The sequence below is a fragment of the Podarcis cretensis genome, assembly GCF_951804945.1.
Source record: "Podarcis cretensis genome assembly, chromosome: 7".
Lineage (NCBI taxonomy): Eukaryota > Metazoa > Chordata > Lepidosauria > Squamata > Lacertidae > Podarcis > Podarcis cretensis.
In genome coordinates, this window is record NC_137176.1 from 69,193,825 (window position 1) to 69,298,061 (window position 104,237).

At 43.1% G+C, this 104,237-nt stretch overlaps 2 protein-coding genes across 3 annotated transcripts; both read left to right on the top strand.

Annotated features, from left to right (window-relative positions):
- The first annotated feature begins 7,315 nt into the window (after positions 1-7,315).
- MTDH (metadherin) lies at positions 7,316-30,147 on the top strand. 2 transcript variants are annotated; one of them, XM_079984733.1, is made up of 13 exons: positions 7,316-7,995; positions 18,532-18,636; positions 19,526-19,610; positions 20,443-20,619; positions 20,868-20,936; positions 21,744-21,962; positions 23,359-23,445; positions 23,878-23,976; positions 25,432-25,559; positions 25,825-25,944; positions 26,275-26,391; positions 27,335-27,491; positions 28,402-30,147. In XM_079984733.1, the coding sequence occupies exons 1-13, from the start codon at positions 7,546-7,548 to the stop codon at positions 28,470-28,472; spliced, it is 1,884 nt and encodes a 627-aa protein (XP_079840859.1). In that variant the 5' UTR covers positions 7,316-7,545; the 3' UTR covers positions 28,473-30,147. The 2 variants fall into 2 exon arrangements, with proteins under 2 accessions (XP_079840859.1, XP_079840858.1); XM_079984732.1 differs by having other exon boundaries at positions 7,318-7,995; positions 21,744-21,989.
- A 5,975-nt stretch (positions 30,148-36,122) lies between these two features.
- Positions 36,123-98,614, top strand: LAPTM4B (lysosomal protein transmembrane 4 beta). Its single transcript, XM_079984765.1, has 7 exons — positions 36,123-36,355; positions 67,917-68,028; positions 70,950-71,023; positions 72,083-72,205; positions 79,093-79,191; positions 90,888-90,983; positions 95,109-98,614. Exons 1-7 carry the CDS (start codon positions 36,254-36,256, stop codon positions 95,181-95,183), a joined length of 681 nt encoding a protein of 226 aa, XP_079840891.1. The 5' UTR covers positions 36,123-36,253; the 3' UTR covers positions 95,184-98,614.
- Positions 98,615-104,237: the final 5,623 nt, after the last annotated feature.

Here is a 104,237-nt window from a genome sequence, read left to right on the forward strand (position 1 = left end):
CTTCAGACATGAACAGCATCAATGGCTGGCCTCCCTTCATGAGTCCATCCCCTCCCAGCCATTGGTCCCTGCTGCTGCTCTGCCTCATCATTGCTGCCCCCCTGGTTGCTTGCTAGACAGAGAAAATGAGCAAGGTGGCTCAGGGCAGCTGCTGCTGCTGCTGCTGCTGCTGCTGCTCTCCACGTCAGTTGTTTACTTCTGCATTTCCTCTGAGCCAGAATGAGAGACAGGTGAAAACAGGATGGTCTGAGGCAGACCATCTAGCTCAGTATTGTCAACACTGGCCACATTCATACCATACATTTAAAGCACTACGATACCACTTTATTTTATTTTTTTTAATAATATTTATTAAAAATTTTCCAGAATAAAAAGGAAAGATAGGAAGAAAAAAAGAAAAAACAAATATGATTTACACTTGGTTTCAGTGGCATCTTTCCCGGACTCCCCCCCCCCCCCACCTCTTGTATTCCATTTCCCTTAAATTGATTCCACAGATTCTTACCCCAAATTTTAAAACCTTATTTGTAATTTTAAATAACCCATTTATTCCAAATTATTTTATCTTATTTATCTTAATGAACCATTTCTCCTTATATTTTATATAATTCCCTAAGATCGACCCCATTTCCCTTCCACGAATTCCCCTAATTTCAAACAACAAACATGAAAAAAGAAAAGAAAGAAATAATATATAATTTTACAGCCTTTGGATTCCAAATCTCCACCCCCACCCCCCATTCCCCGGTTCCAATCCCCAAAGTTCATCCATTGTCTACTGCCAGCCTGGTGTATCCACGTCTATATCTCAACTCCACTTTGCCGTCTTTTGATAGCTTTTAATTTCAGAAAGTCCAATCTCGAAAAAACTCTCAGAAAAAGTCATTGTTCTTCCATCCAGACCTCTATGTTTAAGAGTCTAACTTAAATTCTATTTCTTGGTCCTTTTAAAGTCTGGATGTTCCAAATACTCCGGCTTCAAATTTGGTCCAGCTCTTATTCCTCAGGTTGCTTTTTCCTGTTCTGCTGCAGAAACCTTCTAATTCAGAAACTTCTTGTTCTCCACAGAGGCTTTTGTTATTCAGGAACATAACTTGCGTCAAGTCCCTTCCTTTCTTCAATAGATAAATCCATTGTCTCCTTTAGTATAGAAACCTCTGTAGACAAAATAATGCTTCGTTTTTGCAGCTTTCCCAAGAGATAACAGATCCTGCTCAAATTCATAGTATTTTTCCACTTGCTGCTACTGTTGCAATGTCCCAGCCTCCCTCTAGAGGGAATATGGTAACTTAATTTCTTTCAAAATCAGACCCAAAAGTCAAATAACTTGTTGCCTTTATTTCCAATAATTTATGTCCAAATTGTAACAAATCTAACCAGCAAAGCCATCGTAACAAAGTTCTCTTTTATTTTCCTGCTTTGACAGCTACTTTGACAGCTGTCAAAGTTTCTGTGTCTCTTCACCAGTCTCTCATAGCGGATCGTTCCCGGTTCCCGGGGGGGGGGGTGCATTTTAGTTCCCACAAATCAGTCTTCTCCTCCAGCACAATTATTGTAATTTCCCTTCGTGAAGTTAAAATTTTTTTTCAGGTAAACAAGTTCATCTCTCGATCTTAGTTGTCAAATCCTTGCGTTGAGCCATCTACAACAGGGGGGGGCGGACTTCCTTTTTGCACTCCCCCCGCTCGCTCCAAATTCAAAGATCAAATTTCCCTTTTAAGTCCAATCAATTTACTCACGGGTTGTTCCTTTTAGTCCAAATCCGAAATTTTCAAAGAAGAAGTCGTTGCTCTCCGCCAAATGGCATGCGGCTTCGCTGGGCAGGGGAAGCATTGGACTCACAGCACCACACCCCCCCCGTCACCCGCTCCGCAGCCTTTAAAAAGGCTCCTTCGCGGGTCGGGGGGCGCAAACGGTGCCCGCCGAGTCACCAAGTCCATGGGCATCTCCGCCCATGGTTTTTGAGGGTCCCCGCATCGCCGGCACGGCAGGACCCCACTACGATACCACTTTAAACATTCATGGCTTACTCCAACGAATACTAAGGCCTGTAGTTTGTTCAGGGTACCCAGAGTTTTTAGGAATCCCCTCACAGAGTTAACCTTGGTTTACCAACCAACTCTTCTTCACAGGGAGTTTGGTGAATTGTAGCTGTATGAGAGGAATAGGGGTCTCCTAACAACGCTCTAGAGGGACGCGGGTGGCACTGTGGGTTAAACCACAGAGCCTAGGACTTGCCGATCAGAAGGTTGGCGGTTCGAATCCCTGCGACAGGGTGAGCTCCCATTGCTCCGTCCCTGTTCCTGCCAACCTAGCAGTTTGAAAGCACGTCAAAGTGCAAGTAGATAAATAGGTACCGCTCCGGCGGGAAGGTAAACGGCGTTTCCGTGTGCTGCTCTGGTTCGTCAGAAGTGGCTTAGTCATGCTGGCCATATGACCCGGAAGCTGTACACTGGCTCCCTCAGCCAATAAAGCGAGATGAGCGCCGCAACCCCAGAGTCAGCCACGACTGGACCTAATGGTCAGGGGTCCCTTTTTAACAACGCTCAGCACCCAGAATTCACTGACTGGCAACAGTTATCTGGGATCTCAGAAAGAGACACCAAAGATTAAGCCTGGGACCTTCTGCATGCAAAGAAGATGTTCTACCAGTGAGCTATAGGTGTTTTCCAAGCAGATTGAAGCCTATGACCCTTCAACGGGCACACTGAAAAGGTGAGGAGAAAGTGCAGGTCCAGGGGACTCTTGTCAACAGGTCCTCCACTGAGGTGTGGCCCACAGCAGGTGCCTGACCACTGGCGGAGGAAGAGGAGTGCAGGAGGAGTGCACCACCCCCAGGATGAGCACCAGCCCCACTCCCTCCTGCTCTCCGCTCCCCGGTGATGGAGCATGAAGCTCCGCCACTGTGCCTGACCAAGCCGCTCCTTGATGACTGGCCCTGTGAGGGATTTTAGGATATTGGGAAATAAGAACAAAGAGCTTTGAAAATGTTTGCTACCTTGTTCTTTCAAAAGCTGGTAGTGAAATGCAGGAACTTTCAGCGTGCATTTGGAATACAGTGGTACCTCGGGTTACATACACTTCAGGTTACAGACTCCGCTAACCCAGAAATAGTGCTTCAGGTTAAGAACTTTGCTTCAGGATGAGAACAGAAATCATGCTCTGGCGGCGCGGCAGCAGCAGGAGGCCCCATTAGCTAAAGTGGTGCTTCAGGTTAAGAACAGTTTCAGGTTAAGAACGGACCTCCAGAACGAATTAAGTACTTAACCTGAGCTACCACTATATACATATGGAATCTTCTCATGGAGAATGTCTTCCAGATAAATTGCTCAAAGCAGAAAAGTTATGTGCAGAAAGCAGAAAAGAACAACTCAGAAACAAGGGAATTAAAATACGATCATGTGGAAAATCAGGAGCTGTTGAAACTATGAAGTAGTGTTGAGAACATGTGTCATGATCTCACTGAGGATGGTATTCTTTTGTAGATGTATACTTGTGGAGTGAAGATTTTGTGGATTATAACCATGATGAAGAAATGGGAAAGAAAACTCACAATGAGTCCCCAATGATTTGCTTTCAACGTGTTATTCTAAGACTATCAGTCTACCTACAATGTAGAATACGTGCATGGGGCTATAGCACACATTATTTAACAATGCATACTCCCATTATTTGAACTAGTGACAACAGTTAAGCAAAACCAACTCTTTTTATTAATTGGCTAGCTTGACCCTTCTTATAAGCTAAGTACCATTCCTTGCTTCTTGATGTAAGGCAGGAAAATGTGCTGTGTTCAAAGAGCAACCACTTTCAAATAAAATGAGGCACAATTAACAGCCACACCCATAGAGCCCTCAACAACGGCTCCATTTCCCACTAATCAACAGTTATCTTGCAACAGCCTTTTCATGGGGAGGCAGCAGAGTGAGAATGGAGAAGCAGGCCACACTCCATCAGCAGGTTCCTCCCTCCATCAGCTATCACCTAGCAGCAGCTGTTCCATCAGACTGAAGAAGAGATTGGAAGATGAGACCATCCATTGGGTCAGCTAAGAGACCAGCACCTTTTGTCTCATCCTCTCCTTGTGCTCTTTCTATTCCAGCAGGTCATTAAAATAACTTTGTAACTAAAATCCAGTGCCTATGCTTGCTTTTTCCCACTTCCCTATCTCTTCTGCTTTTGTGTAGTGAACGTCTAAGGGCAGGGCCTGCCTTATTTCTGATCACTGGAAACCTTTTCTGCTGAAGAGAGGGATAAAAATGCTTCACACAGACAATTCCCCTAGCATTTGTGTGTGGAAAGTGCCAAAAAGCAGGCAATGTTACTTTGGTGGGGTTGGCGGTATTCTAACCTGTGTCAAAATACCTGAGAGAATTGTAGACGCATGGGAATAATCATCTTCCCCTATCTAACTGTCTTAAAGACTAGAAATTCAGAAAGCACAAAATCAAAAGTGATATTATAGCTCATCTCTCTCCACAGACACACACACACACACAGAGAGAGAGAGAGAGAGAGAGAGAGAGAGAGAGAGATTGAGATTCAAGTTTCCTACAGCTCTACCATTTCTCCATGGCCCTCATTTTCAGTTTAAATCACAACCATCTATGAAGACATACAGGGCAGAAAGCAAGATGTGTGGGTTCAGATCTGTCTCCCAAGCCAATGCAGCCTCAGTGGATGAGTCCAATATAAGCTTTGTTCCACACTTCCAGCTTCTCCAGGAGGTAAGAAAGTTTTAATCTGAAGACAGAGTTGTAGGTTGGACAAAAGAGCACTGGAGATTTATGATGTTATTGTAAGAGTTGTTCGATTTTCAAAAATACAAGCAGAGCATACTGGAAGCAAATGAGAACTCCTAGAGCAGGCAGAAGAGACGCGGGTGGTGCTGTGGTCTAAACCACAGAGCTAGGCTCGGTCCCTGCTCCTGCCAACCTAGCAGTTCAAAAGCATGTCAAAGTGCAGGTAGATAAATAGGTACTGTTCCAGTGGGAAGGTAAACGATGTTTCTGTGCGCTGCTCTGGTTAGCCAGAAGCGGCTTAGTCATGCTGGCCACATGACCTGGAAGCTGTACACCGGCTCCCTGGGCCAGTAAAGTGAGATGAGCACTGCAACTCCAGAGTCGGTCACGACTGGACCTAATGGTCAGGGTCCCTTTACCTTTACCTAGAGCAGGGAGAATGTCCCCAAAGAGCAATTTAGGAAGGCATATTGTGCTGCCTCCATTGCACCCTCATTGTGCTGTCCAGCAGAGCATTTCTGGGTAGTATGGGGCCATTGACAGTCTGGCCTGAATGAGGTGACAGAATCAACTCCAGGTCACTGTGACTTGTTTGAAAAGCATTTTGAGGATAAAACCGCTTGTATCCGCCAGGACCTTGACTCCACTGTTACAGCAGATGAATATTGATAGGTATCCAAATAACTGCATGTTATGCTGTTATGCTGGATGAGTTTCAGTTAGCAAGGCTTCAGGATGTAGACAAGGTGCTTGGCTTGGTCAGGGTGACCACTTGCACTTTGGAACCTTGCTCCTCTTGGCTGATAAAAACTAGCAGGGAGGGGACAGCTGGCTGGGCCATGGAGAGGATTAATGCCCCCTTTCCAGAGGGGGTGGAAGGAAGAAGGTAAAACTACTCCTCAAGAAACCCACTGCTGTAGCTTAAGGCTCAGGTGGCCTCAGTGGCACAGAGTGCCTTCCATAAGCTTCAGCTGGTGGCCCAGCTGTATCTGGACAGGAATAGCCTAAATATTTAGGTCTGACTTAAATAAACCCACTTACAGTGGTACCTCGGGTTACAGAAGCTTCAGGTTACAGACTCTGCTAGACCAGAAATAGTACCTTGGGTTAAGAACTTTGCTTCAGGATGAGAACAGAAATCATGCTCCGGCGGCACGGCGGCAGCAGGAGGCCCCATTAGCTAAAGTGGTACCTCAGGTTAAGAACAGTTTCAGGTTAAGAACGGACCTCCAGAACGAATTAAGTTCTTAACCCAAGGTACCACTGTATTATGTAGCCCTTGCAGAGATGTCTCTGAAAGGTTTTCACGCCTCAAGAAAAGCCACAATACATTAATTGAATTGAATTGAATGAATTGAAATACTTTATTGTGACTTGTACAACTTGTATACAGTGAGATTACACGAGCACCCCCGCCCCCACTCAGCTCTCTTAGTCTTAATTCCCCTCGTTTACTGATGCACAGAGGGGTAATTAAGAGAGGTACCTGTCTGCCTATACTTGAAATTACTGTAACTAAAAAAACAAAAAAAACCCATTACAACCTTCTTGCAAAGTAGAGATCGCAAAAGGCTGGAGCATGCCTGTAAGAGATGTTCAGTGGGGCGTATTCTCAGGCGTATGAGATGGCAGCCCTGTAGCCAATCCTAACCCTGGCTACACAGAAGTAAAGGTAAAGGTAAAGGTACCCCTGCCCGTACGGGCCAGTCTTGACAGACTCTGGGGTTGTGCGCCCATCTCACTTAAGAGGCCAGGGGCCAGCGCTGTCCGGAGACACTTCCGGGTCACGTGGCCAGCGTGACATCGCTGCTCTGGCCAGAGCCAGAGCCAGAGCCGCACACGGAAACGCCGTTTACCTTCCCGCTGGTAAGCGGTCCCTATTTATCTACTTGCACCCGGAGGTGCTTTCGAACTGCTAGGTTGGCAGGCGCTGGGACCGAGCAGCGGGAGCGCACCCCGCCGCAGGGATTCGAACCGCCGACCTTTCGGATCGGCAAGTCCTAGGCGCTGAGGCTTTAACCCACAGCGCCACCTGCGTCCCAGCGCCACCTGCACAGTGAATTAAATTCACTGGGACTTACTATTGCCTGCATGGCTGCCAGCCATACCCTTTCCCAGGATACTCCATTCCATCTATTATTATTTTTTGAATTATTTATTAAATTGCTTAAAAAGAAGCCTCCACGCTCTCCCCCTCCCCTCGCCTCAAAGCTCTGACGGGGCAGGTCGAGGGCGGCACCGGCAACTCCTCCCCCTCCCTCCCTCCTCCTCCCCCGCCCCTCCCTCGGCGAGGAAATCACTGCCACGTCGAGATTACTTGCTTACAAGTCCCTCTCGCTGCCCAATCCCGCGCCAGGAGTGACGCCCACTTTAGGAACCGCCCACTTGCGCCGACTACGTAACAACAGTAAGGGACGGGCAGATGGGGGAAAGAAGGACCCGTCGCCAGTCGAGTGGGCGGGGCGCCGAGCGCACGTAGACGCTCAGTCGCAAGCGCGCAGGCGCAAGCGGCGCTTCCCAGCCAACGGCTCCTTGAGCTCCACGTGACCCCTTTCCGTCACCGCCGCCCCGTGCGCGCTCGCCCGCCGACGTTCGGCGGCGGAGGGGTGACGTTGCGCTCTTGGGCCGAATCAAGTCAGTCAGCGGCGCAACCGCCGCCTCTCTCGCTCCTCCGGCTCGGGTCGGCGGCGGCGGCGGCGGCGGCGGGAGACCCGAAGGGCTTTCGGCTTCTCCTCGGAGGGTGAGCGATGCGCTCGGCGTGAGGCGAGTTTCTGCTCTTGTCGCGGCCCCCGCTGCTCCAGCCATGGCTTCGCCGAGCTGGCAAGAGGCTGTGGCCCAGCAGGCCGAGGAGGTGTCGGCCCGGCTTCGGGATGCGCTGTCGGCCGGCGTGGGCCTGCTCCGCACCGAGCTGGGCCTGGAGCTGCCGCCGGGCCTGGAGCCGCAGCGCCTGCCCACCTGGCTGGTGCTGCTCTCCACGTCCGTCCTGGCGCTGCTGCTCCTGCTGGCGCTCCTGTGGGCCGCGGCCTGCGCCCGGGCGGGGGATGCTCGCAGGAAGAACCGCCTCAGGAGAACCGCCGAGGACGACGACGAAGAGGACGAGGAAGAAGTGGCGGCGACGCGGGGCCTGACAGCAGCAGCAGCAGCAGGAGGAGGAGGCCCTCCTCACAAGGGGGTCCCTGGGACGATGCTCCTGCTGAAGGGAGACGAGCAGAAGAAGAGGAATAAAAAGAGGCCGCTGGAGAAAACGGGCAGGGTGAGTGGATACCCGGTGGGAAAAGAGAACATTTGCATGAGTGGCTATCGGTGGAATAGAGGGAGTTTCAATGTCTTGACCCAACACCATAAAAAAACTGTAGCGCTTCTGGTTCTGCTTCACACATTCTGCATATCACAACTGTGTTCGTGTATGTGTTTAATTGAAAGCACTAGTGGCCAGTGCTGCACCTGATGTTGCATTTCTAAATATGTTCTTTTTTCTCTCCTCATTTCCCCTCCCCCCATTTCTTTTTTCCTGTTTTTCCAAGTACTGTCTGAAGCAGAGAACTGCAGCTGCAGTTTTACATGAATTTTGCGCCTTGAGGTTTTTCTTATCAAGGATGTAATGTCTGCAAGGACCTGTGAGCGTGAACAGTCAATTTACAGGTTCTAGCTGACGGCAAGACAGTTTGCACCAGCTCTCTTCTTACCAGTGAACATATACGTACTGCAGCATGGGTGATTTTCTCATTTGAGGATCCACGTGACTTCCCCTACACACAGTGTGTTGAATGGTTGACCTTTAGGACTTCAGCATAAAACTTTCTAACTTTATCTCATTTGGTGTAGATAAGTCTGTTAATAATAATATGTTTTAATCCTAGGCATACATTGGACTCAGCCTTGATCAACCTGGTAGAATGGGTTGTATAGTCACTCTTTTATTCACACAGCTCTCATGGTCAAAGTAGTTAAAAAGTGGCTATTCTCCCTCTTTCTGAGTGGTCTGGGAGTAGACAGACAAGGAAGATTATTCTGGATTTGGAGACTGAATATTAAAAAGCAAATTAACATGGAAGTGAACAGGCCTGGAAATTTTCTGCCCTTGGTGCTTTCTAGAAAGAAGTGACACCTAAGCATTTACGGTTGTTTTCAGACATGTGCAAAATGCTTCTAAAAGTTTGATACTAGCTCCTATAAGTCTGAAGGTTTCTGTTCAATAGCATCCTATATCCTAGATTGTGTCGCATCTCATTCTTTTTTGTTGTTGAGAGGTACAATTTTAGGCAAGATAAATAGTAATACTGTATAAACTTGAAATCAACTGAAGCCTCTGTGTGTGGTACATTGGCAATGTTTTAAGATGGTATTGACAGTTTTCAGTGGGCTAAAATGGTGTTCATGTTAAACTTGTTGTTGTTGACAGATCTAATAAACAGAGCAAAATAAGCAGATTCTTTAAAGCAGTGCATTGAATTGCTAATGAGGGGGGAAGCCAGTCCAGCAAAATTTGTGGGGCTGGTGGTTTGAGGAGCAATTAGCGTAAAAACAGGTGAATTCCGTGTTCTTGAGAACTATCTGTTGGAACAGCACTTTAGCAGCTTTAAGGTGTTCCTGATTCCATCTTCGTCTTGATGCTCTGGTGAAATCTGACAGGGTCCATCCTTTTCAGATTTTTTCCCCTTCTGGAGGCCTAGCTTGTGACTGGTAACTCCACACACTGCAATATGCCTTACGCAGTGCTGTCTTTAAACTGTTTTGTGCCTTCAGAGCCGTAAACTGCCTAGAATACCATGGACCATCTTAGTATCTTTCCCGTGGGTTTGATTGCAACTAGACCTCTGTGAACACAAAAACTCCTTCCACTCATGGAGCAGAAGGAACTGGAATCCAGTTTTTGCCAATCACTCTTTCGCCACTTATACTGCCCCACCCTCATGCAGGTTTTCAAGGGACTGCAATCTCACGAAGGCTAAAATGTAGTAGGGCCAGTTTTGAAACGATAATTTCGAAAGATGGTTAGAGCTTTGTGGCAAATAGTATTTTACTATGTTCTGCCCATAATTCCTATGCAGGTAGATTGGGATAGTTTTTAAACTTTGTCAGATGGGTGTGCTCACCCTCAAGAAACCCAGAACCTGCTCTCGGTTCTCCTGCCCACACATATAATTATCAGTCACTATGACAATCTGATCACTCAATTCTCTGGAATCCATTGTCAGCCTCTGATACTGCTGGTCAGTCTGCATGCACATGTACACAGTCTTATGTTAATTCAGGCAAGTCCTTTGCTCATTTAGGATTTCCCATTGAAAATAATGTGGTGGGGCATCCAGACTAAACAATCTTCCATTCAGACAGTTTTGATTGTAATTTGCAATACTTTACCAATTAGGACTCTTCTGGGCACAGTCATTTGCATGTAAGAGAGCATTCCTCACTGAAGCCATCTTTGCTGTGAAGTTTCAATTTCCCTCAATGCCTGTGTGGTGCTGGCTCCTGACTGTCACTTATTTCAAGCTAGAGTGTTGCGTGCTGTTGAAAGAGAGCTACTCGAGAATTCAGCAGACCCCAGACTGGAAGGAATGAAGCAGCAGCAGGTACCCAAGCAAGGGAAAAATTCCTTCTTCATTCTTGCTTTTACCGTCCTTCTCGAGGGAAAAGTTACAGGAGAAAAGGCTTCCCCTCCGCTGTAGCTGTCCCTGCCTTTTATTCTTTTTCAAACTCTAGGAAGAGAAAGTCTCTTTTTCCTAGTTTTATAAAAAAAAACACTTTTCAATGAAGAATTAAAGAATGGCTGGTTTGCTGCTGTAGCTGTGTACTTTTTACTGAGAGAAGAAAAAAAGCTTTTGCAACTATTTTAGAGGTGTGCTTTCCCTGCTCTCCCTCAGTTATTTCCTTGGACATATTGGCAGCAGAAACCTCTAGTTGCTCAATGCATAGCACATGAGGTTGAGAAGCATGAGATGGGAATTGAATCCCACCAGCGGGTGTTGTTGTTTAGTCGTTTAGTCGTGTCCGACTCTTTGTGACCCCATGGACCAGAGCACGCCAGGCACTTCTGTCTTCCACTGCCTCCCACAGTTTGGCCAAACTCATGCTGGTAGCTTCGCGAACACTATCCAACCATCTCATCCTCTGTCGTCCCCTTCTCCTTGTGCCTTCCATCTTTCTCAACATCAGGGTCTTTTCCAGGGAATCTTCTCTTCGCATTAGGTGGCAAAAGTATTGGAGCCTCAGCTTAAGGATCTGCCCTTGCAGTGAGCACTCAGGGCTGATTTCCTACACCAGCGGGTAGATGCCCTCATTTACCTTTTGAATATCTGGCCAAAAAAAAAGTGCATCTGTTTTGGTAATTTCATTTATTAGTTAACCCGTAACCAACCAAACAAACAAATTAATATTAAAAATCCAATAAAACAACCAAATAATATCAGAGAGCCACATCATTCTCATGACATGGCCAAAAGAAGGAGCTCCTAGGACTTGCACACACACTGCAAAACACCACAGCAGCAGAAAGGAATCAGACATACCTTGGAGTATTTGTCTCTCTCTTGCACCAGCCTCAACACGGAATGAGATTGTTACGTCCTTTTAAGTTTTGCAATATCAATCATTAGTAATTGTTTAGGTCTTGCTGTATTAATCACTAGTTATAATTTAATTAGGAGGTTTTCATGCCTGTCTAGTTCTGTGCTCCCTTTCCCAGCCTTTAATCTATTGATGATTAATGTCTATAGGTAACCTTTGCTTTGTACTTGTGTTAACCAATCAGCAACGAGCACATATGTAGCAATGCTGTAATATTCAATAAAAGAGACTCCCCGAGACGTGCTTGGGAGATGCCTCCCAGATGACACCCACCACTCGTCTGTCGTTCATTTCAACCCAACAATAGATGCCAATAACATAAGGGCTGCTGAAGGAATCCTATCTGCATGGAACAACAGGAGGCAGGATTCTAGGTTTAGAATCCAGGTTATCATCCCACACTAAAGCAAGGGGAGGAGCTTTAGACATCCAGCACACCTCAGTTAATCAACATGTGTAATGCAAGAACCAATACTTAGGCTTCTGCATGGGCCAACTCGCCTGCTATTTTGCTTGACAGGCTGACCCTGCTTAGTAGCATCCCAACATGCCTCTTTGTCCCTGTCCTGTCCTAACCATAATGTGTACTTGATTAAGTAGACTGTGGGGGAGCCATTGCCTCAAAGCCTGTCAAGTTCCCTGAGGCCAGCGGAAGCCAGATTATTTTAGGGTTGAGAAGATCCATATCTACTATTCCCCAACAACAAATAAGCAATGTCTGTGGCAAAGTCATTGGCTTTTGTTGATTAGCCTCCATGGTGGAGAAGATTTTGAAAGGAAAAGTTTGAAGTATTTCTTAGAACCACTCAGGGCTATAACAATAAAACATAAAACACCATTAAAATGATGTGATAATCATTAAAGTGACAGGCTAAACAACTGTCATTTAAACTAGTTTCCAACTATCAGAGATTCCCCTTGTGCTAAATCCTGTAGCTCTTTAGCCATCAGATCTCAAGTATGGGATGACTTTGTAACTCCAGTCAGGCCCTCTCCTGCATTCGAGCTCCCCTAACTTCTGCCACGTGCCATGGCCACTTTTGTATCAGCAGCACAGCCTTGGTTCTCCCTAAGTCTTTTGTGAAATTTTGCCCCACCCTGTGCATCGCAGGGGGTTGGACTAGATTACCGTTGGGACCCTTTCCAAGTTCCAGCTGTACAATTCTATGATTATGCCTCAGATTTTAGCATCATTTGCTGCAGAACAGGCATGTGACTATGACAGGAGATGTAATCCCATAGTGTATAATGTGATTGCTTTATGCTGTGGTGTAGGCAAGAATTGGGCTGCCATAGTCTGATCGCTTTATGTTTCTCCTCTCCCTACTGCTGTAGTACTATGTGCAAGAGAGATCAAGTTTTCAAAACCTGGTTGTTGAGCCATGTTCTTTTTTGGTATTTTTGACTATCCTAGTTGAGGGATTTCATCACTTTCCATGGGGTTATTTGTTTTAGTTGCTATTACCAGCTTCGGATAGAGCAGCAGAAAATCTGTTAACTTCAACTAAACTATGTGTTTTGCCTGAGAAATTGTGTCAAGGCTGTTGGGAGTATATCATAATATGTATAAAGGTTAGATTCTTTACCACATTTCAATCAAGGATTGGATGTAATTGTAGATGGGAGTATTCTGCAACTGCGGCCTTTTCCAGCCGCTCATGTTGTAAAATGAGAATTTGACACGAACTCAAACTACTGTAGTTATATTTAGAAATTGGTTTCATGATACTGCTAACTTCGGGCTCCTATGTTTGAAAATAAAGCATTTATAATAAAGTTTTAGGCATGTCTCAAATGTTTTCAAGGTTTTTTGTAGGAAACACTAGAACTTTTTTCCTGTAAAGATGAAAGTCACTTTACTGTTCTGGATTTTAAATATAACCTTATCCAACTTTTACTCTTAAAGTCGTAATATTTGATGAATAAAAACTATGCCATCCAAGTGGCTCCAGGGCATGTCAAATAATGCACATTAGCTATTAAAGTGCTTATTTTAAAGTTGTTCTTTTTTTGTAAATTTGTAAAACGTTGCTCCAAAATGCTCTAACTGGAGATATCTTACTAGTGAGCTTCATAGAATCATAGAGTTGGAAGAGACCACAAGGGCCATCGAGTCCAACCCCCTGCCAAGCAGGAAACACCATCAGAGCACTCCTGACATATGGTTGTCAAGCCTCTGCTTAAAGACCTCCAAAGAAGGAGATTCCACCACACTCCTAGGCAGCAAATTCCACTGTCGAACAGCTCTTACTGTCAGGAAGTTCTTCCTAATGTTTAGGTGGAATCTTCTTTCTTGTAGTTTGGATCCATTGCTCCGTGTCCGCTTCTCTGTAGCAGCAGAAAACAGCCTTTCTCCCTCCTCTATGTGACATCCTTTTATATATTTGAACATGGCTATCATATCACCCCTTAACCTCCTCTTCTCCAGGCTAAACATGCCCAGCTCCCTTAGCCGTTCCTCATAAGGCATCGTTTCCAGGCCTTTGACCATTTTGGTTGCCCTCCTCTGGACACGTTCCAGTTTGTCAGTGTCCTTGAACTGTGGTGCCCAGAACTGGACACAGTACTCCAGGTGAGGTCTGACCAGAGCAGAATACAGTGGCACTATTACTTCCCTTGATCTAGATGCTATACTCCTATTGATGCAGCCCAGAATTGCATTGGCTTTTTTAGCTGCCGCGTCACACTGTTGGCTCATGTCAAGTTTGTGGTCAACCAAGACTCCTAGATCCTTTTCACATGTACTGCTCTCAAGCCAGGTGTTACCCATCTTGTATTTGTGCCTCTCATTTTTTTTGCCCAAGTGCAATACTTTACATTACTCCCTGTTAAAATTCATCTTGTTTGTTTTGGCCCAGTTCTCTAATCTGTCAAGGTCGTTTTGAAGTGTGATCCTGTCCTCTGGGGTGTTAGCCACCCCTCCCAGTTTGGTGTCATCTGCAAATATGATCAGGATGCCCTTGAGTCCATCATCCAAGTCGTTGATAAAGATGTTGAATAAGACCGGGCCCAAGACAGAACCCTGTGGCACCCCACTAGTCACTCTTCTCCCGGATGAAGAGGAACCATTGATGAGCACCCTTTGGGTTTGGTCAGACAGCCAGTTACAAATCCAATGAGTGGTAGCATAGTCAAGTCTGCATTTTACCAGATCCTTTACAAGAATATCATGGGGCACCTTGTCAAATGCCTTGCTGAAATCAAGGTAGGCTACATCCACTGCATTCCCTTCATCTACCAGGCTTGTAATTCTGTCAAAAAACGAGATCAGGTTAGTCTGACATGACTTATTTTTCAGAAATCCACGCTGACTATTGGTGATCACAGTATTCCTTTCTAGGTGCTCACAGACTGTTTGCTTAATGATCTGCTCCAGAATCTTCCCTGGTATTGATGTCAGACTTTGTCATCTTTGTTTTGTTGTGAATTGTGACTCTGTGTGTGTCAGATACAGAAAGTAGGCATTATATTGAGGGGATGTATCTCAAAATATTGGGACGCAGGTGGCGCTGTGGGTTAAAGCCTCAGCGCCTAGGACTTGCCGATCGAAAAGTCGGCGGTTCGAATCCCTGCGGCGGGGTGCGCTCCCGCTGCTCGGTCCCAGCGCCTGCCAACCTAGCAGTTCGAAAGCACCTCCAGGTGCAAGCAGATAAATAGGGACCGCTTACCAGCGGGAAGGTAAACGGCGTTTCCGTGTGCGGCTCTGGCTCTGGCCAGAGCAGCGATGTCACGCTGGCCACGTGACCCGGAAGTGTCTCCGGACAGTGCTGGCCCCTGGCCTCTTAAGTGAGATGGGCGCACAACCCCAGAGTCTGTCAAGACTGGCCCATACGGGCAGGGGTACCTTTACCTTTACCTATCTCAAAATATTGGAAGTTTTGCAGTAATTCTGTAGTGATGTCTGCCTGGAAAATACACTAATTCAATTCACACAGGGAATTGAAGGCGAAACACATAGGCCTGATTCAAATGCCACATTCTGAACCTCCAAACCATGGTTTGGATAATAGGAAATGAACTTGAGTGCACACTACCTTTTTGATAACTATTTTCCTTCATCTGAAATAAGTCATTATAATGCCTTCCCTTTCTCTTAAATCCTACAGCTCTCTGCTCTGAGGCACAAGAGTAGGTGCTATTTCAAATTCTTTCAACTTTTAATTTTTCAGCAGTTTCTTTGGGGTTCTAAAGCAGGATGGGGAACTACTGGTCCTACTGGTCCGTGGGCCAGAATTGGGCCAGTACACATACTGTCCCATACTGTCCCATATTGGGCCAGTACACATACTGTCCCATACTGTCCCATATTGGGCCAGTACACATACTGTCCCATACTGTACACATACAGTACACATACTGTCCCATTTGGCCCACAGCCTCTTTTCTTCTTTGGCCTCCATTTAAGCCAGCTTAATTGTTGTTGTTGTTTAGCCATTTAGTCGTGTCCGACTCTTTGTGACCCCATGGACCAGAGCACGCCAGGCACTTCTGTCTTCCACTGCCTCCCGCAGTTTGGTCAGACTCATGTTTGTAGCTTCGAGTACATGATCCAGCCATCTCGTCCTCTGTCGTCCCCTTCTCCTTGTGCCCTCCATCTTTCCCAGCATCAGGGTCTTTTCCAGGGAGTCTTCTCTTCTCATGAGGTGGCCAAAGTATTGGAGCCTCAGCTTCACGATCTGTCCTTCCAGTGAGCACTCAGGGCTAATTTTCTTAAGCCAGCTTAATTATGATCCATAAAAGTGGAGTTGCCAGAGAAGCAGGGCACATGAAGCATTTTGGGGGTTGTCAGTGTGAAGGGAGTGCAGAGGTCAAGTTTCTCAAAAGGCTTCAATGAAAGGCTTAAGCACCACCTGGATCTTTTTCCATTGAAATCAGTGAGATTCACTGGATCATACCCATTGTTATTGCAGAGACTAATTTTAGTTGTAGATGAGATGATGCCTCAGATTCTTAACTCAGCATTCCTATTTTGCTTCTATTCTGCCTTTGGTTCATGTAATTGAAGGCAGTATACTTCTAGGTTTCCACTGAGTCTTCCCTCCCAACTCCTTGACCAGACAGACCTCCTTAGCTTTGGTACTGTAATACAGTGGTGCCTCGCAAGACGAAATTAATCCGTTCCGCGATCGTCTTGCAGTTTTTTCGTCTTGCAAAGCACGGCTATTAGCGGATTAGCGCTATTAGTGGTTTAGCGGCTCTTAGCGGCTTAGAAAAAGGGGGGGGAAAGAACTCGCAAGACGTTTCGTGTTGCGAAGCAAGCCCATAGGGAAATTCGTCTTGCGAAGCGCCTCGAAAAACGGAAAACTCTTTCGTTTAGCGAGTTTTTCGTCTTGCAAGGCATTCGTCTTGCGGGGCACCACTGTATCACTGTTCTTTAACTGCATAATATTTAGGATAGGATTTGCTTTTGTGGCCTTGGACTACATGCAATTGAAAGAAACATCAATATTATTTGAGGCTTGGAAATTAAGCAGTGCCACTGATTTAACTTTTTCCAATTTTTGTGGATAAGTGAGACCTACTATTAATAATCATTTTATTTTAATATCAAATATCTGTATCCTTAACAAATAAATCATCTTAAATAGTAATATATACATTTATATGCCCCATTGGTAAGAATACTAAGAAGACAATTAAGATTCAAATTAGAGTAGAATAAAAAAAAATTCCTTCTTTGTTAAATTTGACATCTATCTCAAATTTCATAAAATTGAGAAAGGGTTATAACTAACCCAATAGCTGCTTACTATTCCAAAATTCTATGAATTGTACCTAATCCTATTCAGATCTGATTACTTTTTTCGCTTGGTGAACCCAAATAGACAAGTAATTTTACTCAAACAGCTATTCCCCATAATTTGATATACCATGCCTTCAAACTAGGAATTTCTCCTTCCGCCATACTTTGCATATAGACTCTGTGCTGCCAGTATTGAATAACTTGACAAATTTTCCCCCTCCATGGGTACTCTCCAAATATGTAAGCAAAATTATTTGGGGGTCCTTCCAAACCATATATTTCAAAGTAGAACTTACATCAGGTATAATTTCTTGCCAATATTCTTAGCTTCAAGGTTCTATACACCAACAGTGTATAAAATTGACTCTAGTTGAACCACAATTCCAACAACTATAATTACTGGTATTAAATGGGTTAAATACCACAATATCCAGAGTTTTTCTGCATTATATATTAAAGTTAACGAAGCAGTATGATTGTATTTCCCCCCCCCCCCCGATATACTTCCAGTTTTCAGTTGGAATAGAGATCCCTATCATTATTCCTATCACCTGTATCTATTTTGAAACATAGTCCACCAGGCAGTTTAACCCATATGTTTAATAATTCAGTAAATTGTTCAGATGTCTCACATTGTCATAGCCAATTTATTAGAAAATTTCAAATTTGAAAATATTCAAATAGAGCAAGTTCTGTATTTTTTATGCATTCTTGCATCTCATCCTGAGATTTCACTTGATTATAAACAATCCAATCTTTGAATTTCTCAAAGCCTTTTCTCTGCCAATTTGTAAACTGGCTTATGCTTTCATTTTTATTAAGCTGTGGGTGGAATAGCACTGAAGTGTTTAGAGATACCAATGAACACAGTTTGTTTGTAAATTGAGCCCATATTTTCAGTAATACCGGGAAAATACTACTAGTTCCCTTTTCTGTCTTTCTGTCTTTGCTTTCCATTCAAAACAGTGCATTTGGTGGAATTTTAACAAAACCTTGGGCAGTATTCAACAAACTCATCAGGACAAGGATTTACACTTGCAGAATGGATTTTCCCTCTCTCTTCCTCCATTCATGCCCTGTGCCCTCCCCAAATCTGTGCTGGGGAGCCCCTAGAACAGATTTCAGGGGCAGGAGAGGGGGATTCCTCTTTCAAAAGCAGAAATCCTTGAATTAACCAGTTGCGTTAGTCAGCACTACTTCAGATACAACCCTTTGTTCTCACTCTATTATGTAACCGTGACCCAGTCAGCAATTTATATTAAACCACTTTCTTGGTCATATTAAATTGTAGTGAATAGTTGTTAAGTGAAAGTTTTAAGATTCTGTTCTAAACTAGAAGTGAGCAAACAAGTAGTGGTTAGGTAAGTATTGGCAGACATCAGTAGAATTAAACATTTAGACTGAAAAACAGTGAAATACAATATGTAGTTATGTGAACTCTGTCTAAAATTAATGTGACAATTTTCTGATTTCTAGCTTAATGGTCAACCTGCTCATGAAGTGTCTGAAGAGGAAGTAATACAGACAGTTCGAAGAGACAACCTTAAACAGCAGTCAGAGGCAGAAAAGAAAGCTGAAAAGGTTGGTTATTTGTAAGTGATGGAAAACTGTAGATAATATATATAAGTTGATGGTGTCTAAAGCAAATTTCAGACAAAGGCTCTGCTATTTTGACTAGTCTTGGTAACCAGCCAAAAATCTCTATTTGTCACCAGCCTTGTTGCACCGTCCAATCTTTACAATCACATTGAGCTTTGTGCCTCTGAGACCTAGTCTGACTAGAAGCAAGTCCTGACTTCCATGCTTGGAGAAGGGTGCATACTTCCTTGACCTCATACCAACTTCAGGAAAGCTTATAAAGCAACTCAGTGTAGAATCAGAAGAAAGCACCTGCCCTCCCGACTAGATTAGAAAGAGAAGCAGCCCATTTCTCAACCTCTGGTTCATATCTTAATTTCTTATGTTTGACATAAAGTCTACATTGTGACTACATTGTTTTTATACGGGAATGCATTTTTTAAAAAATAGCTCCCATGTGCAACCTCAGTATTTGACAATACTGTCAACCATAATCATTGGTATGCTTATTGTTAACAATAGACTCTTTCAGCACAACCATAAATTTGTCTAATTAGAATAGAGATGCACCAAGTTCAATGGGACTACTAGAAAAGGGGGACTACCCAGGTAAATGGGTTTAGGATAGTAGCCATAATTTGTACGATGTTTTATAAAATGCATCTCTGTTTAAGTAATACATTTTAATCATTATTGGCTTTTGTGAAGCTCAAGTTTTTAAAACCTATACTTTTGCTTTGGGGCATGTTTAGATTCCTTATGAAATGCCTGTACTGCAGGGTGAAGCAGTGCGTTTCAAAAAATTACTACTAAATGTAACATGACTGTGCAACTTCAGGTATTTTGATAGCTTAAATTAATATTGATAGAAAATACTTACTTTTTATTTTAGTCAAAGAAGAATAAGAAGAAACCAAAAGGAGATGCTAAAACAGTTCAGGACCAGTCACGTGTTGATGGAAAGGAAGTTGATGAAGGTACTGAAAAGCATGTATGTTTTTTTAAAAAAAAATCTGTGTGCTCCTTTGGGAGGAAGGGCAAGTTAAAAATTTAATAATGGTGCTATTAATAAAAACATTTTAAGAAATTTGTGGTTCATTCTATTACGGTCTTTAAAATGAAACCTGTTTTTAATCTCTTAATATGCTTGAACTCTTTGCCTTAATGGGTCAATTTATCCACATGGAGCAGCAAGCTGCCAGTTCATGTGATTGTAGAATATAATTGTGTTACGATTGCTGCCTAAATTACAAATTTATCAAATAATCTGAGGTATCAGACTTGAACTGGCATTGTATTTTCAGTGTTGGGAAGGAGCAAACATTTCAGAATGTGTTTTGGGGTTTGGGTGTGATCACTGCACTTGAGTTGGAGGAAATTCAATAAAAGCAACTTGGGTGTAACTATTAGAATGATTTTCCTCCATAGCTATTAAAAAAAATGCCCACAAGATTTCAGGACAGCCAGAATTTGCACCTGCAGTGATGACATTTGAAAGTGGGGAAAGAACAGTTTGAGAGGGCATCAAGCTATATAACTGTATATGGAAGTGAAGCTGGATATTGAGGGAATCTCTCAATAAGTATTTAGCAAACAGGGACCTGTGGTAGGCAATCAAAATTATGGTTAAGTGGTCTTTCAGATCAGTTCGTCTGCCATTTGGTGACTCCCTCATTGAGCAACTTCTGACAAGCTTTTGGGGAACACCCAACATTCACTGAAATACAGTTTGAAAACCACTGAGTTTGAAAACCACTGAGATAGGTTACTTCCTCTGTTTTAACTAATGGCTTTTTATACCTCTTTCAGGCGCTTGGGAAACAAAAATCAGTAACAGAGAGAAACGGCAGCAGCGTAAACGTGATAAGGTACTGACCGATTCTGGGCCAGAATCAAATCTACCAGCTATGGAAAATTCAGTTACAATCTCCACTGAACAGCTAACATCTGCAACATCCCTTTCAGTTGGTACCAGAAAAAGCAAAGGTAGATATGTGACTCTTGTTCTAGTTTTGTTTTTCATTTCTCGTCTTAGGGGGCAGGGCAGCAACACTTAAAGAACAAGAGAAGAATACAGATTACACACTAATAATTGAAACTCTGCTCTGTTGATTTAATTAACACTTTTAAAGGTGTTAACTAAAAAACATGGAGCCTAGGATTGCCTATCCATCAGCATAAATAAAAGGATTATAGTAGGATATTTAGTCACTAATGTAGCTTTTCTTAATCAGGTGATCCTGTTCTGAATGCTCAAGTCAGTAATCCTAAATCTGGAAAAGGAGAAATGACACTCCAGCAAAGTAAGGACTGTTTACTGCATATAATGACCTAATTGGAGTTGTGGTACTGCCTAGAATTTTGTGCACTGGTTCACACGGAGCTTTTGCATAGTTATGTGGGGTGTAATGTATTGCATAATTACTAGACAGTTTTTTTCCTAACTTAAATTGCGTAGCTTCAGCTTCTTTCTTTTTTATAATTCTGCTGTCAGTTTTTACTAACCTGCATTATTAGTAAAAGCCATTAATTTCTCTTAACATAGATGAGGAGAATTCACATTTGGTAATAATAGGAATATGTTGTTGTTGTTGTGATTGTGTTAATTGTGAGACTTTCAGCCTGATCTTACATCCATTTGCTCAGAATTAAATACAATTGAGTTTTGTGAGACACATTGTCAAGTGTTCACAATACGATTAGTACAGATAGGGAGAAGTGGTTTTTTTGTAGATCTAGTGAAGGCTAAATTTCACCCATTTTTATATGGTTACTGCCCTCTGGATAGTTATGGCAAAAGCACTTCTTTCTACCCTTCCTTTCCCCATCTGATAGTGGCTGCAACTATGAACAGAGAAACACATGAGTGGTATTCAGTTGTTAGCCAGCTTTTCCTGAGCAAGAAGTGAAGAAAAAGAAAAGGGCTGGGTTAGAAATGAGATAAGAGCAGAGTAACAACAACAAAAAGTTCAGTGGAAATGTTAATGTAATCTTGGTATTTTTATGAGCGTCCCTTGGCAGAATATGACTTTTATTTTTTTTTAATCAGGTACATTCATGGTATCAACTAAAACACATGTTACAATTAAGTATATGTTTGTGTTAAAAAGCTCCTTCAGGACTGAGTGAAGGCCCCACAGTAAATGGAGGCAACTGGAACGAAAAGCCTGTAAAGCTTTCTCCTCAGATTGGTGCAAGTGAGGAGAAGTGGAGTTCAGTATCATCTTCTGGTAGCAAAAGGAAGAATGAGACATCAGCTTGGGGAAAGGATGCTGGAGATCATGGAAATGGGAAGGACTGGGGAGTTTCACTGGTGGGCAGAACCTGGGGTGAGCGCACTTTGTTCCCTGGTATTGGTAAGTGCTTGTTTCTCTAAGAACAAAAACTGTCTTTAAGAAATGGCATTATGTATCTTTAATGTCCTGCCCAACATTCTTCTTTCAGCTCTCATTGTAGCAAAATTCTTTGAGTAATTGATTAGGAAGCTTTAACCTTTCCTTTTATATGCTGTGGTTAAGGTACAGAGAGCTACTTGTGGTCCATGTGGAGATTAGCGCCACATGGATGGTATTTTAACTTCTTAGCAGCAGATATCCATGCAGGGTATCATTGGAACCCTACTCATCCATCTCTCAGTCAGCTTGGACTTTAAGAAACAATCTGTGTAAATAATCAGCTGTATAAATAATCAGCTTCATTCAGCTTCTGGGGAAAGGGCAGAAGTGTAAAAATGTGTATACAGGGTTGAAAATACTTTTTAATTTAAAGTTTGAAGGACTTCTGTTTCCAGTTCTAGAATGTATTTCTCTTTTCCCTAACTTTAATCTGAAAACTCAAAAGCAAGAGCTAAAATTCAATCCAAATTGTTACTCATAAAATTAAGAGCATATCTGAAAGAAGAATCATCATTTTTTGCTATTACCTGTTGAAGATAAAATTTTAAGATGTAATTAGCAGCTTACAATAATACTTGTTTGAAGCACAGCACCAGGATGCTGATCGATCTAGTAGATCCCTAATTCATTGTTTTGGGGGTTATAAAGGCATAAGGCTTAGAAGAAGAATGATCTTGCAGTCTTTGAATAAGGTGAATTAGAACTATGACACTTGTGAAATTCCAAGCCATTAGCTTATTTTACTTGTTACAGTGAAATGAAACATGGTAGAGTCAAATCCAGGGACGCAGGTGGCGCTGTGGGTTAAAGCCTCAGCGCCTAGGGCTTGCCGATCGAAAGGTCGGCGGTTCGAATCCCTGCGGCGGGGTGCGCTCCCGCTGCTCGGTCCCAGCGCCTGCCAACCTAGCAGTTCGAAAGCACCTCCGGGTGCAAGTAGATAAATAGGGACCGCTTACCAGCGGGAAGGTAAACGGCGTTTCCGTGTGCGGCTCTGGCTCTGGCTCTGGCTCTGGCCAGAGCAGCGATGTCACGCTGGCCACGTGACCCAGAAGTGTCTCCGGACAGCGCTGGCCCCTGGCCTCTTAAGTGAGATGGGCGCACAACCCCAGAGTCTGTCAAGACTGGCCCGTACGGGCAGGGGTACCTTTACCTTTACCTTAGAGTCAAATCCTTGGCTACAATGTTACAAGATGTTGTATTTGTACAATCAATCTGGAATATTTTGTTCCGTAAAATCATTGGAAAAAGCTTGTCTTGTAAGAGGCTTCTCTTAAGAATGTGTGCCTGATTTTCAGTGGCAAAAATAGGTTATTTTGTATTTTTTCAACAGCCTGGTCTGGAGTGGATGGAAGGATTAATCCTCCTGAACAGAGTTCTACTTCATTCACTTCATTGGGGCTAAATCCTCCAGTTTCTGGTAATACTTTAAAATTGCTCTACAGATAAACTACATGCTTAAGTTATACTCTTCTGAAATCCTCTGGTCATCTATGTTAATTGAAAGAGTTGTTGCATATAAGTTCGGAAAAACTTATGTATAAAATGTATATGGTAGTTAATAGGCTGGTTTTCAGAAATGTCAACTATCATTATTGGCTTAGCAGACGCTACTAAAATACTTCATTCTCTGTATTTGCAGTATAGGGTAGGATGTTTGATCGTATGTAAATCAGCTTTTCTCTTTGGGTTTAATCGGTAATATCAGGGACAGCAAAGAAGCAAGCTATTCCATTGCATGTAGAATTCTCAAAATACTAAGGCCGTTTCCATTTGAAATATCTTAATATGTAGTAACATGCCTATCAGTTCATAAAGCTTATTCTATGTATGTGTGTTGTCTTCTTTTCAGGAGCCAGCAGTGAATCTGCCCCTCAACCTACTACTACAGACTTCCAATGGGATTTAAATCGTAATCAGGCACATATTGATGATGAATGGTCTGGGTTAAGTAAGTTCTTTTTTAAAAACCTTGTACGACTTACACTAGAAAGATTTACATTCATATTCATATTCCTAATCATCCATTTGTCTTCTACAAATGGGACCAGGTGTTTATCCACATGCTTTTAACAATGAAGTGTGGTTTTGCTATCCCAAAACCTAAGAAATATATTGTGACATGCATTTTGGGGAGCAGAGTCCGAATTTACTCAATGCATGAGGTGCCTACTTAGTGGGTAAGTTGAAGTACACCCGGGGGGGGGGGATGCTTTTTAAAAATAAAACGAGGGCCAAAAGGCTAAACTGCAAGAGGCTCTCACTCATGAAAGCTTCCACTACAATAAATTAGTCCTGCAAACTATTCATTGTCTCTGCTAACATTTGCATGGCTCCCTCCATGGAGTTCATTTAACTATGTTATCTCAGTGGTAGAGGTCTTTTGAGACATTTGTGCAAGCAAACTGACTTCTACTTTAAATAGAGCATCTTTCAGATCAGATTGCAATTTTGCTTCTAAATAGTGTAGATTTTTGTGCCCTGACAAAGCATGATTGATAGACAAAGCTAGTTTCCATTGGTGTTCCCTTGCTTAGAAATGGCCATCTTCCTCCATGTGTCTTCATTTTATTGGTAGAGGTGTATATAGAAAGGAGTACTTTAGCCTATTGGACTAGACAACTGATTCTTCAGACAGTTGTCTAGCGTCCATTCCAGCGAACGTCCACGGCAAACCCGGAAGTACCGAAACGGGTTACTTCCGGGTTTGCCGCATGCGCAGAAGCGCAAACTGCTCTGTGTGCGTGCTCAGACGCGGCGCTTTGCCCTGCATCCATTTCGGCTAGCTGCCAGGGCTGTGGAATTGATCCCGGTCGCAAAGCAAGGTATGACTGCATTTGGAGGGAGTGCTGATAGTCCCTAGCTCTATAGGGGTCAGAGGCAATCCTAGTGGAGCAAAACTCCTACTGGCTACCTGCAGTACTGTAACTGCAAATGTCTCCCATTGAGAACAGAAACACAGTCAGTTGACCAGTGACAAGGTCACTGTCTGGAATTACCCATCTTGCATTCTACAGGAACCAGGCAGATGATGCTATTGATGCTGGAAGAATAGTCCTGGTTAGCACAACTGCCTTTAGAAAACTAGCTTTTGCTTTTTAATAGTTGCTGCTACTTTGATTTATGTGTGTTTAAAAATGGTAATTGTAGTAATTTTAAAGGTAACTTCATTGTTTCACAGCAACTGATATTTTTCAAAGTATCAAGTTTAATAGTTATGCTAAAGTATGTTTTCTGTAGTAATATAGCAAATATTTTTAAAGAAAATATTTGACTGATATTTGACCAATAATACTTGATGAATAAAGCAAAGTTATGCACTCTAAAAATTGACATAATTTGTGTGTGATTTGAGTCACATGACTTTTACTATACTACTTGAAACTTGTTCCTTCATTATTCACAGATGGCCTATCTTCTGCTGATCCCAGTTCTGACTGGAATGCCCCTGCAGAGGAATGGGGAAACTGGGTAGAAGAAGAAAAGACTCATTGCATTCCACAGCTTGAGGAAGCGCTATCTGAGGCACAAAAGGTATTGGTATGAGATCTGTTGGAAAGCACATGGAATTAGTCTGATCCTAAAAATGCTTCTTAATTTTTAGAAAAGGTGGACTAATACCATAGACAACTGCTGCTTTCTTGCCATTTTTCTGTGCATTTAATATGCATCCTGATTCTCTGTGTTAAAAACATAACTGAAATGGGTTGGAAAACAGACATAGTTTAATTTCATGGTTATGCAGAGAGGCAGCTTATTCTAATGAAACATTCTCTGTTCTTTTTTGTTTTTATATTAGGCTTCAGATGATGAGAAAGAAAAGGCAGAACCAACTCTGCAAAGTACTGCAAGTGGTAAATCGAAGAAGAAGAAAAAGAAAAAGAAGAAGCAGGGAGAAGAGGCTAGCTCTCCTGTACAGGTGAGGCAGAATATTATTATTGCTATTATTATAGATAGATATATTTATACTCTGTCTTTTTACCTGACAGTGGTTCTGACCAATAGAAAAGAACTGCTAGAACGTAATGAAATTGAAATATTTCCCTATTTATTACTATCATGAAATGCTTTATCAATCTTTTAAGCAGAGAGGAGAAAGTTTCATTGCAACTGATTTTGGATTACAAAATTAGGTATTTAAATTCTGGTTCATTACACTGATTTGATCTTGCAGCAGAATTGATTTTACAGGGTTAGAAAGAGTGGTTCAAGTTCCTCAGTATCCTTTGTGTTTCTTTTTTCTTGGTAGGATGCTGATGACCTGGAAAGACATGCTGGAGAAGAATTTCCAGAAGATACCTCAAAGGTTCAACAAGAGGAGATAGCTTTCTCTTTAAAGACCATCAGCACTAGTGAACAAGCTGAGGTATAGATAAGTAGATCTAGGTGTTCATTAGGCATACTTTCAATACTTACAATCAACAAAAAGCACCCATATTTTTGAGGGTCTAAAGGCTGAGGTGTAATTTAACTTTATAAACAAAAAAGTGTTGTTCCATTTCTCAGTGCCCTTCTACACATGAGCTCCTTATAGATTAGTCTAGACCACAGCATGCCATGAACACAGATCATGTATACAGCAGGAAGAAGTATACATATGCAGAGACATCTGTTTGGCCTCTGTGGGAAAGGGGTTTGGGATTCACCTAACAAGCCCTGTTAGTGGAAACCCTGAACAAGGACTTTTGCTTATGCAGTGGGGCTTTCCCTCCCTCCCTCCCCCCCCCCCAGCCACCAAAATAGACTCCCAAGAGGGTAAGGAGAATCCCCAAAAGACTTTGTGGGGGAAGGAGACAGGGGGAATCATACCATCTGGCAAGTTGCAATGTTTGCGCAGATGGATTGTTTCTCATAGCGCAGCATAGAATTCCGCCCAGAATCTTTGGACTAGATGGGCCTTTGGTCCGACCCAGAGGGCTGGTCTTACGTTCTTACATTTCTTACTTTGCCATTCTTCCCGAAAGAATATCCTTGCATATGTTACGAGTTCTGCAGAAATCCCAGAGCTGAATCTCAGTGTCAGGCATCTTCAGTGACAATTTTTTTTTATTATTTAACAAGACCCAGCTATTTAAATATTTTTCTGGCCATTATCCAAGGAAATTTACACTAGTTATAGGTCACAGTTGTAACTTGTTAGATTTACACTATTGTGTCTGGAAATGATAGCTTCTCATTCTCCTGTTTTGTCACTTAGTCCAAATGAAACATTAAAAATGCACTCAAATGTCTCAGCATCCTCTGTTATAAACAGTCATAATTAAATGTTGCCAAAAAGTCTGTATTCTAATCTGCAGTGTTTATTTTAGCCTGAGGAGATGCCCTCATTTGCTGTTTCTACTGAGCCATCTGTAACTGTATCAGAGAGTGAATCTGACAAGATAACTTCCCAAGTGCCACAGATGCTACCGGAGACAGAAGTTCCTATTTCTAATGTTAAGCAAAACAGTGTGCCTCCGCCACAGAGTAAGTAATTTCTTCCTCCAGGTGCCTGCTAGACTCAGTGGGAAGTACTCTATTTTCATCCAGCCAAATGGTGGTTGCATCAAAACAACCAAGCAGATCTTTTTGCAGATTATGCTTATCCCTCATAGGCATGATTCTGAACATTCAGCATCCATCAGTCCCATTTTTGAAACCAATGAGATTTGTATGCACTATGAAAACGTTCTATTTACAGATTTATGTGTCTGAGCTGTCAGGAGGCTGGGAAATTGAGGGTCTTCGTTTCTTGATTATTTTCCTGCACCAGTATGTCACAAAATGAAATTGGCATGTGACACTTTGCCTATAACGAACCACATTTGTGAATGGAAATTGACTTCCCATCTGAAACCCTACAGTCAGCATAGACAGAACTGGGCTAAATGAACCAATGGCTTGACCCAGCGTAAGATAATTTCCTGTGTTTATGTAGGAAAATCATACCATACTGAATGTCACCACATCAAAAGTCATACCAAGACAGTTCTCAAGCCGTGACATTACCTAGATCAGGCATAGGCAAACTCGGCCCTCCAGATGTTTTAGGACTACAACTCCCATCATCCTTAGCTAACAGGACCAGTGGTCAGGGATGATGGGAGTCATAGTTCCAAAACATCCGGAGGGCCGAGTTTGCCTATGCCTGACCTAGATGTAGAGATAGAGATGTTGCCTTAGTGGAATTTCTAATTTTTGCATTTCCTTACCTGAGTAACTCAGTAGAATGAAATGTATGATGAAGAGGTTAAAACAGTTATAATTAAAGCAAGATTTTTGTTATAATATACAGTTAGAGGCATGGGAACTTAATAAATATTATTCAAAAAAATGTATGAATGAACTGTACATAAATATAATTGACAGTAAATATTCTTTATTCTTAAACTTGTAGCCAAGTCTGAAGAGAGCTGGGAGTCTCCCAAACAAATTAAAAAGAAGAAAAAGGCCAGAAGGGAAACGTGAATTTTCTGAGATGGACGTGTGTTGCAGAAACACTTGTCGTGAAGATTATGCTGTTTATGCAATAATTTGTGAACCTGTACAGAATTTTATATAAATTTCAACAGATTTTTTTAAGAACAAACTGCTTTGAACACAACCATCTTTAAGAACAGGAACAGAAGGAAAATAAGTTGGTGACATAATTTAACAGGAAATATGACAATACTGGAAGACACATTGAAGAGTCTGTTTCAACATATGGGGAAAGTAATTATAAAAAACAACTTGTCTTTACAACAGTGCCCTGTTTACAACAGATTATCTCTATTTTACGTCCATTGGAGAAAAAGGATTGGTCTTAAAATTTCCTAAATCATCTGTAAAACAGTGTCACTCTGAGTAGTGTCCATTCTGAATTTCTTAATGCCTAAATCAAAGAACTCTGGTTAAATCTGCCATATCTTTCTAATACTTAATGGAATGTGCTAATTATAAAGTTAATTATAAGTACAGAGAGCCTGGAGTCATAAATGCTTGCTCTTGAATAGTCCCCCTGACTTAAAGGAAATATTTCAAAATAAGTGGAAAAATTATGACTAGAACCATTCAGTAAAGTCATTTTTGTAGCTTAAGAAATGTGGTTAAGAATGCAAAACTTGCAGAAACTGTTATGAATTAAGAAACTGAGAAAATTGGTCAAAACGTGAGCATGGTTCATGAAGTTGCTTCTGATTAGTCTTCTACTTGAATTACTCAAATAATATATTTTTAAGAAGGGGCTGTATGCTCCAAATCAGTCGTGTTTTATTCCTTTTTAAGGTAATAGGTTAGTTGTTGCCCTTAAAATTTTATTCACATTAATTTTGAAGTTGTATTTCATGTCTCTTCCATGTCCCATTTTTATTTTTATTAAATGTAATTTTAAAGAAAACTTCCATAAACTCTTCAGAGATGTGGTTGAGAATGAAAGAGGGAAATAATGGCTTCAGACAGCTTTAATTGATCTTGAGACCACCTGTATCAGGAAGTGCTTTTTTACTGCCTTAACCTATGTAGAATCTGCATCTAGAGTTCTTAAATGGGATTAGTGTGTTTTGTATTTTTTAAAAAATCATGCAAATATAGCAATTGTAAAACCAACTTTCCTCTTGGAATTATTGATTAAAATGGGAATTGAGCTGCATCATTTCAGGCACTGTGTAATTACATCACATCAAGCAGGCAGGTATCTATCTATGAATAGTGCATGCTCAGCCATGTACACTGTATATAGCCTTTACAAAATGTTTGTGTGTGTTTTAAAGGACCATAATTAACATAACTTGGTGAGCATCTATTAAAGAAAAGCAATGATTATTTGATGTGATTGGCTTAGGTTTTTCATGTGGCAGAGAAATTGTAACAGCTGTAACCGATGGTACTTACTGACTCTCCCATAATGTTTCATTGTCTAAATCAGAAAATTTGGTAAAAATTTAACTTGCAATGCAAGAACAATTAAAGCAACAAACTGGATTTAGTTGTATTGAAGACAAGCCTTATTAATTGATAGTGTTCCTAATAAACGAATACTAATGTCCACAGGTATTAACTCCTGTTACAGGAACATGGCAGATGTTTACATGTTCAGATGTTTTGTTTAATTCAGTGACATTTCTAAATCAATTTTGTTAAAATAAATTGAGCAAATTGATAAGATTGTGTTATTTAGTAGTATATAGTACGTAGACTGTCTTATTGAGAAGACACAAGTGTCCATGAAATTACCGAATGTTGAAATTTGATTTTCAACAATGATTTTTAAAAGAATGTTGAACATGTGAAATCATGTATGTTGTAAATTCCATTCTTCATCAACACCTACAGAGAGTTCAACCAATTTCATCCACTGACAGTATTAAAAAAAAAGTTACAGCCCCTCTCCACACATGATCAAATGTCCGTTTATGTGAAAGGTAGAGAAATGGTAACCGCTATTCATGAAATGTGGTGGGCAATGCCTTTGCTTATGTGATTGGCCTAAGTAAGTGTCCATATATTATGTAGAGTCATTAAATCATGTTTGCTAATTCACAAGAGTTCACCACCATCCCTCCTATTTAAGGAGAATTGTTGAATGGGAAGGATTTATATACATATCTGCTTGCAGGTCAAATGCAAAGCCAGAGGCATTTTAATGTGTATTGACAGTAAAGCTGCTTGTGTGAGCTCCTCACAAATCAGTGTGGCCCAGCTACTAAATGATAGTGTAACAGTATTCTCTAGCATCACAACTTCGGTCACAACCAGTCACTTGCAATTCTAAACCTGCTGTTGAGCAATTTCATGGCATCCTTGCAAAGAACCCTTGTGCTCAGTCAGCTGTGGACAGTTTCCCTACGAACTGGAGATGCTTAAGAATTAATTGGGTTGTCTCTTTGGTGTTACTTTGAACACCAACTGCTGCTTTCAGACTCTGCCCCAAAGTACAGTATTTGTGTTTTTGGAAATCGGATTGAAACTTGTAAAAATTGAAAGTTCTCAATACCTGCTTTTCTCAGTTGTCAGTACTGGAACACTTAACCTCTGCAGAGGGCTGTAACCTAAAATGTCCTGTTTACATCCACTCCAGTCCTAAAATTGTTTTTCAACTGACATGGGTTTCTAACAGCAGCCTTCAGCTTTACTGAAGGGTGATGTCTCTGTGGATTTCCTCCTATCCTCCACCTTTGGAATCCTAAACTATGGAACTATAGGCTTTCCCTCAAATTTGGTATTGTGCTCCAACTACAGCTGAAATCATTTATCTATGGGGATTGTAAATATTTCCCAGTCTCTGCAGCTTCTGGAGCAATGCATTCTTGAAGTTCTTGAAAAGCACAAGACTTGAGTCCATAAAACCTAAATGCTCCTGCCTGAATGTCAGCAAGGCAGCAAAATTTAGCAACCAGAAAATGTAAAGACGGGAATTTTCTACTTTGTGCAATTGGCAACGACCTTTTTTCCCTCAAAGCAAAGTTGTATTAATATGGAATGTACACTTTACTTATATTGACTAACTGTAGCCTTCATGGCCAACTGCGTCCAGATAACCTTTTATGGGGCAAACACAAGCAAAGCAGCTAACATATTCTCATTAGTAAATGCATGGAATGTTTTTCAAAGATTAATGTGGGTTTTGTAACTTTTGAAATTGTTTGTATGCACAACTTTACAAAACAAAATGTGATATGTGATTAGGTAGTCATTGCATGCTTTACTCTTGACTTTTCGTTTGGTTTTCTTGGGGAAAGTGTGTAGAATTCATACATGTTTGTTACAAAGTTGGCTCAAGGTGGATGAAAACTTTGTTTTTTAAAAAAACAAAAAAAATACAGTAGACAGACATTATTTAACTATTTGCTAAAGAATGTTATACATTAAAATTAATTTTCAAAACTGTTCACAGAAATACCTTTTTAGTGTTGCTGTTTGCCGTTTGGTAACACTATATTCCTTTGCCTTTTCTATTAAATTTAATGGGGCTTACTCCCAGGTAAGTGGGGTTAGGATTGCAGCCTTAATTTTGTAGTCTTCATATATTTCAGACCCAGAGCTTAACACCAACCTGCATTATAGGACCTGTGTTTTAATTGATCATTATTAATTTTTGTCTTTGTTCTCCTTTGTTCAAAACAAAACCTTAAACAAGAGTTGGGGGTTGGTGGCCATTGTGACTATTGATCCAGCCCATTTGACTTAGGGCCTCAATCCAGTTCTGTGGAATAATTTGAAAATATATCTTAAAGCACTTTGAGTATGTGGAATCAGAAGACTGCTGTCAGTGTGACTCCCTACTTCAATTGCTATAGACATGTATATCCTATAATTTGGCAAAAAAAACCCACAAGAAATTGCAGGCAGGAACAGGAAATAGGTGCCAGTCACAAACTTTTAGAAGTCAGTATCACATCTTCAGTGATACTTTGCAAGGCTGTGAAGAAGGCATTTCAAGGCCCTAGATAGCAGCAGAGTTCATCTAGGACCTTGGTTGGAAAGATGTTATTTGCATGTTGCAGAAATCTCTGAATATGGTGCCAGTTTTGTAAATAAGTATAGCTGTGGTTGGGACGCGGGTGGCGCTGTGGGTAAAACCTCAGCGCCTAGGGCTTGCCGACTGCATGGTCGGCGGTTCGAATCCCCGCGGCGGGGTGAGCTCCCGTCTTTCGGTCCCAGCTCCTGCCCACCTAGCAGTTCAAAAGCACCCCTAAGTGCAAGTAGATAAATAGGTACCGCTTTATAGCGGGAAGGTAAACGGCGTTTCCGTACGCTGCGCTAGTGCTGGCTCGCCAGAGCAGCTTCGTCACGCTGGCCACGTGACCCGGAAGTGTCTCCAGACAGCACTGGCCCCCGGCCTCTAGAGTGAGATGGGCGCACAACCCTAGAGTTGGACACGACTGGCCCGTACGGGCAGGGGTACCTTTACCTTTTTATAGCTGTGGTTGCATGTTGGAAACACTTCATTTAAAAAGCTGTGTGTTTTCTTTAACCTGGAACAAACACAGCTGACATGACTGCAGTGCATTTGTTTGATTCTCCATCAGGGGAGGGACTTCATCCTCTGGTAACAAATCTGTTACAGTAAGAGAGAAGACTTTAAGCTGGGTGCACACAGCTGCCCAAGGTTGCAGAGAGAGAACTTGAGTGGAAGAAGACTGGTGAAACGCTGGAGGATATGGAGGAGCAGATCTCCTCCCTCCCAGTTCAAACTCACTAAAGCCAATTGTTGCTAAATAGCTTGAATGCTTGTGAAGTCCTTGAAATACGTCTACTGTTAAGTACACAACAGTATTTAAGCATCTAAATGAGAGTGCAATACCCTCAACATTAAAAGCACAACATTAAAGAAAGTGACTTGTGGATACAGCTAGCTTTCCTTGGCTGCATATGCAAACCGCAAAAATAAAACAATCTCTAAATAAAAGTCCAATAACATTGTCAATGTTAAGAGAGTTCCTAGGGGGTATGCAAATCCCACGTATTTGACCTAGAACTAGGCTGTTTACTTATGTATCAACCTAGAGCCTTCCAGCCATCAGCCTCTGGTACAATTGTCCTTAGCCTTTGCCCACCTGATGCCCTCTGAATGCTGGATGACTCCCGTTGCAGTCTGACAACATCCTGAGCACAGTGGGTTGGGGAAGTCTGCTTTAGAGTGTTAAGATGTACCATTAAAGTCCAACATTTGCAATAAGAATGGTAGCCTACAAGTGAGAAGGGATGTTGTTTCTGCCTGACAAGGAGAAAACCTCCCATTTCCGTAATAACTCGCAGAAGTAAGATAGAAGCTTGATTTTTCTGTTCAACTGTCAGTTTTTTTCACTGGTGGCTCTGCAAACTCCCATCTTCTGATACTATATAGTTTTCTCTTGTTCCCTGAATTCCACGTGTTCTTTTTCTGCGGTTAGCTCTGTGCCACCATTAGAAAACTGATTAACAGCCCATATGCAGGAGCTTATTGGAAGTCAGTGAAATTTTTAGCAACCTTTGTGCAGGACTGTAGACCTCGGCTGTATCCCAGCATATAAATTAGTGGGTAATGATTTGCAGTCCCTTTTCAGGTTTGATGCTTCCATGAGCCTTTATTATGACTCTGATCTTGGTTTGTGGTGGCTTGGATGCTTCATTCCTATTCATGTATACTCAGCAGTCAGCTAGGACTTGCTTAACCTCCATGGGACTTAAGCAGGAGCTAAACAAATATAAGATGTGGTCATTACTGCTGTAAAAAAAATGCATCTTCTGCCCTCACATCACATGACTCCAATCCCTGAAGCACCAAATAGTATTCCAGGGACAGATATATGATTTTTTACAAGCTGTGATGCCTGCTTATAAGTAATCTAAGGCTGCAACCCTACAGTATACACTTAATTGGGAGAAAGCCCCATTAAACTTAATGGGCCTTCCATTTGAGAAGTGTGCAGATCTGTGCTGTAATCCTCTTTAGAAAGAGCACATTAAAGCAATGCCCACGTTTCAAATGGACTTTGAAAAGTGGCCAAATTGTATTCTATTTCAGTGGAATTAAAACAGGATTTATAGAGTGGCGTGCAATAGATCTTAAAATGTCTAATTTTTCATCTCTCTTTATTTCTGCTATCAATCTTCCACCATTGAAAGGGTCCTTGAATAGCTCCTAGGAGGTGAATTGGCAAACAGTGGAGAGAAGCCAAGAACTCCCTCTGTTTCTATAATCAGCTGAACCAATCCAATCAATCTCTTAAGGAGGGGGGGAAAGAATCTATGAAGCTCCAAAATAATTAAAAGACTTCAATCTTCTCCTGCTTTAGAACAGGAAGCTCCGCTGTCTGTGTTTGACCTTGTGTGCTTTATCTGAACTTCCTGATGGAGCAGATAAGATATGAAAGGTTAAAAATCTTTCAGCACTGCTTAGAAATTTTAATATAAAGGCAGCTTTGGAACTGAATGTCTTTTTATGCTATGCAAAGCGAAATGAGAAAGGGAATAAAATATCCGATTACCTGGGATTCAAAAGCTCAGCCAGTAGAGCACGAGACTCTTAATCTCATGTTTGTGAGTGCAAACCCCACATTGGGCAAAAGATTCCTGCATTGCAAGGGGTTGGGCTAGATGACCCTCGTGGTCCCTTCCATGCTTCAGGTGATCTTCACTGTTATCTAGTACAGGCTGTAATTCTTTGCTTCCTTACTTTGGCAGTAAGTCCCATGAGCAGCAATAAGTCCCACCATCAGTACTACATGCATAGGAGTGAGCTGGGTTTCCAAGCAATGGTGGTGGAGTGTGGGAATCATAGGAACTTCTGAGCCCAAGACAAGGCTAGTCAGAGGCGGATTTAGGGGAGGCGCAGAGCCTCAGGGGTGCTGCAGGAGGCGCCACAGCTACGATGTAGCTGGCAGGGGCCTGCCCCACTGAGATTTGAGGCCCCATGGTCTGTGCAGGTGCACACTTTCACTGGGGTGCATAATTTGGGTCTAGAACTTTGGGGTGCAAACCAACAGCTCTCTGTTCATGCGGGTATTTTGTATGGGAAAGGAAAGACTGCAGCAGGTCTAGGGAGCAGCACCCTTGAGAGAGAAAGAGAAGACCACAACATCAAAAGGTGATTTCTTTGATGACTTATATCCCAAATCTCTCCCCCTCAGTAAGCCTTCAACCAACAACCCCCCCCCCCCCACGCACAGTTATTGCTGGTCCATTCACCCCGCATTTAATTTTTAACAGTTAAAAGGACAAAGCTGCTTCCACAGGGACGCCCTTGCAGTGACTCGATGCTCTCGATGCTTTTAAATTTTGACCAATTTCACAGCCAGTCGCCCGGCCATCCCAGCGGAAGCGCCTCCGGCCTAGATGCCCCGCCCACGTCCCTGCTGTAATTTTCCTTTCTTTCCGATGGCGACGCAACTCGCCGCAGTTTCCTAAGGGAGCCCCTTTAATTTTAGGGGCGGCGTGGAACGGACTTCCCTCTGCAGCGCAAACATGCGCGCCTGCCTCTCTTTTGTCAATGGGCCGCGGTTCGAATCTTCCCACTCGGGCATTCTCATTCATTCCTCCGCCCGGCCTCCCTCGGGCGCGCGCTCTTCGCCGGCCCAATCCGGGGCTCGGAGGCTCCGCCCCTCCCCGCCGGCGTGCGGGAGGCCCGATGACGTCATGGAACGGAGGTTTCCCCCTCCCTCCCTCCCTCCCTCCTCCTCCTGGCGATATCCAGGCGCTGCTGCAGCGCTGGGGGAATTCGCCGCTGAGCTGCCGCCGGGACCGGAGGCGCGCGTCTCTCTCTCTCTCTTTCTGTTGCGCTCGGCACCATGAAGATGATGAGCTCCCCCTGGGCCCGCTTCTACTCCAACAGCTGCTGCATGTGCTGCCATGTCCGCACCGGGACCATCATCCTCGGCATCTGGTACCTGGTAAGGAAGGGAAAGGCGAGCGAGGCGCAGGCAGCCAAGGGTTTAGGGCCGCAGCGGCGTCCAGGCTGCGGGAGGGGCCCGAGCCTGCGCAACTCGCACACCCGGGTAGCAGGTGGGTGGAGAAGCGCTTGCTTCCCGCGGAGAACCGGGCCCTGCGGAGCTGCTGCGGAGTTTGCTGGCTTGCCCGCCCTCAGGTTCCCCCAGCAGCAGCGAGGAAGACTGGGCTGTCCGCTTCTGGTCCCCAACTTGCTCGCCCACCTGCGCCTTCTGCCTCTGGGCATCGCGCGGGGGGAGGTGGGGGGTCGAGGCAGCCTGGTCCTCCCTGCTCCACATCTTCCCGGAGGGGGCTGTGTGCTTTAAACGTACACGCACACACACTCTTTCTGGCAGAGTAGCCCAGAGCCCAAATCTCTCTGCTGCAGCGCCGGGAGAGAGGGGGAAGCAACTGGGACCTGAAAAGAGCCTTGCAGGATTAGGCCCGTCTTGTCCGCCTTCCTATTCTCACCACGGTCATCAACCCAGATGCGCACAGGCAGATGGCAACGTCTCTCTCCCTATCGAGAATACAATTGGCATGATACGACCCTGGAGACACAGTGTAGCCAGCGTGGCTTCTCCAGGAGTATACGAAACCCTCCATTTTAATATAGAAACCCTTGCTTGCTGGCAGTGCCCACTACACCTGCCACCCTGCCAGAGAAAGGACAGGGAGTAGGCAGAAGGATCCGTCTGTCTTCTTCACCTCTGCCCTTGGGGGGGGGGGGCACAGCAAGGATGGAGAACCTGTGGCCCTCTAAATGTTGTTGGAGTCAGATTCCCATCAGCCCAGTGCTCAGGCACGATGGGAGTTGGAGTCCAGGTTCCCTGTCCCTGCCCTGCCAAGAGGGGACAGGTGAGCCAGTGGAGGGAGAAGTGACTTTTTCTGGCAGCAATCACTTTCCTGTTTGCTATGTGCCGTCCACAGGGAGAGGGGGAGGCGGGAGTGCAAAAACGCAGTGACTGCTCCTCCCACACAGCAGGTGGGATTAGATGAGCACGGGCTGCAAGCTGCCACTACCTTATGTGCCAGACTGACACCTCCTTCTCTACCTGCTTGCCCTCAGTCTCTTTGTAAGCCCAGCCTGAACTTCTGCTTCACTGGGAGAGCAGGCTGGTGGAACCTTCCAGAGAGAACATGCATACAAGAAGCAGCCAACCTCTTTGCTTTTTTCTTGCACACAATCCCTGAGCAACCTAGCTGGGCTCTGTCCTCCTCACTGTCCCACTGAAGAAGGAAGAGGAGGCAGGCAGGCAGCAGCTGTTGCTGCCACTTGCTCACCTGTGCTCTCCCAGTGGCCAGCATGGCAGGCTCAGTCATACCACTGTACCTCCCAGATGGAGCATGCGGTTGAGAGGTAGTAGTGGCCATTTTCCGGGAGTCGACACACATTTGCCTGCTTGCCCCAGAGAATTATGGGAGCTATTGTACTCCTTATAGAGCTACAATTCCCAGGACCCTTAAGAAACTACTGTTCCCAGAATTCTTTGGGGGAAGTCATGTGCCTTAAATGTGTGGTGTGGATGTAACTAAAGTTAAAGGAGTCCTCTTCCCTTTTTCCCATCTGTGGTTGCTTTTCATGGGGTGGGTGGAATTGGATGGCCTTGTTACTGAAGTCCGGCTTACTGGTGTCAGAGTGTTTCATCTCTAAATAAATTTACAGAAAAATTGTATCTTTAAAAAATATCCCAACATGGTGGAACGTTTTGCTGTCCAATAGGGGCCCAACACATTCCAGCCAGCCCAGCACTCGTAATCTCAACAGGAGCATTAAGTTGATCAGAGAGAAGAAATTTTGCACTTCGGAAATAGTAATATTGAACATAATTTATTAACCTTTGAGGTACTGCATCTAGTTTAACAGCAAGGACTACGGTGGAGAAGTTGAACCTACCTTTTGTAGCACCTAGTTCCAAGTTTAAGCTGTGACGTAGTTGGTCAAGTCTCTTCCTATCCCCATTTTCTATCGGCCAAAAGGCAATTTTAATGACACACATTCCTTGTTTGCTTTGAAAATTGTTGGGATAAAGATTGTAAAACACTTTGTACAGGGAAGTGCTACATAAACAATAAATTGTAGTAATTGACACTTGCAACTGATGGGCGGTGTAGTCCAGCAGTATTTGGAGGTGATACAGGTTTCCCACACCTGCTATATTCATGATGTTATTTCTGTGACTGCAGATTGTTTTAACATTGTGTTTTAATGTTGTAACCCACACTGGGACCTTAGGGTGAAGCATGGGTACACAATAATAAAAATAATAACAATATACATGTCCATTTGGAAGCATGCCCTGTTGACGTCAATGGGCCTCACTCCTTGGTAAATGTGTATCGGATTTAGACTGCTTTTTGGTTTTGTTGCCTGGTGCTTTCTTTTAAAGCTCCTGCAAACCACTTTGGATATTTTAATGGAAAAGTGGCACATAAATATTTTCAGTGCATAAAAGAATAACACAGTTACCCTTTGAATGAGCGTCTGGGTGTACATCAAAACCCTAAAATGTATTTTATATAATTAACTTTTTATTTCTATTCTTTGTATATCGTATTGTTGTTTTATTGCTATGGCCGATGGCTGACACAAATAAAGATTCATTCATTCTGAGTGTACATTTGAGAACTTAGTTGTAGTTGTGTGCCTGGGTCAGGAGTGGGGATCCTGTGGTCCCACAGATGATGTTGGACCACAACTTACCTCAACCCCAGCCAATGTAGCCAGTGGGAAGGAGTGATAGGAGCTGATATGCCAGCAGCATCTTGGAGTCACAGGTTCCCCACCTCTGGTCATCATGGTACTATATGCTGTATAAAAGTCCAAGGGGAAATGAGTGGAATTTTTTCAGTTTTTCAGCTCTTATCTTTCCATCATTTTTTAAATAGTATTCCTATATACCAGGCATGTCAAACTGCTCAACTACTTTGGTGAAGGCTCCCCCCCCCCCCAAAAAAAGCTCAATCCAATGAGTAGATCACTGCCAGTTTTTTGTAGTGGAAATAGTTCACAGTCTCTTGGGAGTTGGACATGCCTGCTGTATACCAAGATGTTCTAGACTGGGGAGGGGTGGGGAATTGGTGCATAATAAGCAGTTACACTTGCTTTCCATTTCTCAGCTCTTAGCGCACAAAAATGGTGGCATGTACTTCATTATAATTCCCTCCCCCAACCAAACTTCCTTCCCTACACCACTATATTATTATTATTATTATTATTATTATTACTACTACTACATTTATATCTTACCTTTCCTCCAAAGATCTCAAGTAGTATTCATGCTTTTCCTTCTCCCCATATAAGCCTCACAACAACCCTATGAGGTTGGGCTATGCTGAGAGACATTGACTGGCCCAAAGTCACCCAGTGAGCTTCATGGCTGGGCGGGGATTCGAACCCTGCTTTCCCAGGTCCTAATCTGACACTCTAAATACTACAGCATGCTGGCCGTGTGGTTTGGAAAGTGCCAAGCAACAAGCCATATGGGTAGCAGATTCTATCACCCTGCCTTTGGTAACTGCACAGTAGCTTCTACTGCAAAATACTCAGAAGTTAGCCATGTTGGCTTCAGGATCCTGAGGCTGCAATGCTATGCACACTTACTTGGAGCAAAGAAGCAGAGGTCTGCCCTGTCTGTTGCCATCTCCTCTCTGTCTCTCCACACTCATGCTCCCTTCCATTATCCTGGCTCTTTGCCTCCTGTGTTGGCTCTCTGCCCTTTCTCCCTGTAGTTCATGCTACTTTTGTGGAGGGATGCTGACTTCAGCAGCTAATGCTGCTTTTCAGAAGAGGAGTTTATTTCTAGAGAGCTAACACCCTAAAGCGATGTATTATTAGCAACGTAATTCTTTATAAGATACAGTAATTCCCTGCGGCTGCCACTGTTTGTAAAGCCCACAGGCAGTTTCCTTGACAGACGAGCCACAAAGTATTTCGAAGTGCAGTACAAAATGGAGTATATGAACTGTAAAGAAAATGCAGAATTGAATCCGAGGTGCTTTTAAAAAATAAATGAATAGAGGAACTTCTTATTTTTTTTAATGTTTGAAATTTTGTGTTTTGAACACCACAGCATGTTTGCATTTGTCTTTAGCAGGCTGCTGTGAAGATGGATTAACCGCATGGCAATATAAATTAAGATGAAGGTTGTTTCCCCAAAACTATTTGAAAGGAAAGGATTTAGCCTGGATAGCTCAGTTGGTTAGAGTGTGGTGTTGATAACGCCAAGGTTGCAGTTTTGATCCCATATGGGACAGCTGCATATTCCTGCCTTGCAGGGGGTTGGATTAGACTTCAGGGGTCAGTAAACTTTTTCAGCAGGGGGCCGGTCCACTGTCCCTCATACCTTGCTGGGGGCAGGACTATATTTTGAGGGAAAATAATAATGAATGAATTCCCATGCCCCACAAATAACCCAGAGATGCATTTTAAATAAAAGCACACATTCTGCTCATGTAAAAACACACTGATTCCCGGACTGTCTGCGGGCTGGATTTAGAAGGCAATTGGGCTGGATCCGGCCCCCGGACCTTAGTTTGCCTACCCATGGACTAGAGGATTTTCAAGGTCCCTTCCAACTCTACGATTGTCCACCCCTAATCCGTCCCAGACCAGTTGAGAAGCAGTCATAGCTCATTAGCAGAGCAAATGCTTTGCATACAGACTGTCCCAGGTACAAAGCCTGGTATTCTCATTTTTTAAAAAAGGAATAGTAAAAAGCAGTAGAAATACTGCCTCTCTAATCCTGCCTTTTGTTTGAGTAGCACCCCAAAGCCAACTTTCCAAAATGCTGGGGAGGGAGAAGGAGGAGGAGTAAGGGACGTTTGCCTGTTTATAATATAACGAGCATAGCTTAGTGCCACTTGTTCTGCATCTTAATGACATTTCCTCAGATGATCATTGCAAGGCAGATGCCTAATCTTCTTTCAAAGCCATCTAAGCCAGCAGCCATGCAATTAACGAAGGAGGGAAGGTCTGTGTGTGGGGATGACTTAGCTATGACCACACAATGGAACCTCCCATGTTCGGAGCCAGTACATCTGAAAATACCAGGTGGTAGGGGCACACAAAAGCAACAGTGGTTGATTTGTGTTGGGTTAGGCATTTGGCAATGGGCGAGAGCAGCCTGGGAGGGACCCTTCACATTGTGTTGCTGGGTAGGGAGGGAATAATCCCCATTGGATTCAATGGGACATTATTGGCAGTAGAAATATATAGGATTGGAGATGATGATGATGATGATGATGATATATTATTATTTATACCCTGCCCATACAATAATCTATTAAACATTAAACGCTTCCCTAAACAGGGCTGCCTTCAGGTGTCTTCTAAAAGTCTGGTAGTTGTTGTTCTCTTTGACATCTGGTGGGAGGGTGTTCCACAGGGCAGGCGCCACTACCGAGAAGGAAGCCCAAGATGGCGGCTGTAACAACTTCTCCTCCGTGAACCCTCCTGGATTACAAACCTTTTATAGCCTTTTATAGCCTTTTATAGCCGTTTTTATAACCGTTTTTATTAGACTTTCAACTATTTTACCTCTGTTAGAAGTTTTAACCATTCTATCTCTACTGTTGGCCAATTAACAAGGATATTCAAACCTTCTGCTGAGAAAGCCTGCTGCTGATTAGAAACGCCGCTTTGAAGACTGGGTATGCTGAGCAGTGGAGGAGGAGTAGCAGAGGAGTTGTGTCCACAAAAGATAAGTTCTCTTTTTATCTCCGTTTACCTCTACTTTTAACCTCCGTAGTCAGTGAGACAGTGACAAATGGGTCATGGCAAGCGACCAAGATCTGCTGAGAAAGGTTGACAGACTCTGGGGTTGTGCTCAGTGAACAATCTCTCCCTTTCATCTCCCCATACACCTCCTAGAACTGGGACTGGGAAGGAAAAACTCAAGGCCTATTTTTATCCAAAAGAGGTTCGGCAGCCGCCCTATCTTCACGAAGCTGGTAATTAGCAGACGGGGAGGTCAGCTACTGGAAGGACGCCGAGCTTTTTATCTATAAAAAGGGAGGAATTGAAGTAGGTACAACCCCAAGAAACACAAGGCAAGTTCAACTCGATAATTACTTAACTGGCTACGCCGTGAGGCTGTTGAATGAGAGAGAAAGTCCTAGTTGAACTTTAAAAGAAACAAGTTATAGTATGAAAGCCTAGGACTAGTACTATTTTCTAACATTTTAAATAACTGATACCTCACAAGCTCCGATGTAAATTGCTGGAGAAACTAACAAGTAAATTGCTGGTAACAAGTAAATTGCTGGAGAAACTAACAAGTTGGAGAGGTTGGAGAGGTTTAGGAGGCAACGTCCACAAATCGGCATTTCTGCTATTGCTTACTCCAGCTTAGAACAAAAAGATAAGTTACCGTCAAGCAAGCAACCCCTACCATATATCCATATATACCCATATACCCACTATGGTCCTCACCAGGAAAAAATACAAGGACCAAGGAATCTTGCCTAATTCACCACAGAGCCCGATGGAGCGTCGAAGGAGACAAAGTAAAATTACCAGCTACTTTCCTCAAAAAGACGCGAGTAAGAGAACTCAGAACGAGAGTATTCTAGATGTAGCTATGCCTTTGCCACTCACAGTGTTGGATTGGTCAACACAGCTAAAGGATTTGCAGACAAACAACAAGTGGACAAACCATCCAACAAATTTGGCCCAAGAACTCGCCTTAGCAGAGAATGCTACAAAGGCTAATACAGCCAACACACCTGATGCTAATCCTTATTTGTCACCGCTGGAACTTGGAAGTAACCTTTCAACCCATTGGTTGAAAGCCAACGACAGCGGAACAGAAATGCGGGGTGATTATCTTCAGGAGCAGATATACCAGATTTCTACGGATCTCCTTAACGTCAAAAAATTTTTAGCGATAACAAACGGGCTTCTCCTGACCCTAGTGGATAATTTCAAACAACATGTGAGCGCTTCAGTCCAGAATACAAATCCCCTAGCCAGCCCGGATCCACCACTCCCCAGCAAATCCCGGAGGAAAAAAGCTGAGCCTAAGATGAAGAAAAGCAAAAATATAAAAAATCTAAGGCGGCTTAAGACAACTCACCGTACCTGCAAAAAATATTGGCAGAAGCTCTTTAACCTTCTTCCATCCCTTTCTACAAGTGGAACAAACAAATCCAACTCAAGTGTTATCAAAGAAACACGTAAAGTAGATACACCCACAAAAGAATTTAAACCAAGTTTTGAAGAATCAACACCGAGCGGGGACAAAGGAACTAATCCATCTACAGTTATACCGCCCCAGAGTCCTCTTATGGCCAGCACAGAATCTGTAGACAGAGGTGAGCTGGCGACCCAAACTATTGAGGGGAACCACTCCTCTCAAGCTCGACAGATGCTGTGGCCCAAAAGAGAATGGAGTTTAGTCCTAATCCCACAAAAGCTTGTCTTTGCTAATTACCCTAAACCGCCTAGATTTTATGCAGGGTCGGACCGTATAGACCACTTTTTGTCCATTATAAGAGGCATTTTACCGGGGATAGTAAAAGCAACTGACATAGCCGCTATAGAGTATCTACATCAAGATGACTGCTCGGTACGAGCACTGATTACCTTTTTAGATCATAATCTGGCCAGCCTTATTTTTAGAGCTAAAAACCTATTCAAAAAAGAAAGAATAGTCCTATTAAGAATATTTGAAAACAGAGCACCTTTAACCTCTCTGATGGGGACCAAGGGCATAGGAATGGAAGTTCACAAAAGGGAAAAAACCAACTACCAAAACCATCAAAACAGAAAGCATAAGTTCCAGCAGGATCATCTCCTTCAAACAGTATCAAATGATAAAAAGGAAGCTCCACATCCAACTGGCATTTGGCCTCCCACGTGTGATAGTGAGGACTCCTTTTTGGAGGAAGAACTCTCGCTGATAAAGCGATTCTGGTCACTGCATCCACCAGCTCAAACTGAGATCCTGAAAAGACTTGATTTACTTCGAAGCAGACTAGAAAAAAAGGATGACCAAGGTGAGACAATGAAGGACCTTTATGTGCAGCCCATATCTCCCAAATGTCTAGTGGATAAGAAGACAGTGGGAGGCACCTTTAAATGCGTAGACGTGGAACTACAATCTGAGCCCCCTGTGATGTACAATAAAGTAAGACCAAATCAAGGTGTGAAATCTCAAAGCTCCTGGCACAGCTATCTTAAATTGTCTCCGAATGAATTAGCTTCCCCCCCAACTCCAAAATCTAGCCCCAAATCACCAAGAAGAGAGGACCACTACACTCTCTCCAAGCAGTCATCCTCGAAAAGAGCCAACGGGTGTGTTTTTTTAGACACCAAAGAATTGCTGGACGTGGTGGTGACATAGACCCAGCTCCCCGAAGGGCCCGGGGCCTAAAAGTGCTGTCTTGGAATATCGCGGGTTGGCACGCCAAGAAAAACACTCAACAATTTTTGTGCTACCTTAAGCAATTTGACATCATCCTCTTTCAGGAGACATGGCAGAATGACCCTATATTTCTCAATGGGTATAACTGCCACTACCTGCCTGCCTCTCCATCTCTAAGGGGCGGCAGATCTAGTGGTGGCCTAGCTTGCTTCATTTCCACGGAGCTGGCGCACTCTCTAACAGCCCTACCCAGCTGCAATTCTTTAGCAACAGCCGCTCTACTTAGCTTCAAGAGAACTACTCTTTTGCTGGTCAATGTTTATATTCCCCCAGGCCAAAAAAACTCTGTGGTCAAGGCTATATGGGCTGAGCTAGAGGCGTTTTTAGAGCCTCTCGAATCTACTTACCCGTCTGCCCTGACTATTGTGTGTGGAGACTTTAATGCTCGCATAGGAACAGATGACAACAGTCTATACACTCACTTCAACCTATTTATGGACCCTGAAGAACTGACGGATATTGGTGCGACACGACTGTCCAAAGATAGCAGAAGTAATTTTTCAGGTCTCTGCTTAGTGCAGGCTGCCAGACGGAGGGAACTGCTGATATTAAACGGCAACATAGAGGGGGATCGCCCCGGGGAATATACCCATTTCTCCAAGGCTGGGGGAAGCGTTATAGATTATATTCTAATCTCAAGATTTGCTCACAGCTTTGTAAGGAAGTTCCTAGTGGGCCACAATACTCTGAGTGATCACCTACCTCTAATTTTAGAGCTTGCAGGTCGGCCTTTTGACTATTCGATTGCCGAGCCACAATATATACCTTCTGTAAATTTGGGTATACCTGCTCCCAAAAGACTCAAATGGTCCCCAATACTGAATGAAAACCTAACCCTCCTTCTTCAGTCAGTGGAGTTAAAGCTTATTCGCTCCGCTATTGTGTCAGGCAATTCAGTAGATGTGATTATGGAACGCTTTAAATTACTTTTGGAAAGACTGAAATCCCATTTAACAACAGTGATACATAGCGCCGCTACAAAAAGGGCAAAGGACGGAGCTAGCTGGTTTGACCTGGAGTCCAGGCAAACAAGGAGACAAATGAGAACTGCCTACCAGAGATATAGGAAATCAGGGACTGCCCCCCTACTTAATGCTTATATTGATCTGAGACGGTCTTACAAACAATTACTAAGGAGAAAGAAACTGGAAGCTGAAAGAGCCGCATGGCACAGTTTGGTTAAGGCATCACACGAGAAAGATACCACTTGCTTTTGGCGAACCATATCTGGTCTACTGGACCAGGAGCGTACTAATTCCATCTGTACAGTGGAACCAATGGAGTGGTTGCGCCATTTTCAATCTGTGTTCTATGACCAGGAAGCCCAACATTACAAATTATGTATTCAATTGGAGGACCTACCTCACTGGCCACCAGTAACTGTTAAGGAAGTTGAGAACTTAATCGCACAATTAAAGAACAACAAGGCCCCAGGGATTGATTACATCCCTGCCGAACTTCTGAAGTCCAACATTGGCTGGTGGGCCCCCCTGCTGGCGTCTCTATTTTCTTGGATCGACTCAACGGGTTTACTTCCAGATGGTTGGACTGAGGCAATAGTTATTCCAATCTACAAAAAAGGACCTACGCCAGACCCGGCGAGCTATAGACCAATCAGCCTTCTGCCTATACCCAGCAAACTATATGCCAAACATCTTTATATTAAGCTAACTAGCTGGCTGGAAACTGAAGCTATTCTAGCGGAAGAGCAAGCGGGTTTCAGGCAAGGCAGATCCACCATAGACCACTGCTTCACCCTAGCCTATTTAATTGATAAATATGCCAAAAAATCCCGCGGGGTGCTATATGCAGCCTTTATCGATCTAAAGGCTGCCTTCGATTCAATTCCACGTGCAAGACTCTGGGATAAATTGAGCACATCAAGTATAGACAAAAGACTATTATTCCTGATCAGCTGTCTATATAAAGACACGGTGCTGCATGTAAGAACTTCGTTAAATGGCCATCTCATAGGACCAGTTCCTGTCAGCAAGGGGGTCAAGCAAGGTTGCATCCTGGCCCCAGTTCTATTTAACTTTTACATCAATGATATGGTTAACTGTTTGTCATCTCCGGACTTCCACGCCCCCAAACTGGCTGACAAATCAATATCAGTACTTTTGTATGCTGATGATGCGATACTCCTATCTCGAACAAGAATAGGCTTAAATAGGCTCATAGGTGAATTTTCAGCATACTGTAGGAGAGAGCAACTGGCAATAAACTATCAGAAAACCAAAATTATGGTTTTTGCAAGGAAACACAGACAGTACAGCTGGAGGATGGATAACCAGACAATTGAACAGGTTAAAGCCTTCAAATATCTGGGTATCGTGTTCCAGTCGACCGGGTCCTGGGATGTCCATCAAAAATGTGCCAAAGAAAAAGCAGCTCAAAGTATTAAGATGCTGTCCCGCTTCTTTTACACAAAGGGGGGCAGATACATCCCAGCAGCCCTTGAAGTTTTTCAAGCAAAACCTTTGGCGCAGTTACTGTATGGGGCACAAATCTGGACGGGGAACCACTGCTCCAGTCTTGAAACCGTTCAGTCTAAATTTCTAAGGCAGATATTCGGCGTCCCCCCCTGTGTTCCAAACGCAGCATTACGACTCGAGGCCTGCCTTCCATCTGTAGAAACTCAGACTTGGCAAAGAACATTCAACTACTGGCTTCGTCTTAATCTAAACCCACCTGGTCTACTGCCTCTAGTAATGCAAGATTCTCACAAAAGCAAGTGGTTCAAAACTGTGCATCAAAAACTCCTTACATGCGGTTTGCATTCACAGTCCCTACTATCAATGGGCCTCATTAAAGCAAAGAGTCTAATTGGCCAGCGCCTGAAAGACATTGAACGGCAAAACAACCTGACCATCTTAAAGAAACTGTGCCCATGGTATACCTACTTTCCCCCTTCTCATTTTGACTCCCCAGCCTCATATTTGTCTAAATTAACCATCCCAAAATACAGACGTGCCTTTACATTGGCTAGATGGGATGTTCTTCCTTCTGCCGTACTCGAAGGTCGTTACCAAAAGACTCCATTTGAAAAACGACTCTGCCCATGTGGAGATGGTAACACGGAAACAGTGTCCCATGTCCTTCTATCTTGCCCTATTTACAAAGACCTAAGGAATGAGATTATTACTCCACTTATTCTCTCCAACCCCGGCCGTTCACCAGACATTACACTGTATTTTCTCTTATCTGATACGGATAGTCAGATAACAGAGAAGGTCGCGAGGTACATCGAGAGAGCTGTGAAATTGAGGGCCACCATCTGAGTGACAGACTTGTTCATCTGACGGACCCCCTTTTGCCTGTTCTTTTCTTCTTTTTATTCTTATTTTTATTTTTATTTTTAATTCTTGTCTAGCTGTGGCCTGTTGGCTTTGCTAATAAAGTTTTGATTTCTGATACCGAGAAGGCCCTTTGCCTGGTTCCCTGTGATTTGGCTTCTCGCAGTGAGGGAACTGCCAGAAGGCCCTCGGTGCTGGACCTCAGATTCCAGGTAGAACGATGAGGATGGAGACGCTCCTTCAGGTATACTGGACCAAGGTCATTTAGGGCTTTAAAGGTCAGCACCAACAGTTTGAATTGTGCTCGGAAATGTACTGGGAGATATGCAGGGCAGAAGGGAAATCACTTTGGACACGCTCAGCAGCACTCCTCTTAACTTCGCATAATGAAAGGACCAAGTCAATAGTCTTGGGGTGCAATATGAAATATACATAGCACCTCATTAGGTCTGGAGAAGTCTGCTACATCCTGCTACGCTCCATTTGTTTATAAAATGTCTTACCCACTTTTCATTATAAATAGCAGGGAGCAATACCAGTAAAATCATTCAATAAATAGCCAGTAAACCAGGCAAAAGCGCATACACAGTGAAATAGCTTTTTAAAAAAAAGTACAGCAGGGACACATCCTGGGTTAATAAAAGCCTGTGTGAATTGCACCAAAAGCTTATTCAGAGTGGATTCTTCAGTACAGTAGTGGCATCTGTATCCACCATAAGACTTTGGATGAATACAGACTTACTGCATTAACATTAAACCAGGTTTAACATTTTAGCTTCTGCTTAAATCCTGAAAATGTCTACCAAGAAATACACTTTTTAAAAAAGAAAAAAAGCCTGAGGTTCATTTGAGAGCAATATGCCACATGGGAATTGGAAATTCAGCAACAACTTACTTAGTTCTGGAAGTCAACGGGGAGGAAAAAATAGTTGGAACAGACCCAGTTTCTGTTAGGGTTTGGCATACCTTGTTGGCATTTAGAATAATCTACTTCCCAGAAGCCAGTGACGACATTTTTCTGGGATTCGCAGTTAAAACCGACTATTGTCTTTGCTGCCTTGTGTAGAAGAAGATCAAGCAGGCGTTGGAGCCAGGACTGCTCAGGACTTTGCATTTCAGCAGTGACATCATTGAAGATTGCAGTTGGATTTACTCATTGAACTTTTTCCTTTTTTTTAAGCCTTAGGAAGCAACTGTAGATTTTGAAGACATTCCAACTAAATAATAGGAAATTATATATACGCAAGACTAAATTAACAATAACATTTTCGAAATCCTATAGAACCATTGGAGTCCCATTCACTTTAAAGTTAATGGGAAATTGATTTAGCATTTTCAATTAATATACGAAAGCTAAACAAAATCGTTGGCAGGCACATGTGATAGTGTATAGAATATTTATAGGGTTGGGAGAGAGCCCTCCTTCCTCCTCCTGTCTGTCTCATTTTGTTAATGCATCTCTGTTGTAGTTGTAAAGACTTAACTTTATGTTGTAAAAGGTTTTCTGAAGCTTTTTCTAGAATGGCACAAGTTTACAACCTTGCAAATGTAGATGGAATGTCTGGCTTGAGAGCAACTGGCCTCAAGACCCCTTTCTAAAAAAGCTTTTACAAATATTTATGAATGAACATTAGAGATGTAAAATAGGGAGGTGATGGTCACATTTGTATGAAATAGGGAGATTAGGGTTAGAGTTATACTGCACTTTTAGCATGATTCATGTCAAGAAAATCTTTTAGTCTGGAATGAATCTCTTGTGAATAGAATTATTTTGAAAGCAAACGTGTCTTAGTAAAAAAATAGTTTGACTTACAAGTGTGTTATATGTAAAAGCATAGACAAACACACAGAACTTCCATGTATAAACATCCTAAAACTAATTCAAGGAGACTAGTCTTTACTCTTGGAAGGGTTATAAAAAAAATTGGAAGGGTTATAAAAAAAATGGCCTTTCAATTAATCATTTTTATGAGAGCAGCCTAACTAAAGCCGATCAGGGTTGTTCAAAATATAGGTAACAGAATAGAGATATCGGAATCCCATTTATTAGACTGGTGTTTCGATTGTGTATGTGCAGTGGGAATATGTTTGCAGAATCTCAGATGGCAGCACAGAAAATTTTGAGCACTGTTTCTGTAGCAGTACACAGCAGTTGTTGAGAAATGTTTGTTTTAGCAGTTAGAATCTGCAAAAGTGGGAGTGGTGGCAGGGAAGGAATAAATTGGAGGACTAAAGATGGATCACCATGGGTACTGAATACCAAGCCACATTGTTCTAGTATTTCAGAGTTGTCTGATGAGACTCTTGTCACTAAAGAAAGACACCCCAGTAGATCTTTTAACATATCTATTTAGTTCTAAGCCAAATTAGGCCAGGAGGCTGCCTTATATCAAATCAGACAATTGGTTCATTCAGGTCAGTGTTGTCCATTGTTTGACGGACGTCTTCCAAGTCCAGCCTGCAGGTGCCAGGATTGAACCTTGATCCTTCTGGCTCATCCCTTCTGCTATAAAGTTACGCTCAAAATATGGATAGCTGTGAAATTGAGAATGGTGTCCTATATAGATTCTCCTGGATAGGAGAAGACTGCTAATGCAATGAATTTAAAAGAATGCTGTGGAGTAAGCAGATGGGATAGTCAGTCTGTCTGGCTATGACCACTCAACTAGAAAAGCTTGTGCCTTCTCTTTATTTTATGAATCACATTTAGGTCCCACCATTGTTCTGCAGAGTTCATAGTGGTGTAAGCTTCCTAGGCAGTCTCCCATCCAGATGCTGTACAGCCCCAGGCCTGCTTAGCTTGAATGAGGTTGCTGCATCGCGTGCCTTTAGGCTAGGTTTGCCAGTATCCTCCCTGGGCTTCAAGTGGATGCCATAGTTCACCCTCACTCTGGAATTCTTGTGCCCTTCTCGGTCCTGCCTTTCTGTCTTTGTCACCAACGAGCATTGATTACTATCGCTGCCTGGCCAGTAACAGTACCTGCAGTTTGTGTCCTGGCAATTATATAGCAACAAATGCTATTGTCTTTCCGAGAGAAATCGGATAGTGTCTGCTTTGTCTTCTGTCTGCATGTACAGCATGCAGAACAACTGTCCCAGGCAAATTTTTCCATTAAGTGAATTTCTAGAGGTGGTTTTACTCCGCAAAAGAACCTAGCCCCACCCCTCTTTTAAAGATTGTGGGTACAGGGTTCAGTGCTTCTCTGACTGGGGTGAATGTTGCGCCATGAAGGCACATTCTGAAATGTTAGTGCACAGGCATTTTTTTTAATGGATTGCTTCCTCTGAGCCTCACGGTTCTCCAGCTTTGGCCAACATCCAAATGTTGTATTGCTACTCCCAGACCATTTGGAAACATCGCAGGCTGTGTCAGACCGTTGGTCCAGCTAACTCAGTAGTCTCTATAGTGGCTCCTCAGGGTTTCAGATGGGGGTGGGCCTCTCTCAGCCCCACCTGGAGATGCCAGAGATTGAAGCAGATGCTTTGCCACTGGGCTATAGCCCTTCCCTATGCTGGCTGGGGCTGGTGAGGGGTATAGTCCGAAACTTCTGCAGGGCACTAGGGAAGAGGCTGTCCTGGAGCCAAATGGGCAGCCAGCAGCCCACGAGCCACATGGAGCCCTTGGCTTAATCTCACAAGGGTGGGAGTCTCTGTCAAGGAGAGCCAGTGTTGGACTGGGACCTGGGAGACCATTCCCATTCAGCCATGAAACTCAGTGGGTGAGCTTGGGCCAGTCCCTGCCTCTCCGAGCCTAACTAACTTTGTTGTGGGGATGAAAAGTGGATGGAGACAGCCATGCATGACATCTTGAGCTCCTTGAAATCAAAGGTGGGATAGAAATACAAAAAATATATAAACCAATAGAAGGATGCTTGGGCTTAGGGATGAGGGAAGATGGAGTCATGGGAGGGGAAAGGAGGCTTTCTACATGCAACCAGACTTCTAGTAAAAAGCAGTCTGCCCTTTTCCTTGCCACCCACTGGGTTCCCCCAGTAGAGCACTGCCAGCAAATTTCGTTTAGCAAATTTCCCCCTTTTCCATTTCCCCCATGTGACTACTGTGCTGCAACAGAGCACTGAAGATCATACTTTTAAATCTCTGTCGTGTAAGCACACATGATTCTCATATCCCTTTTTCTGTTCTCTGTCTTGGACTTTCTGACAGCTGGAGGTCCCACGCTCCCTTCCCACTGCTTGCTTCTTAAGCCTCCTTTTTTAAAAAAAGTTTCATGGATGGCATAAGCTTATTTTCATCTAACTGGTCACAATTCCTGGAATGTCCATGGAAAAGACACTGCACATTCTGGTGTGGCTCTGGTTGGGAGGCTGCAGAATAGCTGCCGCAAGTTGTTGTTGCTTTCTTTGTTTTTTGTTCTTTTGAAAGCAAGGAACAAAATACTCCATGGCCACCTTTTAAAGTTAAGCAGGCTTCTACCTCCCAACAATCTGGGGAATTTTCCCCTGCTCCTGATCTTCAAGGGCATCTTCGTCCTCCCATGAATGCTCCAAAAAAGCTGGCCTGCAAGACTTTGCCCCGCTCTCCTGGAGATGCTTCAGCAGCTCTTTGAGGGCCCCACACCTAGCGCAGAAGCAACCTGTGCCAAAAGGAGCTGTCCAGCAATTCAGCTTGAGCTTCTTCTTCTCTTGCAACCATGGAGGGTGTTCTAGCTCATGTTTAATTTGAAAGGGAACACAATAAGGTCCATGTGGCTGGGGGAGGGGGGAGGAAATCAATCACTTAGTCAGATGTCGTATGGGTGTAAGAACAAGAGCAGAGCAAGTTGCAAAGTTTTGCATTTCACGGCACCTTGACTCCTTTTGTTTTGGTGCATGGGGACAGGGGGCAGTTCATAGCGATTCAAGGTTGAAAGCAAGACTAAACATGAAGTTCTTGATAGTGTGTGTTTCTACTTGCTTGAGACTTAGCTTGTGCCAGATCAGGCTGGTATCCTTCCCCTGTCTGTTTTTAAAAACAACTCTGCGCTACTGATTTTTCCCTCCCAATCAGGCCACTGTTCCAACGTTTTGTGAAGCACCCCTTCTCTCCTCCCTTCTTTTCTTAAACAAATTGGTGCCAAGTCTATTACCAAAGGCTTCATTTCCAATAGGAAGTTGCAGCTAGTATTATAAATTGCTCCTCCTATCCTCTTTCTATATTGAACACTGTTAAATTTGGGAGATTCTGCTCTTTGTACTTCAGGCATGATGTGAAGGCAGGAAGGAACAAGTCGTTCCAGTGCCTGGTGCTTCCTGTTCTTTTGCATTCTTCTTGTGTCCAAGTTACAGTTTTCTCACCTTCCTCTCCCAAGATGATGCACAAGCTATCTCTAAATTGGGGCAGCTGAACCTAATGGGCCAGGAGATAGAATACTGGTTTATTTCAGATGTGAAGGGGGAAAAGGATAGGCAAATGTTTGTTATTCCTCTGCATCTGAAATAGAAAATTACATTTCCAGATCCCTCTCTAGGTTTGTATAATGCCTGAGGTTGCATTTGGAAAGGCTTAACATTGATGCACTGATCAATGATGCATTGATGAATTGAAATGGCAAAATACACTTATAGCAATGTGAGTTGTGAATGGTGCACATACCTGACGTATGGAGATGGCGGTCCAGTGCTTTCCCCATCATCATATATTGATATATATTGCAGGGAATCCTGACAGTTTCTAAGCATGTGTACACCATTTTCAAATGTTAGCACCACAGTTGCATTTTGTTTTACAATTTGGGTTATTTTGTGCCTGAATTCGCAAATTGATGTGTCAACCATCCTTTCTCAACGCTGGAACATAGTGCTGTTTATAACCAGTTGTTTTTGTTTTGCATATCAGGGGTCTCTTTGTGATTATGTTAACAATAATTAAATATTTACTTTGGCAATTGTGTTGAACAACAGCCTACCCTGCCAAGAAAGGCTTGCAGTCCAAAAGGATAAGATGTGAAATGTTTGGATAGGCTCCATAATGAACCTGAAGGTACTACCATAGCTGGGGGTTTTATTTTAACCTGGAAGTAAGTTCCATGGGAAGCAACGAGGCTGACATCCATGTAAATGTGTGTAGGTGGGGATACTTGCAAAAGCACAACAATGTGATTCATCCAACAGCACTCCTATCCTGCCACTCATGTCAATCAGTGGAGGTACCTGGAATACAATATCAAAGAATCATAGAATCATAGTTGGAAGAGACCACAAGGGCCATCGAGTCCAACCCCCTGCCAAGCAGGAAACACCATCAGAGCACTCCTGACATATGGTTGTCAAGCCTCTGCTTAAAGACCTCCAAAGAAGGAGACTCCACCACACTCCTTGGCAGCAAATTCCACTGTCAAACAGCACTTACTGTCAGGAAGTTCTTCCTAATGTTTAGGTGGAATCTTCTTTCTTGTAGTTTGGAACCATTGCTCCGTGTCCGCTTCTCTGGAGCAGCAGAAAACAACCTTTCTCCCTCCTCTATACATTTCAGAAGGAAGGAAAAGCCATATCCTCCAGAAATTGTCTGTCTTTTAAAGTGAGCCAAGTGTCATGGTTCATCTACGGAATACATGAAGCAATAAAAAGAAAATAATTTTATTTGATCATGTGCAGTCTTTCCTGCACCACTGAATACAGCTAGCTGCAACATCCACAGAAGGACTTCCAGGTCAGAGGGCATTACAGCCAGACACCTTCTACTTTGGAAACTGACAGCTGGGAATTTCATCATCAGTAATTGTTAAAACGGTTGTAGTGAACTGAAGGACAATTAATAATTATTATACAGTGGTACCTCAGGTTAAGAACTTAATTTGTTCTGGAGGTCCGTTCTTAACCTGAAACTGTTCTTAACCTTAGCTAATGGGGCCTCCTGCTGCCGCCACGCCACCACCATGCTATTTCTGTTCTCATCCTGAAGCAAAGTTCTTAACCCAAGGTACTATTTCTAGGTTAGCGGAGTCTGTAACCTGAAGTGTCTGTAACCCAAGGCACCACTGTGTAAAGATGTCTGGGCTTTGTTATAAGAGATGGAATGCAAATTTTGTCAGGGTTGGAATCATAGTTGGCAGAGGAATGTGGTGTTCCTGATATTTTTATGAGCTTAGTAGGAAGATGTGTTTGACTAAAAATGATACGTGTAGTGGATTTCTTCCATAACTACATCATTGTGATGTTCAAGGCCACTTTACTTGCTCATAGCAGCAGCTGCTGGGGAACCCATAAAAGTAATGTCCACAGGCTCATAAATTACACAGGCATTCCCTTGCCTTAGCTTTACACATGCGTAGAAAGCAAGTCACGTTCCCATAGGAAACATTATCGGAGCTGGGTGCCTGATTCGCAACAAGAACAAGTCGCCTACTTTCAGGCTAGCTCAAGTCCGGTTTTTTCCTGCACAAACGTTCTTGACACATTCTTAATACAGTCTGAGGTAAGCATCTACATCTTCACATGTAGGCTATCAATCAAAGCACATACTGTAATTTCTACTTTACCTGTCCCTTCTCAGATTTAAGGTATTTGGAGACAGATGGGTATATATATGGCTACAGCATGCAATTCCAGTGCATTATTACGGCAATCCCTTTTTAAAACTAGAATCATAAAGAGTATCTCTGAGAGACATGAAGTTTCAAATACAGTCTTAGACTAACAGCATTGAAGAGAATGCTGGAATTTTGTCTTTGCCTTGGGGTGGTAGAGCTCTTGCTAATGATCAGATGGAATTTAAATCTTTCTTTTTAAGGATTAAATGGCTCAAACCGCAGCTGTTTCTCACATAATTCTTTCCCAGTGTTATAGAAGACAGAATTTCTGCTGAGTGACGAAGTAAGCTGAACATTTTTTTTACTACTGTAGCATCTTTTTCTTCCTGTCTCCCCCTTCTTCCTTGAGATATGTGCATTCCTTCATCCAAATAGTTTCTTTTGAAGTTCTTGCAGCTAGTGGCGTGGATCAGGGACGGCGTCCAGGAGCACCGGAATCCCACAGGAGGGCTTTGTGCCTAGTGCCCCCATCCCCACAAATTTGGGGGTGGTATAGGGCACAGCAGGCAAGGCAGTCCCCCCCCCACCATCCTGGGGGGGTAGGGAGGCTAATTACTCCCATCATAGCCTCCAAATTACCTCGTGTGGGTCAGAGAGATGTTATTGCCAGCCCCCTAGTGCGCCCGATGCGCCCCCTAGTGGCCCCCCTTGTCCATGGAGTTTTCTTGGCAGGGATACTGGAGTGGCTTGCCGGTTGCTGCTCCAGGTGGATCACATTTAGTCAAAACTCTCCACTGTAACCTGTCCATCTTGGGTGGCCCTGCATAGCATAGCTCATAGCTTCTCTGAGTTATTCAAGCCCCTTCGCCATGGCAAGACAGTGATCCATGGGAGGCAATTGAAGACAGGAGTGCCTGGCGTTCTCCGGTCCATGGGGTCACGAAGAGTCGGACTAAACGACTAAACAACAACAACAAAAGCAGAACTCTGGCTTATTTCCTGCCCGCAGTAGAATCTGGCTTGGCATGGGTCTCTCCATTTTAAAAATATGGTACAAATTCACCTTTTAAAAAAGAAAAAGGGATTTTAAAAGAAGGATACACAGGACAAAGACTAGGTGGTGGATCAGTGGATGTTGCTTGTCCAGAAAAAAATCAGAATTTACATCAAGAAACCTTAGGAAGCAGTGCTTGGTAAAGGATGTAGGTTTCATTGTCACCTCTGTGCACAATTATCAGTAATGGATTGTGAGAAAAAGCTGCTGATATGATGCAGCCTTCACCCAATTTGCATCAAGTCACGATTGCTGCTGCCATTTCTCCTGATGAAGAATCAATATGTCTGCTTGACTCTAGTGATTTGTGGCTAGAGGTCCTGGCTAAAGGTCACTGCTGATCTTCCTTTGATAGCCAGCCTGGGATTAGCATGTTAAAGCTTTGTAAACTTGTTGAAGAGATGGACGTCAGAGGAAAAGCAGTTAACTGTCTTAGGGAATACTGGGCATGCAGCATTGATGGGAAATGGTGACCAAGGAGTATAACTACTTTAGCAGCTGTCTCTCATCTTCAAACTTTGATTCACCTTTTTATGTATAAACACATGAGACATTTAAACCAGAGGATCTTCTTATCTTTATAAAAGTCCAAGTAATTTATTCCAGGCCCCAACTTATTGTAGGGCAACGGTCTGGATTTCAGCTTTCTACTCTTACATTTTTACTTTCGGGTAGCCATTTAAACATTAGAACTGAATGTTTATTGCTTGTCAGCTAAAGGACCATTTAAAGGCTCCACAGTGGTGGTGATGATGATGATAATGGCAAAGGCTGGGATGTTTGGAAGGCTTCAACCCCTCCAAAGAAGAAGAAGAAGAGTAGTTTGGATTTGATATCCCGCTTTATCACTACCCTAAGGAGTCTCAAAGCAGCTAACAATCTCCTTTTCCCTTCCTCCCCCACAACAAACACTCTGTGAGGTGAGTGAGGCTGAGAGACTTCAGAGAAGTGTGACTAGCCCAAGGTCACCCAGCAGCTGCATGTGGAGGAGTGGGGACACGAACCCGGTTCACCAGATTACAAGTCCACCGCTCTTAACCACTACACCACACTGGCTCCTAATGCTACATTGCCTCCCCCACTTTGTGTTCCATGAATACGAAGGTGGCGGCAGGGGCAGAGCAAGGTGGGGCCAGACTTCCTCAGGTGTCATCTCTGAGGGGGTTGACATTTGGCGTGTTGCCCATCCGCGACTCCCGCCTACCCCGAGCCATTGGGGGAAGGGGGGGAGCTGCGGCAGTTTGGCAGTGGCGTTCCTCCCTTCCCCCTTCGTTTTGACAGCCCTGCGGTCCCGGGCTGCTGGAGGAGGCATGTAGGCAGGCAGGGAGAGGACTGGAAGGAGGCAGGCAAGCTCCCTCAACTCAGGACCCAAACCCTGTAACCCCCCAAAAAGTTCAACAACTTTAACCAACCCTCCCCCCCCAAAAAAAACTCAGTAGCTTCTGCCATAGACAATGGGTAGATCACAGCCAGTGTTTTTATACTGTGAGTAGATCGCAGTCTCTTGGGAGTCCAACTAGATTTCAGTGTAGGCAGGAGTGACAAGAAATTTTCTGCCCCGGGTACCACCTGACCTTGCTATGCCACTGGGTGGTGGAGCTGGATTCTGCCGTGAATTTCATCAGGTCTGTTGCAAAGGATGACTTGTTGAGTGAATGCAAATTGTTACCTCACAACTGATCCTGCTTTGTGTGTTAAAAGCAGCTTAATGCACGTGCAAGCGCTCCGTCCTGTGCCCTTCATGCTTCCCTACAGATATTATGGGCAGTTTCTGTTTACAACTAAAACATTCATAAACCACGATTTGCAGTGCCTGGCGCAGGGCACAGCCTTTGAGATGTGCGTCTATTTTTATTTCTGGCTCCTATTGAATGAGTTTCTTAAGCGTCTTTAAAGCACCTGGGATAAGGACTTTACATTGTAATTACAAAGGACGTTATGGTTTTGAAAAGTCACATGCACCAGCTCTGCAGACTGTTTTGAAGCCAGATGAGAACCTGTCAGTTTTCGCTTTAGGGATTAGCAACCTTGGGGCAACTGTGTGCCGTCTGCCATACATGCTGGCTGCTTCCTTTTGTATAATTAATGGATGCGAAGATAGGCTTCACTGTTAACTGAGAAGTATCTCATCAGTGTACTGCTGGCAGAATTTTTTTTCCAGGGGATTACATAAGCACTGAATATCATTAACTAAATCCTACTTTGTTTAATTAAGCTCCCAGCCAGGATGGTGAACTTAAATTTTAGCAGTGTAAATCTCAGATTCCTGCTGCTTCTCAAACTAGCTTCCATGTTCACAACCTATTCAAATGTGACATGGAGGCATTCTAACAAAAAGTTTACCAAATCCATAGTTATTGAACATTAAGCCACATTGTTCTGGCCTTTCAGAGCTCTCTGATGAGACTCCTGTCATTCGAGTGAGAGATGCCAATAGGAACTGTATTTTTGGCACACATATGTGGTTCTAATCTGCGGTCACGTCTAGGAAATCTCCCTAGCTCTTTGTGTTCCACATAGGAAGCTGCCTTATACCAGGTCAGGCCATTGGTGCATCGGGCTCAGGACTGTCTGCTCTGACTGGCAGTGGCTTTCCAGATAGCAGTCTCTCTCTCTCTCTCTCTCTCTCTCTCTCTCTCTAATTTTAAGGATTTTTTGCTTACATTTTTACATTCGTATCAACACAACAAAACATTTATCTTTTGGGAGTTCTCAATCCCAGGACTTCCCCCCACCTTCTCCCCGGTTTCCCATTATTGCCTACTATCTTTTCTGACTCTTTATATCATTATCTAATTTTTTCATCTCCCTTGTTTCAAAATTTACCCAAATTATATCACTGGTGCTATTCTAAGCCTGCTAATGTTTTAAAATGTTTACAGTGCCCCTTGAGGTATTCTACAAAATTATTATTATTATTATTTTAATAATATTTATTAAATTTTTAACAAAAAAGAGTTACAAAGTAGTAACACACAAAAGAAAATACAAAAATACAAAAACCAAAATCCAACATAAAAATAAAAAAATAAAAACAAAAAATCCCTCTTTTATAATATCTTACATTCATTTACCTTTTTCATGACTTCCTCACACCTCCCTTTTTTGTATTCCATTTAAAAATTTGTTCAGCAAATTCATGGCCTCTTATTTTACCCTTGGATTATTTATCCTTACATATTCAAACTTCAAATTTTCATCTAATATCCATCCCTTCTTGCATATTCTTATTTTATCTTATTACTAGAACCACTTCATTTCATTCCAACGTCATTAACATTCAATAATTTTACAATGTTTCTGTAAATAGATTTTAAATTTCTTCCAATCTTCTTCCACCGACTCTTCTCCCTGGTCTCGGATTCTGCCGGTCATTTCAGCCAATTCCATATAGTCCATTACTTGCATCTGCCATTCTTCCAAGGTGGATAGGTCTTGTGTCTTCCAATGCTTTGCGATGAGTATTCTTGCTGCTGCTGTAGCGTACATAAAGAAAGTTCTATCCTTCTTTGGCACCAATTGGCCGACCATACCCAGGAGAAAGGCCTCTGGTTTCTTCAAGAAGGTATATTTAAATACCTTTTTCATTTCATTATAGATCATTTCCCAAAAAGCCTTAATCTTTGGGCACGTCCACCAGAGGTGAAAGAATGTACCTTCAGTCTCTTTACATTTCCAGCATTTATTATCAGGCAAATGATAGATTTTTGCAAGCTTGACTGGAGTCATGTACCACCTGTATATCATTTTCATAATATTCTCTCTTAAGGCATTACATGCCGTGAATTTTATACCTGTGGTCCACAACTGTTCCCAGTCCGCAAACATAATGTCATATCCAATATCTTGTGCCCATTTTATCATAGCAGATTTTACCGTTTCATCCTCAGTATTCCATTTCAACAGCAGGTTATACATTTTTGATAGTGTCTTAGCTTTGGATTCTAACAATTCTGTTTCTAGTTTTGATTTTCCCACCTGGAAACCAATTTTTTTATCTAAATTATAAGCCTCCCTTATTTGAAAGTAATGAAGCCAATCTCGTACTTTATCCTTTAATTTCTCGAAGCTCTGCAATTTCAATTTGTCACCTTCCTGTTCCAAAATCTCCGAAAATTTTGGCCAATTGGCCTGAGGTATTCTACAAAATTAATCCATTCTTTTTGAAATCTTTTGTCTTCTTGGTGTCTGATCTTCCCTGTCATTTTCGCCATTTCGACATAGTCCATCAATTTCACTATCCATTCTTCTTTCGATGAAGTTCACATAACATTCTCACTGCTGTCGTCGCATACACGAATAGGACCTTTTTCTCTTTTGGGATTTCTTCTCACATTATACCTAATAGAAGAGCCTCTGGGTTTGTTTTTGTTTTTTACTAAAAGTCACTTTAAACATTTTCTTTAATTCATTATATATCATTTCCCAATATGCTTTTGCTGGTTTACAGGTCCACCTCCTGATAGCAGTCTCTTCCAGCTGTACCTAGAGATGCCAACAATTGAACCTGGGACCTTTTGCAATGGAAGACAAATGCTCTACCATTGCACTATGGCCTTTTTCCATTCCAAAATATTAATATAAACACTAAAAAGAAAAACAAACATTGACTTCCAAGAATCCCACAGCACCTCCTTTACTTTTCATTGTGTCTTCCTGTTTTAGCTTATCATCTCTATCCTAGCATCTAGATATAAATCCCTCTTTCTTATCCTTTCACTTCACTTATTCCAGACTCAGCTCGTTTCACTTGTTCTTTAGGCTGTAAGAATTGGGAATAGTGTGTCCAAATAAGCAATGTTTTCATCTCTCTATGTATAGAGAGTCGTTTTTCTGAACTGGAACAGCATACTATCACATCTTCAGTGTTTCCCCCCACCCCCCAAGAGATGAGGTTTTTTAAAGCACTTACTGATTTATTTATTTTAATACATTAAAAACTCCAGATCCTGTAAAATTTAAAAATCTTTTCTGAGCAGGTTGCTTAGCAGAGATATTTGTTGTGGCTGGTGTGTACAGCTACAAAATCCCTGTCTTGTCTTGTCGTGCTCATAATGGAATCTTGTTCTGTGGCAAAATACACTTCCAGCCCTTGGGGCACAGTCTTGAAACCAAAACTACCCTCAAGAACAGAGAAACTGGCCATCCCTGATTTAAGCAAATGGAAGCTGCAGAGTGCCCTCACCTCTTTACAGAAATACTCCTGTTCATAATGCCAGCCAGTCAGCCTCACCCTCTTCCATGATACTTCATTACATCCCCCCCCCCCAAGTTTTCTGATTCAGTTTTCTGATACTCAGAACATTCTGTGGCTTCTGAGTATGCTCATTCTGCATTGGGCAGGTTTCAGGGTTGATTTTTGCTCTGCTGTTTTTTAAAGCGAACTTTCTCAAGCCTTATGGTTTGTCTCTCAGTGGTCCTGTTGGTACTTGCCACCCGAGTTCCCTGTTACAAGCGATGTGTGTGACTTTTGCTGGATGCAGTTGGAGGGACATAGTTTGGAGTTGACAGAGCAGGTCAAGACACCTGACCAAGCTGGGTTCTGCTTGTTACCATTTACGTATTTGTAAAAATGTATATATCCAGCCCCTCATATCCAAGGGTGGGTCAAACAGTGCTGCTTTTGCTGTGTGATTGATCACCCGAACTAGAGACAGCACATCTGAAATAACAGATCTTGTATATCTCATGCTTTGGTGAGTCTTCTGAGACGGTTATTAGTTACAGATTTGTAACTTAAGCATTTTGCAGCAGACAAATGGAATTGCTAAACTACATGCTCAGTGATTTGCTCAAGCTTTATCCTTTATGTAACCACAGTATAAGTCACCTTATTTTGCCTAGCAGGCAGGCAGAACACTCAGCCTCCTTTGGGTCAGTCAGCCTCCTTTAATCCATTATGTGCTAATACCGTCTGCCTGCTTGTTTGCCTGTGCGCTTGTCTCCGCTATTTCTGCCCTTCTGTGATTTATCTTTTCTTTACTGATTTCTTAAATCCTTTGAGACTGTGAATATTGCTTTTCCTGTTGGCACTTCCTGTTTATAATCACTAGTGCTGATTTAGGCTATGATGTTCCACTATGGACTTTGGCCAGAGACTGCCATTTTGAGTCTTAGCACCATCCAGAAACCTACATATTCTTCTAGATGAAATGCTGAAAGAATCCCGTGCAGCATTTAGGCTGTTTGAGTACCAATACTCCATTGCGTATTTTCTTTTCGCAACATGAAGAGGTAAACCAGCCTTCCTTGTTCCGGGTTTGTTTGTTTTTTCATGTGTAGGAGTCAGGTGTCCAAAGACCCACACTGCAAACTATTTCCAAGAAAGCTGCATCATGTGATAGAAAAAGAAACATGCTTGCATTTCCATTTGCTTTCAAGTAAGCATTCCTGCTTCCCTTTCCAAATGCTTTCCTGTTAGCAGAACTACTTGCAAGTAAAAGCCGGCCATTTCAAATATAAGCTGCTTGAGAACAATGCTCTCTATTTGTAGGGAAGTTAAATACTTACCACTGTAATAAGCAGTCCACCTGTACTTGACAGCATTCTTCAGGATGTGGTACAGATGATGCTAGTAATCTGTATGGTCCATGTATGGCTACCATTGCTTTGGGTTCCAGTGACACTAGCCAGTTGTAGAGAGGGCATCTTTTTGTACCCTTTCCATGAGTTCACCGGAGTATGTGCACACAAATGCATCAACATGCCACAAAACTCAATATAGCACCTATTTAACCTGTTCTGTTGGATTCGTTAGTTCTAGCTCAGTTGGTAAAGCATGGGTTTGAGCCCCACGTTGAGCAAAAGATTGAATTGCAGAAGGTTGGACTAGATGACCCTCGTGGTCCCTTCATGTACGATTCTATGAAGATGTATCTATAAAGAAGAGGTAGTATCCAATGAAATTGTCATGCTGGCGCAATGAAAATTCCCCACCCTCTCCTCTCCCTCTCTGCCTGCCAGATCTACTCAGGAAGCTTGGGGAGAAACCCAGAACAGATTTGAAGGATACATGATGGGGAGGGGGCAGTTCTGATACGTAAGGAGAAGCCCTCGTGCAAATATATGGCGACCTTTTAGGATATGCCCCAACGCTTTGTTCTGTGCAGTAACTTAATGATGATCCCTTTTTGTGTGTGAAACAGTTTGAATGGTGTGACTTCTTTATAATAAGGGCTGAGCATTCTGCCACCCCCCTGGTCATGAATCCAGTCTTTTCCACAGAGCAGTTAGTAATGGGACCTGAACTCAAATCACAGTATGGTGCACCAGAGTTTACACCTAGTGATTCAGACTCTGGTTAACCTCTTTCTTCATTGTTCCTGTGAGGTGCTTCTTGACACAAAACACCTCAAGGTGAGCCCTTTCAGAATAAGAATCATTCATGTGGATCTCTTCCATTGTTTTCCTATAAAAATCAGTTTATTATCTAGGCTTGTGATGCATAGGATGCCACTCAGAGGTGGATAAATCAGCAGTAAATATGGTAATCACAAATCCAAGCTTATCTCTTGCAAATAGCAGAAACATGGCATTGAATAGTCTGTCATGTGGAGGGAAATGATTATAGCGTCTGCTTCTTGTTCTCCACATTTCTCTGTAGTGTCTGAAACAGAACTGTTTTTATTGTTCCTTTTCCTCCATTGTTGCATGTCTTGTAAAGGTGTGTGAAACAGTGTGGGAACCGCTTGTCCATCCCTGTCTTTCCTAAATTATGTGATGTCCTGAAGTCGCTTTTAGGTTCAAATGGCATGTTAATGTCAGTAAAGGCTGAACCCACTGAATGGGGCATGAGAAGCTGAAACTCATAAATATTTCTGCCCAGTGAGGTACTTTGTGGTTCTTCGTGCTTAAAGCAGAACTGAGGTAGCTCGAACTTTCAAACTAGGTGTAACAATAGGCCCATTTGCTTAAATGTCTATCTGCCACAAAACTATATTACATGGGGATGGCATAGATAGATATTTGGCATAGTGGAGGGTGTACAGGTGAGAGGGGTAATGAACTCTTCCCTGCCTGCAAAACTTACCTCCCTTCCTCATCCCTGCATTTTTCTGCAAAGTAGAGTACCAGTACTAGAAATTAACTCAGCTGAGCAAGAAAAGCAGTTATGAGAAGGGTCTAGGTCACCTCACTGTAAACAGATTAAGGTCCGATGCTGGGGTGACATTGAGCCAATAACCACAGCAGAGCGGAGAAAAGTATATTTTATTCAGACTGCAGTAAGATGGTACAGGATTCAAAAGCCTGTACACCTCCTGGGTGCCCGTGAAATGTTTTTATACACGTTGCTTACATCAAGCCATCAGGAGGGTAAATTGTGGTTACATGCTGATTGGTTATGAAGCGTTGGCGTATGCATTGGCATAGATTCACAGTATTTGCACATGATTCGGGTTTTTGCACATGTTCTTCAGTTCTGTGGTATATTACTTCTTTATTTCCACTATTGTTACAGGGAAATGTTCTCCTCGCTGTTCCTCAACAGTACATTCCAAAGGGAGAGGTAGCGATTGAAAAAGCACAGCAAGCAATGCGTGGCTCTATTGCCTCAGGGACAGTGGCTGCTGGCTTAAAATGGCGTTTGTCTGGTTCTGATCCTCTTCATCCCCCGTGGCCTGTTTTACTCTAAAATTCAGATATTGCCTCCTCGCTGTACAGCATTTGGGTCAGGCTCAGGCAAACGGCTCTGCCGGTGTCATGTGTAGATTTGAGTTTGTCATATGCCACAGTGACCAGTCCTTGGCTGGCAGCCATGAATTTAGGAGCTTGGGTGACTTGGCTGTGATTGGTCTCGCTAGGCCTCGTCCCACAGGCAGCCACGTATGGTTTCCTAGCAACAGCTTAGGGCAAGCTCTCATTGACTCCAGCTCATCAACATTATTCAGATTAGGAATTTGTGAATTGGAACATTCACAAGAATCCCAGTTAGGATTATTATTTCCTCCCGGTCATTTAGATTCCTAGAACTAAATAAAACTATAAATAGGGATTTTATAATCCACATGGACAGGATTACTGAGGCAGCATGAATAACCCATTGTTAGAGGTGACTTTTATTTCTGACTAGCAATATGTCAAGAGTAATGGCTGGCCAGGGTATGTATGGGGGGGGGGGACATACCGTATTTTTCGCCCTATAGGACGCACCGGCCCATAGGACGCACCTAGATTTGGGGGGGGGGGGGAATAAAGGGGAAAAAATTATTCCCCCCCCCCCAGGAGCGGGGCTGGGGCGGGGGAAGCCCAAGCTTCCCCCGACCCCAGCCCCCAGAACGGGACCCAGAGCCATGCCGAAGCTGCGTGCAGCTTTGGCATCGCTCTGGGAGCTTGCGGGGCTGGGGGAGAGGGAAGCCCTCCGCCAGCCTCCAAACCAGGTCGGGAGACAGCGGAATGGCGCGCTGCACCTCCCCACTGTCCCCCGAGTTTGCGGGGCTGGCAATGGGGAGGAGCAGGCTTCTCCCCCCTGCCAGCCTTCTAACCAAGTCGGGGGACAGCGGGATGGCGGCGTTCCGCCTCCCCGCTGTCCCCCGAGCTTGTGGGGCTGGTGGTGGGGCTCTCCTGAAGCCTGGAGAGCGAGAGGGGTCGGTGCGCACCGACCCTTTTCGCTCTCCAGGCTTCAGCGAAAGCCTGCATTCGCCCCATAGGACGCACACACATTTCCCCTTCATTTTTGGAGGGGAAAAAGTACGTCCTATAGGGCAAAAAAATACGGTAATAAAAATCCTGCCATGCAGGGTGAGGGCAGAAAACAGTCCTTAAAATGTGTCTCCTTCTGCTTGTGCACCTTGTGTTAAACTGTGATTTAGTGCAGGGGGTGGGGAACCTTTTTCAGTCTAACGGCCATTTGGCTAACCTGCAGTGCAGGAATCCTGCCCAGGGTGGGTTTGATCCAGGAGCAATCTGGTTAACAGACAGACGCACTGATCCATTGCACCACAACAAATGTCCATTTACTTTTCACATTCCTCTCTGACCAGGAAAGCAAGAAGCATCATGATAAGAGTTAGAGGGTGCACAAAACACACAATGCAGGTGTGAAAGCGAAGTTGGTGATTATTAGGATAAAAACAAAGCTGGAAAGGATTGGCTGAAATATCTAACTGAACTAGAATACAAAAAAGGGAGGTGTGAGGAGGTCAAGGAAATAAGCAAAGGAAAGAAAGTTATGTAAAGGTTTGACTTGTTTTGGTTTTTTTTAATTGTCTGTATTTTTCTGTATTTTACTTTTTTTGTTTTTTGCTTTTTCTTTTCATAACCTTTAAAATTTGAATAAATATTATTTTAAAAAAAAGAAAAAAGAAAGTGAAGGGGTGTGGCCTAGAGAGAGTCCCAACAACCCCAAATAGGCTTGGAGTGCCCTGAGATTCCCATCGCTGGTTTAGCAAGACAGTCAGAAGCAGCGCTTGTTGGGAGCAGGCTGTTTCTAAAATACATATACAGGTCAGAGAGAGAGCACACATTAGGAAAAGAAGCCGACAGATGCTTTTGTATGGCTGTGCTGAAATGTTCCCCAGTGTTCAGTATCAAAAAAACAAACTATCGCACCAAGAGAGGTTGTTGATAGGATGTTCCTAGAATTTGCCAAATGAAAATTTCTATTGAAATGCTTCCCAGCTTTATATCCCTGACTAACATATTGCTGATTCTGCACCTCTATTGTTGTTTTTAATATGTGATATTTATTGATTTTAATATGGAATATTTCTACCTCACCCGCCTTCATAAAATCAAAGCGGCTTCCAACCATTAAAGCAGTGTCTGCCCCTGGCTAGCATGTCTTCCCTCATGTGTTTGGCCCTCTAGCCTTCTCTATCTGGTCCTTGAGACACACAGGTCACCTAAACACAGAGTGTCAACCCAGGAGTTTATATGCAGATACTGCTTTTAATTATTGGTAGCTGTTTAGATTTTATGAAGGCTTGTGAGATATAAATATTCTATATTAAAATCAATAAATATTCTATATTAAGAACCAGAATTTTCCATACCTAGTGCATAGGAAGAAGACTGAGGGAGAAGTGTCATCCTATCAACATCATTCTCATGGTTTAACAACAGAAAATATTGTTCGAGTCCTGCTTGTGTGTTTCACATAAGCAGCACTTTGTTGGCACTGTGAGAACAAGATGCTGAACTAGATGGGCCATCGGCCTGATCCTGCAGGCTCTTCTCATGAGATATTGTTTGTTCTATTCACTTTCATGAAATGCTGACGACGCTTAACATCAGAATGTGTTCATTTTTGACCTTTTACTTTCCCAACTTCCTTTCCCTACCCAGATCATCAACTCAGTGGTTCTGCTGATTATACTGAGCGCCTTGACAGACCCTGGCCAGTACCACTTAACAACTGCTGAATTGGGGGGTGACTTTGAATTTATGGACGATGCCAGTAAGTATACGTCATTTCATTAGTAATTTGCAAGCAGATCCCCATTAAATTGAACTGGTATTGTGCCAAGACAGCACTTTGAGAACCAGGTTTAGAATTTGCACAAAAAAGAAAGCCTTCCTCTTTTTAAAAAATAAAAAAATCTTTTGACAAATAAGCGGACATTAAAGATGAGTTTTGCGGAGAGGACTGCAACTGAAGCTGATTTATTGAAACCGGCTACCTTGTCTTTATTCTTGGAGATAACCTTGACAATGAAAGTCAGTGTAGGTTAATATAGCAGTTGAGGGAGGAGTTCTCCAGGTGCACATATTTTTTAAATGCTCTATTAGGCTCAACACATTTTGGAACAAATCCTTTTTTGGAGACAGTCTTTGAATAACAATTTTCAATCTGTTTTGTGAACTACGGTTGCTGCTTGCAAGTGGTCACATGGAAGAAGCCATTCTAGCAGGCTGCCGTTGAGGGAAAGGAAGGAAGCAAGGTCATTCCACGGACCTTGTTCTGCCCTCCCTCCTTAGTCCTTTTTCCTTTTGCGTCCTCTCTTTTAGCTTGTAAACCCAGGGACCAACTTGCATCTTAAATTTATTTATTTTATAAAGTGTATACATTACTTGATTGTAAAAAACCACAACAACAACCTTCAAAGCAGTTTGCAAAAAGGATAAAACAATAAAAAATTGATTAAAAGGAGAGTTAAAAACAACTATATAAAATATTCAGAAGAATTAATCAGTGATAAACAGATGAAAACCTACTTTCTGAAACCTACCCTCCATTTTTTAACCTAAATTTAATTTTAACCCCCCTCCTTCCCCACCCATCACACTTTATGTCAGCACAACTTAATAGCCTTGAGGTATGGTTTCCCTTGATCACATACATAGTCCAACAAGACAACAACAAGAATCCGCCAACAGCATACAAATCAATCTGGCTAACCTGATTAGAAACACACACACACACACACACACACCGACACACACACCCCTCAAACACAAAATCAATTCTCACTACAGCCAACCAAAGACAACCAACCACACCTTCAGCCACCCCCAACCTTTCTCACCACCAAGTAAATACAACAAGCAAATAGTAAGAGAACTAATACAATTAACGCTGACACAAAACCCCACACATACACTAAGTAGAAGAACAGAAGCATAACCACCAGCCCCCATCCCACTTACCATTCCCCCCTCACCCTCTTTCCCCCTCTTTTCTTCCTAATTGTTTAAACCAATTCATGAACCAAGAACTCATTCATTGGCCACTAATAATGAACCATATGTTTTAGATATTACTCCACATTTATTATGCTCTTTTTGTGGTATACAAATGACATGAAAAAACTTGGTATACTTATGTGTATAACATTATTCCTGTTTATAAAACCCAATTAAAAAAAGAAGACAAACAGATGAAAACACATATCAACATTCTACATATTTGGGTAGACTTGTCTAAATAAAATTGTTTTAAGCACCCACCAAATAGAGCACAGTGAAGGAGCCTTCCTAATGTTGGTAGACCAATAAGGAGATAGTTTCTTACTGTGCAATCCCATATGTGTCTACTTGGAAGTAGATATCAATCGGACTTACTCCTAGGTAAGTTATTATAAGATTCCACCATTCCTGTTGAGTTAATCAGAGCTTTTATTACTCAAGTATATTTTATTAATTGAGTAGTTTCATTTATCAACTTTCCCTCATTCCCCTGAATGCTCATGTTTTGGAAAGATTGATCAGCAATACATAATATTAATGACTTAAAACTCTTTTTTTGTTTTTGTTTACACCAGTAGGGAGGTGAAAATGGAGACACCCTAAAACTGGCTTATAAAATGTCCCGTCAAAAAGAAAACTTTGAAGTACTCCTATCGAAACAGTAAAAAATAAAATAAATTAAATGGTCATGGCTCTAGTACTTACTGTACTTTTGTTTTGTCATTGTTAGTAGCCAAGAATATTATTCATATTTGTGTTCCCTTGGAAAGTATTGTGGTGATATAATTTTGCTTCTGGGTACGTGGTACCCAGTACTAGTCCAGTGTCAATTTATTTAATGCAGTTTGAGACATAAGGTTTCTCCCCCCCCCCCCCCCATCATCTGTCTGCGTGTACATACAGAGCTCAGAAAATAATACTGCTGAAATGTTGCTTTGGAGCTGGGGTGCCTTGCTTCATTCAAGTCTTAGGCCAAACTAGAGTCCATCGTCACAGCTGCTTCAGATCATAAACTTTAAAAGAAAAGAGTAGCATTTATGTTCCCCCACAGCTCATTCCAGAGCTCACTTGCAGCTAAGTATGTGGCAAAGGACTGCTTGAGACAAAACAAATGAGGAATGCCAACTGTTTCGGGCAAATCATATAAGCTTACATAAAGAACAGCACTATTGAAAGAAAAGGCAAGGACATCAACATTCATGGCACATTATCAAAAAAAGAAAATACACCACTACCCCCCCCCCAAAAAGCAAACAAGGACACAGATAATCTTGAAATAGATGCACACATCATCACAAAGCTAGACACATCCTAGACTTTTAAGTCCTCCAGCAGAGGACGCTCATGTATCAGAGGAATGCTGGCACTATCAGAACTGAGGGAGAAGTGATTAGGCATGATACAACTTACACTGAGACCAAAGGCAATCCAGTTTTGTCTTGTGCCAGTTCTTTCATACTTTCTGAACGGCGGTGAGTCTTCCTTGAAAGAGGAGGAAAGGAATCTGATTCCTGCACCCTCCGACAGTGCGCATGTTCTTCAGATGTGTATCTTTTGCTTCCTTCTGCTAATTACAAATCAAGTGTTGCATATTTTGTCAGCATTTCCTTGCCACCTCTCGAAAGACCTTGGGATTAGAATTAGCTGAACCATTTCGCCATATACCAAAGACTGACTGGTTGTTTCTTTCAGATATGTGCATCGCTACTGCAATTTCTCTTCTCATGATCCTCATCTGTGCAATGGCCACATACGGCGCATATAAGGTAACGCATGGCTTATGGCCCCTTATTCATTCAGTCTAACCATCCCTGCATAAAAATTGAATACATAAAGCTGGTAGGCAAAACAGCTGATAAGTTTGTGGGGAAATAACAAGCTGTCATATTTACAGTGCCTTAACTGGGCATGTGGCCAACATCATGTGAATAAACACCTATCCCTCCGAACTCCCATGGCAGGGCCAGAAGGGTCTTCATGTTTGCAGCCATCTGCCTGTTAAGGCATTCCAGATGCTAGAAAATACAGTGGTACAGTGGTGCCTCGCAAGACGAAAAGAATCCGTTCCGCGATTCTCTTCGTCTAGCGGTTTTTTCGTCTTGCGAAGCAAGCCCATTGACAGCTTAGCGGATTAGCGCTATTAGCGGTCTAGCGGCTTTTAGCGATCAGCTGATAAGCGGCTTAGCGGCTTAGGAAAGGGGGAGGAGCGAAAAAACCCGCGGGAACTCGCAAGATTTTTTCGTCTTGCGAAACAACCCCATAGAGAAATTCGTTTAGCGAAGCGCCTCCAAAACGGAAAACCCTTTCGTCTAGCGGGTTTTCCGTCTTGCGAGGCGTTCGTCTTGCGGGGCACCACTGTACCTCGGGTTAAGTACTTATTTCGTTCCGGAGGTCCGTACTTAACCTGAAACTGTTCTTAACCTGAAGCACCACTTTAGCTAATGGGGCCTCCTGTTGCTGCCGTGCCGCCAGAGCACAATTTCTGTTCTCATCCTGAAGCAAAGTTCTTAACCTGAAGCACTATTTCTGGGTTAGTGGAGTCTGTAACCTGAAGTGTATGTAACCTGAAGCGTATGTAACCTCAGGTACCACTGTATGTGGAAATGTCAACACAGGGGTGCCATTTGGGGAGAAGGGGTCATGATATGACTGACTTTTAATCTAAGTCTAATGAAATATTTATCTTTGTGAAATCCCTTTGTCCTTATAGTTTGGTTCTTTTGTGAACTGCTTTCAACTCTCTGGGAAAGTAAAATTAAAGTGTGTTAGAATTCTCTAGATAACCATAAGTTTCCTCTTTCTCTCTCTCTCTCTTTAACATACAGCAACATGCAGCCTGGATCATCCCTTTCTTCTGTTACCAAATATTTGATTTTGCACTCAACACCTTGGTCGCTATTAGCATACTTGTGTACCCAAGCACAATTCAGGATTACCTGCAGCAACTGGTAAGTCCCTTTCCCCCATTATTCATTGCTGTCCTTGAGAAACTAAGGGCAAAGCTTTGCAGCACAGTTTGTTCCTTTGTTCTAAACAAAACCCAAGGGAGGTTTGAATGAATCATGGTTCTTATCTGCCATAGTTTTGGCTTTTGCAAAAACTCTAATATTCACATGTGAGAATCCCACAAAGCTTTTATGTCTGTACCTAACTAACTCAGTATCCAATCAAGGGCTTCTGCTAGTGCAAGGACTTCTGCTTGTGTGGAGAACTCCCAGAACAAATCTAGGGCATGCAGAAGTACATGGTGACAGAAGAGGGAGGAAAAGTTCTGTTGCACAGCCAAAATCCTTGTGCTAGCAGAAGCGCTTCATTGAATACCACCCCAAATCTTAAAGAACCTTACGAGGTATCATTAGAAAAGTCAGTCTGACTTTGTTACATTTTACCTGCTTGAGCATAGCCCTGGGTTTCAGAGCATGTGCAGAGTTCCTTGCAGAAGAGAAGTCCTGGGAAAGAACATCTTTGCCTGTATGGAAACATCTGATCAGGGGTCCAAAATGGAGGCTAAAACCTCAAATATTTGTGGAACTCTTGAGATCAGTAAAAACTGGTATCTGTTCTTATTGTTATTTTGCCATTGACCCAAGCAAGTGGCATTTTTGTTGTCAGTGGGCCTTTGGCTGACCATGAGGTTGTTGCGCCTCCTTAAAGACTCTAAACTTGGCATTACAAAAAAATAACACAGGTTCAGACCTATCAAGCCATTGTTAAAAAAGAACTTGATGATGCCTGGATAGTTGTTCAAAGACACTTTTCATACTTCACAGTGGGGGTCTGAAATCCCCAAATTCTCTAGGTGGAGCTATATTAGAATACAGTGGTACCTCGGGTAAAGTACTTAATTCGTTCTGGAGGTCCATTCTTAACCTGAAACTGTTCTTAACCTGAAGCACCACTTTAGCTAATGGGGCCTCCTGCTGCCACTGCGCCGTCAGAGCACAATTTCCCTTATCATCCTGAAGCAAAGTTGTTAACCTGAGGTACTCTTTCTGGGTTAGCAGAGTCTGTAACCTGAAGCATATGTAACCTGAAGCGTATGTAACTCGAGGTACCACTGTACAAGAAATTGTCAAAGCAGACCAGATTCAGTGACTAGCAATGGCTTTCTGGGGTCTCAGCAAATGTCTTTTCCATCTTTGGCTCCTGCGTTAAGCAGGGGCTTAAACTCGATAGCCTGCAAAGCCATCTTCCAGCTCTAAGATGGGAGATGCCAGGGACAGAAACTGAAATCTTACTGCTTACAAAGCACCTGCTCTACCTTTATGGTTCTTCTCCATTTGACAGCAGGGGGAAATGTATTATCACATTATTATATTTCACATGTCCATGGATCTTTACAAAATATTAATTTTATAGCAACGTTGCTTTATCCTAAAATATTTATTTATTTCGCAAAATCTATATGCTGCTTTATTGTATACAAAAATCTTCAAAGCCATTTAAAAATACATTTTAACGCCTTTGGGTACATTTTGTGAGAACTGCATTAAAAAAACTTGGAAGTGCAAAAGTCCTAATAAAAGAATGTGAATTGTAGGCCTATTGTGCTAAGGACTGCTTCTCCCCCTCTTTAAATCATTGGCCGCTGGAAGTAGGCTGACACACAGTGCAATCATGCTGCATGATGCATTATAAGGCCGATGTAATTATGAAGGGGAAGAAGGATTAAAAGAGACAGAACGCACACTGCTCCTTGTCCCTCATATTTAGTTTTGCTCTGGTCCTTAATTGCCAACCTGGTTACCATATGTGGACTTGTTTGTTTTAAACTCACAAGAATGCTGAATTAGCTCATAGCGGTCCAGAGAACAATGGAATAGATGGAAGAAGGAAAATAATGCAGTGCAGAATTTCTGTTTCTGTCCCCTCTAGAGAAATGTCTCTTGCTTCTTAATTCCCACCCCGTTCTCCATTAGCATGGGGTGCTAAATTTTAAATTATTTTATTTATTTTCTTCTGTTTGTGAATTTCTTCCCATAAAATATCTAGAATGGATTTCACAGTTAAAAAAAATCAACTTTAAAAATAATTTCATATGTTAAAAACAATTTCAAATCATTAGAGATATGGACTGTGATAAAGATTAATGGCTGCATGAACTGCAATAGCATCAAATTTGAGAAACCAGAGGTCTTATTTACAGGATCTATTGGGATTCATCGTATTAAGCACGCCATTCATAGTAAAAGGTAAAAAGGTAAAGGTACCCCTGCCCATACGGGCCAGTCTTGACAGACTCTGGGGTTGTGCACCCATCTCACTTAAGAGGCCAGGGGCCAGCGCTGTCCGGAGACACTTCCGGGTCACGTGGCCAGCGTGACATCGCTGCTCTGGCGAGCCAGAGCCGCACACGGAAATGCCGTTTACCTTCCCGCTGGTAAGCGGTCCCTATTTATCTACTTGCACCCGGAGGTGCTTTCGAACCGCTGGGACCGAGCAGCGGGAGCGCACCCCGCCGCAGGGATTCGAACCGCCGACCTTTCGATCGGCAAGTCCTAGGCGCTGAGGCTTTAACCCACAGCGCCACCTGCGTCCCCATTCATAGTAGCAGTGAGCTTAATGATGTGATACTGGAATGCAAGCACTTACTTACAAAACACTTCACTCAAGATTTTATTTTTCCCTGTGGCAAGCATTCTTAAAAAGCGGAAATGGCTCCGACTCCCTCAGGGATTGGAAGAGATTTGGGTTTTTGCTGAGCTTGGATCCTGGCCATTCTCCTCTTTTGTTCATTTGTTTTTGTTTATAGTAAGTGCATGAGCTGGGTTACTTCAAAGAGAACTTCTACTAATGACAGGGTGACAATGGCAAGTCAGAGTCCTGCTTCTGCCAAGTTCTTCTTTTTTATTCTTTCCTTACAAGGCTGATGTTGATACATGTTCATTACCTAGAACATACAGGAGGTATTCTGCCATGCCCTAAGACAGGGGTCAGCAACCTTTTTCAGCAGGGGGCCAGTCCACCGTCTCTCAGACCATGTGGTGGACCAGACTATATTTTGAAAAAAAATATGAATGAATTCCTATGCCCCACAAATAACCCAGAGATGCATTTTAAATAAAAGGGCATATCCCTGGGTTTTTTCTGGCCCACGTAGGACCAGTCTGGATAGTTGGCCTTGGTGAAGATTTGACGTTTTCATCCCCAAAAAGTTTTTGATTTGAGTTTCTCCTGAAATGAGGCTCCATTTTAATGTTGCATTTTAATCTTGCTTTTTACGTTGTAATTTAATAAATTGTTTTTATACCTTGTGTTAGCCACCCTGAGCCCAGTCTTGGCCGGGGAGGGTGGGGTATAAATAAAATTTATTATTATTATTATTATTATTACTCATGTAAAAACACGCTGATTCCCGAACTGTCCATGGGCCAGATTGAGAAGGCAATTGGGCCGCATCCAGCCCATGGGCCTTAGGTTGCCTACCCCTGCCCTAAGATTATTGGGACAGGAATCTTGTTGTTGCAATTTTACACTCTGAAGTACCACATACATTAGAGGAAGGAAGGTCAGGAGATGTCATGATGGCACGTGGCAACTAAGCAAGCAAGTAGAAGCCAGGCGGAGGGCGTGGAGCTGCAAGCTGGCGAGGAGCAAAACTCTCTGCAGGAAGAGAGCTATGGAGGGCAACTTGCTCAAAGTCCTCACTGGCCAACCCTGGCACTTGCCCATAAAAAAGCAGAACTTATCTCCCTCAACTATCACCCGGCAGCAGCCATTCCATCGGGCTACCTCAGTTGGATCATTAGTGATTGGATGGCCACCTGTCATGGATGCTTAGTTGATATCCCTGCATTGCAGGGGGTTAGACTAAATTATCCTCAGGTCCCTTCCAGCTCTATGATTCTATGGTTCTGTGAGCTTTGCCAAAAAGACAGCTCCCTCAAATGCTTCCTGCCTCTGAACTTTTTCTATGCCAGGGGCTCATTATGCACCACATTACTTAAGAACTGGCACCTGGGTTTGTTTTCTTCCTCTTCCTTCCCTGGCCCTTTCACGTATGTGTTGTGTTTTTAGATTATAAACCTGTGGGCAGGGAATGTCTTGTTTTAATTGGCTCTGGTAGCTTTTTTGGTGGAAAAGCGGGACACAGATAATCTAATTATGGGGTCCTTACAGTTCTGTCAGTGGTGGTTAAGAGCGGTGGACTTGTAATCTGGTGAACTGGGTTCGATTCCCCGCTCCTCCACATGCAGCTGCTGGGTGACCTTGGGCTAGTCACACTTCTTTGAAGTCTCTCAGCCCCACTCACCTCACAGAGTGTTTGTTGTGGGGGAGGAAGGGAAGGAGATTGTTAACCGCTTTGAGACTCCTTAGGGTAGTGATAAAGCGGGATATCAAATCCAAACTCTTCTTCTTCTTACTTCTGGGTACCACCATGGGGTCTTGGACATGAGCCCCATCTGCACAGTGGTTTTTCCAAGTGGATCTCCCTGTTGATCACTACAACTACGGTAGTGATCACTCATCAGTTTGCCCAATGGCTGTCATCTGAAGCCACGTACTTCTCCCTGCAGCCGGGTGTAAACAAAACTCCACACATGGTCCAACTTTCAGTTGGGTTTGTTTTCCCAGCTTCAAAACAAGGCGGTGCTTTTATGTAACCTAGCTGAAGAAATTCCACATTTAGTTATACAGCTCTGCCAGTAAATGGTTGCATCAGTAAATATTTCTTCATGTGTTTAACATGTGGACCTGCCACACATCTGGACTGCCCAAATATTCAGCAGCAAATCATTTGTCCGTTCATCTGCAGTATAGATTAAGACTTTACTGCTTTTCTTGTCCCAGTCATATATTTTAGCACAATCTTGATGTTCAATTGCTTCGTCTTTTTGAATTCTGACTTTGGGGCAAGTGCTGCTTAGTATATGGACAGCATAAACACACACAAATTCCTACATAAATGTTGCCAGATCTTGGCAGTAACTTCCTAGTGAACTGCGTGGATGATAGAAGCCCTGCTGACCCACTAAGGATACCCCAAAAAAAGATTTACCATTGACCCAACTACATTTTGTAAGAACCATTCTGTGTTCCTTTGTGCTGTGATCTTACTGTGCAGTCAAAGGTTAATCCACTTTTTACCAGTATCACTCCACATGGTTTTACTATTTTCGTGATTCAAATAATACTCTTCAACATTTGTGTGTGAAATACAGTGTCCTTTACCTGTTTCTAAGCTGGCAAAGTGATGGTGCCAGTTAAACAGGAACTTAGTTGCAATCTGTTTTGCTTTCCCCAATGACCTTAGGTGGTCCTTGTCCACTTAGTCCCTTCTTTTTAACCCAAATTCTGGAAACAAGATGTACAGTGGTGCCTCGCAAGACGAAAAGAATCCGTTCCGCGAGTCTCTTCGTCTAGCGGTTTATTCGTCTTGCGAAGCAAGCCCATTGACGGCTTAGCGGATTAGCGCTATTAGCGGTTTAGCGGCTTTTAGCGGCTTTTAGTGGCTTATAGGCTTAGCGGATAAGCGGATAAGCGGCTTAGCGGCTTAGAAAAAGGGGGGGGGAGGAAAAAAACCCCGCAGGAACTTGCAAGACATTTTCGTCTTGTGAAGCAAGCCCATAGGAAATTCGTTTTGCGAAGCACCTCCAAAACGGAAAACTCTTTCATCTAGCGAGTTTTCCGTCTTGCGAGGCATTTGTCTTGCGGGGCACCACTGTAGATGTAAGTTGAGAGGGGAATAATCTTTTTCCATAGGTCTGGATGTTTATGGGGAGCCCCATAAACATCCAGACCTGTGGATGTATGGGGAGCTACATTGGCAAACAAAAAGTGCTTTATATGTGTTCCTTATGCATTCTGACACTGTGACACCAGATGGCACTGTGGAGTTCCATTTTTTGCCAACCCGATTTCTCATACAGCGTTTGCAATGCGTTAAACCAAAACGCTTCTTTGATATGTGTAGATCCAGCCCTTGCTAACAGTCCTGTGCTGCACCTTTGAAGATCAACCAATTCAGGCTGCAATCTTGAACACACTTATTAGGGAGCAGTCCTTGTGGAATTCAGTGGTCTTATTTCTGAGTAATGTATGGTTATTGTGGCATTAGCCCTCATTAGAAATTGGGGTGGTGGGGACCCCTTCTGATACTGTGCTTGTGCATCTTTCAACCTTAGCATGGGAGGTGGCATACTTCATCTTTGCACATCCTTAACTCAGGCTGCCCCAGTATAGTCACATCCATTGTCTTAGTAAAAATAGAGTACGTATGTTAAACAGATGAAAAGGTTGCTTAGGGTGTGACAGGCAAGTAACTTTATGTTTTGGTGTGTAAGGCTTTCAGATAATTTTCCTGCTGCAGAGGCAAAGCCAGAAGCAATCAAAATACTAGATCAGAACAAGAATAAGATGTATTTGTTTTTTTAAAGAAAAAAGCCGAGAGCAGAGTTGTGTAACATTTATCTCCAATCTGCTACACGCCATCTGGTGAGATGAAACCATTGGAACACTTCAATGAAATTCAAGAAGAAGAAAACTTCTTGCCAGCAGCTGGCAAAAAAAGAAAGAAATTAATGCAAACAGGAGTATATATTGGTCTTGATTCAGTCTGAATATATTTGGCAATAATACCAAAGAATTAACAATAGCTTCAGAAACTCTGGGGAGAAGTTCTTCCATGTCCCCAACCGCTAGACCCAGACATTATTTCAAGGCACAGGGAAAATATTAGGCCCCACCGGTGCCCTCGCAGCTGCCCAAGAATGCCATGTGTTGACCAACAGGCTACCAATAAATAAATAACGGCCTTATATTGTCATGTAAAGTATTCTGTAACAAGGGAGGTGCAGGATTATTATTACTAATTTTTCTTCTTCTTTTTTTGCAGCCTGGTAATTTTCCCTACAAGGAAGATATTATGTCTGTCAATCCCACATGCCTCATTGTGATTATTCTGCTTTTTATAAGTATCACCTTGGCTTTTAAGGTAAGCATGTATCTATAGAACCAAAGTTGTTGGAATGTATGATCATTCATCTCCCTGCGCAGCAGTAGTTGTGAACCCAGGAAGACTGAAAAAAGCAGGGGGTCACAGAGACAGTGACTTAGAAAACACCATAGCTACCAGAGGGGCTGGCTCAAAAAGGAGAGACTCTCACATTTCCTGAGAACTGAAGTTGGCAGTGGGTCTTCCTTTTGGGTCTTTTCTCCCTGCACTTTCATGGAAAATTCTTTTGAAGCATCCCTAAGCTTCAGGGGTAGCTATGCAGATGATTACAGAGTTGAGATGTTCTATAGCAGTGGGGGTGGACCTTTTAGACTCTCATCAGCCCCAGGCAGCAATGACAATAGTCAGGGGTGATGGGAGTCCAGCAACATCTGGAGGACCACAGTTTCCCTATCCCTGTTCTAAAATTCCGTGCCTATGCAGAAGTTCCCATGCTGCTTTTTGGATTGAATCCATGAAATAGCTGTTCCAAGTGAAGCATTGTAGAGGAATCTTCAGGAAGCAGAAGAGCGTGTTCTCATTTTGAAATATGACCCATGACTACCTGCAGTGAGCATGCACCAGGGGCAAATTATTGCCCTTTGCTTGATTGACTGCTCTAGCGAGAGTCTGATGATGATGATGATGATTATTATTATTATTATTATTATTTATTTGTACCCCACCCATCTGGCTGGGTTTCCCCAGGCACTCTGGGCGGCTTCCATAGAAACAAAAAATACACTAAAATATCACAGATTAAAAACTTCCCTGAACAGGGCTGCCTTAAGATGTCTTCTGAATGTCAGGTAGTTGTTTATCGCTTTGACATCTGATGGGAGGGCGTTCCACAGGGCGGGCGCCACTACCGAGAAGGCCCTCTGCCTGGTTCCCTGTAGCTTTGCTTCTCGCAATGAGGGAACCGCCAGAAGCCCTCGGCGCTGGACCTCAGCGTCCGGGCAGAATGATGGGGGTGGAGACGCTCCTTCAGGTATACTGGACCGAGGCCGTTTAGGGCTTTAAAGGTCAACACCAGCACTTTGAATTGTGCTCGGAAACGTACTGGGAGCCAATAAGCAGCAATCAAGAGTGTAAGAAGCTGCTTTTCCTTAGCCCCACATTCCCAATGGTTGTTGTAGAAATATAATGGTTAAATGTGTAGTTGCCCTGTGGATTTGCTAGAATGAGCCACCAGCTGTGATGCACAAGTTAGCTAAGCTTGTACTGTATGGCTAGATTTTCGGTCCCATTTGCTTCAAGAACATTAACTGGCTTAAATAAAAGTTTTCTGTCATAACAGGTTTTGCTGTTCAGGCTGAAAGTAGGTCAGGATTATCTCATTTATTGGACTACCCTTTTGTTACTTGGAAATGGAAAACCCTTCAACGGGCAAAAATGGAGAAAGCAAGGCCAAGGTTGTTATTTTTTAATTGGGAAGGTGGACATTAGCCTATATGTCCATTATAATGGCTGCATCATTTTTTGTTCCTTTCACTTGCTAAGAGGTACAAACTTGATGCATAAGTTCAATCAGCTTCTGGTATTCTCATTTGCATTCCTTGTGTTTTGCATAAACCATAAATGTGCTCTGCAGATTTATGGATTCTGTATAATGAAATGAAATCCATAATCAAGTGCAGCATGTCCTCCACCATGGATAGATATAGCAGATAGCAACATTTCCAGGAAACGAAATGAAACGGTACTGCATTTCAATATTTCTGAGTTCATTCCCTTTTCCTAATAACAGCACCTGTCAAGTGGCAGAGGCAGTCTGACATAATCATTGGGGATAGAAGCAAAGGACAGGTATCTTGAAAATAGACAGAATGGCAGAAGTATAGGCCCAATTTATTTCTGCTGGAAAGTTATTCAGCTTTTTAATTTCAAAGAGAGTTGAAGGCGATTTGAAAGCAGCTTCCCTTCTCATTGTGAAAACCGCATTGTTTCCCCAACAGGTTTTGCAGGGTTGGATTTTTAAAAATACCTTCCAACTATGTTAACCAGAGGCAAAAGTGGTATGATTGTTTACACCACAAGCAATGACCCGCTCTTTCAAATCACCCAGCGTTCTGTAAAATATTATCTGTATCTAGACATAATTGGAGCAGCTAAATGTTGCCTGTAGTTCTTCAAACACATCTTCTACCACAATCCCCAAAAGCATCCTAAAATAAAACCTTTTATTTTTTTCTTAGAACATATGTTCTTAATTTTTTTTTATACCTTTTTCTTGTACTGTCAGACTGGAATGGATCATCTGGAGCCAGAACACTCAACTTTATAAATGGAGCAAGATAATATTTTCAAACAAAATGGAATGGAATTTTACTTCTATCCTGAAACACTGCAAAGACAATGCAGAGTAAAGAATTTTGCCATGGCCTTGATCAGCCCCATTCTGCTTTGCATCTAGACCATTCTCTTGCCCTCCATTTTGTTTTCATTTTTGGTGGTTATCTCCCATTTCTTATTATGACTTCGCATTTTGTGTATATCTGAATTATCACTGAGTTTGCCTTTAGCTTACGTCAGCTGTCACCAATGGTTTGAACGCCTGTGGGCAGATTTGAATGTTTTAGCAATGACCGCTCCCCACTTAAAACGGGGGGCGCCTTTTGCGTGGACGCGTGCAGCCCTGGATCTGGAGTGGCCCCATCAGCATAGGCTTTGCCTTCCCTCAGGTGGGATACCTGGAGGTCCCCGCCTAACCCCAGTGAGTTGTCCAATCCCACCTGGGGGAAGCGTTGCCAGGGAAACCAGGCCAGGTAAGGGGAGGGATTACCTGCCCACACAATAGAGGGTTAATCTTGCCCACACCCAATGGATCAGAACACTTCCCTGAGAGACAGAAAGAGAGAAAACATACATGCACACACTTCACTTTTACAAGCAATCTGGATAAAAGTCTGTTCAAATAAGAATCAGTCTGAGCCTTGAAAAGCACGTAGAGCTGAAAGAGGAAGTCACTCTTCCAACTTCATCTCTATGTACTTTCCCAGTGCTATTTTTCTAGAAAGAGAGGTGCTGGAACTCACCAAGAACATCTCCCTTGTTTCTCTTATAATGGCAATGGTGCCCACCCGAGAGGTGCCGGAACTCAGTTCCAGTGAGTTCCAGCTGGGGGGGAAAGCCCTGTACTTTTCAAAGGAGAAAAATGAAACCTCCCACACAATCTCATTAGGTCACAGGTGAGACCTCAAGGGTACCACCAGGTGATGGTGATTCCTGACCTAAGTCAGGGGATGACATTTTAGTTTACAATAACAGAACTACCGAATCTTCTCTTTATTTTAAATCCTGGTGCAACTCGCATTACCACACGGTGAAAATGCTACATTTTCAAGGCATTAATGATGAGATAGTCTATGGATGCATTTAATGTCTTTTTAATACGGTAGTGTTGGAAAGTATTGATCAGTAGCTAGAGGACTGTGTTCAGCTTGGTCAGTCAAAAATTAAACAAGCTTTGGAAACCCTTGCCAGAATACATGACTCCTCAGACTTAGAAGATGACAAGTGCTCTGGCTAGCTTCTTTTTAATAGTCTCTGCCAACAAATATTTCCAACTTTGTAGACCAACAAGTTCCATGACTGAGATGTTCTTTGTAGGAAGTTCTAAGTATTTTTTATTCAGTATATTTCTTCCCCTTGCCCCATCCTTTTCTTTTAGGGTAGACAACAAGCATTTTCCTTTCTGTTTATACACAATATTTCAGATCTTTGAAGACTTGTTGGCTTTTTCCTCCGTTCTGCCACTGTTATCTTCTCTCCAGTATAAACAATTGATTTTATTTACTTACACAATTTAAATCCCAAACTTAAAAGTTATGATTGCTCTTCTACAATATACTTTTGGACCCGAAAATTTGTCCAGCTAGAGGAAAATAATATTATTTCCGAGTTTTGGCTATGCTTCTGCTAAATGCACTCTGGAATAGGATTATGTTTCTTTGTAACCATATTGCATTGCTGACCCAGTACCATTTGCGGGGAAAGTATAAGCCTCAACTCATTTTCTCAGCAATGCTATTTTTAAGCCACTTACCCCATCCCCTCTTATACTTGCTTGTATGAATTTTCTTTCCTCCCAATCCCACCCAATATTTCTCCGCTGTCAGCAAATTTCACAAGGCCTGCATATTGAAAATTTGTTTTGAATTAGTAAAAGTTTTGCCAGGCAGGGGGAAGATTCACACGTGCCCTTCAGAAAAAAAGGGCAAGGAGCAGCTATTCTGTTTGAAGTGTATGTCTGTCTTACTTTTATTAAAGATTCATTTTAAATTTGCCATTGTTTATGAGCCAGCAAATGAAGCCCACTCTGTGTTAGTAGCCCTTTAAAGCCTTGTAAAAACCAAACCACTGGATCCTATTAATCTTTGGCAGGCAGCAGAGCACTGCTTTGTGGTTTCCTGTACATAGAGAGTGTTTTATGTTCGGCCACCTCTACTTTCTTCTGCTGTATTCTTTTTTTGGAAAGGCGAAAAAAAACTTTTACCACATTGCATTTGCTTAAACCAATATGAAATTGCCCCCTGCCCCCACCCACTCTGCATTTACTCTCAAAAACACAGAAGCATTTGAAACAAAGTATGACCAATTAATTTTTTTATACTCATCATGGTATATAAGCTTACTGTCATTTTACAACTGGGAAAAGGAAGGCGCTGCTAAAATTGAACTAAATAATAGGGAGTTAAATTATGCAGCTCTTTAACTATATTCCAGGGTTTTTGCCTTACTTCCTTATAAGAGAGTGTACAAGTTCTGTTTAAAATGCAATGTATAGACAGTGAAGGCATGCTCTATTCATTTATTTAAAATATTAAAAGGGCCCAAGGACCTGATGATGTTGAAATTTCATGGTCTTAATTTATGTAGCACTAACAGGCTCATTTGCGCTTCAAGATCCCCAAGCACCCCCAAGAAATGAGACACAGTGACACAGGATTTTAGTTTAAGTTATTGGGCAAAATTTAGGCCACAGCTTTATTGAATACAGAATGTGAGTGGTATTGGCTTAGGCATTGGAATCACCAGACTATATTGGATTCCCAACCGCTTTCATGGTGAATCCGATAACAAGGGTGAAACACGGCCAGCAGGAGAGAGCACCACCCTTGCGGATGGGCTTGAGCTCCCCTCGTTGCCCCCGTGGGGTCCTGGTATGGCCCTAGGCCCAGCGCTAGGTCAAGACCCAGGCCAACCCTGATTCCTTTAATGCAGCAGTTCTCAACCTGTGGGACCCCAGATGTTGTTGGACTACAACTCCCATCTTGCCTGGCCACTGGTTATGCTGGCTAGGAATGATGGGAGTTGTAGTTCAACAACATCTGGGGACCCACACTGCGTTTAATGGAATACCCTTGAGTTTGGAGGGGTAGGTGATGGCCGCCACTTCCTCTCCCCACCATTGCTTATCCAATGCCTAACCGCCAAACCTTACAAAGTTGTGACGATTGCTACGGTGGTAGGCGAAAACCAAATGGTCCTGCCAATTTGCTAGATGGAAAAATTCCTACCAGGCCCCCATTACAAAACAGGCGACCAATGAAGACCATAGCAAGGCCAGACAAACCTAAATACAGTGGTACCTCGGGTTAAGTACTTAATTCGTTCTGGAGGTCCATACTTAACCTGAAACTGTTCTTAACCTGAAGCACCACTTTAGTTAATGGGGCCTCCCACTGCCGCCGTGCCACCAGAGCACGATTTCTGTTCTCATCCTGAAGCAAAGTTCTTAACCTGAAGCACTATATCTGGGTTAGCAGAGTCTGTAACCTGAAGCGTATGTAACCTGAAGCGTATGTAACCCAAAGTACCACTGTAAAGGGAGGGCGGGCCGGGGATCTGCTGTGTGAAGTCAAAGAGGACCGGCAAATGACGCACAGGGTTATATATTGTTCCCCGGCCGCCCCCCAAGCCAAGAAATGGGCTTTAGGACCCAAGCAACCAGGGAACAACCAACCGGAGTGGAGCAGGGCATGGCCCTGCCCACCCCAGCAGGTGGGGGTGCTCTAAGGGCCCGAGTGCATCGTGATCCCTCTTTGTTGAGGAATCGATTTCACACATTATACAGATGGCCGGTTCAGAGGCAGCACTAAATGATATCTTCGTATTACATGAATAAACTACAGTAATGACGAGAACCCGCTCGCCATCCGTAAATAATCAGTCTCACACCATGATGGGTTGCAGAAATCTGGCCGCAGCTCTCTTCTAGAAGCTGCTGGAGCACAGCCTTTATTGTGTAAAGTCAGAAAGATACAAAATACAAGGAATCCCACTTGTTCTCAGCCAGCAGATAAGGGCCATCGCACTAGACCACGTAGACCATCAGGCTATGTTACGTGGACCAATCATTAGGACAGCATGAGCTGTCCACGCGTTGATCATGCTCCAAGCAATGTTTTCTGCTTATGAAATCACCTTGCAATAATAAACTTTTGCCCATGCTCTTATGGACAAATGACCATATTCCCACAAGTAAGCCTCATATTTGTACACCTCCCACTCCTTCTCAGGCTCGCAGAAGAGAAAGCGATCAAAATCTGTTGCTTTCTGTTTTAAACTAACCAGAGTTCCCCATTATAGCTGATCATTACATCCACAGAGAACTTGGGTAAATTTAAACCAAGGCTATTTCATTTAAACCAAACCAGAATCAAACCATGATTTATAAACCTGGCTTGATCACTAACCATGGTTCGTAAACTAACTGGAGTTTCCCAACTTCCCACATAATCTAGCTGGCTTGAAATCAGAAGCAGATGTTTTTCCTATTTTTGACTGGCTCATGCCAGAGGTAACTGGAAATCCAAGGGTTGCCATGGTTTGTGCCCATAATGCTAAACCATAGTTTAGCATCACATCTGAACTGGCTCCGTATATATTATCTGAGTTTGCCGCAAGGAGTACATTCAACAGGGAGGTGTAAGATACACATGCTTTCAAACCGATTCATACTTTAGATATACGCTTCAGTGGGTATATATGCATGGCTGCTTCTAGTTTCCCATGAATAAATGAAAGTAATTCCAAAAGATAGCAGGTTCTGACTCCAAATAATATTACCGTATTTCAGGCTGTTAAGAGGACAATGGTTCCTCCTCACGCTTTGCACCTTCTTATGTTGAAAATGCTTCTACGTAGAAAAAGAGAAAAGACCCTGTGTCTAGATCTACATCTTTTTACTTTACGTTTCCAGGCACAATTCAAAGTGTTGGTGCTGACCTTTAAAGCCCTAAACACCCTTGGCCCATTTCCGAGGGCCTTCTGGTGGTTCCCTCCCTGCAAGAAGCAAAGTCACAGGGAACCAGACAGAGGGCCTTCTCGGTAGTGGCGCCTGCCCTGTGGAATGTCCTCCCACCAGATGTCAAAGAATCCTGTTTAGGGAAGTTTTTAATGTTTGATCTTTTACTGTGTTTTTAATATCTTGTTGGAAGCCGCCCAGCCAGATGGGTGACGTATAAATAATAAGTTAGTAGTAGTAGTAGGATTTTATTATATTCCATGCTGTTTGGTCTGTGGCTGTTTGTTTCTTTATACTAATTTTATTGTTTATGGCTTTTATCTTTGCAAGTTGCTCTAAGTACCGTCATAGGGATTGAAGTGCAGAGTATTAAATATTAAAATAAAATGAATGAAAATATAAAGTACATAATTGCTGGATGCATGTATGCATTGCTGCATGTGGAATAAGCATACATAGCAATTAATTGCAATTGAGTTCTTCTAAGGCTTCCTTCCCTTAAGCAACATCTGTCATTCTGAGCATGAGTGGCAAACATTTGGCATCAACCTCTGTGGTTTTTATCCCTGCTCATCCATGAATAAACTCACTTTGTGACCCTCAGGCAAATTGCTGACTCTCAGCTTTAATTCGTGGCGTGCAAAAATAATTGGCTGCTTTTATATTTCACAGTGTTCTAAGGAGGCTGAGTGATCTAGATTGTAGAACACTTTGTACTTTAGAAGGCTGATATTCAGGCTTTAATAATGCTTTTCTATAGTGCTTTCATAAGAACATAACCCCACAATGTTCCATATGGGGGCGTTTGACGCTTTACTCCATCTCATCGATCATTCTGGTTGCCCTTCTCTGAACCTTTTTCTGCTCTACGGTATCCTTTTTTTGAAGTGAGTTAACCAGAACTGTACACAGGATTCTAACTGTGTTCTTACCATAGATCTGTATAACTGCAAGTGAAAATTCACTCCCTTATTTTTGGATAGGAAAGGTATGCACTGCAAAATAGGTCAGTGACTCAGCCTAATGGTTTTTCAGTAGAATAAAAGGCTTTTCGGGACAAATCAGCAGGAAATTTGCCGGGGCAAAATGAGTTTCCATTGCAAGGGCTCAGCATCTGCCTGTGTGTGTCCAAGACATTTGGCTAGCATGCTGGTTTTAGCTGCTCATCTTCCCAAGCACGCGTAGGTGGTGTCTCTGGCTTCCATTTGCCTGTTGTGGGCGAGCTGGTGACCTCCTTGGTTAGGAAAACTTTGTTTGCTTGGTTTATACGGAACTACTACAAAGTAACAACATGCTTTGGGGGCTTAGCTGCAAGCACTGGTAGGTGGAACAATAGTGACTCCAGCAGCAAAGGTTTAAAAATGTTTGCAGAACAGTGAGAAGCCTAGGTTGCTGTGATTTTAATATAACAGTTGTAATTTTGTTCTAATACATTGGCTCAGGAGCAACTTAAGCTTAGCATTCCTGCATTTTTTGATTATGGCCTACATCTGGACTTCCTTGGGGAAAAGGTAAAGGGATATGCATTTGGACTCTCTGAACTCTGCATTTTCTAGTTTTGTAACATTTATAAGATCCATCCATCTTTAGCCTTTGCCTTTGAGAGCTTGGCTTAAACAGAGCAATCCTATGTGTGTCTTTGTCTACTCAAAAGTAAGCCTCACTTAGTTCAATGGGACTCACTTAGTTCAAGTGTGTATAGGATTAGAGCCAAAATCTAGGGTTGTGCAAGATTGGTTTGGACTCTGATTGGGTGCTTCAGAAAACAGATTGCCTCAGTCTGTTCAAGCCTGCTTCATGTTCAAGCCTGCTTCATGTTGAACCCTCAACCTCTTTCACTGCAGGGAAATTTAAAAAAAACCACAGCTCTAACTTTTTCTTTTCATGGAAGTGGGTAAAATTTGCAGGCAAATTTTCTAGGGTGGATGAAGCCTGCCAAAGTGTAGGCAAAATAAGTCCAGAGGATTTTGCACTGGGCACCTTGTTTGGGGAGGAATAGCTAAAAGGGATTTGCTTTCCAGGTAAAATCTTCCGCCCTGTTATAATGGAGCTCTGTCCGGTCTTGTGCTTGTTGTTCCGTCCCCCATCACTCCCTAGTATGTTTAGAGACGTGACTTTTGCTTTAATGAAATACTTGTCTGCAGCATTTTTTGACATCAGGATAGCTGAGGTGCAGCAAAGTATTTCAGGAGTCCCTGCTTTGAGTTGCATTGCTTCATAGAGATTCCCCTTCATCTCTCAAAGGCCAAAAATCCCTCTGAGGCATCGTACTTCAATTGGGAGTTCTCCAGATATCACATCCATACCAACATCTGTTAAGTCTTTTAAAGCATTTAAAGTAGCCATGCAAATAAGTCTATACAGGTGGAATAAATCTACATAAATTTTTAGAAGCCTCCCTGTTGACATCTTCAAAAAAGGACTTACTACAGCATTTTTCTCCTGTTGATGAAGCCTTGCCTTCACAATGCATTTGCCAAACATGCCTGTCAATGATTTGAACACCAGTGCATTGTACCCCTAGGGAAGGGGCACATCGAAAGAGTCATGCTCCATGACATCCATGGGCTAAAAAGGTAAAGGTACCCCTGCCCGTACGGGCCAGTCGTGACCGACTCTAGGGTTGTGCGCCCATCTCGCTCAAGAGGCCGGGAGCCAGCGCTGTCCGAAGACACTTCCAGGTCACGTGGCCAGCGTGACGAAGCTGCAACTGGCGAGCCAGCACCAGTGCTGCACACGGAAATGCCGTTTACCTTCCCGCTATAAAGCGGTACCTATTTATCTACTTGCACTTAAGGGTGCTTTCGAACTGCTAGGTGGGCAGGAGCTGGGACCGAGCAATGGGAGCTCACCCCGCCGCAGGGATTCGAACCGCCGACCTTACGATCAGCAAGTCCTAGGCACTGAGGTTTTACCCACAGCGCCACCCGCGTCCCATGGGCTACCAAGGGGTAAAAAAATAATAACCCACTAATAAAAACTCAAGGACTCTTCCAGCCTGCAGCCAATTCGGACTCTCCATAGGTGACTCAGCTTTATGGTATCAAAATGCTCACCTGTTTTGGTTTTTTGCTACAACCAGTTAGTGTAATTGTTGTTGTTGTTGTTGTTGTTTATACCCTGCCCATCTGGCTGGGTTTCTCCAGTCACTCTGGGCGGATCCCAACAAAAGATTAAAAATACATTAAAGCATCAATCATTGCGTGTGTAGGTCCCCAGGCCACCCCTCAAATAACTTCACACATAACACGTAATTTTAGTTTTGGTTTTTGGGCACTATTTTGGCCACAACTTTATTAAAATACAAAATCAGTGAGTGGTTGTTTAGACATTGGTTATGACTATCTGTCCCCCCGCCTGGGACAGAACTGACATCCCGAGGTCCGATCGGTAGCCAGTAGAAGAGAAAGTCAAACTGGGGGTCATTTGAGCTAAGCGTCGGACCCACGCCGCTCACCCCAGCAGCTCCCCGAAAGCTTGCCTGCCCGGTCCTATAACAAGGATTCCCATAACAGGGATTGGGCGGCCCTGGTCCCATAACAGGGATTGGACGAAATCATGGCAAGCCCCAGGATTCCTTTAACGGAATTCCCTTCAGCGCAATAGGAGGGGCAGGCACCGCCTGAACCCCTCCACCACCAGCATATTATAACCAATGCCTAACCACAACCTTACAAGTTGTGACGAATTGCTGAGTAGTAGGCAAAAACCAAATGGCACAGCCAATCACCAAATGGCAAAATTCCTACTAGGCCCCTGCTCCAAGGCAGACGACCCCATGACAGGCAAAGCAAGGTCAACCGGAAAGAGGGCGGGCGGGCGGGTGATCCGATGCACTCTGCAAAGAGAAAGAGAAACCAGAGTGCACCAATATTTAAAGACTATGGTCCCTCCCACCCAATTTGCAACATACAATTTGCCCCAGCAACCCGGTTACCCAATCATGATGCCAGGCAACAATTATTAACCTGCCTGGCAACAAGAGGCCTGGCCTGGTGGCCCACACCGCAACACGTGCTCTCATTTATTGGAGAACACGCTTTATAAACTTCCCTAAACAGGGCTGCCTTCAGATTTCTTCTAAACACCAGATAGTTATTTATTTCTTTGACATCTGATGGGAGGGTGTTCCACAGGGCCGGCGCCACTACTGAGAAGGCCCTCTGCCTGGTTCTCTGTAACTTCGCTTCTCGCATTGAGGGAACTGCCAGAAGGAGACACTTCTTCAGGTATACTGGGCCGAGGCCATTTAGGGCTTTAAAGGTCAGCACCAACACTTTGAATTGTGCTCAGAAACGTTTGGACAGACTACCAACCCCCCCCCCAAAAAAAAACCCCAACTTCTTAATCATCACATAGCATGTTGCAATAAAGAATGTGTGGTAAAGAAAATCTGTTACAAATTCTACACATCTTCTTTCTCTGCCTCTTCTTCCTCGCGCAGGCTTACCTGATCAGCTGCGTATGGAACTGTTATCGATACATTAACAACAGAAACAACTCGGATGTCCTGGTCTACATTACTACTAATGACACAGCGGTAAGGATGTCAAAATTAAATGGGGCTCTGATGGCCTTTGGGTGTGGAATGTAGGCATGAAACCACTTTCTTGTCTAGCCCGTTGTTGCTGTTGAATTCTGTTTCCAGTTACTTTGGGGGAGCCCCCATTTCTGATGCATTCTGGATGATGGTAGCACCTAGTACAGGTACTGTAATATCCTCCAGACCAAATGCCCCATCAGTGCATTGGTGTGGAGAAAGCAGTGTCTTGCTTAGCCACATTGTAAACTGCTGCTTTCTAGAGCTGATTCACACAAACAGGATAGGCAAGCGTGGTTCCCTCTCGTGCAAACTGCCGCTGAGTAATGAAGGGCTGTCAGCCAAATCAGTCTTTTTGCAAAAGAGATTAGAGTAATTCATCAGCTGTGGTTAAATGGAGCCTCCTCTCATGCCTCAGAGGCAATATGCTTGCTTCGGAACACCATTTGCTGGGGCGTGTGAGGGTTCAGCAGGTTCAGACACAATAGGAAACAATGGTTAAATTAAACCTGGAGGTGTTGAATTGCAGCGTGATAAAAAGGGAGAGGGCAGCATGAGAACCAAGTGCACAGGCACAAAACTGGTGCATAACTCCACTTAGTAAAGCCATAGTACACCCAAGGGAGGTTCAGTTTGCAGCCTTTTACAACCACCAGGCACAGACCTGTGTCTGTGCTATCCATGTTGTTTTGTGGAAAACAAGACAACTTTCAAACAGTTCTTGACTCTCTGCCTGCTCCAAGTCCTCTTCCTTCCTTAAATATTATGTGGTCCCTGGAATCTAGGAAGCCCTGGGGGAAGAGAATGTGTCACAGTGACAAGTCCCTACCCCAAACATTGATGCATCCGGAACATTTTAATGTCATTTCAGCAATAGAGCTGCTTTGTTATGTTAGGACCTCTGATGGTCCACACCAATGTGTTGGAAGAATCTAAGGTTCTTCCCCCACAATCTCTGCTGCAGATGAGGAGCTACCAGCCATTTTCTTGGATATATTATCATAATGAGTCCCAGATGATCTCACTGCAGCACAGTATATATTTTATGCAACTGTATCTGCTAAACGTTTGCTGCTTGCCTAAAGAGGGAGCCCTTTTATTTTCCTAAAAATAATAGAGGACTTCTGTAATTGGGCAGCCATATACCCGTGCACATGGAAAATGTACAAATGTGCGCTTAAGAATGTTTTGGCAGCGCAGCGAATTTGAGGTTATAAATTATCTCAGGGCGGTCTAGCTTCCATCTGTAATCACTCCAGGGTGGTTTCTAATGGAAATGCTCATAGATAAACATTTAGGTTGCTTCCTGCCCAGGCGAAGAGGGAGGCACTCTGGAGTCTACTTCTTGACAGATGATAATGCATTAAGGAAAGCTTAAGCAAGCGGCACATGGCCTGTGTGCTTCAGACAGAATTTCCAAACCATGTTCTGGTTTGTAAAAACCAGAGCAGCGTGCTTGTACAGTATTCTAAGAACAGCAATGTTAATGCAAGACATGGTTCTCCCCATGTGGTAGAACGAAGAATACAAGGTATGGGGTCCTTCTCCGAGTAGTGGCATGTTCACGGGTCCACTGTGGGGGCTAGTGCCTGCCATTGCCAATGATCACAAGCAGTTCTGGGGGCAGAACTTGCCATGGGACCCTGCTCTTGCTTCTGAAGTTTTTGTTATTTTTCTACTGGGATGATTTTATTTGCACTTATTAATCACTTTTATTTGCAAGACATAACCCAAAGTATTATGTACAAAATAGTACAAAGTTTGAAGCTGGTAAAAAACTGAAATAGAATAAAAACCTAAAAACACATTTGTACATCTAAAAGACAGGTCTAACGCATTCTACCCACTGAAAGAGCCCATAGATATATAGAACCCTCCAAATCAGCCATTCTCAACCTGTGGGTCCCCAGATGTTGTTGAATTACAACTCCCATCACCCCTAGCTAGCAAGGCCAGAGCTCAGGGATGATGGGAGTTGTAGTCCAACAACATCTGGGGACCCACAGGTTGAGAACCGCTGCTCCAAAGTAAGAGCCAGAGCCCAGGGTAAAGAAAGAAAGAACTGTTTGCCTGGTGCCTAAAAGTAGATAGCGATGTTGCCAGCCATACCTCCCTGAGGAGAGCATTCCTTAAGGAAGGAGCGACCACTGAAAAGACCGGTTCATCACACCTCCCTTGGAAGGGGCACATGAAGAAGGGCTTTGGATACTGAATACAGGATATAGATTGGTTCACATGGAGAGAGGTGGTCTCATTGGGGTCCTGAGCTTTATAGGTCAAAACCAGCACTTTAAAATGGGTTCATTCATGGTTAATGGAATGGTTTCATTGAAATGTATTTTTAGTGTTTTGCCTTTTTGGGTTTTAATCTTTTTTTGTAAGCTACTAAGAGGCTGTTTTGTAATAACTCACTAATATGTCAAATAATAAAAATGACAAATGGAAGGGGCATGCTTGCCTTTTTCCATACTTGTCCCCCCCCCATTCCACTTGCATTTAATTTGACTGCACAGGCAGAGCCTCATAGCTCCCTATGCATGATGCAGCAGCCCCATCAATCTGCTCTAATCTGTTGGTGTCCCTGGGTGGTCTTTTAATATGTTTGTGTAGCCACAGATACATCACCACAATAGGGCTTGGGGGAGGGAGGGAACCTAAAGTAAAGCAGGTGGTCAGTTTAATGACCTGGCCTCTCATGTTTCTCCTAAGCTCTTGACTGTTTGCTCCATTACAATGCTTGGCTGAAGGAAACAAAGGTTTGCTGCTGCTGCTGCTAGCTCTTCACAGCTGTGCTGGTGTGGAAGGAATGTCTCCTGAGACAAAACAACAAGAGGACTGAGAAGCAAATGTCTGATTTATTTATTTTTTTAAGTGCAGTTTTGTTTAAACCCAATATGTCTTCAACATGTTGCGTGTGTGCTGCTCTCTCCTTGTGGAATTTAAAGTTTGAAGTTGCTAATCTTTAGAGATGTTGAGCACAAGTCCTGCCTTAGTAGTACTGATTCTGGAATTACTCCATCAGCCACCTTGAACGAAGGTGTGGCAGAAGGAAAAACACTTAATACTTGGGGATGTTCCAGCCTGATGCTGTAGATCAGCTTTTGGTTCTGTGTCAGAAATGTTTACAGTGCATCAGCTCATATCCACACAACTGCACTTGGCCTCTGACGCCTCTTCCTTATACTTCTGTTTTCATTATCTTGCTTTTTTCCTTGCCTCCTCACCTCCCTAGCTGTGAAGAGCAAGGATTCAGCAGCAGACTCTGGTCCATACTGGGTGCCATTTCCAGACCATTTGTGTACTGCCTGGGTTCTAGCCAACAACAGATGGCAGCTTACACAACCAATATTTCCATTTCCCTGCCCCCTGCAGCTCTCAGAAAGCTTGGAGCAACCTACTGAACGTAGTTGGATGTGTTTTACAGGACTGCTGAGCAGGAGGGTTAGAAACTGCCTGACGTTGACAACCTTGTGTCAGTAGTGTAAGATTGGTTACCTGATTCACTGTCCAGCCAAATTATAGGAATTGCTAGGAAGAAAAACTGGGGCATGTACCAGTCCCTCAGCCCCTTGAAGGAACAAAAATGGGATACAAATGTATTTATATTACTTTTATATGCCACCTTTTCTCTTCCGAGGAGCTCAAGGTGTATACATAGTTCTCCTCCTCCCCATTTCAAACTCACAACAACCCCGTGATGTAAGTGATATAAGAACTTCAAACATTAAAAACTTCCCTAAACAGGGCTGCCTTCAGATCTTCTAAACGTTAGATGCTTGTTTATTTCTTTGACATCTGATGGGAGGGCGTTCTACAGGACGGGTGCCACTACCGAGAAGGCCCTCTGCCTGGTTCCCTGTAAGCTCACTTCTCGCAGTAAGGGAACCGCCAGAAGGCCCTCAGCGCTGGACCTCAGTGTCCGGGCTTAATGATGGGGATGGAGATGCTCCTTCAGGTATACAGGACCTAGGCCGTTGACGGCTTTAAAGATCAGCACCAGCACTTTGAATTTTGCTCGGAAACCTACTGAGGCTGAGAGGCAGAAAACTTGGTAATGGATTTGAATGAGTCTTTGTAGATTTTTACATTTTCAGAACTGATCCTTTCATTTTTGCTTCTCCCCAGGTGTTGCTGCCACCCTATGATGATCCTGCAAATGGCGCTGCCAAAGACCCACCACCACCTTATGTGTCTGCATGAGGAGCCGTGTATGCGAGCGAGTGTGTGTGCGTGAAATGTACCTAAAGAACAAATAGCTTTACTTTTCACGACACCTGAGCAATAGTTTCTTTCATTTTTCAGGACAGGTGTATTATCTCCCAGGTTGTCTTTATTGCTATTTTGCTGTAGATTATTCAAAGGAAAAACCTATTTGCCTAAAGCAGCATTGAACTGGCTTGAGAACCATTTTGATTAGCTAAAGTGATAATCGTTGCAATGTAGGTTTGTTTTTTTGGGGGGGGGTTCACATCTTCTCCTGCAAATCTAGAAAATCTCTAGGGGTGTAAACTGTAGTGTGGAGTCTTGTTTCTCTTGTCTTCTTAATTTCTGGATCATGCCTCAGGCTGTGACACTGTCCTTTAATCCACAATCATAAAACAAAACAGAAGGTACCCTGAACAGTTGAGCTTATATTTATTTCATCAGGAGTATCTGGGACCTTTTTAAACACATTTCTTAGCTGTGGTAGCAAAAGCTTGTGTCCTTCAAAGCTCAAAATTTAACAAAGTGGATAGCTACCCTGAGGTTTGAAGAAACAAATTTTCATCGTTCTACAGCAGAGCTGTGGTTGAGAACACAATTTTTTTTTATAAAGGTCTAGCTCAGCTATTAGTAAAAAGAAAAAGATTGCTTTGAATTGTGCTCTGAGCGCAAAGGTGCTTTCTGACTGGCTAATCGCTCAGAAATGCAGAGGGGAAGTATGTGTATTGGAGGAGCTCTGGGCATCAAGATTAGATTGAACTTTTTGCTACAGAAATTTTGGCTCTTGCAAGCACTTTGACCTACTACCCTCCTGCCCTAGAATTGGCCAGTTCAGCTGTAAGTGAGGCCACTGGCCCCTTTTTTTTGTCCTTTCTCTTGCCAGCGGTCTTAATGTGGTTCTCCAGACCAAAGCTCCCTTTTTTCAAGACAACTCCAAATCTGGATCCCTAGGTGGCCTGGTCTGGGGACCTTGAAGTTGCACAGATGTGGCTTTTTGAAGGCATTGCAAATACTGCCCGCATCCCTGTTGATGCTGCAACTATTTTCTGTAGTGGGAAGTCTAATGTTAACATCAGTTCGCTACCCGCTCTAGGCCTGTACACTCAGGATGCTTGTAAGGAGTATCTCCCTCTCTCTCTCTCTCTCTCTCTCTCTCTCTCTCTCTCTCTCGATACACATTAAAATAGGGGTCTGTATGTATGTGTAAAAGAGAGAGATGAAAAACACACGTTTCTGACACTTGACATGGATTGGCAAATACATTTCCTACAGCTTTAATCTGTGACCCTAAGATTAACCATAGGAAGCAGAGCTGGAAAACATGATAGAGTTGCAGGGTACCACATCATGCATTGTATCAAGATGGTGAACCCAGTCACATCTATGGCAAATCAATGTGTGAGTGAAAAAAAGGGGGCATAGTCTCTAATCCAGATTAGATTTATTATGGAAATTCTGTGTTTCAGCCTTTGGCCAAGTGATTCCTTCTCTTCTTATGATAGTTCTGATAATTTATTTTGCCCGTTGATGTCATCCCATCCGACAATTGCAAACAATGGGAAGAAACCACTTTGAAATTTATTTCATTTCAGTGGAAGACAAGCAAGTGCATAAACCTCCCATTGAAAGCAGTGGTGATTTTGAAATGCTAAACTTTGTATGGATTGTGTGCAGTTTGATTTAAGGTTATGCCATACGTTCTTTGGAGTCGTTGGGTCTGGTAAACAATTAATACCTCTTTGAGTATCCAAAATGTGAATCTTTTTCCCATGGGAGTCCGCTTGTAAATATAGCACTTTGGGGACCATATGCTAAGGAACACACCAGTTGGGATAAATTATTTCTCCCAGTTGTATCTTTGGGGACAACACTCTGTGCCCATCAAATATATGTATATCTAGCTATCTGCTTAAGTGTGAGAATATTTGGTCCTCTTGTTTGCATTTATAAACATTCTAGTGAGATTCATTTGTTAGTGCCCTGTTAAGTATTACTGTGAATTATTAGCATTTCTATAAGTGCTTTAGGTTCAAAGCACTGCGCACTCGTTATCTTCTAACCTTACAACAGCCCTGTAAGGTAGATCAGTATTATTACCTTCATGCTGCAGATGTGGGGCTGAGGCTAAGAGTGGCTTGCCTAATGGCCAGCTTGTTTGTTCATAGCAGAGTCAAAGCTCACATCAGGGACTTCCTGGTTTGTATCCTAAGTCACTGGGAACCAAACTACAAAATAATGCTAGCTGCATTTTTTAAACAAGCATGCTTATCCTGTCCAATCTTACCTTTAAGAGAAACCTCAAAGAGTGCAACTTAGCATGTTCCCAGCCCAGTCCAGAACTGTGCCACTTTTTTTGCTGAAAATTGTTTCTCTCCTGGTGACGTTTTGCCCTCCAAAGTTCTGTAGTGCTTATTCCAAACAGCACCTTTAGATAGCAAATAATGGATTTGTGTGACCTGGGTGGGGAGCAAACAGGAAGCCTGCACTGGGTCCCTATTGAGGAACGCATTCCAGGTCAGGGCCTTCAGCTGCTTTTCACGAGCATCACTCGTGTCATGTGTAGTTCAACCAGAGCCACTGCACTGTTGGGTTGTGTGCAGAGTACAGTCAGCTCAACAGCAGATTGTGTCATCGAACCCAGTGGTTGTAGTAGGAAATAGGCCAGGAAGTTTGGTAAGGTCAGCAACAGTATGTTTTACTAGCAGGTAGTAGAAGAACAGTTCTTTAGCATTATTTTCTAGGGTATGTGTGTGTGTGTGTGTGCTAGATTCTACATAGCTTGTTGCTGAACAGGTGTTCCAACCCACATTGGGGGTGCCTGGCTCGTGTGTGTGACGTCACGTGTGTCACACACATGACATCACATGGCATGACACAGTGAACACATGACATCATGACATAGTGCAATGGGGCCCGTCACAGCCTCTGAAAGGCCCTGCAAATCGGCAAAGTGATCAAATGGAGAATAAAGTAAAGGCACTGAAAGTTACGTGACATCTCTCTTCCGCCCCAGATGGCTGAAAGGAAATCCTGTGGCCAGGGCACCACTGTGAGTGCCTAAACACCCTGTGCAAACCATTGATGACTTTATGCTCACCTACCAACTGGGCAATAATATGTTCCAATTTAGTTTATAAACTTATCAGTGCATTGATATGTAACCCTCCTCATTGAGTTAAGTAGGTAGGCATGGAGTTTTTGTTTGCTTTGCAAGGCAACATGGAATCTTTGTAGACAGGTTAAATTGTAGGATTTTATTTAGCTTTGGCTTACCTGGACCAGATACCATACTAGGCATTTGTTTGGTTGAACTATTTAATTTTTTTTGGAATATTAAGGAACATATGAAAATAAGTGCTTGTGCATATTTCTCATTCAAATCTTCTGTGTAAACAAATCAGTCTCTAATAAAAAGGGATGTTTCCTCATGTCTGTGTATGCCCTTTCTTTGTAGAACTAACAAGAGATCCCCCCCCAAAAAAAAACCCTGATTCTAATTTTATATTTATTATTTGCATGCAAATCGTAGCCTCGTCTGCTGTTTTGTACTCTGGGCGTTTCCCATCTGTTGCAAAAGAGAAGACGAAAACCAACTCAGCTCATACATCAGCATGGAAGTTAGAATTGAGGGTACTTCCAAGTTGTCTTTTATCATCACCTGCCTTGCTCTAACAGTGAAGAGAGAGAAGAGCCTTGGCTGATGATATGAGTTTCCTAACACAAGTTCAGGGATTGTGACAGATTAATTTGCAGGACACAATAGTCTGCATTGTTGTAGGAGTTAAAAAGGACACTCGCCATGGATCAGCCTACTGACCTCAAAGTTCTGATGCACAGATTTCTGCATATTCTTTGCTACACACAGCAATAAAAGCTAAGACCTTGCTGCTGCCGCTGCTGCTGTTGCTGCTGTTTGTTTTTAAAAGCACCAACAAAGGTAAGGCATGCAAATTCTTCACTCCTATAATTAACCTGCTGTGCTGTGTGTGGTTTGTGGCTATTTATTACATTTGTATACTGCCCTTCATCTGAAGATCACAAAGTGCTTCACAACATAAAAATAGAAAATGAGGATACAAAATAAAACACAAAACCAATAATTCTCTATCCCACAAAGCAAATGTTTTACTTTGCACTCAGATTTAAGCATTCCAAAGTGAACAGACATTTCCCATCTGCTTCATCGCAACCCTTGATTCTTCTGTTGCTTATATGACCCAGAATTGCACTGTACTTTTCCACTCTTGTGTTATACAAGTGTCCATACCTACTTCAGTGCAGGTTGTTTTTGGCACTGCTTCCCCCCCCCCCCAAGCATTTCATTTCAGCATTGCTTCACTTGGGTGGGTGTGTTTTTTATCAGAATATCAGCAGTTGTAGAGCTCTTGTATTATCTCACTGGATCACACTTCCTTTGAGAAGGTGAAGGAGAAATACGTGGAGTCACTGTCCAATATATATGTGTGATACATTGGCCTGAGGGGACAGTAGCTAAATGTTGACCAATGTCTGCATGGTTCAGCACAGTTTTAATTCCACATCTCAATTTAAGATTGCCCCACTGTTCACGACACCACATGGGCAGATTTAACATAAAGTAAAGGTAAAGGTACCCCTGCCCGTACGGGCCAGTCTTGACAGACTCTGGGGTTGTGCGCCCATCTCACTTAAGAGGCCAGGGGCCAGCGCTGTCCGGAGACACTTCCGGGTCACGTGGCCAGCGTGACATTGCTGCTCTGGCCAGAGCCAGAGCCAGAGCCGCACACGGAAACACCGTTTACCTTCCCGCTGGTAAGCGGTCCCTATTTATCTACTTGCACCCGGAGGTGCTTTCGAACTGCTAGGTTGGCAGGCGCTGGGACCGAGCAGCGGGAGCGCACCCCGCCGCAGGGATTCGAACCGCCAACCTTTCGATCGGCAAGCCCTAGGCGCTGAGGCTTTAACCCACAGCGCCACCTGCGCTGTGTAACATAGAAACCTTAAAAAAAAATACATAGTTCAGTGTTAGGTGTGCAGATGTACAAAGCAGCCAAGAACCATGCCTGTAAAAGTAGCCCTATACACCGGCTCACATTTGATGGGTCTTTTTTTTAAAAAATTGCTCTATTGCACTTCTGACTTGAATGGCAAATCTGTTCCTCCTGTTGTTTCATAGGAAATGCAGGTAATACATATGTGTCAGGGACTCAGCGGGAGCGCAGGGAGGGGAGGAGATGGAGAGCGAGGGGGAGCAATCCGAGGGCAGCATAGGAGAAGATGACAGCAGCCCGAGAGATTCCATGAGCCTCTCCAGCGAATCGGAAGATTCACAGAAAGGGGCGGCCATGGCCAGGGCAAGGGGGGACCCAAGGGGGACACCCCAGAAGCAAGGGGCCAGCGGGGACTCCCAGAGCAGTAGTTGGAAATCAGGACAAGCTTCCCCACCAGAGCGTAGTGGGGGGGAGGAGTCCCAGGTATCAGAGCCAACTTATTCACCACCAGTGAGAGAAGATGAGGCAGGGTTGGCCACGCCTCCATCGGAGAGCGAGGGAACGGTCAAGAGGAAGGTTGCCGGCTGGGCGCGCGCGCCAAGTTCAAATGTACAGGCGAGCGGCACAGAAGGTAGCCCGGATAGGGAACCAGGTCCTAAAGCCCGCCGGAAGGAGGGGGAGGAATCAGGTGGATCAGCGTCAGAGGAGTCCAGAAGGGACGAAACCCTAGCGGGCAGGAGGGCCCAGAGGAGAAAGGAACTTAGGAAGAGGTGGAGCAAGGCGAGAGTCTTAAACTGGTGTGGAAGGGGCGGAGACTCAGACGGGACTTCGCCGGTCTAGGCTTTAAGACGTAGAGCTGCGCGCTGCGGCTTTGAAATGGAAACTAATCTTCAATAAAGACTTTTGTACATAACGACAGCCTAGCGTTGGTCCTCTGTGAGCTGGGACCTAGAGGCAGCTCTGACAATATGCTATTGCTTGACACCAGCAGAAAATATTTTATGGCAGCCCAATTAATCAGCAAGACTTTCTTGCACCCTGGTACAGAATAAAGCTGGTTTTATATTTTATGTTTCTCGTATTAGGTTTCAGTTTTTGTTAACTTGCAAACTGCATAGACAACTTCGGTTCTTGGATGGTAGATAGATATTGAAAATAAATAACATTAAAACCTTAAAATTATTATGGAAGTGTAAAGCTACAAAAGCCAAGCTGCATACATGCACGTACACATCAAGAATCCTGGGCACCATAGTTTATTCCTTACAGAACTACACTTTCCAGCACCTTTAAACTACAGTTCCCAGGCTTCACGTGGGGGTGGAGGAGAATGTGCTTTGAATATATGGTGCGTAATCAGCCTAGGTAGCTATAGACATGGATTCAAAAGTGCATTGTATGGGTTTGTATACTGTGTCCCTCCAGTTTCCACCAATTTGACTCCTTTCAGTTGCCCAAGCCACATCCATGCTGTTTCAAAGGAGTGTTTTTTCAGGAGCAGAGCAAGGTTGAAGAAAGCACCATTGCCTGAGAGGAGTTATGCTCATGCCATAAGTAGGAACATAGTGCTTTGGGAAGACTCCTGCTGGACCCAAATGCACAGACAGTGGCTCTACTTTGACAAAAATATAATCTTTCTTGGATGAACTTTCTAGGAAAAGGTCCAGTTACTTTGAGAAAGGAATGCAACAACTGTTGAAATAGTGGCGTGACAACTGGAAAGATCTGGTGCCGATCAAAATATCAGTTGCTCAGAATTTCATATTTGATGAGGCTGTTAATTGGTCGTGTGTTACCAAGATTTAGCAAGATGGGCATCTTGGCTGCGACCTCTGAGATGGTTCTAGCAAAGTAACCAGTTTAGCAACAGGTGTCAGGAAAGAGTTGGGAATTGTGTTCTAACAATGCCTTGCCCTGAATGAAGTGTCCAGTGACTGGTTTGTATGTTCCTAGATCATGCAAATAGACCGCACAATTGCTTCTAGTAAATTCAATCTCCTGTCTCGTTTTTAAAGTGAGTTTCTCAGCTAGGAGCAATCAAAATTAAAACACTAACAGCATCTTAACTCATAATCTTAAAAGCTGTAAAATAGCGTCTGACACCATTCAAAGGGCATTTTGGCTCCAATACATCTGTCTGGACATCCTTGGATTTCAACCAAAATGCTTCTGCAAAACCAGCCAGCTTTTCGTTTTATTAATTCAGCTGGATTTGGAGATGCCAGATCTGTGACCTTTTACATCCATGTACTGTCATATGGATAAGATCCTGGATCACTGGGATGACAGCACCGTTGCTCAGCCAAAAAATATAAAGCTACTTGGAAGTACAAGCAAACACTATAAACACACATTTTATCTTGACACTTACCTGAAACAGCTGTTTGTTTTGTATAAGTTATTAAGGCACAATTAAATGCAACGGGTTCTATGTATATGAATTTGTGTGTGCATTACAGTAGCATTTTAACAAAAATAACACTTTCATATAATTCCTATATGGCCATTGAAGGCAGAAGTTTAAGCCAATGGCCCTGATATTTACATGAGGGAGTAGATGTAGCTACTGGAAAAGGTGTTATTTAGCCTGATCCAGCAGGTTTGTCTTATATTCTTAAGGTTGAGCGTTTGCCAGGACCTCAGGTTCAGCAGAGGGCCAGCCATCTTCCATTCTATCATTCCTACTTTGCAGAGTATCCAAAAGGATCACATGCTTTCAGGTTCAAGGAACTCACTAAGAGTGCCACGGCTAAGGGCCTCCAAAATCCTGGAGCCAGTATTTGGAGGCCAAACAGGGCTTTCTTTACATGCCACTAACAAGGAGTGGGGGAATTTGAGACTTTCCGAGAGCCATATCCCACTGGTCACTCATCTGCTTTTGCATGTCTTGGGGTCAGTCCCCAGCATCTATGAAGTGTAGGCGGGTTCCCACGAGGCAAGACACAGTGATAATAGCAAAAACCTTTACCGAACTACATAACTGGGAAACAGAGGCAAAGCAACTCCTTGTGGCCCCTTCCAACTCTACAATTATATGATTCTATGGTGTATTTCCTGGCTTTTTCTTCCCCATCCTCCTTTTTTCCTTAACTGTTCCTGAGCATCAGAAATATAGGGAATTTTCCTACTGTCTGCAGCTGCAGCAAAAATTTTTTCTTTCTTCACTTCCCAATGTGTGCACCATCCTGCCATAAAAAGCAGTGCCCTTACAAACAGCTGGAGTTCTCAAGAAATAAGAGAGCTACAAATATATTTTCTTCAATATTTGTGCTACTGACATTCTGATCCTGTCCCCTTGAAGTGAGATTTATTGCAGCCAGTTCGAAAAAAATAAACAATTAATATTGGTAAGGTGTTCTCCATCTGCCTCTTTATTTGTCCTAAGAGACAGCAAGCAGGAATCAGATTGGCAAAGGGAGTGACATCTTTATGATATTTACTGGAGAAACAAGCTGAAGAGATTACATCAATTGGGGTAGGATTCCAAGAGAGTTAATTATTTCAATAACTCGAATGTCTAGAATCCTGGAGATTCTACATTGTTTTTCTTTGAAGAGTTGCATTTGTTTTGGTGAAATGGAACCATGTCAAATTCAGATTGCCCACGCTATGCTTTACATGTCTGAGCAATATTTGGATGGCCCAGTGATTATTCTTCTGTTTAATTTAAGATTGCTATTTTAATTTTTTTAAAAAAATTATTCAATAAGAAAAAGACCAAAGATTCAGATGTTTGCTTAGAACTATGAGAATCAATTTCTTCTTGGTGCTGAGATATGATTGATATAAACGTTTTTATATATTTTACTTTACAGAATCAATGTTATACCAACTTATTCCTACTACAATATTATTCACATTTTCTCATTTCTAGACTGCATTTGTAGCGGTTGTAAGCTAGCAATAGTAATGATAATAATCTAAATATTTATATGCCAGCCATCTGACTGCTTCCAACCAAATTATTAAGTCACTATGTCCACCTTACTCAAAATAAAACAGGCTCATCACAGCTATCTGCCAATCACCCAATCCCACCACCCTTCTGAGTAATACCCCTCCCCACCTTCTCACTATATAG

Coding starts and splice junctions, on each gene's coding strand:
- MTDH (XM_079984732.1), top strand. CDS start 7,546: ATGGCTTCGCCGAGCTGGCAAGAGGCTGTGGCCCAGCAGGCCGAGGAG. Junction 18,637..19,525: donor CAGAAAAGAAAGCTGAAAAG/GTTGGTTATTTG, acceptor TTTTTATTTTAG/TCAAAGAAGAATAAGAAGAA. Junction 19,611..20,442: donor TGGAAAGGAAGTTGATGAAG/GTACTGAAAAGC, acceptor TACCTCTTTCAG/GCGCTTGGGAAACAAAAATC.
- LAPTM4B (XM_079984765.1), top strand. CDS start 36,254: ATGAAGATGATGAGCTCCCCCTGGGCCCGCTTCTACTCCAACAGCTGC. Junction 71,024..72,082: donor CCACATACGGCGCATATAAG/GTAACGCATGGC, acceptor TTTAACATACAG/CAACATGCAGCCTGGATCAT. Junction 90,984..95,108: donor TTACTACTAATGACACAGCG/GTAAGGATGTCA, acceptor GCTTCTCCCCAG/GTGTTGCTGCCACCCTATGA.